At 38.6% G+C, this 112,366-nt stretch overlaps 1 protein-coding gene and 1 non-coding gene across 2 annotated transcripts; both read right to left on the minus strand.

The window, feature by feature from the left end:
- Positions 1-16,708: 16,708 nt before the first annotated feature.
- IL23R (interleukin 23 receptor) lies at positions 16,709-83,660 on the minus strand. The gene is made up of 11 exons (XM_036256718.1): positions 83,588-83,660; positions 82,447-82,549; positions 80,293-80,589; positions 72,059-72,182; positions 57,347-57,507; positions 48,268-48,413; positions 42,400-42,556; positions 26,634-26,723; positions 23,935-24,040; positions 20,681-20,771; positions 16,709-17,441 (listed from the first exon to the last, which is right to left on the minus strand). The coding sequence occupies exons 2-11, from the start codon at positions 82,514-82,516 to the stop codon at positions 16,782-16,784; spliced, it is 1,902 nt and encodes a 633-aa protein (XP_036112611.1). The 5' UTR covers positions 82,517-82,549; positions 83,588-83,660; the 3' UTR covers positions 16,709-16,781.
- Positions 60,380-60,482, minus strand: LOC118627360. Its single transcript, XR_004959114.1, has one exon. It is a non-coding gene; the product is annotated as a U6 spliceosomal RNA (small nuclear RNA).
- Positions 83,661-112,366: the final 28,706 nt, after the last annotated feature.

Raw genomic sequence — 112,366 nt, forward strand, 5'->3', positions numbered from 1 at the left:
CATTATCAGAAATAATATGCACTAAGTGCTACGATTGTGAAAATATAAGATGCTTTGGGGACACACAGCAAGAATATTTAGCCTAACATGGAGTAAAATCAGTGGTCATTAAGGAGAGAGGTAAGCATTTCAGGACTCTTCTAAAGAGAGCTGGCTGAGATACCCAGGCTCCACAAGCAGGCTAATACCTGGTACTCCTGCAGGGAGATGGTTTCCAAGTAACTACTCAACACTTGTTCAAAGATGATGCTGGCTCAGTTTGGAAGAAGAGCAGAGAAGGGCCACAGGTTGCCTCAGCCTCTCTCTTACTCTCCACAGCAGTTCTGCTCTGGCCACAGACTCATCAGAACAGAAGCCAGCACTCAGGGCTGGCTTGGAGGGGGTGTGCCTTGTGAAGTTGCACGGACCCCGAGCTTAGAAGAGCCCTGTGCTATCTTTAATTCTCCAGTGTCACCTTCTCGAAATTCTTAATACTTTTTGAACAAGGGGTCCCACATTTTCATTTTGCACTAGGCTTTTAAATGTATGTAGCTGGTCCAGTCTGTAACTAACTTCACTAGTGATCCTTAAAGAGCAATTGAGCATGTGCCTTGGGAGTTTCATGTGGCCATGATCGCTGAAAATGCAGGGCCTACTCCAGACCTCCTGAGTCAAAACCTGCATTTTAAATGTTCCCCTGGCAATTCAATGCATGTGACAGTATGAGAAGTGTTAACTGAGAATACCTCATGTCCCGCGTGTACTGAGAATAGAGTTGACCCTACCCCTGACTCCTCTGGTGAACATGTGACTTGGCCTGGCCAATGAGAATTCCCTGGCAACAGTGATGAATTAATTTAGAGAGAAACATATGACACAGGTTATGCCAAATACTCTAAATATTGGAATTTGTGTAGGAAAGACTCAGCTGAGACCCCCCCCGCCCCACCACCACCAGATTGCTAGCAGTAAGAGTGATCTAAGTTTGGAGTTGTTGTGGCCACCGCATACTGAGAACGAAACCAGCATTGCCAAAAAAATGGGGAGAAATTGAGTCTCAATACCACAGCCTTAGCTCCCAGGTCAAGGTGTACTATGCTTGGATTTTTTAGTTACTTGATCCAATAAAGTCCCATTTTCATTTCAGTTCATTTGAATCAGGTTTCCTGCAATTGGCCCAAAAGAGACCTGATGGATAAACTCCTCTTCTGTTCATGTTCACATGAAGTACCCCTCAGAAGTAGAGAGATCTGATTTGCTGTAATCATAAGTACACAGCAATAGAAGCACTTTTTGCTTGAGCTATTCAGTTTGGTTATCAAGTTGCAGAAATTCACTGGATAATTACCAAATTTCCACTTTGTTTTACTTTGAATGACAGACCAGCCCTGAGTTGAAAATATTTTCTCTTTGCTTTTATTTTTCTGCTGTTTCAATACATCCTATTCCATTGTAGCTGTTAATGGAGGACCAGTCAATTCCAATATGTAATAAGATGTTTCCTTCTGGGGTGTAACTTCCTTAGGTGGTTCACTGAGCCAACAATGCTAAGAGTGAAAAGCTCCTGTTTTCACATCAGGAATAAACAGCTGAAAGCGTTTCTCTGAAAGTTCACCCTTACCCCCACGTGCATCACCTCCTTTAATTGTTGCTTCAGTTCCTCACGGAAATGATTAACCAAGCTTTTTCTTTAATACAACATCAGAGTCCTTTTTCCTTCAAAACATTCTAAACTATGTTTTATTTGTCTGTGACTACCTGGTAGGTCGCTCAGTGCCCTGATTAAGTATTTTCTTACTATGTACTTATTGATTTCTGTTAAATTAAGTCTACACACAATCATAAGCAGGCTAAAGATTATAAAGTTTAAGATTACAAATCTAACTCGAATATTAACCATTAGAGCTGGAAGGGAGAGATTCTTTAACTGAACTCTTTTATTAGTCTCTCTGTCTCTCTCTAAGAAATAAAACATTGTGGATATAACTAAAGCCCATCCTACCCTACTCCTCCTTCTCCCTCCCCCTAGTGGTAAACTCTGGTGAAGTTGGTGTATATTAATTCAGTGTATGTTTTTGAACTTTTATCATGTATTTTAGTGTCTGAAAATTTACATAAATGGAATCATATTAGTATATCTTTTTACACTGTGCCTTTCCCCCCTCAGTCTTATATTCTTGAATTTATCCCCATTGATACATGTGAATCAACTCTAGGATAAGTTTGTACATGAGCACGAGGAAGAATGTATACAGCTGTTTACTGCAGCACTGCTTGTAATAGTGAAAATGTTGCAACTACCCAATGTAGGGAATGGATAACCTGAGGTTTCTTCACATAATGAAACGTCAACCCACAGTTAAAACAAATAACTTACATATTTTATGTGGTCCAGAGAGGTTATGTGAAATGACAAATGTCACTCAGATGGGTAAAGGGAAATCCAGAACTCCTGGGTCTAATCTTGGTGCTCTTTTTTTTTTTATTAACCTTATATTTTGAAGTAATTTCTAACTTACAAAAAATAATACGTACAATAAATTTTCATATACCTTTACCAGACTTTTTTTTTTTTTTTTTTTTTAACATTTTGCTACTTCTTTTTTCTCTCTCTCTCTTTCTCTCTCTCGATAAGTTTCTTTACAAAGTTACCTGGGAGAGGTTGCTTGCATATATTATGGCCCTTTAACAATAATACTCCAGTGTGTTTTCATATAAAGAAGTGTTTTCAAGTATTCACAGTAGAGGTATCAAATGCAGGAAATATAACAGTGATACAGCATTTTAAAAACAATCTACGGCCCATATTAAAATTTTGTTGATTGCCCCAATAACAGCAAATTTGTGACAGCAAACCTCCTCTTACACTTTCCCTTGGTGTAGGATTCAGTTCAAGATCAGGTGCTGCATTTGATAGTCCATTTTAAATGATTCATTATTGCTGAACCCAAAAAATGTTTCCCAGGTGTGCCTTTAGTGATTCCTCTGTGACATATACCTGCTGACTGTAATATCTTCTTGTTAACTGCTATATTCTTGGCATGCACACATTATTACTACCAAGGTTCTAATCTTACGTGGCAAAGGTTAATTAAAAGAAGAAATTTAAACAGCAGCTTCCATACTTTGAGGAATTAACGGGAGGGCACAGCGCTGAGATAGGCACAGTGTATGAGTGAGGTGCCCCTGACAAGATGCCTCATCCCTCTGACTCAGTTTCCTCAGTGTTAAAGTGCTAATAATACACCACAAGTTGTGGGGAAGTTAAACAATGTATGGAAAGAGTCAGATATGAATTCATGGAACTCATTTATCACAGATACGTTTTCTTTTTAATTTGTGCACTGAGATTTAGTTTCTGGCAAGTTTGTGTGTTAATGGTTATGACACCTTAAGTCAGTTGACAGCAGGAAGTGTGGGAGGTGACACTTAAGTCATTTCTTCCGCAGCTTATGACAAGGTTACCTGGTTCCCACACAAACACAGATAAGGGGTTTTATCTTTTACATATCATACTACATAAAACTTGGTACCATGCAAAAAATTTTGTTTATGTAGTCAGAAAAGGCTTTGTATCTGGGTGCTTGAACACTTTGGTAAGCCACACTTTACTTAAATTCTGAAAGTCAGTCATGTCATTTAAAGGGATTGTCCTCTCAGATAATGTGCAATATCATTAGCTAGGCATAATTTATGATAGAATGCTGAAAATTATAAATGTTTTGAAATATAAAAATATTAGAACTTGGTTTCTATTTTCGACTTCCAGTCAGGAAGCACGATGAGTTGAGAGTGCAATCCAACGCTCACAGGCTTTTAAAATTTATGGTGTTTTCTTCTGTCTGTAATTGCAAGAGATTGATGTAGGGAGAAGCTGTCAGGATGGTTTGAGGTTTAACTCCAGTAACAACTTACTGAAAACAACATCAAATATATCTTTGTGCAATAGTAACTTTCAATTTCAGATAAACTGGTGTACAAGACAAAAGAAACAAACAAACAAGCAGCATCGTTGCTAGTCATTATTAGAAGAAAATCATATAGACTCTAGGACCAAAATACAAAGCTTTTTTTCTTTTTAAGTCTGGGGGGTTGTATTAATTGGGACTCTCAATTATAAATAACAGAAATACAACTCTAAGTAGCTTAAGCAAGAAGAAGACTATTAGAAAGGTTTCTCATGAACTGTAAGTCATGAATGTGATTGAATCTTATTAACAGTTAAAACCAGGTGCTTAGATGCATTTCAGGTTTTCATTCCATCTCTTCTCTTTGCCTTTTCCTGTTTATCTGTTTCATTCTTCTTGTTCTCTGTATGTAGACCATCCTCCTTTTATTCTGGTCACATGGAGAAAAACATGATTGACAACAGCTTCTGAACTTTGCATCTAAAATTCTGTCACTAGAGAGAGTCTCTGTTTGTCCAGTGTTCCTGGGAGAAATCTTTCATTGGTCCAGCTTAGGTCAGCTGTGCACCTCTAGCCCAATTGTTGTTACCAGAGGTAAGTCCTGGGAAGGCCTTTGACTGACCGAGCTTGCATTAAGATCCCTCACGCCAATCAGCTGTAGCCAGCTGACCAGGGCAACACTGAGGGACCATGGGTAGGAGGTAAGGAGTAGTTCCCATGAAAGGAGAACTAGGGAGAAAATAGATGACCACCATAGGGGTGTACCCCAGTCATTCTTTGAAAAAATAATTTCTGGTTACTTATTGTATCCATTATGATTAATTCAGATACAAAAAACAGGATGACCAATAACAGTGATTTTTAAAATGTTAGTCTCGCCCTGTCTGGTTTGGCTCAGTGGTTGGAGCGTCGGCCTGTGGGTCAAAGAGTTGGGTTCGATTCCTAGGCATGTACTGGGGTTGCAGGTTCATTCCACAGCTCCGTTTGGGGTCATGCAGGAGGCAACCAATTGATGTGTCCCCCCCCCCCCCCACACTCTCCCTTCTACTCTATCTAAAAATTAATGGAAAAAGATCCTCGGGTGAGGATTAACAAAAACAAACAAACAAACAAATAAAAACAACCAAAAAACGTTAGTCTCATCTAACAGTAGAGATAAATAATTCAGGGCAGCTCCTCACAATCACCATGGCCGTGCACCTCTTCCATCTTTCTGTTCTGCTCTCCTCGGTCATGCCTATTGTCCTCCAGGTCACCTGTGGTCCCAGAGGCTGCTGGAACTCCACCTATCATGTCCACTGTCCAGTTCTCAGGAAGGAGCAAGGGGGAGGAAGAGGGGAAATTTTTCTCCATTTGTCTGTCTCCTCTTTTAAAAAGACTTCCTGGAAAGCCCTCTAACAACTTCTACGTATATCTCATTGGGCAGAACTCACTCTTATGGCCACAACTAGAGGCAAGGGAAACTGGAAAATGTGTCATTCAGTGGGGTCTGTTGATGTTTCAGTAATATACAGGTTCTGTTAGTAAGTAGGAATGTGAGAATGGATGTAGACTAGATCATTAGAAACCTCTACCACTTACTATGAGCCAGACACTGTAAATGAGAACAAGATGGGTATGATGTATAAACAAATAAGTACAGCCAGTCCCTAAGGAGGCACAAGGTGAGGGGGAGAGTCCAGTGCTGGGTGGAAAGATTAGCCAGGAAGGGAAAAAGCTGTATCTCTTTTGTTTTATGAAAAAAAGGAGAGAGAATGGGGGACAGCAAGTTTATAGATGGGGTGGTAGTAAGGTGAAGGGGCTCCATGAATTGGCAGCTGTTGTTCCTGAGAAAAAGAGGTGATGGAAGAATTGGGGTGTAAATAATAGTGTATAAAGGCAAAGATTTCCTTTTCACAATAAGAAACGAGGTTAATGGTATTTCACACCCCAGCAGCGTGTGAAATACCCAGTGAACCTTTAGAAATGTATCAGTGAGGCTGGTGGTGGTAATCAGGCTTCGGTAGTTTTTGTTTTTGTTTTTAGTTCTCAAAGTATTCAGGCAAGTGAGAACCACTGGTCCATTTCTAAGTCACTGATTTGGTGTAGGTTGTGGAGGAGCCCTGGACTAGGAGTCAGGAAAGGGAGATTTGCCCCAGTCTGCCTCCTCTACAGGTCACCAAGCCAACCTCAGCTTCATTTACAACATTAACAGGCTAGATCGAAACAAAAACAGATGGCATTTAAAACAACAATAAATAAATCAATACATTCTGTGGATTATCTCTAGTTGACTATTTCAGGTAGATTTCAGTGACCTCTCTTTACACCAAGGTTCCTATCGACTGTGAGAATGCCTGGTCTTTTAGAATGTAGCTATTGTTTTCTATTAGTAAGCTATTTAGTTAATGTTCCATAAGGTGCGTACACTTGTTTGTTTGGTCATTTTCTTTAGCACACCACTCAATTTGTCTGCCCTTTTAAGCGAGAGCTGTCTAATGAGTGTGTTGGCTAGAAACAGTTCTTCCTGAAGAAATGAAAGATACTGTGTGTCTACTGAAGTGCTATGAACTCTGCCATTTGAATTTATTTGAAGTAAGGGTTTTGGTCGAAAGTTTGGCAGAAAATAAATGTCATGTTGAAATGATCCAAGGAAATAAAGTGCACAGTTGAAAAGAAAAATGAATATTTTTATACTGTATCATTGCTTTCCCATCAATTATACAGCGGCAGTTTAAAGAGAAACAACGATGATCATAAAATAATAGAGTATTCTGGAAGAACCGCAGAAAACACACTGAGTTCTGAAAGTTCTTTGATGCCTGCATGTAATATTGGTTTACTCTCATTGGAAGCAGATTTGAATGAATAGTTTGGGTCATTGTTTATTACTCATTTTTGAAAAAACAAATATCTATTGAGCATCTATTATGTGCCAGGCACTACGCTAAGCATTAAAGATGTATGGGAACAAAAGCAGACAAAAGTCCTGCCCTCCTGAATCTTATATTGCAGTGGGTGACAATGCACAAGATTTATGTATAAAATATGTTTTATGCTTGATTTTAGGTGATAGTGAGTGCTCTGAAGAGAGGAAAAGCAGAGGAGGAGAGTAGGAAGTGTGGGGGTGAGGTCTGCAATTTTAGATAGTGATCAGGGAAGACCTAACGGTAGTGAGCTAACTGACGAATGCAAAAGTCTCAGGGAAGAGCATTCCAGGGAGAAGGAAGAGCAAGAAAAATCCTTGAGGTGCTTACAAGGTGGCCAGTAGAATAGAGAGAGCGAAACCAGGTAGAGCTTCATAGGTCACTGCAGTGACTGAGACTACTATTATTTGTGGGACGGGAAGTCAGTGCCAGGTTTTAAACAGATTTTGGTTTAGCAGGATCATTTGTTACATCTGGTTACTCTATTGAAGATGAACCTTAGGAGATGATGGTGGTTTGAATTAGGGTGGTCGAGTTGAGGCGGTAAGAAGTGGTTTCATTTCTGGACATAATTTGAAGGTAGGGTGGATTGGATTTCCGAATAGTGTAGGCATGAGGAGTGAGAGCCAAAAGGGTCAAGGATGGTGCCTAGATTTGTGAGCAATTGGAAAGATGGCAATACTGTTTACCGAGAGGGGGATATCTGTGAGAAGAGAAGGCTTAGGAGACCGTCTCCTGTTGGGCCTTACAGGCCATGAGGATGTGCAGATGGATATGTCAGATAGTTGAATGTATGAGTCTGGAGTGCATGGTAGAGGTCAAGATAATCTTCTTCCATGACATGTAGATAGTGTAGAACCACAATACTGGACTAGATCACCAAAGGACAAACAAAGGCCTGGGCTGTGGGAGCTCCTATGTTTATGAGAATGAGAGGCCTTGGAGAAACCAGAAAAGGAGGCTGAGAATGAGTGGTCAGAGAGACAAGTCATGGGCTGTGGTGTCCTTGGAGTAAAGTGAAAAAAGTATTTCAGGAAGGAGAGAGTATTAAACTCAGTCAAATATTCTTTAGCAAAGTTCGCAAAATCTGGGTCCCTGTCCCAGAAAATAGGACAAGGAGAGAGAATATCAAACTCCAGTGATTGTCCAAGGTCATATACTTGGCATGTGGTAGATGCTGAAGCCCAGAGTAATGCAGAAAAGCAATTATAATGCATGTGGTAGATTTAAAATTTAAAAACCCTGATAGTATGACCTTATTTCAAGCTCTTCAGTGGAAAATTTTTTTAAAAAGAAAGTTTAGTTTACCTATTGCAACATTAGTTATATTTGTAGTTGTATATGCTTTTCTGCCTTTTTTTTTGCTAAATGAGGATTTTCATTACTTAGTAAAATAAAATAAACAAAATGGAAAAATCAGAGTTTTAAAGAGTACTTTTAAAAATCATTACTTCATTAAAGTTATGAGGATAGGTTGAATCTGTTACATTTTCAAAGCATTTCTGTGTGTGTTTTTGTTTGTTTGTTTTTGCATTATAATTGCTTTTCTGCATTACTCTGGGCTTCAGCAAGATCCTTTCTATCCCTCACAGGGTTCTGAATATGCCATCTATTCAATTAAATGGGAATCTCCAAACTAGCACATTGAATGGAATGTGCAATGAATACTATAAAAAGAAAAATGAACTTGCAAATATTTGGCAGCTTCTTAAAATCCTAAGCTCCTCATTTAAGAAAATGTAAATGATTTTCAATTTCCACAACTAAACTAAAATAAATCTTCTGCATTGAATCCCATAATAAAATCCGTACTGAACTTTGTTTAAGAAGAGCCAAACCCTGGCTGGTTTGGCTCGGCGGTTGGAGCTTTGGCCTGGGGTCCGGGGAGATTGGGGTTCGGTTCCCACTAAGGGCACGTGCCTCGGTTGCAGTTTGTCCCCAGCCCTGGTTGGGTCGTGCGGGTGGCAGCCACTCAGTGTGTCCCTTTCACGTCGATGTTTCTCTCTCTCTCTTCCTCTCGCTCCCTCCCACTCTATCCAAACAAAAAATGAAAAAATGTCCTCCGGTGAGGATAAAAAAAAAAAAGAGGTTTGAAATAAGTATCACATCAACCATTATCCAAAAAATATATTACATATTTCATGTTTACTATGAAATTCTGAACATTAAAACAAAACAGCAGGAGTATGATAGGAATTTAGGGTTGATGCTACTTACTAGGTGAACAAGAGCAGTCCTGTGCTACCTAAAAGTGCGTGCTTTGGGATTTTCTAGTCCTGTTTCTTCATCTCCTCTTTGCTCCACAGCCTCCTGACATGCCTCTCCACTCAGGGACCTCATATTCTTCTTCTTGCTACTATATCCACTTAGACATGTATCCCTCCCACCCCCCCCAATTCACATATGTGTGTGAAGATGTATATGAGAGGAATTACTACAGGAATCCGTATAATAATGAAAAATTGGAAACAACCAAAATGTCCAGAATAGGAAAATATAATACATTTATTCTATGAAATACTGTGCAACTGTTAAAAGAATAAGATAAAGCTATTTATAACACTGTGTTATAACACTGTGTAAAGATTTCCAAGATCTATTGTTAGGTGAAAATAACAAGTGCCCGGCTGGTGTGCCTCAGTGGTTGAGTGTTGACCCATGCACCAAGAGGTTGCTGGTTCGATTCCCAGTCAGGGCACATGCCCAGGTTGTGGGCCTGATCCCCAGTGGGGGGCATGCAGGCGGTTCTCTCTCATCAATATTTCTATCTCTCTCTCCCTCTCCCTTCCTCTCTCTCTAAAACAAATAAAGAAAAATAAAAAATAAAAATAAATAAATAAAACTACAACATCTCCACCTCTTAAAAAACAACAACAACCACCAAAAAAAAAAAAAAAAAAACAAGTCACAGAACAATACCACAATTTTAACCATTAAAAAACTGGAAAGAAAAACATGATATTATTTTATTAAATGTATTGGGTCATCCATTGGTTAATAGGATCATATAGGTTTCAAGTATAAATTTATATGATGCAAGATCTGTATATGCACTGTGTGCCCACCACCCAAAGTCAAATCATCTTCTGTCACCATATATTAGGCCCCCTGCATCATATGATGATGATGAGGATGGGGCATGGGAAGCAGGAGAAGGCGGGGGACTGTCACTTTGCACTCCATTTATATTGATATCACTTAGATTTTCTAAAAGCACTTTTTAAAATGAATTACTGTGTTGCTTGAAAATAAAAAAAAATTTTTTAAACATTTTTACTATTATATTCTTTCTCTCCCACATCTAATAAAATTCTCAGGCAGGATGTGAACAGAAAGAAAACAGTCAGGTTTGTTGACTTCCGTATCTCACACGGGCTCCAGTGTTTGACTATTTACGATTTCCTTCCTGTGCTCTGACAGAGTCACCACTTTTAGGTATGTGTTTAGGGTTAGAAACAGCATTTTGGTTTGCTTGAATTTTTGAATCAAGGATCTCAGGAAAGAACTATGTTTCTCTAACACTTGCTTATTTTAGTTTTTGTTCTTTTCTTCTTCTCATAAAGCTAGGCCACAATCCTTTCACTATCCCAAACAAAAATGAGTTGTTTAAGAATAAATTCTCAATTTATTGGAAAATGCTAATTATAAAAAGTAGATAATAAGTTGTTTTCCTGAACATAAGTATAAAGGTAACACATCTTCAGAACATTGATGGACATTCTGGATAAAAAGATGCAGAGCAGGTTGAAGAGTGAATTAGCAAAATGGCTGAGTGTCCTAGCATGAAACATTACATTACACCATTAATTGGGATTTAATGGTATAATCATAGCAGTGGGAAAAAGACAATAATATTCTATCAAACCTTTGTTAGAGATCCTTATAAAATTGCCTTAACTATGGCATCCAAAAAGTAGTACACAATCTACTCTACGGATCAGAATCCAATTATTTTATATTGGTTTTATGCTTTTACAAACCAAGAGAGCGCCATAAATTATTTTTAATCACCTTTCTTTTAAATCCATAGTGTCTGCCAAGTGGATAACATTACCCATTAAAACATCACCTTCTAGAATTGGTATAATTACTTCATAAAAAGGTAAACCACAGCATCATTCAATAATCTTTGGGGTTATAAAATCTAATTATGTTCACAACACAATATTTTACTCTTGGTGGCCATAAAAAGGACATAAACCTGAACAAAACCCAGACATTTATGATAAAGTAATTGGAAAGAAACAAGTTGATTATTGCATATAGTACTGTTTCTATTAGCAACTTCTAAGAGAAAGCTCCTTTTTACAAAGTCATTCACAGTGTGGGGAGGCTTGAGGGAGTTGTGGTCCCGATAGCCTGGGTTGGTAGCCTGTGGCTGCGCTGGAAAGTTCAGTACAGTCCTGGGGCACAGGCTTCTGAAGGCTGGGCTGGGATCCAGGTCATCCAGGTGTAGAAGAGAGAACCTTCCCTGAGCTTGGATTTTCACACTGCATGTGTAGGCTGCTTTAGACATACCTTCAACCTCTGTTTCGACGGGAGACTTGCTTTCACCTGTTTTATTGGGCTTCTGCAACAGATTTCATTTCAGGTGCTAAAATTTATTTATGAAAACTCAGCCCTATGCCATAGTCATGGGCTACGTCTATGTCAAAAAGAGGATGACTGAAAATATAAGAAAAGAAGCTGAGAACATCCTCTGATTGAACCAGCAGGGTCAGACAGCATTCCACGTTACCCAAGAACCACATGCTAAAACTCATGAATCTTCTGATATTAGCAAATATTACATCTACTTTGTAAAAACAAGTTACTAATTTATAAAAGAATAAAACACACACACCCCAAGAAAACACCCCAAAACTGTACTGCAACTGTGCCTCCTCTATTGCTTCTATGTAAAAAAAAAAAGAAGAAGAAGAAGAAGAAGAAGGTGGCTAGGGGCAAGGAAGATATTAGACCAGGAGGAAATTGGATGTCCCTTAGTTTTATGATTGTCCAGAATTATGATGTTCCACTGTGCTTCAGCATTACTGAGAATTAATCTGCCTTCCTTTCTCTATATTTCACTTCTCCTCTTCTCTCTCAATGGTTATCATTAGGGGCTTTTCCCTCCCTCTTTCTCTCTTACTCCTTCTCCTTAACCCACACCAAGAAGCATAACCCATCCATTTAGAAAGCAGCAACTTACAAAGATTGTGAGATTCAGGAAGTTAATAATAAGCCCAAGGGCTAGATGGAAAGATGAAAAGACACACACTTGTCTCCAAAATCTACAGAAAATTCTGGCTGAGGGAGGGAGAGGTGGCGGGGGGTGGGGTTAGGGGCAACATGAACAGGAGGGAAAGAAGTAGAGATATTAGCTACTGGAGAATTTTTCTGCAGAAGAAACTTATCAGTGGCAAGCTGAAGCTCCATGCTGGCTCCTACGTGTGATTCAAATGGCAGTATCAGTGTCCCCTTTTCGGACAGACTTTCCCTGACTACCCACTGTAAAGTGACCACCAAGTTGCTCTTTACCACATTATCCCATTTTACCTCTCTACCCAGCACGTACTACCTGGTATTTTTCTTCTTTACTTTTTTCTGCTTCTCTTCATCCCCTCTCTTCACCCCTTTCCCCAGTAAACTGTAAGCTCTTTGAAGGGCAATGACGTAGTCCCAATAATTGTGTGTTTCTTGCCTGTAGAATATACGTCCCAAGGCTGCGTGAACTTGGCTGATTTTGTTAGCATCCATATCGCTGTGAGTCCTAGTACATGGTAGGGACATCCAATACTTCAGTGAATAATACTTGAATAAAAGAATCGCAGAAAGAGAACCCTTGCCCCCTTACCAAGGTTGCACTGTGATGACGCAGTTGAAGTTTTCCTGGAGTTAGGGCAATGGCAGGCACATCACCTCTGTCATAGATATTGCTTCAATTCTTAGTCCACTGAGACACGAGGGCTACTGGCAAAGATAGAACTAGAAGTGTCTCCTCTGTGCTATTGGTCATGTGGGGGTGGGGAAGACACCACAGAAAGGGAAAGCAGCCCCCTTCCGCTCCAGAGAGCAAGAAGTTCTAAGGCAGACACTTACTGTAACGAAGCATGTGCAGATCAAATAACACTGCAGTTCTTTAAGCTGGACAAAAGCTTTTTTGATGTGCAGCAGATGACAATTATACTGAACTGCACTAAGGAAATATTTTTCACATGTTAACAGATGTCATCATCATGTTGGTAAACATCAAAGCTTTATCTCAGTCTTTTGTTATTTCTATCTCAAATACTACCTGCCTCTTTGCTTCATTATAGGCTTTCTTTGGGGAAGAATAAAGCAAAAGCATATGATCATTTACGAATCAAGATATTTAATAATGGTATTTCATTAGTGATTTAAAATACACTTTCAGGATGTGTAAAGTACAACTAATATATACATATTCTAGGAAAAATAGAATAGAATTTCACAGCTGGGCGTATGTTTTTCACACTGAATAGTAACAGTCCATTTTTGGAACAAAATGGCTTTAGTAAATATACAGTAAAATAAAGAGAATTGTCAATGCAAAAAAAGTGATGCCTTGTTATAACTTACTCACACGCTGGACATTAAACAGTCTTCTCAGATAGCGTGACCATGTGATTTATTATCCAAATGAGATGCTTCTGAGGGTGAAAGGTGCACTCACTATTTAGCACTGAGACAAAAGCCAGGAAAACCGAGATGTGTGGTCATCCTCCTCATGGGGACACTTCATGACAACAAAACTGCTTTTAGCTTTCTTTCTTTTTTGTGTGTGAATATTTAAATCTTTTATTTCTTCAGTAGTTTAGTACTTGATAACCACAAAACAAGAATTATCCTTTTTTAATTGCTTATTATTTCTTAGGTGACTTAACAACTGCCACATAAACTAGGATTAGGCTGTTGACATAAAATTTAATGCAAAGAATTTTTACTGAGCACTTATTAAGTGTTAATAATCTCTTACTTGAAATTCAGAGACAATAGAAAACAAAGTTCTGAACTCATGGAGCTGAGGCTATAGGTGGAATTAAAATATGAATGTATGTTAGTAGGAAAGATGTAATTATGTTATTAGTATAGGAAGTAGGTTATTAATCAACAGGAAAATGTCAAAACAACAAAAATGCTGGTGCTGGGAAATTAGGAAGCACTCCTCAGAAAACACGGACTTTCCGGCAGAGGCGGGAAACGGAAGGGATCTTCCCAGCGGGCCAGCAGCACGACGAAAGGCCTGGAAGAGACTCTGAGCTACTACTTATAGAAATTGTTTCACACCATCGGTTTATATATGGTTTTAAAGATATCTTCATATAGTTTTTTTTTTTTAAGTGACAAAATATTCTGACAAATATTTCCCATTGATAGGAGCAAGCAATATGTTATTGTACATAGCAGAAATAAAACACTAGCAGCCAGCCTGCAATATTTTGAAATAAAATCCTGGTTTACAAATTTCAAGAATTGGAAACTAGTAGATTAACACAAGGTGTTCATTTAATAACATGCACAGTAACACCTGTGAAAAGTCAGTGAATAACACTGCAAAATCTCTAACTGGGATTAAAGTAACAGACAGATCTCCACCCAAGGTAACTGCTATATGCAATGTTAACATGTCAACAGTTCCTTTGAATGATTTATACTTCATGTCTATTATACAGGTAAATCTGTTTTATTAATATTGCAAGTCTAGTCTTTTTTGCTAGCACATTTTTTTCATGTAATACTGTTTCTCTGTGCACATGTGCAATAAATCCTCTCTTCCAAATCGATGCTTTAGTGGTAAGTTCTCATTCTGCATCTCAATAACGTGAATTGTCATACTGAATACAACACTATAGCTACATATCTAATGAGATCTTTAAAAAACCTGACAGACAAAGCTTTGACATAGTGATTTTTTTTTTTTTTTTAAAAGAAGCAATTTCTTGGCTAGTGATCTGTCTATTCTAAGGAAGAACCTTAGCTGTTAAAATTGTGTCCACGCAGCAGACTTCCCTGTGCTCCTGAAGAAGAGGCTCCAAGCTGGATGATGCTCACACCTCTTTTCTAAGGATACATACAGAAGAGCCAGGTCACCCAAATCTGGTTGAAATGGAGGCTCTGTGTGTGTACTCTGGGCAGTCAGGCCAGTACTTGATTTATTTATTTATTTTTTAATTTTAATTTTAATTTTTGTTACAGATGTTTCTCCTTTTTTACCCCATTGGCACTCCCCCCCCCCCGCCCCGTCCCCGGTTTGGAATTCTGCTTTTAGCTTTTTAAAAAATTAAATGTCTCTACATGGAGGGACCTGGAAAGTATCATCCTGAGTGAAACAAGCCAAGCAGAGAAAGACAAATTTCATATGATCTCACTGATTTCTGGAATCTAATGAACATAACAGTTTGAGGACAATCCCCTAAGGAGTGGGGAGCTGAGAGAGGGATGAACAACAGAATTTATATGCATATAGGCATGAACAGTGGACATGGACAACAATCGGGGGAAGGGGCGGGGAGGGAAGAGGGAGGGGGGAACCACTGGGGGAAAAAAGGAGAATCATTTGTAACAAAAATTATTCAATAAAAAAAAATAAAAATAAAAAAAAAAAATAAAAAAAAATAAAAAATTAAATGTCTCCGTTAAAAAAAAAAAAAAAAAAAAGCCCCAAACAAAAGATAGCTTGCTCACGTGCTAAACACACGGTAGGCAACTGGGCCTTTTTTGATCAACTGCCTGCTTTCTAGTAATAAAATTAAACTATTTAATCTGAATACAAGTTATTGGTGACAACTGTTAGACGAGAAAGAGAAACTCAGTGGGTAAGTTACCCTGTTTTCAAATTGTTCTGTTCATTAAAAAATGGTTCTCCTTGACGAGGTGAGTGATTCTGAGGACACCTTAGGGCTCAGCAGAAAGGCATGTGGTGATCAATTAGCGGTCTGCAGGAGACATGGGGTATGGGGTAATGGAAGGCGTGGCAAGTATTTAGACGTATATCTGTGTTAACAGTAATTTCCTGACATATATCTAAGACATAGTTGATTACAAAAAATATATTACACCTTGCTGATCCTGCATCTGCTGCCTCATTAATTCTACTACAGTGTAATTAACACACCAACTACGCCACAGAACAGTGCCATCGTTCTTCACCTGAATGAAGGGTAAGTCTTGTGATTTCCACACATCACTGTGTTATAACTTTCTTAGTGCATAATCAAAACAAGGAAAGATCGCCCTGGCCGGTTTGGCTCAGCGGTTAGAGCGTCGGCCTGCGGTCCAGAGAGACCCGGGTTCGGTTCCCGCTAAGGGCATGTACCTCGGTTGCAGTTTGTCCCCGGTCCTGGTCGGTCGTGCGGGTGGCAGCCACTCGATGTGTCCCTTTCACATCGATGTTTCTCTCTCTCTCTGTTCCTCTCTCTCCCTCCCACTCTACCTGAACAAAAAATGGAAAAATGTCCTCGGGTGAGGATAAAAAAAAACAAAAACAAGATCAAATCCCTAACACTTGAATAGAAAGTAGTAGACAAAAATAAGACAGCAAATATGCTAATTCATCGCTCCTTTGTTTCTGTCCTTGACTTATTTTTTGTTGGGGGTTATGTTTTTATCTACTCAAGATAATTTTCAGCAATATAGTGAAAATTCAACTTGCTTTTCCCCTTGCAAGCTACTATTAATATCTTGACTTTAAATAACTATTTTCAGCATTTACTTCACTACCATATACTTTGTATTATTTATCCTTTATACAAGAGAGAGAGCTGTTCTGTACCTTGAAATGAAGGAAAATAAAAAGGATATAGTTGATACTTTTTGAAAAATGCAGGAGGTGTCCCCAGTATTGCTGTGTGTTTTTTGCGGCCATAAAGTATGCCCCATATTTGGATCTTAATTCTCTACTTTTAAAAACTAAGGCATAATTAAATTTATGTTGAGGGGGAATTCAACTTCAGATTGCAAGGCAACTTTCTCACATTAACTTGAACTACACAGGTCTACTTTCCAACAGTGAAATCCTATCAAAGTGGCTTTCCAAAATATTTTGTGGGAAATAAGAATTAATAGATGGCAACTCCTCGTTGATGATCCCCAAGCAGGAGACAAATTCATCAGGCAGCAGGGTCTGTTCTGGAATAGTTTCGTTGGGTGGAGCATTTTCCAAAAGCATGGTGGTTTCACCCTCTATCGACTTTTGAACGTCAGAAGGACTGCATTCTCCTTGATTTAAAATGAGGCTTAATTCTCCAAGAATTAGTGTATTGCTTAGCGAATTCATACTTGAGACAGAAAGAGTAAAATTAGGATATTTCTTAAACCGGGCATTTTTTTCCAGGTCTAAGGAATCAGCGGTTGGTTTGAGAGTTGAGGAAGCAGTTTCATCATTATTGCTGAGATGATTTTCCTCAGTGAGAAAATTTGAAATCTGGGGTTTATACCCAGTGTTGAGATCAGGAATGTACACAACTGTAGCATTGGTGAGGAGTGACTTCTGTAGCCAGTCTCTTGGCTCCAGGGGTCTTGTGTTCTTTTCCTTGTAGTCCGTGGGCTGGTGTTCTTCTTTGAGAAAGATTTCTATCTCTGTAATCACTGGATCAACATATAGGACCTGTTCACTGGAATTATTATTCGTAAATTCATTGTTTTCCTGGGAAGAAAAAGCATTATTTTGTTTTACAAAAGACATTTAAAGGAGCCAACTGGATAACTGAATAAGAACTGAAAATCTATTTTCCCTCAACTTTCCTTTCCCCCTCCTTTTTCTCATATTGTTTATCTTCCCATACAATTTTCTCCCTAGTCCTCCTGCTCGATTCCAAATCTTTATTAAATTCTCCCATGAGGAGACTGAACAAAAGGAAACATAAAAAGAATCCATGTTTTAAGCACGTTTTGGTTAAACATTTTTAAAGAGAAAGAAGCATTTTGCATATTAACTTGCGTATTATTTCAGAGCCTTTTAAAATTTGGATTTTGAAATATGTTGGAATATTTCTTAATACTATGGAGACTTACTACAAGAAAATACTTGTTTTTTTTTTAATGAAAAAAGGGAAGGGGAGAATCCTATTTTGCTTCCATTTGAGACTAAGGTCGTAGGAAGTGCTCTGAGTTGAGGTTCTAAAGGCATGTAGCTGCTCAGAATTAAGACGTATCTGTGATGATCGGGAGGGTAGATGAATAAGATTTTTATTTGTATAAAAGTCTGATGGTTTTTCTGGGTAAGAAATGGTCTCAAGGCTTTCCAACTGAAGACTGGCTTCCCAGGGCAAATCACTCCCATCCAATGCAGTTAGAAAATTATAGCTGCCTGCTATGGACTGAATATTTATGTCTCTCCAAAATGCAGATGTCAAAGCCCTAATTCCCACTGTGATGCTGTTAGGAGGTGGGATGTCTGAGGAGTAAGTAGTCTTTTAGTGGACCCCTCAAGAATGGGATTTGTGCTCTCATAAGAAGGGACAGGAGAGAGACGATCCCTCCCTCTGCTCTGCCATGTGAGGATGCAACAAGAAGGCAGCTGCCTGCAAGAGAGCTCTTACCAGGAACCAAGTCTCCAGTGTCTTGATCTTGGACTTCCCAATCCCCAGGAATGTGAGAAATAAATGTGTGTTGCTTAAGCCATTCAGTCTATGGTACCCTTATAGCAATGTGAGCTGATTGGAACAAAGCCTCATCTGAAGGAAACTCTAAGGTTCACTTCCAATTTCAAGACCCCATGGGTAGGAAGTTTGACAAAAAGGAAGACCTTGAATAAAGCAGCATGAACAGTTGTTCAGATTTTCCTCAGGCTCAGCCTTCCCACAGAACGTACAAGGTTTGGATTGGAATAGGCGGGCACAGGTAGTAGTCCACCATCCTCCACATGGAATATATTCCAAGACCCCCAGTGGCCTGAAACCAGAGATGGTACCTAACACTGTATAGTCGTGCACCCCATAATGTTTTGGCCAATGAGGGAACACGTATATGGTAGTAGTAGTCCCACAAGATTATAAAGGAGCTGAAAGTTCCTGTCACCTAGTGACATCATAGTTGACATATCGCCATAGTGCAATGCACTCCTCTGGAGCTACTGCTATCCGTTCATTCCACAAGTATTTGAGAGCTGACTACATGTCAACACAGCCCCCTTCCTCACCTCCCTTTCAGTCCACATTTATCCAAAGACGTCTTCACTCTCACTCCCTACTTCCTCCCTCTCTACTCACTTCCCAGCTGAACCTCTGGACCACAATCACCAATGACCTGCGCCTTGTCGCATTCTACAGACTCATTTCACTCCTTTTGTTATAGACCCGCTACAAATTAGTCAGCACAGCAAATCCTTGCTTATCAACATTTTGTCCACACCTCACTATACTCATCTCTTTGACCCTCCTGAATCTGCCTCTTTCCTAGGACCATGTCTATTTCAGTTGAAAACCCTTCACTGGCTCCTCATTGTCTTTAGCAGTCATTTGCAACCCCTTAACAGTGTTCTCAGTGTTGGCTGTGTAGTGGAATCACTTGGGAAGCTTTGGAAAACACTGATGCCTGGGTCTCCCCAGGCCCACCCTCACCACTAGAGATCCTGGAATGGGCCTGGGCATCAGGATTCTAAAAACTGTTGCCTTAGGGACTTCTTTGGAGATGGAGAAGGAGTTGATGAATGGGCTTGCCGAAGCTCCAAATACAGCCACTTTATTTGTTTTACAAATATTTGTGTTCCTCACATCATTTGAACACAGGGTTCCTTGGCTAAAAATACATATATATTTTTTTAAGTTTGAAAATTATTGGTCAACAGAATGAAGCTCCATAGCCATAAGACCTTTTGTAACCTCATCTCACTCACCATTCCAGCAGCATCGCAGCCACTCCTCAGGTAAAGCTTTCTGATAAAGCAATAGCCAGCCTGCTCTTCTCACCCCTGCGCTTTTGCTCAGGTTGTCCTATTTTGAATGTTCTGTTTTTTTCTGAGCAACTCCTATTCATCTTTCAATATACTCCTGTCATGTTTGGTCTCATTTCTGTCACTACACTTACATCACTGCATTGCAGTGCTTAGATACGGTGTCTGTCCCATCAACTAGGTTTTGAGCCTCTTGATGGCCACGCCAGAGTGCTGGAAGGTAGGAGGAGTACACACGGCAGATTCCTTCCCCTCATTCATAGTCATCAGCAGTTCCTCCATAACCAGCCAAGTCCCATATATCCTAAGGGTCTTCCCGGCTCACCCTTCTCTTCTTTGCTGAAATGGATACCATCTCCCACAGCCCTCTTACATTTATTTTCTCGAATTCCATTGGGTCTCCGGAGTGAAGTGGTGTCCTTCTGGGGCTCCACCCGCTTCTCCAATCTCATGTAAAAATGGAAGTCCCTTTGTGTCTTTGAGACTGATTCAATTGAGCTTTTCTGCCTTCTTCCTTTGGTCCCTGAAGACACCTACCAGTTGCATGGCAACCAAGTGACTCTAACACCTAGCTCACAGTCTTTCACTTCATGTCTATCGTTTTTTTATATTATTGACATTATTACAGATGTCCCCCATTTCTACCTTCTGCCCCCCTCCACCCAAACCCCCAACCTCCCCTTTCTCTCGCCCTCACCCCATTGTTGTCTGAGTCCATGGGCAATGCATATATGTTCTTTGGCTATTCTCTTCACTTTCTTTCATTGCATTGAATAGCATTGTTTTTTCTGCTATCTCTCTTTTCTTTCCCTAACTCCATTTTCTCATCTCTTAAGTATGATTTTAAATACGTGTAATTTTGTTTCTATATATGTTAATACGATATGTTAATATGCACACACATTGATTTATTGGAATGGACATTCTACTCTATTTAACTGAACTCTTGGTCACAGCTGCCATTTAGTTTTTACTTGATGGTGTTTGGTTACCTGTAGCATTTTCACAACATTACTGTGTTCCATACTAGGAATGTCTTCATAAAGCCATTTTGGTATTAGCAATAAGATTCTTCTTTTAATTCTAAGAAACAAAATGACACATTAGAAGCATTTTACTTTAGAACTGGTGTAGGCAATCTCATGGGAGATTAGGCAATCAACTAGAATGGAATGCATAATAAAAATAAAACTTTCTGGATGGCTGGTGTAGCTCACTGGCTGAACATCGACTCATGCACTAAGAGAGGTCACTGGTTTGATTCCTGGTCAGGACACATACCCAGGTTGTGGGCCCGATCCCCAGTGGGGGACAAGCAGGAGGTGGCCAATCGATGTTCTCTCTCATCGATGTTTCTATCTCTCTCTCTCCCTCTCCCTTCCTCTCTCTCTAAAACCAATAAATAAAAAATATTAAAAAAAAAAATCAAACTCTCTGAAGCAAGAGCTAAGATTTTCATATCTTTAAATAGTTAAGTGAGAAGTTGATTCAATATCTGTTGAGATTTTTCTCTTCTTTATTGCTCTGCTTCTCTGTAATGAGCTGGAACATTTCAAAACACTCACACTGGATTCAAGGTAAGTGGGAGAACCACCTTGGAAGTAAAAACTATACATGTGTTAGACATGTGTAGAAAACTGTACGTGTTAGATACATGTAGAAAACTCTACACATGTTAGATATGGCAAAGCATGATGAGCAGGAGGTCTCAGTGTGGAAAAGTTTGGGAAACTTAGGGGATATTTTGTAAAACGTTCCAAGGTGACCACAACCACAGAAAAATATTAAAGAAGAGTATGTTATATGATAAAAACATATAATTCGAGCTTCTATAATTCTGAATTTGTAACGATTCTAAATAGGGTTGAGATGATAGCGGTGGTTCCCAACTTTCCTTGTGTGGATGGAACAAGGGGGCTGGATGTTATCTTATAGTATTCTGGCACAGTGAGACTACCATATTTTATTTAGGCTCTGTACCTATTCAGGATCACCGGGGCAGGTGATGAAAAAGAAGAGGGAGAAGCTATGTATGACCTGCGTCTTCCCCAACACTACCCCTTGGCACTACCACTGTGTTGAAAGCACTTTTTCTGCATTCACAGTAAACATTGATTGAGCAACAAGGTTGTAACAGGAACTTAGAAGAGACTCAACTGATCTCTGGTACATTTTTCTATGTAAACAATGCATCTGTTAACAACAGATCAGACTTTTAATCTCTTTAAGTTGCTTCTCTAGAGACTTTGCTAAGTAACAACCAAAAGGACTGAATGTACTTTGCTAGCCCAATTTGACCTTAAACTGTAGGGTAAAAATAATTTTCTTACACATATTTATGCAATGTTTTATGATTCTGCTTTTTTACAAATTTACACTCTCTTTCTAAACGTAAAATTAGACCAAGTTAGTAAGTTCATGCTATTGGAGAAAGTTTTTATACAGCTGCTAATACAGTGAGAATATATATTTGTGTATATATATATATATGTACACACACAAGATATATATTAATAAGATTATACAGGTTTAAGTGTACAATTCTGTAATAAATCATCTGTATATTGCATTGTGTTCACTACTGAAAGTAAAGTCTCCTCTATCACCATGTTATTCCCACTCTTGGTTTCATTATTTCAAATGTTTTACCCTCTGTTTTCCAGTTTTATTTCTGACATAAGGCTTATCTAAATAATGTATAGTTATAGTAAATAATAGTATCTGCTCTTATGTACAATAGGGATATTTGAATTATCTCTTGTTCTTTAACTTTTTTAAAAACAATGCTTATTTTCCCTGGCCAGTTTGGCTCAGCGGTTAGTGTCAGCCCACGGACCAGAGAGTCCTGGGTTTGGTTCCCGCTAAGAGCACGTGTCTCTGTTGTGGTTTGTCCCCGGCCCTGGGATGTTTCTCTCTCTCTCTTCCTCCCTTTCTTCTTCCTGCTCTATCTGAAGATAAATGCAAAAATGTCCTTGGGTGAGGGAAAAAACCTTATTTAGTTATTAAATTAGCAAATATTGTCCTAATTTTTCATTATCAACATGAAGTTCATTCTTAGGTTATTCTTAGTAACAAATTTAATGTCACTTAAAATTTCACACTAACTTAGACTTCTTTGGATAATAACACAAATATTAATATTTGTATGTGGTATATGCTTGAACAGTAAAATATTTCAAAGGGATTTATAATCAAGTATATAATCAAGCACTGAAAATAAAGTTCCATATTTATTTGCTCACCTATCAAAGAAACCAGGGGTATGTTTATTAATGTGTAATTTAAAAACTTAAGTTCTGAGGGAAAAGCCTACGTGAATTTTAAAAATCACTGGTATACTTTATTTAGAATACCTCATTCTAAATCTCTCTACTAGGTTTTGATTATAAATTTAAAAGAAAGAAAGATTATTAAGCAAGTGATGGCAAGAAAGATAAACGCAATGCCAATTAGGCAAAGCACATTCATATGCATTAAAATTTGTGCGTCATTGGATGAACCAGGAGATTGCCACTTGAAACAACAGATTAGAAATATATATTCTGTGCATATAGCAAAATTTAGAAAATTGAAGGTCTTGCTTTCCTCAAAGTCTCATTTTTAAATAAGTAGGCGTAACTCTGGCCGGTTTGGCTCAGTGGTTAGAGTGTCATCCTGTGGACCAAAGAGTTGTGGGTTTAGTTCTAGTCAGGGGCATGTACCTCAGTTAAATAAGTAGGCGTAGATCTTTACTAACACCGTATTGGGGAGAAATGATTGAAGATGGCCAAGGAGAATGAGCATTGGAGCCGCATGCTAAAACACTAACAAACTGGTATCAAAGTGATGGATTCAGATGGTGCCACACTTCTCTTCACATTGATTCAGGGGATTTGTTGGGGAGGAATTCGAGGTAGGTTATGATGATTTGATCACTCTAAAGAATCTAGGCACTGTAGATAAATAACAAAGCACAGTGAGAAAACATGGCTGTGATATTAGCAGTTCTGGACTCCTGGTCAGTGGGCTGACCCCTTGACCTCTGTAAGCCTTCTGTAAGTCATCCATAAATTAGACCATAGAGCTTTTCTGGCAGGGTCATTGTGAGGATTAAATGAATGACATTTGTAGAGTTTAGTCCTTTTGTTTTCCCTTTCTCTGAATAAAAATATTGATGGATTTTTCTTGTAAATAACTGAATCAACTGCATTTTAGTGATACAAATATATAGTCTAAATCAGAAAACAGAAATTCTTCAAAAACCTACCCAGTTCGGAGCGATTTGTTCAATATCCCAATCAAAGAAAGAATTGACAACACAACAGCAAAGGAGACCATTCCTAATAAAAGTCCAATATCTGGTTGCCTGTTGTCTGAGAGGAAAGAAAAATAATTTTAGCGAAGCTCTCGTGTCCATGTGCTATCAGAATCATTGTTTTCTCTACTCTGCTCAAAGCAAAGGTTGTTGATCGGAAAGGAAACGAGAAAGAGGGGAAACAAAACGAATCTTTACCTAACGCTGTAAAGTGGCTGCCCTTCCAACCTGCGTGACAGTCCCTTTGTTTGGGAAAATTGAGTTGCATGTGTCTTATGTCAGTGGGTTTCCAGAAGTGCATCTGCAGCAAATGTGGTCAGCATTAGACATTTCTCTAAGCTTGGGCATGCACATTTACATAAAAAGGTTTAGTGATGAACCCCATTTGCTTTTTTCTGACACAAGTGAGAATTCTCAGTTGCTTGTCACAGAGTCTAAAGCTGGCCCGGATCACAACTGAGGTTTGGTTGATTTTTAACCTTTGTGTAAGACAGAAATTCTATACAGCTTATCACCATTCTTCAAAATTGCTGCTCATGAATTTTTTCATGAGAAAGAACATTCACTCTACTTAGAACAAAATGTTTTAAGAAAAGATTTTTCATTTTTATACATCTTGCACTCACATGTTAGTTTAAAAACAATGCTAACAATGCTTTCCTTGCATTTTAAGGTTGAATTAAAAATTCCCCTGGAATCTTTAAATGACGAATATAATATGTTCAACATGTGTTACCTACCAGGATCATCACATTTTCTCCCTAGTACATGTAAAACCCTATTTTCTATTTTCAAATATAGACTGTAATTGAGAAATGACTTATCACACTGGAGTCTGTTCTGAGCAATGCTGGGTATTAACCTCCGTTCCACCCCCTTCCTCCCTCCCTTTGGCAAATGTTTATTAGACAGTTATCATGTGGCAGACACTGGATCAGCCTTCTCTAGTTATTTCCCAGCTGCACCTACCACACACTTGGGGGTCTTCAGGCTCTCCTAAAGCCAGTTGACGGTCAGGGGCTTAGATTACTCCAAAGCCCAGTGGGATATGAAATCAGTGTTTTCCTAGGACCCAAACACAGTTGCTGAAGATTCATGCAGCTAAGGGAAGGTACTGACTGCCACGTACCCGTGGGCATTAGTCTGGAGGATCTTCATGTTAACATCAGACAGGGCAAAGGGGACCAAGGATAGAGCAGAGTGACCTGAGATCCCTGGGTTTGAAATTGACTCTGCCACTTGTCAGCTCTGTAACCTCAGGGCATCATTATAAACTTGCTGAAGCTCAAGTTTCCTCTTCTGTAAAACAGAGGTAATAATACCTATCTAATAGAGCCACCATGAGTTCCTAGCCTCCACAATTCCCACAGAAATATCAAAGTGCAGGTCTGTGTAGGCATCTTTAATGAGGGATCTGTACTCAATCTAAGCACTCGGCTTATAATTGATTCACATGTACAAATTCATACCTTGCTCCATTTTTCTTTTTGACATGTACTGCCACCTGACTTTATTCTTCTTGTTTTGTTTGTTTTTTCTCATACTCCCCCCTCCCCCATCCCGCTTCATCTCTCTAGAACAGAAGCTTCATGAAGACAGGGGCTTTGTTCACTTTTTTCATTGCTGATTCCCTGGCACCCAGAGTGGTCCCTGGCACACGGCAGTTGCTTAATGAATATTTATATAACAAACAAACAAATAAACAACAAAAAAATAAACAAAAGTCCAAAGAATGTCAATAGCAAAAATTCTTATGCTATTCCTGGCAGATATCTACGCAATGAAGTAAGTGATCTACCTGTGGTCAGTAGTGAAATAGTCATGCCTAAAGTTTTTCCATTTGAAATTTCTATTTAGAGTTGTATTTGCCAATTGCAAAACACACAACCCCATCTAATATCTTTTTATACCTAAAATATCCAGCTATGCTCATCAATGGAAAATCTTGAGTCATACTAACAAATAAAAATTTATATTTCAGTCTGTCACTTAGTGTGAACTTGGAAAAGTTCCTCACTCTCTCTGAGCTCCTGTTCTCCTGTCTGAAAAATAGGTACATTACACTCATCTCACCAGGTTGTTTTGAAGATTGAAAAAGATGATGTAGCCCTGGCTGGCTTGGCTCAGCGGTTAGAGCGTCAGCCTGCGGACCAGAGAGTCGCGGGTTCGGTTCCGGCTAGGGGCACGTACCTCCGTTGCAGTTTGTCCCTGTCCCTGGTTGGGGTTGTGTGGGTGGCAACCAGTTGATGTGTCTCTCTCGCATCAATGTTTCTCTCCCTCTCTTCCTCCCTCTCTCCCTCCTGCTCTATCTGAAGATAAATGCAAGAAGTGTCCTCAGGTGAGGATAAAAAAAAGAAAAAAGGAAAAGATGATGTATATAAAACTAGTATGTGGTAGACACTGAAATAATGAAAATGTTCTAGAAAGAAGTTTTGGGGCCATGAACCCCAGGACCAATTAAAATAAAAATATATCTAACCCAGAACAAAAGCTTGGAAAATCTACCTACACCAGTCCTTAAATTCAATTTTAAGCAGATCTTTGTTGATTATTTTCTTATAGAAAGCATATGGCAACACTTCTTATCAAGAAATTTATACCTGACACACAATTTTTTTTCAGTATGGAAAACCCAAGTTGTATTTTCTTACCAGAAGTAAGGTGTCTTTTAAAGATGGAAGCAATTAGAAGCCCAGAATTCTGAGCATCATGCTGGAATGATTTCAGTGTGACCAGGGGACCTTAAACAAAAAGAAAATAACATCAGCTTCTTATATTTTGCACTAAGGTTACCTGATCTCTTAGGAGATTTTCTTTACTTGTTTGGCGATGACTAAAGTAAATCAGTAACTTTAATAGACATGAAATATGGAGTAAAAGCAAAGGCCTTTGATGTGTCTTTTCTTCTTTTTATTTAATTGGGTAGATCCCAAAGGAGGAAACACCGAAAAAAAACAAAAACAAAAAAAACACAATAAAAACGACTTAGGGTCTGTAAAACTTCAAGGTGTGTCCACTAATTTTATGAGACTTCTAAGTAACAAATACCAAGGAGCTTTATTTCATTCACTGAGCCAGAAAAAAAATGTTCAATAACTGGTCTCTACTCGATTCCTTCCAATAGATGATACAATAAAAGTTAGGCTTCCTTAAGGGCCTCCATCACGTGCCACTCTCGCTTTTGCACCATCTGTGAGATGCTGCCCGTGAACGGCATCTTGGTTCCATACGAGAAGCCCAGTTTTGATTAGCAGACACTCTGAGGTTGTAACACAGGGGTGGAATGCCATTAATGACCGCCTTCTGCTTCTCTCCTGCTGGCAAGGATCCTGGCCGGCCCGTCTAGTCAGAAAGGTTGTCAGAACACTGCTAATGAAAGCTTCTGACCAGGGTGGGGTGAGCAGCCTCGGCTGCAAACTTGCTTTCAGTCTGAAGTCAAGAGTCCTGGAGCTTCCTCACCGTCTCTTCCCTCCTGATAATTAAAAGCTTCCAGAGGCGACATCAAGGACACAATTCCCCTAGCTGACAGAAGACGATCCTGAAAACACTTCTAAGCCCTGGACCCCCACGAATGCCTCAAGCCCTACTATTTAGTCATTCTGATTTCAGTGTTCAAATTCTTCTTTTGAAAAAAATTACTTCTGAGGCCAGGGGGAAATCACAACCTGAGGTGTCCTTAGCTTCCACTGAGATACCGCACACTTAGATAAGCAGCCGTGCGGCGCGGACAACTCTCTTTGAGAAAAATAGCGTAGGGTCCAATAAGAAGGTCCCTAAGGGTCTTTGGATTTTGAAAAGGGCTCATCTGGGTGCCAGCCCAAGCTCAAGGGAAGAGCAGTTTTCTAAGAACAATGAGCAGGGAATTTTAGAAGATGAAAAACATTAGCAAAGCCAAAAGTTCTTTCCTGTGTTTTCCATTCTGGCTTCACAGTGAGAAGAGAAAGTTTCACTGTGAATTGTGACAAATCAGAAATATCTTTTGGCTTCTTAATGCTTCATTCCGTCTTTTGTTTCCAGATATGTGGTTCCATCAGACTCTGAGGAAGCAAGGTTATTAATCTAAATTAATATTTTATAAGCTTATGTTCATGCTCAGGGAGCCCATGCAGGAGCCTGTATGTACATTTGTTTGAAATTTTAAGAAAAATATAACATTCAAATGTGACACAGTTTTCAACTGGGCAAAACCATGGGTTTATAGTATATGTTGCTGGATTATTTTTTTCCACTTTCATTATTTTAAAATTAGAAATTTTATTTAAGAATATATATTGCTGTTGGCTTTTAATACAGGGTTGTGTAATTCTTTTGTATAAGTATGGGTGGTTATTTGGCAACGAAACTGATCATTAAAAGCTGCCAGAGGTGACTTCAAGGACATGATTCTCCCAACTGACAGAAGATAATCCCGAAAATGGTTTTAAGCTTATAATTTACATCATATAAAAATAATTTTCATATCTAACTAGGGCTTTATTAGCCCTAATAGAAAATAAACACAATCCTCCTTTAGGGTCTTTTGTTATCATAGTTTCAAATCAACCAGGTTCCTTCATTTAAATTAGATCAAATTAAAGTCATTTATAAGATAGTCTTAATTATCAGAAAGTAATTTCACAAAGAATCAGATATCTGAGGTAAAACATTTATAAACAATATTGTTACTGAAGAAATCTAACTGATGACAAAAAGTAGGATTGAAATGAAGCCATATAGATTATATTCTTCATGGCATACTGCCACCAAGTGGTTAGGTCATTTCTTCTTAAATGATACTTACCACTTTTCATTATAAAAGCAGTAACTATATAATATGAGAAAGTAATTTTAACAGGGAAAATAAAAGGGAGTGAAAAAGAACCATCTCTACTCCCATTCCCATAATCTACTTGCTTTTAATAATTTATAGTATTTTAACATACAAAAAACATTTGCAAACACAGGATGATGTACACACAGTTTTATGACTGAATCATCAGCGTGTTGCCCAATGTGCTAGAAAAACCTTGTGGTACTTTTTATTCTTTATTTATTGTCTGACATGTTATATCCATAATGAGACAATCCTGTCCCTGACACAGAATATTAAAGTATGCCTATCATTCTTACAGTGCATACTTGAGTATACGCAGAAAACCCAAATTGTCTCTACTTTGGTAAAAATTTTTATGTAACTTAGACACACTTACATTGGCTATTAGAGTTAGTCTTATATAAGACAATGTGTCCACAGAGAATTTACAGTGATTTCAAACAAAAAATGTAGTTTCTTATACTTGACCCAAACTGGAAACATAACATAACTACAATTTTTGGCCCACCAAATACCAACCCAATTTTATCTGCTCAAAAGAACTTGGTTTTTGCGATAATGTATTCCATCTTTTTCCCACGGATGAGTCCATCAGTCTTCTCAGCCCTTCCCTCTACGTCCACCATGGGGCAGTGTGCTTTTTAAGTGACCATTTATTGAGTACTAGTTATGTTCCAGGTAATGTACTAGACTTTACCTACTTCCTCCCAGTTAAACCTCAGAACTTAATCAGGTAGATAGTACTATTATCCTTATTTTATTGCTGAGGAAACAAAGGCATAAAAAAGGATACATGACTTGCCCAAAGTCACATAGGTAGAAGTCACAGAGTAAAAATTTCCATCCTCTTCTGACACACGGTGTTGCTGGTCACTGGCCCATTAATTACTAACCTCACTTCTGCAGCAGGATGGCTCGGGATGGGCAAGCTCCGTCAGCCCTGAAAGCTGCCTCTCGGTGCTGACTTAGCCACTGCTCCCTGGCGGCTGGCCACAGCAGTCAGAGCTGCCTGGCCCTGCCGGGCTCTGAACCCCGCCGCAGTGGGTTATGGTTCGGCTAACCTATTGAGCACTGATTCTCAGAATATTTCAGCCTAGAGTTGTTTTCTCCTTCTTCTTCTTTTTTTTTTTTTTTTTTTATCCTCACCCGAGGACATTTTTCCATTTTTTGTTCAGGTAGAGTGGGAGGGAGAGAGAGGAACAGAGAGAGAGAGAGAAACATCGATGTGAAAGGAACACATCGAGTGGCTGCCACCCGCACAACCCAACCAGGGCCGGGGACAAACTGCAACCGAGGTACGCGCCCTTAGCGGGAACCGAACCCGGGTCTCTCAGGACCGCAGGCCGACGCTCCAACTGCTGAGCCAAACCGGCCAGGGCTAGAGTTGTTTTCTTCTGAAAACCAACTATTTTCCTTGATCATACAAGCAATACACACTACTTGTAGGCTGCTTGAAAAGTATAAAAGAGTATGGAAAAGAAAGCAGTTTTATATTTGTTCACAAACTGGAAACAATTATTTTTACATTTGTTAACAAGCCTTTGTCTATATATGTACCCGAGTAGAGATCATGCTCTTTACTAAATGTTGTGTCTTGTTTTTCTTTCTCATTAAATATTATATCATGAACAATTCCTCGTTTTATTAAAAATCATTCAAAACCATCATACTAATGACAATGTACTATTTCATTGTGTTCGCACTGCATTTGTTTAGTCATTCCCCCATTGACAAGGTGATAGTTTCAGACACCAGCTTTGGACTCAGACAAAACTCAGTTCGAGTCTGGATCCACCACTTGGAGTTACACAGCCCTGGGCAAGTTGCTTAAGCTCTCTGTGACTCTTTCTTCATTTGTAAAATTGGATAATAACAGCACTTCACTTGTGAGGTTTGATGAGATAGTTCGTATAAACCACTTAGCACCATGCCTTACGCAAATTAAAAGCTTAGTAGGTGTTTACTGTTGCTCTCATTGGACTTTTAGAATGTATTCCAAATTCTTACTATTAAAACTAGCTTTTGGATAAATATCATTGTACATAAATCTCCTTTCCATATCTCTATTTCCTAAGACTAGATTTCTATAAATGGAATTACAGGGCCAAAGGTTATAGACATTTATAAGGCTCCTTTATTTACTTTTTCCTTTGCCAATCTCGTTGTCAAAGACACACTAACCAAAGTCTACATCATAAAGGCTTTGACCGGAGCTGACTCAGGGACCTTTCTAGACCTTTCTTACAGAAGGTTCTAGATCATCAAGAAAGAAGAGTCATATTAAAAGAGACAAAGGGTGTGTTTTTCAAATTATTAGATTTTTTTCCAACCCTATTTTTCTTTTTTTTTTTTTCTTCACCCGAGGACATTTTTCCATTTTTTGTTCAGGTAGAGTGGGAGGGAGAGAGAGGAACAGAGAGAGAGAGAGAAACATCGATGTGAAAGGGACACATCGAGTGGCTGCCACCCGCACAACCGACCAGGGCCGGGGACAAACTGCAACCGAGGTACGTGCCCTTAGCGGGAACTGAACCCGGGTCTCTCAGGACCGCAGGCCGATGCTCTAACCGCTGAGCCAAACCGGCCAGGGCCAACCCTATTTTTCTTAAAACATAAACATCTCCTTTTGGTTTCTTCCAATCTCCTTCTTCCAATAAGCTCAGCAGTTTCACAGCATTTAAGTGGCATTTCCCCAGGCCAGTTTAGCTCTATGGTTGGAATTTAAATTTTGGGGTCAAGGGTAGAGATTTGACTCTAGTTCATGTCAGTGGCAAAGCAAAAGGCAATGGCCAGACATGTCAAATAGGCACCAGACACCCAGGACAGAGAAAAGGATATGTCAGAACAAATTCATTACCACACCTTGAAAAACAAGTCAAATGATGAATCATTTCATGGGTTACAGTGTCATCCTTGCATATTAAGTATAGGAGGGTGTGCCTAGACATATTCAAGGAATTATCTTTATACCTGTATTCCTAGGATGTGAGTACTTGGTACACAGGGGGAAAAGAAGGCAAAGAATGTATGTATGGCAATCCCGTCGTTAAAGAGAAAGAGTAAGGAGAGGAAAAGATAAAAAGCAACAGCCACCCCGGAAATTTTCCTAAGTGCCATGGACCATACAGAGATGAGGGCTGACATCAAAAGTGCAGCAAAACTTTATATGTAGAAACGAGCAGCTTCCAAGTTTTACCCAGTGGTGTAAGATTCTTCAAAAGTGCAGCCTTGCTCTCAAGCATAGCATGTACCTATTCTTGAGTCTGAAGCATAGTGAACATTTGCCATTTTTGTAGTTGCCCAGCACCAGGACATCCTTCTTTGTGGGCACCCTAGGTAAAAGGCAGGAAGGGTTTCCACTGTGGAAGCCTCAGCGGAGCCATCACTTCCTCTCCCTATAGCCATTAAGTAGCTACAAAAAGATGGCCTAAGCCTAGCTCATCAGAGGCTCTCCTCTCCCCACTCGAACAGGACACAAAGCTTCAGGAAATTGCTAAGAATCCAGTATGGGTGCAACAGCCATATCCAGGTTCTGGTAATAGCAGCACCACTGGGGTATCCAGGGCACAGGGAAGGTAGTGGCGTGGACACAGTGCCAAATGTAATTTCTCACCAGATTCTTCCTAAGCTGCAATTTGGGCTGTGGTTCTCGCTCCTAACATCCCTTGGATCCTACTTGTGACTGTTTTGCCAGCCTTCCTCCTGATTTCTGGCTATCTTCCTAATAGTTCTCTTTCTGCTTAAGAGAACCAAATTGATGTCTTTTGCTTGCACCTCATCACAATGAATAGTAGAAATTACAAGTTGGTAGTGGGTGGATAGGTGAGAAGATGTAGTTGGACAAGTAATGATCCCCCAGAGATGTCCATTCCTAATTCCCAGAACCTTTGACTAGATTACCTTATGTGGCAAAAGGACTTGAGATGGGAAGACTATCTATCTTAGATTATAGGGGTGGGTCCAATGAAATCACAAGGTCCTTGTTAAAAGAAGGCAGAGAGTCAGAGAAAGAGATTGGAAGATGCTCTACTTCTGCTTTTAACATGGGGCCACAAGCCAAGAACTGCAGGCAGCTTCTAGAACCTGGAAAAGGCAATGAAACGGATTCTCTCTTAAAACCTCCAGAAGCAACACAGTCCTGCTGATACCTTTTTTAGCCCAGTGATACTGATTTTGGATTTCTCACCTTTAGAACTATAAGATAATAAATTTGTATTGTTTAAAGCTACTAAGTTTGTGATAACTTGTTATACCAGCAACAAGAAATTAATTCAGGAGATTATTACTTCCTCATGGAAAAGCACAGTATTTAGTCTCTATTTGGGGGTTGCAAACTTCAGAGAGACCATTAGCTCTTTTGAGGTTTGTGCTTGTTTGTTTGTTTGTTTTATTCTACAGAACTCTAGTGTTTTTTCTAGGGACAGAACCTAAGGAAGAAGAAAGAAATGCAGATGAGTCTAAAATGACTAGTATATTAAAGAACACTGTGTATCTGTTTAACCCAGTTTAGTGACCATTAATCTACAAATTTATAATCTATCTCAGTATGAATGAATCATAACACTCCAATTACAAGCAGCAGAATTTTTGGAAAGTACATTCTGTGTGCCACCCTCTAATTTCATAATATTTAATATCACCTATATTTAGTTGCATTGATATAACTTTTTCTTTTAGTCACTAAAATTCCTAAAAAAATTAATAAGTATCTTTGTGGAGTCATTGGTAATGCAACAACCAAGAGTGTTTTGTGGGAACAAAATACAATGTGGTTTAATATCTTGTTCACACTTGCCTTCCTTTGGAGAATCGTCAAAAAATAAAAAACAACAATGTGATTTCTCTGGGAAACTTTTCTACTGCAAGTAGCAATTCAAGCGAGTTAATTAGTCATTATGATATGTGACTGCCCTTCCCTCAGGCCTCTGACTTGTCTGGACAAGGATATCTGTATTACAGTGCAGAACTGAAAACGCTCCTGCTGGAAGTCCTCTTTCACCTTTTTTACAGCAGTGGTAGTAGTTTAGGGAACCGACTTTCACATTTTCAATGTTGGTTTTCTATACTGACAAATTCTCTTTTCCCCTCGGGGTTCTCTCTGCACTGCCGATGGACACCAGAAGTTTGTCCAGCTCTCCAGGTTGGTGGTCTAGAAGCTCCGGTTTCAGCAGCCCCCGGTGGCTCTCAGAGCCTCAGCTGAAAGCTCACATTCAGAGGCAGGGTAGGCTCTACGTAGAGGGGTACTGCGGGTTCACTGGGGCAATGGTCTCGCATCCCGTGCTTCTGGGGATTCCTGAGCTCCTGAGGGGGGCTTGGGTAGTTGATGACTCAGGAAGCAGTGGGCAGGAGGAAGAGGAAGCAGAGAGGTGACCAGATACCACCAGAGATAATGGTCTGAGGTTCTCAAGTATCAACCTTCTTCTGCCCCCTCCCAAAACACCACTAATATTGATTCTTCTCATCCAAGAACATGGAATATCTTTTCATTTATTTGTGTCTTCTTCAGTTTCTTTCATCGGTGTCATATGGTGTCTTATAGTTTTCAGTAGATAGGTCTTTCATCTTCTTGGTTAAATTAATTTCGAGTGTTTTATTGTTTTTGGTGCTATTGTAAATGAGAGTGTTTTCTTAATTTCTCTTTCCGATAGTTCCTTATTAGTATATAGAAATGCAACTGATTTTGACTTTTTATCTTGAAACTTTACTGAATTTGTGTATTTGTTCTAATAGTTTTTTTGATGGAGACTTTAGGGTTTTCTATATATAAGATCATGTCATCTGTAAAAAATGAGATAGTTCTTTTCTTTTTTCAAATTTGCATATTTAAAAATTTCTTTTTCTTGCTTAATTGCTCTGGTTTGGACTTCTAGTACTGTGTTAATAGAAGTGGTGAGAATGGGCATCCTGGCCTTGTTCCTGATCTTTGAGGAAAAGCTTTTAGTGTTTTACCATTGAGTACAATGTTAGTTTTGGGCTTGTCTTAAACGGTCTTTATTATATTGACCCATCTATACCTAATTTATTGAGAGCTTTTATCATGAAAGGATGTTGAATTTTGTCAAAAAGCTTTTTCTGCATCTATTGAGATGATCATATGATTTTTATCCTTCATTATGTTAATGTGGTATATCACATTTTAATTCTGTTCAGTTCTGTCTGCATATCCTGCCCACACCCAACATCATGACACTTGTCCCTCTTAAAGGGTGTGTCTAAACTCTAGATACAGTGTTTCTTTTTTTTTTATCCTCACCCGAGGATAACATTTTCCCATTTTTTTGTTCAGATAGAGTGGGAGGGAAGAGAGGAAGAGAGAGAGAGAGAGAAACATTGATGTGAAAGGGACACATCGAATGGCTGCCTCCCACATGACCCAACCAGGGCCGGGGACAAACTGCAACCGAAGTACATGCCCTTAGCAGGCCGAAGCTCTAACTGCTGAGCCAAACCGGCCAGGGCTTGATACAGTGTTTCTTATAGTTTACTGCAGAAGTATCACTTGGCTAGAGGCTGAGGAATTTTAAACTAATTTCCAAGCATTTCTAATGCAGATGGTCCATAGAAATCACTCTGGAAAGCACTGCTTTCTAGACACCTGACTGAACCAGGACCAGCTGGGGAAACACCAGTTGCCCTGTGGTGGTCCTGTCTCTGCCAAGGCCAACTTTCCCTCATCTGACTGCCCTATCCCAAGGCTCCTGGTGGAGTCCTGCCGTTTCATTCTCATCACCTTAACCCAAATCTGCTTCCACATCCTGCATTCATGTCAAAGTAGAAATAATTGATAGCATCTTATGGTTCGCTCTTTTCTCATGTGTTTGCATTTTCATAACAAACATTACACTTAAAATGAAGTGCTGTTGGCATCGTTTTATTATTAGCTAATGTGTAAAGGAGGATTTGGTTAGGTGGCCTCAGGGTTGCTGACACAGGCCCTCCTGCGTCTCTTAGGAAGGAGACATCCCACAGCCTGCTTTATGCCCTGGCTCTACCATTTACCAGCTTCGTAACATTTGGCAAAACTGCTTAGTTTCCTGGTGTCACGTATCTTTTACATCTGCACAATTGGAATAGTAATTACACTCCTGCAGTGATGAGTAAAGGGCAATTCATGTGTAAAATGCTTATCATAGCGCCCAACACCTAGAGAGCATCCAATAAATGTTAGCTGTTATTATTTATTATCCTGAAGTCACCCTGCATTCAGTCACTTAATTAACCTTTTGCCATTATACCATTAAAAAATATATGAGTTCTAATCCAGAGAAACTTCTCCTGTGTGTTTGCTAAAGCCTGATATTATATTCTGAGATTGATTTCTTTCTTCTTCTTTTTTTATTATAAGGCTTTGTTTTCCAGTGAAGTCTAAATCTCTGAGGAAGGAAAAGAGAATAATAAGTAATTTAACCCTTGCTATAAATGAGTTTGGTTCCTTTTGGAGACCAGATTTTTAAAGGCCACGGATAGGCACTATCCAGAGGGAAAGTGTTACAGAAGATACTAGGAACCGTATATAATTCATGATGTGCCCTGTAATGCCATATGGGCAGAATTTTGAAACACATTGTTTTGTGTGTGTGTGTGTGTGTGTGTGTGTGTGTGTGTGTGTGTTGTAAATATTTTTATAAGAGTTTATTTGAACCAAATTGACTACATATGTTGGGGAGCAAGTTCTCAAATGATTCTGAGAACAGTTTTGCAGCTATTTTTATGCATTTGAAATTAAGAAGGGAATATGCATGGAGGTGGGAGAAAGCAATATGGGAATTGGGTTACAGGCTAGTTAACAAGATTATGTGCTCTCTTGAGGGTTAATACCGCCTTCTAGGGGTAGTCTGGTATTTCAAGAACAAAGAACAGGGCTGGTTTAAAACCTTTCACTTACAAAGTTATAGACCTAAGAAAAACGCATTGTTTTGAGATGAATCAATTCAGTTATACACACATAAAAACTTTAGAGAACAAAATAGGAAATTTCTGCATTGAGGAAGCATTGCTGCCTGTGCTGTGTCTTCATAAATAAATAAACCTTTAACTTTTGGGAAAGTTTGGCTGTTCACAAAACCTCATTATCAAACAAGTTTGTAACTAAAGTATTACAAGAATTATTTTTTTCAATTGTGAAATAATTCAAACATCAATTGTGAGGTTTCATTCTTACTGCTTTTATTTATATCTTTATTTATAGTGCTATATAATTTACTTTTTTACTATGCTTTTTATTGCCTGTCTTCTCTAGAATTAAGGGATCTTTATCTCTGCTCACTGAGGTTCTACAGGTACCTATCAAGTGCCTGGTGCCTTATAGAGTCCAAATGAGCACGAATGACTATTAAAAAGCAATTGATTAAAGATTTACTAATAAGCAATCTGACAATTTGCATCAAACTTCTTAAAATGTGCTTAATTCTCGATCCAATAAGACCTAAAGACTAAAGGAGAATTTATATACAAAGCCTATTCAAAGAAGTTTATTGATAATGGGAAAAAATGCAATAACATAGATATTGTTAAAATAAGGAAATTATTAAATAAATTATTGTCCACTTATAAATTAGAATGCTGTGCAGCCATTAAGTAGTTCTTTAAACTTAACAAGGTAGATTAAGTGAGAAAATCAGGATTTAAACAGCATATACACTACAATTCTTATAATTAAAAAATATGTGCAGCCCTGGCCAGTTAGACTCAGCGGGTAGAGCATCGGCCTGCGGTCCAGAGAGACCTGGGTTCGGTTCCCGCTAAGGGCGTGTATCTCCGTTGCAGTTTATCCCCGGCCCTGGTTGGGTCGTGTGGGTGGCAGCCACTCGATGTGTCCCTTTCACGTCGATGTTTCTCTCTCTCTCTGTTCCTCTCTCTCCCTCCCACTCTATCTGAACAAAAAATGAAAAAAAAAATGTCCTCAGGTGAGGATAAAAAAATATATATATATGTGCAAAGGAAAAAAATTACTGTTAAATCCATTAAAATGTAAACCACAGTGATTTCTAGGTTGTATATTACAATCCACTTGCCTTGCTTTTACAAATAGAAAAAGAGATACATTTTTTAAAAGACTTAATATTAGCACTTTCCCTAACACACGTCTACTGTTTCATTTAATGTGCCTTAGATAGGAATTTGTACCAAAAGAAGTTTATGTTTCTTCTTAGCTAACATGCTTAACATGTAAGTTTTCAGGGATATTTAATTTTTAACTAGTATTTTTGCCTCAATTGATTTCTTTTCCCCATAGGAAACCAATACTTTAAATCTAGGCTTGTTACAATGTAGCTGTGATGTTTCTATTCCTTTGATGTAAGGTTTAAGACCTTTACTTTTAAAGAAAATTTGTGTTCTTATACTTACTTTGTAGAATATTTTAGTAAACTGCTCCTCCACTTTGCTGTAAGTGGTTAAAGAAATTGGTGAGATTGCTGGGGGCTATTGGTAAGAAAATGTGTTCTAGTTTAGGTACTGTTACCCAGTAGCAATGCGTGATTTAGAAAATCATGCCTCACTTTTTTCATTTGTAACATGGTGCCAATTACACTACCAAATATGGCTGATGTAAAAGTCAAACAAGATTATACATAGTAGTACTTTATAAGTGGTAAGTAAATGTTAGTTATGAATTTGAATAATCTTGTTAGACAATTCTACATTTCATTTAAAAATAGTTTGGTTATTAACTAAATTATGAATATTATGAATGGCATCAAAGTCCTAAGAATTTTTAACAATATCAACTTAAGACAGAATATTTTCAGTTAAAAACTAACTTTAAAAAAAGAGACTTGAGCTCTGACTGGTTTGGCTTAGCAGTTAGAGCATCAGCCCATGGACCAAAGGATCTTGGGTTTGATTCCCAGTCAAGGGCACATGCCTGGGTTGCAAGTTCGATTCCCGGCCCCAGTCGGTGTCATGTGGGAGGCAGCCAGTTGTGTCTCTCTCACATTGATGTCTCTCTCTCTCTCTCTCTCTCTCTCTCTCTCTCTCTCTCTCTCTCCTTCCCTTCCACTCTACCAATAAATAAATAAAAGCACTAATATTGAGGCCCTATTCCCAGACTTAAAAAAAAAAAGAGAGACTTGGTATTGCAAATGATTCTCTTAATAATGTGTTTCTACATGAAAATTACAACTAAACTACAGAACAACCATCGTTCAGAACTGCCTGAAATCTGGCTGAATGGAAGTCCTTCAACTGGGGAGGGAATTAAAGAAGCAGCCACACTGAGACTGGTAGGAGGGGCAGAGACTCAGAATGGGCTGGTCCTACACACGGGTGGCAGATAATAATTGGGAGGGATATCTCAGCTGCAGGTTGCCCCTGAGGAGCTGAGGGGTCCCAGTCCACACCAGGGCCCCCAGCCCAGGCTTTCAGTGCCAGAAAGAGCAGTCCCTATAACTTCTGGCTGTAAAAACCAGCAGGGATAAAAGCTGGGGAGACAGAGGCTCTGGAGTCCCAGGCAGATCCCTGTAAAGGGCCTGCTCACAGACTTACTCAGACTCACTCCCTCTGAGCTCCTTGCCAGAGCAGCAGCTTGAAAGGCACAAAGACATATGGGGAAGAACTAAATTGTCTGGCATCAGGGCGAGAGCTGGGGGACAGCTTTCTCCCAGACAGAAGTGCCGGCAGAGACCGTTGCTCCTCTGAGGAGTCCTCCCCCAACAGAGCCGGCAGGCAGGCTCCATATCGGAGACCCCATCAACCTGGCTCTCACTGTTCGCTCTGCCCTGGGGATTCCCTGAGACACCGCCCCACCCAACTTGCGAGCCCACCCACGCTATTTCCAGTGGCTTTTCCATACAAATGGCTTGTCTTGCTTGGCTCATGCTTAAGATTTTTCTAAAATCTCAAACAAGTAGCATCTGGCTTCAATGTGCCCTGAACCTCTCCCAAAGTCGCCCCAGACTTGGCACTAGTAGCAGCTGCCCTTGGTCCACAGCCTGGCATGGCTTGGACACCTCCAAGCCTAGCACAAATAGAAGTCATCTGCAGATCACTTTGTAACTTATGCCTGGTCACTTCAGGACCCTGAACCTCCCGGGAGGCCCCAGAGCCAGTGTACTCAGTAGATAGCTTCAGACCATGTCAAAGCTCTACCCAATCACCTCTACAAGTGACACACTCAAGGGGCACCAGATCCCCACTGAAGTAAGCCCTGCTCTGTGGGGTGGGTCCCTGCACAGCTGATTCTCAAAGGGAGCTGGTGGTCACAGCCAGTCCTTGCAGCTGATTGGCTTGAGGGTAAATTCCTCCCATTGACATGCCAACAGCAATCAAAGCTTAACTACAACAGGAGGGTGTACACAGCCCACACAGGGGAGTATACTTCAAGTGCCCAGCTTGCGTTATCAGGGAGGCTATGCCACTGGACCGACCAGGATACCTACTACATTAGACCACTCTACCAAGACAGGGAGATGTAGCAGCTCTAACCTAATACATAGAACAAACACAGGGGGCGGCCAAAGTGAGCAGACAAAGAACTATGTCCCAAATGAAAGAGCATAACAAAACTCTAGGAAAAGAACTAAATAAAATGGAGACAAGCAATCTACTAGATGCAGAGTTGAAAACATTGGTTATAAGGATGCTTCAATGAACTTACTGAGAACTTCAACAGCGCAAAAAAGGACCAGTCATAAATGAAGGATACACTAACTGAAATGAAGATAATTACAGGGAATCAGCAGTAGAGTAGATGAAGCTGAGAATCATATCAGCAACTTGAAAAACACCCAATCAGAACAGCAAAATGAAAAAACAACAACAACAACAACAACAACAACAAAAGAAGATAGTATCAGGAGCCTCTTGGACAACTTCAGGAGTACCAATGTTCCTATCATGGGGGTGTTGGAAGGAAAAGAGAGAGAGCAAAAAATGGAAAACCTATTTGAAAAAATAATGACAGAAAACTTCCCTAATTTGGTAAAGGAAATAGACATATAAGTCCAGGAAGCACAGAGTCCCAAACAAGATGACCTCAAAGAGGCCCACATCAAGACACATCATAATTAAAATTTAAAAGTTTAAAGACAAAGAGAGACTCTTAAAAGCAGCAAGAGAAAAGCAGTTAGTTACCTACAAAGGAGCTTCCATTAAACTGTTGGCTGATTTTTCAACAAAAACTTTGCAGACCTGAAGAGAGTAGCACGAAATATTCAAAGTGATGAAAAGCAAGGACCTTACAATCAAGATTACCCTACCCAGAAAAGTTATTATGTAGAATTGAAGGACAATTAAAGAGCTTCCCAGATAAGAAAAAGTTGAAGGAATTTATCACCACCAAACCAGTGTTATATAAAATGTTAAATGGTCTTCTTTAAGAAAAAGAGAAAAAGAAAGATAAAAATTATGACCAATAAAATGGCAACAAATACATATTTGTCAGCAATTGAATATAAAAAAACAAAATAAACGAACAAGCAGAACAGAAACAGACTCATAGATACAGAGAACATTTTGACAGCTGCCAGATGGGAGGGGGTTTGGGGGGATGGGTGAAAAGGTGAAGGGATTAAGAAGTACACATTTGTTGTTACAGAGTAGTCATGAGAATGTAAAGTACAGCATAGGGAATATAGTCAATAATATTCTAATAACTATGTATGGTGTCAAATGGCTGTGAGATTTATCAGGTGATCATTTAGTAAGTTATGTAATGTCTAATCACTGGAGCGTACATCTGAAACTAATATAAAAAAGTATGTTAAGTGTAATTGAAAAAATTTTTAATGATTTAAATAATAAAAATAATAATATGTTTCTAAGATTTGGGCTTTAAGGGGTGCCAAAAGAACTTTTAAGCCAGTCTTAAACATTATTAACAATAGTGTGATTATAATTAAGTTCTTCAGTTCTGAAAATAAAAAATTAAATCTAATGTATAAGCTACCTATAGTAGGGAGACATCTTCAGGATAATGGGGCAGTTATGGAGTATTATGACAATCACAACAAATTCATTTTATTGTTTGCTTACAATTGAAGTCTACTTGGCTAAGATTTTATTGAATTACATGTGTAAATGACTAGAATATTAAACTAACAATATTAAGAGCAGGGACATATCTAAAGATAAACAACAGCTCAGCTAGATTTTATTGAGAAGAGAATTAAATAATCCCACATTTAAATGCTTTAACTCTTCTGATTATTTTGTATATAGTAGGTAATCGATGTGATTTAATGTCACTTTTAGAATATATTTTATCAGACTAACCTAAAAAGTTGAATGTAACTCTTAATAATGTTTTTTCAAATCCAGATCTTAGGTTATGATATGCCTCACAATCACCCAGGATGTTTGTAAGAAATGTTCATGCATGAGTATGCCCTGCTCCTACTACTTGAAACCTGTGAAGGAAGGACGGTGAATGTGCATACCAGGTGGTTTTCGTTGATTTTTATGCCTAGGAATGTTTGAAAACCATGACATAAATTGTAGACAGCCTTAGCAAAATCAAAGCAAAATGGCAATTTAATTGTTACCACCTGCTCTAGAATAGTTTTGTCCATTTTGCTAGACATCAAGAAGAAAAAAATATGTATAATTAGAAGAGAGACAGAGGTCAAAAGAAAAGCCTAAGAGATTAAATATATAGACACACTCACCTGTTTCAGGTGTTTTATGAAAAAAGGGTGAGCTCCAGGACTGCCAGTAGCTTTTACCTGTTTCTCGACATCTCACTTGAAACGTATATTTAGTGTCTGGCTCCAAATAGAATGTTGACTGCTGCATATTTGTAAAATTGGTGTCAAATTCCTTAACCTAAAGTGGATGAATAACAGTAATGAAATGATACAATGTACTTTTAAAACAATTATTCCACTTAGCAGAAATGCATGGAGCATCTATTATGTTTCAGGCACTCTCCTAGAGCCTGGGAAAGGAGAGGAATCGGGCATTTTATATAAAACATGGTCATATATAATTAAATACATGCTATTAAAAATGAAGTGCACATAGTATTTGACAGTTCTCTCAAGATTTTAAATTTCAAGACTGTCCAAATGTAATATATTCTTAATTTTGAAATAATTGATTATAATGAGGGTGGAAGAAACAGAGGGCCTCATAGCAATTGTTTGATTCCTCTCTCCCTTCTCCCCCCCCCCCCCCACCAGTTGGATATTTAGACCAATAATTGTTCATGAATGATGACATAATTTCACTTGATAATGATAACTTTTAGAAAAAATTACTCAGAAACTAAGCTGTTAAATTGGTCCTTGCTACAGATTCTCTAAGACCTATTATGTGTATGTATGTGTGAGAAAGAAAATAAAACCTTTAAGAAAGTTGAACTGTAAAAATCCAATGGAAGATAAGCAAGAAAATAGCTGAGATACAAACTTACAAATCATTTTTGGGGGCACTACAACCTGTTCTAAAACATAATGAAAAATGACCCCCGACAAGCTGCTTCAGATGGGAGAGAGAAACCAGGCATTTCTATAGCCCCTTCAGTATGCTGTGACAAGTAGATTTACTGGAAAAAGTAAAGCATGATTGAAGGGTAGACATAAAATAATTCTAGAAATGCATTTATGCAGCAGCTGGGAGAAAACAGTTACTACACACTCATCAAAGAGAAAGTTGAAACTATCAAGATTTTTTTTTTTTTTAAGAGCAAGACAGCAACCTGATTTAGGGATTCTTCTGTTAAAACCCAATCTTAAAAAAAGAAGAAAAACATCTTAACACAAATCTTTAAAACTTGCAATGCATTGAAAATGTATAATTCATTAAAATATCTGTATTGGAGATGCTATGCCCCACTGAAAGCTATCATTCAGAGTTTCCATGGGCCATTTCTCTACCCATGGTCCTTGGAATTTTCTGTTATATAAATATGACTAGTGACCTCTGGGGTCTCCTGGAATCCAGGAGAAATTTTACTTGTGCCAAAAGTTTGACTTTCAAATACGTTCTGCTTCATATTAGCTTCTCTTAGAAGGGAGTTGTTATTCCCCAATCTGTCTCTTGCCATTACATTTATAGATAAGTCCTCTTGAAGAATATCCGAAAGTATAGCCAGAACTCTAAACTAAAAAGAGGAATTTACAGAACTGTTAACAGAGTTGTTTCCACCATGAGGCAAGTCAGGTGACTGCTTAGGGCTTTGCGAGCACAAGATAACACCCGAAGATGATATTTTCAGAGGTTGAAATTAACATGGAGAGCTAGACCTAATTGAGGACCTACGGTGAGGGTATGATCTCAAGTACAAGAAGGACTTTACTTTTTACAGCATTTGATTTCTAGTTAGACCCTCAACTGTGAAGATGGGGGCATGGAAACTTAATCTCCATCAGTTTGAGGTACCTCTTTTCTTAGGGTTATATCTAAGTTTCTAGGAGCCTCCTTAGGTGGAAGGAAGGAGAATCTCAAACCTATTCAGAGTTCTATAATCCCAACTTGGGACATGGCCCAGGGTGAAAGGGGCCCTTCTCAGTAACTTACCAGTTCTTAGTCCTGGCCAGTTTCCCCTCTTTCTGCTCAGGTAATCTTTATCTACTGTTTGGTGGAGGAGGAAGGGGCGTGATTATTGGGAAACTTAGTCATGACTAATCACATGTTCTTCCCAATCTTCTGTCTTATACCAGAATTTACACTTTAGAAATGCGAAGACCAGGGATGTGACCCTCTGCTGTCTGTGCACTGTTCTATTAGCCATTCCAGGAAGAGAATGAATGCTTGGTTTTGTGCAGTCCATGAGCTAAGAATGTTTTTTACATTTTTTTAAATGATTGGAAGAAAAATTATAAGAAGACTTTTTGTGATGCATGAAAATTATATGAAATTCAAATTTTTGTGTCCAAAAATAAAATTTTACTGGAATGCAACAATGTCCACTCACTTAGTGTCTATGGCTGTTTTCATGTTGCCCGTGCAAAGGTCAGTAGTTGGGACACAGAACGTATGGCCTGCAAAGCCTAAATTGTTTACTGTTTGGGCCTTGAATAAAAAGTTTGCCCATACCCGGGTATTATGTAATTAAAGAAAGGAGTCACCATTAATTCATTTACTTGAACTTACAGAAAAGATTTATCTAAATTACTATCACTGCTGTTGGGCACTATAAAAGGCAAATAATAATACTAATAGCTAATGTTTCAAAATATTACCTATGTGAACTGGGCATTATAAGCATCAATGTAGATACAAAATGATTGTGGAACACCCTGCCTTCCAGGGGCTCACAGTTAAAGGATGGGGAAATAACAGGTAAGTACATGCAAAGCGGCAAATGGTTCTGAGAGAGGGTACAGAGCACTGGGCAAGGACTGCTGCTGAGGACACAAGTTTGAGATGCCAGGAAAACAGTCCGTGAAGATAACCAAGCAGATAGATATTCTCCCCGTGGTGTCAGCCTTGCAGGATCGCCCGAAGGGTTGGCTGATACTTCACAGTCTATAGGCAGCTTAGCTAAAAGGGGCTGAAAAGCGTTCTCATTGCACTGACTTTGATTTTTAGGTGGGCTTCCTCTGCTCTACCAAGCTTGCTGCATGGTTCCCCTGCAGTTTAAGATGAAGAATAACAACTGTCCGCATTTACTAGTGGTTCTCAACCTGTGGGTTGCGACCACTTTGGGGGTTGAATGACCCTTTCACAGGGGTTGCCTAAGACATAACAGTAGCAAAATTATAGTTATGAAGTAGCAACAAAAATAATTTTATGGTTTGGTCACCACAACATGAGGAACTGTATTAAAGGGTCACGGCATTAGGATGGTTGAGAACTATTAATTCTATTCCAGGCTCTGGGCTAGCTTCTTACAGCATTTGATCATCTCCACAATCCTGTAAGGTAGGAGCTTATTTTATTCCTATTTTAGGTGTGGGAATAAGGAGGCACAGAGAGATAAGGAACGTGCCCAAGGTTGTACAACGGGAGTGGCAGAGCCAGGCTTTGAACTCTGGAGCCTGTGTGCATAGCCATAAGGCTTTCCTGGTAGCTGCCTGCCACTTGGAAGTAAAGCACCCCCTCCAGCAACATCTGATGGAGGCAGAGCCGAGGTTGAAGAACAAATCTGTAGACCTCCGTGTCCTCCCACTCTTCTTGCTCTGACTTCCTGTCTCCCTACATGGAGGCAAAGACAACACTTTATGCATGACCCAGACAAAACTGATGGTGTAGCAAATATAAAACACACAGCTTCATTCTGGCTGTTACTCTCTTGACTTGGGTCGTCTGGATAGAAATAGTAATTCACCTTTTTCTGTGTGAGTGGTTACATTTGGGAGAATCGTAGCAGAAGGGATAGGATGGATTGAAACCTGTTTTCATTTTCCAAATATTTGGGGGGGGGCGGGGCAAAGAGATGAAAGGTCTGTGAGAGGCACTTAGTTACTAACAGTGTAGAGTTTGGAAAACCTGGCTTAAGCCCTTTGGAGCCCATTCTCTAATGGAGCTGACACTGCCTATCACAAAATGATTGTTGTGAAGATTAAATGGGATAACAAACATTTTTTCAGCTCCTTCATTTGCCTGCTCCTGGTTCAAGAGAGCTCAACTTTGCCTGTTATGAAGACTCACAATGGCATATGTAGCTCCACCAGGGGGAGCAGAGAACAAGTTTCAACCAGAAAATCAGTTGGTTTCTGAAAACCTGTTCAGAGATTCTGATAACATACTTCCTCTGTATTTTCTAAACATTCTTACAGCCTATTACCACCTCCTACTTATGCCAAATAAAGGAGTTTCATATTACCAGGATCATCCTATGAGTGTGACACTACACAAGGACCCCTGGTGTCTTATTTGAGCAAAGCCCTATTAACTCAAAATCTAAGACTCAAGAATTTCATTTATGTTGTTCTTAAATTTGCCTAAGTGGAACTTAGGCAAAACAGTGGCTGTGGACTTTTGTTTAGTGTTTATCTTACTTGTCCCAGGCTTTAAGTGTGGGGTTGCTGTGCACAAAGATGCCATCATTATTTAGTCAAGGAGTCCAGCAGGATGGCCACTTGGTTACTGACCAAATAGTGCAGCACATGGACTTGCATCTAAGTGTAATATAAACAACTGTAAAGATCACATTTCTGGTTTAAACGAACAAGGGTTTATAAACAACTTGACATCAGGGATTTATTTTTAAAGAGCAATCTTTAGAGGATGTCATGAAGTCAGTATAGTTTTACTCTCATCTTCTTCACACTCTTTAAATACATTATTCTACAGCCAAGCTGATGTTCAGAATGATGAAGCTGAAGCAGAAGGCTTTGGAGTTGCACTGATCACCAAAGATTAGTGTTAAATGCATATTGTTTCACTTAGCTCCCTGAAAACTGATAAAACCGTATATGATATATAACTTATAACTGTGGTTTTTGAAAGGGAGGGTTGTTATTTTATTTGGACAAGTATGTTCAATTCACCATCTTCACCCAGAACTTAGTTACTTCTCTCTTCTCTCTCTCTCTCTCTCTCTCTCTCTCTCTCTCTCTCTCTCTCTCTCTTTCACCCATCTTCCCACCTTCCTCCCCTTTGACAAACATCCATCAACTTGTTCTCTATATCAGTGGGTCTGTTTCTGGTTTTTGTGTGTGTGTGTGTGTGTTTTAAGATTCCACATATAAGTGAAATCATATAATATTTGTTTTTCTCTGTCTGACTTATTTCACTTAGCATAATGCTCTCTAGGGCCATCCATGTAGTCAAAAATGGCAAGATTTCATTCTTTGTTTTTTTATTACTGAGTAATATTTTATTTTAATATACATCATGTTCTTTTTCCATGTATCCATCATACATGATAAATAACTCTTAATCAAGCAAAGCCAAACAATTCCATTTCTTAATTATTTTGACTAAATGGCAGTTCACTGTAATTTAAAAAAAAAACAAAGTGTATTTCTTTTTAAATACCCCAAATTGAAACTTTTTTCAGACTAGTGTTACCCTATAGTTCAAATTAGTGAGTTTTTATTAATGTTCACAGTTGCTGTCATGAGATGTGATTTTATTAATGAACCTTGTACCTATGCCTCTCCTAAGACACTTGATAACTTGCCATTGATAGTTAAGGATAATAAATTTGTCTAGACATTCGCTTTTTAACCTTATGCTCATCTAAGACTGAGGCCTATCCTAGTTACAAATCTTACATTTTAAATTGCACATTTTTTTTTTAAATTTAAAATCTGAAGTTCTTTTTGAACAGTTTTTATTTTTCTGGATGCCTGTTAAATTTTAGCATAGAATATTTAAATTTTATACCCATGATTACTGATGTAAATTTCACCCTAAGATACTGAATTACAAGGAAATCTCTCAACTGGACACTTGTCTATCTAGCAATTTACAAAAGGACCTTTTCAGAAAACATCTCTCTGTTTGGAAGATTACTATAATCATTATTAAAAACTAGAGTGGTTTGAAAATCACACAAAGAATCAGATAAAAAGATATAAAATAGATAATTGTAAGTCCACTGTGGTCACTTACATGCTAAAGAATAGTGAAAGTTAGCTTACATTCCAGGTTTGGTTTGTTGTAGCCTTGTATCTCATTTCACAGGAAACCTTTTCAATTGTTGTTTGACTATTCCAATGAATTATGGTCTTGGGGACTGTAGTATTTATATCTTCTGCCCTGGAAATGACGGCTGCAGAAGGTATCACTACAAAAAAACAAAAACAAAAACCCAGCAATTTTAAACTTAACTAAGGGGAAACGTATATCTTTTCATCAACCTATGGACATGTTAAAACTATTTCCCTGGCCACTTAGCTCAGTTGGTTAGAGTGTGGTCTCAATATGCCAAGGTTGTGGGTTTGATCCCCGGTCATAGCACATACTGGAATCAACCAATGAATGCATATACATAAGTGGAACAACAAATCAACGTGTTTTTTTGTCTCTCCCTCTTTCTCTCAAATCAATAAATAAATTTATAGGTTATTTTAAAAACCTCAAAGTACTAAAAAAACAATTCCATGATCTAATGAACAATTAATGATTTTTTCCCCTTGTTTTCTATTCTGTTATATAGGAGAAAATTGTTGTTGTTAAGTAAAATTCTATTTAGCCCATTCTTCATTTCTTTTGAAAAGAACTGTGACAGTCTTGTCTTTCCCTCACCTCCCACAGCCTTGTAATCCTAACAAATGAAATTTCAGAGTCTGGCCTTATTAACAAAAGAGTGTAAAAAAGAAATAAAGGAGAGAGCTCTTCTTCCCTGCATCTGTTTAGGGAGAAAGGATGTTTTACATCCTAAATTTACTTCAGAGAATCTGATTTCATAAGTTGTTAAATTTAAACCTTTTACAATAATACTATTTTTATTCTCCTTTGTTATGTGGAAATTTGTATTAATATTTATATTTATTGCTAACTTGTTTTATTCTCCATTAAAACAAATCTGTATTTGAAAGTATGATTTGACCAAAGCAAGTTTCATAAGACTCTAATATTTTACTAATTATTGCTATGTTCTATGACATTAACTTTCAAATGGGAACTGAAATTCGTATTGGTTATCATCTGTTGTAGATCCTATGGAAGACATTGACTGGTGGCCAAACAACCATTCCCAAATCTCTTTTCCTGTTTCTATCAGAGGTAACTCCTATCCTTAAGATATTGGTAATAGTTCTATTGCTTTTTTCCCCCCCTCATATGTATTTATTTTGTTTGTTCTCAAAACATCCAAAGCTAGTATTTATTTATTTTTTGTTGTTGTGGAAAGTATTACAGATGTCCTCCTTTTTCCCCCATTGACCCCTTCCTGCTCCTACCCTCCTCCTGCTTTCCCCAACCTAATGTCTGTGTCCCTTGGTTGTACATATATGCATATACATTCTTTGGTTTATCTCTTCCCACCCCTCCAACTCCCCATCCCTCTGAGGTTGGTCAGTCTGTTCCCTACTTCCATGACTCTGAATCTCTTTTTGTTGACAGTTTATTTTGTTTATTATGTTCCACAAATAAGTGAGATCATGTGGTACTTGTCTTTCTCTGATTGGCTTATTTTGCTTAGCACAATACTCTCCAGGTCTCTCCATTGTTGTCTTGAAGGGTAAGAGATCTTTCTTTCTTAAAGCTGAGTAGTATTCCATTGTGTAAATGTACCACTGCTTTTTTTTTTTTAAAGGTTGTACAAAGTATCTTTATTTCCTTTTTTTTTTTTTTTTATCCTCACCCGAGGACATTTTTTGTTCAGATAGAGTGGGAGGGAGAGAGAGGGAGAGAGAGAGAGAGAAACATCGACGTGAAGGGACACATCGAGTGGCTGCCACCCGCACGACCAATCAGGGCCAGCGACAATCTGCAACCGAGGTACGTGCCCTTAGCGGAACCGAACCCGGGTCTCTCGGGACCGCAGGCCGACGCTCTAACCGCTGAGCCAAACCGGCCAGGGCACCACTGCTTTTTTATCCACTCATCTATTGATGGACACTTGGGCTGTTTCCAGATCTTGGTGATTGTAAATAGTGCTGCTATGAACATAGGGGTGCATATATTCTTCCTGATTGGTGTTTCAGGCTTCTTAGGATATATTCCAAGAAGTGGGATCACTGGGTCACATGGCAGCTCCATTTTTAATATTTTGAGGGAACACCATATTGTTTTCCATAGTGGCTGCACCAGTCTGCATTCCCACCAGCAGTGTGCTAGAGTACCCTTTTCTTCACATCCTTACCAGCATTTGTTGATGGCAGCCATTCTGGTAGATGTGAGGTGATACCTCATTGTTGTTTTAATTTGCATCTCTCTGATTATTAGTGATGTTGAGCATTTTTTCATATGTCTCCTGGCCATTTGTATGTCCTGTTTGGAGAAGTGCCTATTCAGCTCCTCTGCCCATTTTTCAATTGGATTGTTTGTCTTCTTTTTGTTGAGTACTCCATATATTTTGGAAATATATGAGTACTCTATATATTTTGGAAATTAACTCCTTATCTGATGTATCATTGGCAAATGTATTCTCCCAGAGAATGGGTTCCCTTCCCATTTTGATGCTGATTCCTTTTGCTGTGCAGAAGCTTTTTAGTTTGATATAGTCCCATGTATTAATTTTTTCCTTTGTTTCTCTTGCCCTAGGTGATGTATCAGTGAAAATTCTGCTGTCTGAGATTTTTCTGCCTACATTTTGTTCTAGGATTTTTATGGTTTCATGGGTTACATTTAAGTCTTTTATTAATTTTGAGTTTATTCTTGTGTATTGTGTAAGTTGGTGGTCTAGTTTCATTTTTTTGCATGTAGCTGTCCAATTTTTCCAGCACCATTTATTGAAGAGACTGACTTTTCACCATTGTATGTTCTTGCCTCCTTTGTCAAATATTAATTGAGCATACTGTCTTGGGTCGATTTCTGGGTTCTCTGTTCTGTTCCATTGATCTATATGCCTGTTCTTATGCCAATACCAGGCTGTTTTGATTATGATGGCTTTGTAGTATAACTTGATATCTGGTATTGTGATCCCTCCCACTTTGTTCTTCTTTTTCAAGATTGCTGTGGCTATTTGGGGTCTTTTATGATTCCACATAAACTTTTGAAATATATGTTCTAGATCTGTGAAATATGCCATTGGTGCTTTAATAGGGATTGCATTGAATCTGTAGATTGCTTTGGGTAGTATGAACATTTTAATGATGTTGATTTTTCCAATCCATGAACATGGTATATATTTCCACTTTATATCTTCCTCTGTTTCTTTTTACCTCATATATATTTATCTATAAACAATGTATTATTCAGTTTTGCCTGCCATGAAATATTTATAAATTCAAAATAATCCAAAAATCCCCCCCAAACTGTCATCATCATAGACACAATATTTGAAATTTCCATTTATATTAAAATAAATCGCATGTATTTATCCATCATTATTCACTGGAGGAAATTAATGTTCAAAATGGCATTCAGGAAGCACTGCACTTTCTGTATTCAAATTTATTTCTTACCCTGGCCAGTTTGGCTCAGCAGTTGGAGCATCGGCATATGGACCAGAGTCCCAGGTTCAGTTCCCTCTAGGGGCACGTACCAAAAAAAATTTTTTTATTTCTCTACATGAGAAGTTTGAGCATTTCTTGCACATGTCATTTTGGCACAGTGTTACTGCACTATTAATTCAGTCCTGCCTTTCAGCACAGCCTCTCTAACTTAATTAAAGCCCAATCCCATCACTATTATGTGGAAATTGCTCCCAGGAGAGACTACTGTCCTCATTTTCAAAGAACAGTTCATTTATCTAACTTGTAATGTCTCATTCTTAAAGTGTCTCAAATGAAAATAGCTCATCTATTAATATTCTGGTGACTTTGTTGTGTGGAACCTCCTATACTGTTACATTATTTGAATAATGAGAAAAGAGGATGGAGGGGAGGAGAAGGAGGAAGACGAAGAGGAATAGAAATAATAACTCCAAACAAGAGGCTCCCTGATTTGCAGTTGAGAAGTCAGAATTGCTGGGGGAAGACCAGAGGAGATTTTTGCTTTATAGGAAGTGGGATGATAGTTAACTATGGCAAATCAACTATTCTGGGGTGAAATCTAGCTGTCCTTACTAGCTATGTGACCTTTAGCAAATTATTTTATCTCTTTCATCATCTGTAAAATGGGCACAGAACCATGCATGATTGTTTCCAGAATTTAATGTAACGTGCTTGTTGTCTGGAACACATTTCAATAATACTAAGGTCATAATAAGATCACAATGACATTTATAAGTAATACTACTAATAGTTTAGTTACTAAAAATGATATTGCCAAAATGATAATGGATATGACAGCCTTTAAAAATCAATCTATTAAGGTGAATCTGTTATAAGAAAAGGGCATATTACCCCCCCCCCCATCCTACCTCAAAATATAAATTTACAAAAATGTATAGGTCAAGAGTACTGTAACTCCAAGAATATATAATACAATGGAATTATTTTTTTATCACCATAGTCAGCATAATGACAGATTTTTAGACCAATCCTATTAGTTGAGATAGCTGACTTTAGTCAAAACAGAAGTTGAGATAATAGTTCCAGTGGAAGACCCTCGTGCTCCCCTAAAGACACCCAGGTTGTACCCCAAAAGAAAGCATCATATCCCCTAAATCATCAGTCAGCAGGAAAGTTGTCAGACACATTGTAATGTGTGTTTAAATAAATATAGGAGGCTGTCCTGTCAAGGTGGTGGCAGGTAAACACAGTATTGCCTCCTCCCACAACCACATCAAAATTACAACTACACTACAACACAACCATCATTCAGAACCACCTGAAATCGAGCTGAATGGAAGTCCTACAGCTGTGAAATTAAAGAAACAGCTACATCGAGACTGGTAGGAGGGGCGGAGGCGCGGGCGGGCTGGGCCCACACCCACGATATGTTGGATAAAAATCAGGAGGGACACCTCAGCTGGGAAGGTCCCCGCTGAGGAATGAGGGGTCCCCATCCCACACCAGGTGCCCAGCTCAAGGTTCTAGTGCTGGGAAGAGAAGTCCCCATAACTTCTGGCTGGAAAAACCAGCAGGAGGGAGGCTGTGGCTGCTGGAGCCCAGGCAGTTCCTCTTAAAGGGCCCACGCACAGACTTACTCAGACCTGCTTCCTCTAAGCTTGGAGGGGAGGCACCATGAGAGGTGCCAGAGACATAGAGGGAAAAACTGAGGTGTTTGGTCTAGGGACAGGGGCTGGAGAGGCAGCTTTCTCCTAGACAGATGTGCTGGTGGAGGCTGATGTTGCTTTGGTGAGCCCTTCCCTGGGGTGGCAGACAGCCACCAAATCTGGGATTCCAGCAACCTGGCTCACACTGTTTGCCCTGCCCTGGTGATTCCCTGAGGCCCTGCCCCACCCGACTTTCAGACCCACTCAAGCTGTTTCCAAAGGCTTTACCTTAGGATTGGCCTGTCTTGGATCCTGCTTCAGAGTTTCCTAAAATCTCTCAAACAAGCAGCATCTGGTCTCACCAAGCCCCATATCTCTCGTTAAGTGGCTCCAGGCCTGGCACTAGAAGCAGCCAGCCTTGGTTCACAACCTGGCTTTTCCTGGGCACCTCCAAGCCCAGCACAAGAAGCAGCCATCTGCAGATCACTTTGTAGCTTATATCGACTGGCCCCAGATAGAACACAGGCAGTGGCTGACCTTGCCCCATAGCCAGCACATCCAGTGGACAGCTTCAACCACATTGAAACACTACCACCCGACCACCTCCACAAGTGACACACTCAATGAGTGGACTCATTGGGCACCAGAATCCTACTGAAGTAAATCTTGCTCTGTGTGGTGGGCCCCTACACATCTGATCCTCCAAGGTAGTCAGAGGCCAGTGGTCAGTGGGCATAGCCAGTCCTTGCAGCTGATCAACCTGAGTAAATCCCTCCCATTGATGTGCCAACAGAAGTTAAGACTCAATTACAACAGAAGGGTATACAGTCCACACTAGGGGTGCACCTCAAGGGCCCAGCTGGGGTGATCAGGGAGGCTGTGCCACTGGATCCTACAGGACACCTACAACAATAGGCTACCCTGTGAAGCCTAGGAGACATAGCAACTGTACCTAATATATAGAAACAGTCACAGAGAAGCAGCCAAAATGAGGAGACAAAGAAACATGTCCCAAATGAAAAAAAAAAAAAAGAACAAAACTCCAGGAAAAGAATTAAACAAAATGGAGATAAGCAATCTATCAGATACAGATTTCAAAACACAGGTTATAATGTAGCTCAAGGAACTTGGTGAGACATTCAAGGAACTTAGTGAGACCTTCAAGAAACTTAAGGAGACCTCTAAGAAACTTAGTAAGAACACCAACAACATAAAAAAGGATTAGTCAGAAATGAAGGATTCACTAACTGAAATAAAGAATAATTTACAGGGAATCAATAGTAGAGTAGGTAAAGCCAAGAAGCAAACCATCGATTTGGAATGTAAGGAAGCAAAAAACACTCAATCAGAACAGCAAAAAAAAAAAAGAATTGAAAAAAATGAGGATAGTGTAAGGAGCCTATGAGACAACTTCAGGCGTGCCAACATTCGCATCATAAGAGTGCCAAAAGGATAAGAGAGACAATAAGAAATTGAAAACCTATTTGAAACAATTATGACAAAAAAACAAATTCCCTAACTTGGTGAAGAAAACAGACATACAAGTCCAGGAAGCACAAAGAGTCCCAAACAAGATGAACCCAAAGAGGACCACACCAAGACACATTATCATCAAAATACCAAAAGTTAAATACAAAGAGAGAATCTTAAAAGCAGCAAGAGAAAAGCAGTTTATTACCTACAAAGGAGCATAAGACTGTCAGCTGATTTCTCAAAAGAAACTTTGCAGGCCAGAAAGGAGTGGCAAGAGATATTCAAGGTGATAAAACGCAACGACCTACAACCAAGACTACTCTATCCTGCAAAGCTATCATTTAGAATCAATGGACATATCAAGAGTTTCCCAGGCCAAAAAACCCCCAAAAAACTAAAGGAGTTCATCACCACCAAACCAGTATTATATACAATGTTGAAAGGTCTTCTTGAAGGAGAATAAGAACAAAAATATAACCAATAAAATGTTAATTAATACATATCTATCAATAATTGAATCTATAAACAAAATGAGCAAGTAGGACAGAAACAGACTCATAGATACTGAGAACATTTTGTTGCTTGCCAGATGGGCGGGGGCTGGAGGGATGGGTGTAAAAGATGAAGGAATTAAGAAGTACAAATTGGTTGTTAGACTTATGAACCTCAAAGGGAAGGGGGAGGGTGGGCAGGATGAGATAAACCAAAGAACTTCTATGCATATATGCATAACCAAAGGACACCAATAATAGTGTGGGGAAGGCTGGAGGGGGGGCAGGATTGGGGAGGAGGGGATCAATGGGGGAAAAAAAGGGGGGGTATCTATAATACATTCAACAATAAAGATGAGTTAAAACAAAAACAAAAAATAATAAATAAATAAAAACTGAGGATAGGAGTTGAGAGTGTTGGAATTAGAAGCTTCCTAGCTCTGCAAATCTCAGATTTGTTAGTGCAACTTAGCCTTGATTTTCTCATGTATACATTGTAATCTCTTCTACAAAACAGGGCTGTTGTGAGAGTTAAATAAGGTCATGTATGTAATAGCAGTTAGCACTGAAGAAAGTGCTGCATAAATGTCAGCTTGTTGAAATCATCCTTCATATAGCACTCTCTCTTTATCCATGGCAGATAGGTTCTAAGACCCCCCAGGGGATGCCTGAAATCACAGATAGCACCAAACCCTATGTATTCTCTGGTTTTTCCTGTACATACATACCTATGATAAAGTTTAACTTATAATTAGGCACAATACGAGAATAACAATAACTAATAATAAAATAGAACAATTACAATAGTATACTGTAATAAAAGTTATATGAATGTGTACTCTCCCTCTCTCATAATATATTTTTGTACTATACTTACCTTTTCACTTAAAGGAAGCACTTTACGACTTCTATCTGGAATATTTGAATTGCCAGCATCACTACTCTTGCTCTCTGTGGCATTATTAAGTAAAATAAGTGTTACTTGAACACAAATACTGTGGCACCGTGACAGTCAATCTGATAAGCAAGACGGCTACTAAGTGACTAACAGGCAGGTAGCTGTACATAGTGAGTGGATGATTTACAACCTGGGCAGAATGTAACAAGATGGCTTGAGATTTCATCACACTACTCAGAGTGGCACACTGTTTAAAATTTATGAATTGTTTATTTCCGGAATTTTTCATTCAATATTTTTGGGCTGCAGTTGACCAAGCACAACTGAAATCACATATAGTAAATCCACAGATAAGGGTGGATGGAGTACTGTGATAAAAACAGGAACACTTGGCATGAGGATCTTCAAAGAGAGGGTGATTCACATTGGTGCTCTTTGGCTGAACTCTGGGATGTAGTTGTAAAAGACTCAAGTTGTAAAAGTCCCAATTGCTTTTTGGAATTTATCTTAAGGAGAAAACCAACTACAAGCAAAACTTTAGCCAAAGGGTTGTTCATGGCAATAGTTTATAGTGGTGGAAATGTGAAAACAGTAAAAATCTCCAACAATATAAAGACATTTATTAAAATACTATTATAGATTAAATGCATAGAAATATTTATTCTATATTGTAAGTTTAAAAAGGCAAGGGTCTAAAAATATCTGAAGAAAAAAATATTAACATTTGTTAAATTTGGCTGATACACATAGAGATGTCTTCATAATTCTCCACAATTTTCTATGTATTTTGTAAAACTTTTCAAAATAAAAACAGAAACATAACTTCCACAATAATGCATACAAAAGAATTCTTTATTATACTGTCCTCACAACATAAGACTCATAACACTTTTATTCTAATTCTTATTTCTTTCTATATTCTCTGGTAGATGGTAAGATACTGTCTATTTTATCCCCCCTTGCCCTTAGAACAATGCTTGAACATAAAAAGTTTTTAAAAAATATTTTTAAAAACACATTCTTGTTTCCTTTACCATGATCTACAGGAACTTTCGGGGAACTCCTTTCAGATCTAGACTTCACTTAACTAGGTCAGCACAGATTAGTTGTTTACTTGTAAAGGCAGTATAGAATTTCTTATTCTTTACCTATATCATCCAGGTGAATCTGCAGTTGTTTTGACTTCTCCACGCCTAGTACATTTGCAGCTTGGACCCAGACCAAATACTCCTTGCCTCTTTGTAATGAATCAGTGGAGATGTTAATATAATTTGAGGTGAGATATTGTTGTTCTTCTTCTGTTTCTAAACTTTAAAAAAAAGATGATAATTACCGGTTATGTTTGGCTTGAGTTAATTATTCCTCAATTTTTTGATGCTATCATTTTAACCTGCTTTCAGAATGCAACAGTTACTAAAAATAGAACAAGTTCATTTTATTTTGAAAATTAAAAAAAAAAAAAAAAGATTCAAGACTATCTACGGCCACAGTGTGACTTTCATGGGCCCCTAAGCAATTTCACTTTCATGGACTCCTTCCATTAAGAAAAAAATAGTATATGTGTGCGTAACTATGTTTATATTTCTATATATGTGTACATACTGATGTTTTTATAATATTTTGCAACTATTGCTATAAAAGCAAATATATTAACATCACATATTAAAACATTTTCTCTGACTTAACAGTTCATTTTTTCCTTCTGATTTTAAGTTAAACATTTTCATGGACTCCTGAAAGTACTGTGGGCCATAGACACTGTGTCTACTGTGCCTATTAAATAAGTTGGCTCTGGACAAAGCTTGAAATAAATGAGTTCCCTCTGGGAAGGAGCATTGCATAGGGGTTCAGTGCAAGGGCTTTGAGTCAGACATTTTTACCAGATGTAGGATGAGGGTAAGAATGGGCTGAGAGGTGATGAGGAGGCGGAGATTATCACTTCAAATTGTATTTCTCTAAGTTTTTGAAATTGAATAACTGAAAATCTCTAACCCACCAATTAAAATTCCCAAAGGTATTTATTAATACTAAATCTTAAAATTTTAGTATTAACTGATGTTAGCCTTGAACAAAAGGTTTGGGCCTCTCTTTTAAGTCCTTTAAAAACGTCTACTCTATAATATTTTAAGGGGGTAGAGGTGGGGAGTAGTGGAGAGCAGAGTACCAGGGAATGCTTCTTCCCTCATCTTCTGGTTTCTGTAAGGAGAGAGTGTCTTTAAACCTCCCCATTTCTTATTCCGCCCCTCGATCTCTCTTCCCTCTGGAAAGTGGGGGTGATTCTACTCAAGAAAAACTGGACGTGGACACCTCAGTCCCTTCCTCTTTCTTTTTCCCTCAGGAGTCAGAAGACCAGAGAGATGTGCTCGTCTAGTCTGCCCCATATGCTCAAAGACGTAGAAGAGTGAGTCTTCCATGTAGGACCTGCCGCTGTCTAGCACTGGCTATGACCGGGATCAAGCGCAGTACATCTGTTTCTTCCAGGAGGATCAGTGTTAGAAAGCTTCCTGTTGCAACATACCAAAGCCACGCTCCCCATTATCAAGCTTCATCAGCAGTACATATTATAAAATATTTAAGATTATTCAAATATTTGAATACATATTTAAAATCAATTAAAACACAGATATTTTTATATGTTGATTTTCGCCGGCTGACTCTGTGGTTTCTCAGTTGGTTCAGAGCCCACGAGGGAAATCTGCAGAGGTAAATACAGGGCCTCCTCAGACTCTTAGACACCATTATCTGTAGTCAGATTCATTGATAACATGAAAGCGTTTTCACTAGACTTCAGTAAGTTTACATTTCTTGAACCCTTTGAACTACCAACTCTTTTTATTTCCTTTTTTAAGTTTCTCAGCCAGATTTTCTACATCTGTGGTTACTACATCTAAGTTATCATTTCTACTTGTTTTGTAAGCCCTTTGTTGTGATTTCTGCCTTCACTTTTCCTATGAAACTACTCTTCTGAAATGGCATCCTTTCCTAGGTGATGTCTTCTGAATCCTTTCTACCATCTGTCCCTCTTACTTAAAATTCTTACTTCCTTCTGTCTTCTGGGTGAGACCTCCTATGTCTCTTTTTCACCCCCGTTTAGCGACATCTTCCCTCCCTCGTACTTGCACCTGGGTTCCCCTCCCTCCTCCTCTTACCCCACCACAGAGGGCCAGCCCCTGGCACTTGTCTTTCTTTTAGCTCTTTCTCTCAGCTCACTCACCGGGTGGGCTACTCCACAGGTATGGCTACCACATACCTGCCCTCTCACTGGGAGGTACATCTGAATGTCTGCCTAACATCAGAGCCATAGCTCATTTCCAACTAAATTATCTTCCTGTGAAAATCATGTTTCTTGCCAGTTACTCCATTATTGCCAACAGCATGCTCCCTTTCTGATATCCTTAGTTTGCCTTTTTTTTTTTTTTTTTTGATACTTAAAAAAAATTTATTGCCCTGGACGGTTTGGCTCAGCGGTTAGAGCCTGTGGCCTGTGGTCCAGAGAGACCTGGGTTCAGTTCCCGCTAGGGGCGCATACCTCGGTTGCAGTTTGTCCCTGGCCCTGGTTTGTCGTGCAGGTGGCAGCCACTCGATGTGTCCCTTTTACACCAATGTCTCTCTCTCTGTCTCTCTCCCTCTCTCTCTCTCCCCCTCCCACTCTATCTGAACAAAAAATGGAAAAAAAATGTCCTCAGGTGAGGCTAAACGAAATAAATAAATTGATTGATTTTAGAGAGATAGGAAGGGGAGAGAGAGAAAAAAACATCGATTTGTTGTTCCACTTATTTATGCATTCACTAGTTGCTTCTTGTGTGTACCCTGACTGGAGATTGAACCCATAACCTGGGAGTATCGGGACAACACTTTAACCAACTGAGCTACCTGGTCAGAGCTCTGTTCATCATTTTTAATAATTTTCTCTCCATCACCTTTAAGAGACAACCAAAGAAAGTGAAGTATTTTTTAAAAATATTATTTTCTTATTTTATCTTTTCTCCCTGTTTTTGGTAGCTGTGGTCATGGTCTAGGTTCTCTCTCTATATTAACTATCTGTTTGGTATATTACTTGTAGATTCCTAAGTTAATTGTACGGCATTGTGAAACCTAGCTTGATATAGTCTAATTTAGACAGGAGATAACCTTGGAATTTGAACAATGGTGAAAAGACAAGTACCCTACATTCTTATATTTAACAAATAGAATGCTTCACAAATGTGTATGTCATCCTCGTTCAGGGGTCTCATCTTCTCTGCGCTGTTCTTATTATAGTATTTGTGCTGCCGAGGCAAGCGCCGCCTGATTTCTTTATCTAATACCATCAACTGCTCCTTTTCTTGGGGGACTGACTTAATAGGTTTTGTGGAGAAACAGTTTAAAAATCACTGGCGCTTCATCCCTAGGGCTCCACTTCAAGTCCTGCTACTATTGTGTCTCTATAGAGCAACTCCCTAATTTCTCCAGCTCCACAATCTCCCAGCCAGGATTATAACTTGCCACCCGCTTAGATGTGTTGGAACGCAGAGTAGCATGCTTGCTAAGACACAAAACTCCAAGGAGGAAAAGAGGAACCAACCTTACGCTACCAAGTAATAAATGCATTTATAAATCAAAATACTACATAAATTGTATTTCTATATTTTAAACTCATTGCCACTACCAGAGCAGGATAACTTCAGCAGGCAATCAAGAACTCTCCCTAAGGCTGGCAGAGGTGGGTGCTGGAGGGTGAGGGGGTACAGAGCACGCAGGGCCAGCAGCTACTCTGTCTAGTTCAGCTCAGATTTTTGACTTTCAATGCACATTTTCTGGTGCTGCCTCTTCCTCTCACCAGCAGAGAGATCACTATGAGCACCATGACAGGCCAAGAAGAACGTATCATAGTGATGAAAAGCACAGGGCTTGGGTTTTAGAGACAGACTTAGGTTCAAATTTCAGTCCTGCCCCTTGATAAATTGTGAGATTTGAAGCCAGTTAGCTAATCTCTATGTACTTCAGTTTACTCATCTGTAAAACAGAAATAATAACACTGTTGTTATCATGAGTAGATGAGATAAGTGAGTAAATGAAAAAAGAAAACATAGAACAGGTGGCTTCACACATAATAAGGGGCTTATTAAAAAAACAGCAACAACAAAAAACCAATGGTGCCTAGCTGGTGTGGCTCAGTGGTTGAGTGTCATGGGTTTGATTCCCAATCAGAGCACATGCCTGGGTTGTGGGCTCGATCCTTAGTATCCTTAGTAGGAGGTGTGCAGGAGGCAGCTGATGAGTAATTCTCTCTCACCTCAATGTTTCTATCTCTTCCTCCCTTTCCCTTCCTCTCTCTCTAAAAGTCAATACAAATATATTTTCAAAAGACAATTATTATGACTTAAAAGGTACTTATGACATACGACTTTTGCACATTTAAAAGAATAAAAATGAAAATTTTAAAAGTGCTATATTTTAACAAGTGAAATTTTATATTGCTTGTATCTGAGGTCAAATCATGCCATTAATTCAAGTGTTTACATAGTTGCCTTACACTCTTTTTGCAAAAAGATGCAACATAAATAAATAAGCAGAGAATTTGTTATAAGATAGGCTAATCACATGCTAAGAAAGAATTAAAATGTGAAAATAGGAAAATGGCAACTATGTGTAAGTACTAAGTAGGGCATCTTTGAATATTTTCCAGTTAGAGAAAACCGCATGCATATTCTTAATTGGTTTGTGGCTAATTCTTTTATCGCACATATTGAGATCACAAGTCAAAATGAAAATGTATTTTTAAAACAACATTAACCATATACTAGGTAATTTAATTTTGCTTTTAAAGCATACTCTCATGTTAACATCCAGACCACAAAGCACTGTTTTAGATGAAGATTCCGATAATAATGACTGACTATACTTTGGGACTATTTTTTTAAGAAATGTCTTTTAATAAGCACTCTTTTAAAAAAAAGTTTTTATTCATTTTTAGAGAAAGAGGAAGGGAGAGGGAGAGAGGTGGCTGCCTCCTGCACAACCCCCTTGCTGAGGATCGAGCCTGCAACCCGGGCATGTGCCCGGAATGGGAATTAAACTGGCAACCTCTTCATGAATAGGTCGACACTCAACCACTGAGCCACACCAGCTAGGAGGGACTATTTTTATATAAAACTATATATTAAAAAGTTTTTGAATTTCTTATTTCTATTTTGTTTTTTCGTGTGCTAATTAATACATGACAGATTATTTATTGAAGGGAGTCAGTATGATTTATATTTTTCTAAAGTTTTCTGTGTACCTAGCTTTACTTGTAGTTAACAGATTTTTAATAAACACTGTTAATTTATGGTGATATAGTGAATAGTGTCTTTTGTTTATTTAACCCCTCATTAACAATAATTATTTAATACCCAGTATGTCCCAAGTACTACTTTAGTGAAAACTTCAGGGAGGAAAAGAGGAACCAGCCTTATGCTACCAATTAATAAATTCATTTAAACATCAAAATACTGCATAAATGAACAACAATGAACAAAACAGATAAAATCCCAAACTTTGTAGAACATACATTCTGGTAGAAACAAATAAATACATAGTATGTCCTTTAATGATGCATGTTCAGAAGAAAAATAAAGCAAAAAGGGTTAGGAAGTGCTAGAAGAAAAAGTAGGGTTTTTTTTTGTTTGTTTTGTTTTTTGCTTTAGGGAGATGAGGAAGGTGTATCTGAGAAGGTAACATTAGAGCAAAGATCAAGACGTGTGGCTCTCTGAAGGGAGAGTATTCTGGGTAATCTGCAAAGGTCCGAGTCAGGATCTTGCTTGTCCCATTCAAAGAACAGTAAACAGTAAGGGGGTCAAGGTTGCTTGATACAGTGAGGGAGATGGAGGGGGCTTAGAGAAAAGATCAGAGAATTATGGAGGAGGGAGAGATTTAGAAGGCACTGTAAGGTCACATAGGGCATTGAAGGACCCTGGTTTTGATTTGACTGAAATGAGAGAGTTTGAGCAGAAGACTGACATGATGTGACATGCATGTGAAAAGGATTATGCTGGCAACTTGTGAATAACTAATGAAATATAGAAGGGCAAAGCTGGAGGCTAGGGAATCAGGAAGTTCTTGAACTAAATCAGATCAGAGACGATGTGGCTTAGACCAGGATTGCTATCTACATAGTGAAAAGAGGTCAGATTTTAAAGATAAACCCAATACGTTTTGCTGATCATTTGTACAGAAGAATCCAGGAGGAGGCCAATGATTTTGACCTGAATAATGTGAAGGATGGAGTTGCCATTTACTGAAAATGAGTATGCAAGTCTGGATAGAGGAAACTGGGTGTTTGATTTTGAAAATGTTAGCTTTGAGTTACCTTTTGGATTTCTAAGAGGAAGTGTTGAGAAAGAGGCTAGATATATGTTCAGAAGAGATCTATGGATTGGAGATATATAAGTTAGAGAGTTTTACACCATAAATTTGGATGAGATCTTTCAGGTAAAGAGTTTTAGATAGAGATAATAAGAAATCCTAGGATCGTGCTGTGAGGGCCTATTACTTTACTTAACATGAAAAGGAACCAGCCAGAGAGACTGAGAAAAAACAGCCGTGAAGGTAGGAGAACCAAAGGGGAGTGGTGTCCCAGCAGCCAGAAGAAGGAAGTGAAAAGCTAAATGAAATGCTCCTTCTAGTAAATGCTCTTGATAGTAAGATAAGGACTCAGAATAAGCTATTGGGTTTGGCAATGGGGAAGTCACTGGTGGCACTGTTTCAGCGGAGGGCAAAAACTTGACTAAACTAGATTAAGGAGAGGATGAGAAGAGAGGAAGCAGAGATAAAATACAACTTTTTGGAGGAGTTTGCCATGCAGAGGAGCAAAGAGATAGGGCAGTAGAGGAGAGGGACCAAGGGAGGGTTGTATGTTTTCTAGAAGCCAGATGCTATAGCATGTTTTAAAGCTGAAGGGAAAAATCCAGTAAAGACAGAAAAGGTGATCATGCAGAAGAAAGAGAAGAACATTGCTGGAGGAGTGTCCTCCAGTAGGCCAGAGGGGTAGTACACAAGCGGAGACTTGGCCTCAGGATAATGGTTGTTCATCCACAGTAGTAGAAGAGAAGATCAAATATGCAGGTACAACGTCAATGCATCAGTAGATAAGGGAGGTTGTAGTATTTCTTACTGCTCCTGTTTTCTTAAATAAATAGGAAGTAGATTACCAGTAGAGAATGAAAGATGCTGGAGGCCAGAGATGAGAGAAAACATGATGAAATAATTATTTGTGTTAGTGAGGAAGTGACCTGGCCAGTGAAATGTAGTGGGGTTACTGGGTTGCTCTCTGGGCCCAGTTGAGGTTAGTGGTCATGAATAGAAAGTAGTATCAGTAAGTTTGTTTGTCTCCAGCCACAATTAACTTTCTGAGTACAGGCACAGAATCAGTGAGGAAAAGGATTTTAAAATGTGAACAGTTTATTGAGTCCTAGAAGAATCACTGAAACATAATATCAGAGCCTTAAAAATATTTGAAATCATATGGCCCTGACTGGTTTTGCTCAGTGGTTAGAGCGTCGGCCTGCGGTCCAGAGAGACCCAGGTTCGATTCCCGCTAAGGGCATGTACCTCGGTTGCAGTTTGTCCCTGGCCCCAGTAGGGGTTGTGTGGGTGGCGACCAGTCGATGTGTCTCTCTCACATCGATATTTCTCTCTCTCCCTCCCTCTCTTCCTCCTGCTCTATCTAAAATGAAAAAATGTCTTCAGGTGAGGATAAAAAATATATATATTTGGAATCATATCTAAGAACTCTTTCTGGTTGTTAGGTATATGTACATAAAAAGGACGTGGTAGCCCAGTCAGTGTGGCTGCTCAGTGGATTGAGCATCATCCTATGGACTAAGAAGTCCTGGTTCGATTCCTGGTCAGGGCACATGCCCGGGTTGTGGGCTTCATGCCCAGTGAGAGTTGTGCAGGAGGCAGCCGATGGATGTTTCTCTCTCATGTTGATGTTTCTATCTCTCTCCCCCTTCCTCTCTCTCTAAAAAATCAATAAAAACTTTTTTTTTTTAAAGAAAAAGATGTGGCAAAAACAAGCAGGTCTTATGAATCAGTAGAATAAACAATTGATTTTATGGGGTCTGAAATTATATATCATCTAAAAATAATTGCCCTATTGGTCTTTCATGGCACAGAAAATTCCACCATTCACGTTATTCTTAAAAATATATGAACTTCCTCTGGCCAGTTTTGCTCAGCGGTTAGAGCATCGGCCTGCAGTCCAGAGAGACCCGGGTTCGGTTACCGCTAAGGGCACGTATCTTGGTTGCAGTTTGTCCCCCACCCTGGTTGGGTCGTGCAGGTGGCAGCCACTTGATTTGTACCTTTCACGTCGATGTTTCTCTCTCTCTCTCTCTTTTTCTCTCTCCCTCCCACTCTGTCTGAACAGAAAATGGAAAAATGTCCTCGGGTGAGGATAAAAAATATATATATGAACTTTTCATGCATAGAGACAGTGTCTATCTTTTTAAATCTCTAAAGTTCAGCATTATGCCAAGAAGACACAAAATGCTAAATAAATATTTGCTAAGCTGACTTGAATGGAATAAAATGAAGGGCCACCATCATTCATTAATTTTCATTCAACGAGTACTTATTGAGCAGAAGGCACTGTGTCAGATATTACAAAAACTTCCAAGATAAAGAAAGAAGATATTTACATGCACCTGTTGAGGGTATTGGGACAGCAGTAGGTAGATCCATAGCAAATATAGAAGGGTACAAGAGGGGCTCTGGCCGGTTTGGCTCAGTGGTGAAAAGGTCAGCCCAAGGATCAAGTAGTCACGGGTTCAATTCTGGTCAAGGGCATGTACTTCGGTTGTGGTTTGGTCCCCAACTCTGGTTGGGGTCATGCAGGAGGCAACTGATTCATGTGTCTCTCTCACATTGGTGTTTCTCTCTCTCTTTCTCCCTCCTTCCCAATCTATCTGAAAATAAATGGAAGAGTGTCCTTGGGAGAGGATTAAAAAAAGAAGAAGGGTACAGGAGGGTATGTGAATGGCCATGCAGCTCTGCTGATGGGGTCACTACAAAGGTACGAGGGACAAACAAAGTTCTTGAAGTAATACAGATAAAATTCCTCCACTTTATAACTTCAACCCAGAACCAGATGGAAGCCCCGATGGCCCCCATGCTGCCATGGAGGAAATGTCACCTTTCTGCCACCGGTAAAGCAAGTGGGAGGGCAGAGTTAAAATGCCTGTCAGTACACATGTGATTTTACTGGAAAATGGAACCACATGAGTTGGAAGTGAACCCTTGCAAATGCTGTTCTCTACCTAGCTGCCAAACTGTAAGAACCCAGGGTCAAGAAGAGCCTTTTAAAATCTGATACTTACTAGTCAACCACAAAATGCATTATGAGTCAACTTTTTCCTGGGAGGAAGGACCTTTTTGCTAGTGAAAAATTGACTTTCCCTTCTCTAATTTTTTTCAACTCATGGGTTTGTTTCTAATTATAAGATGAACAGAAATGTATTTGTGCTTACAGAAGTATATTATTTGAATTTGTTAGAGAACATCCAAGTTTTTGCTAATTTTCATGTCCTTTTTAAAATATGACAAAATCCCATTAATCTGGACTCCATTAATTCAGAATTCTGGTTAGGTTTATCTGATTTTGGCTATAATTTACTGTTGGATTTCACGAAATACAGTGCAAAAATTTAATATGTATGACCTTTCATTAGTATTCTTTAACTAGACTGTAAAGGGAAAATGCACTTACTATGTATAATCGGGCATTGTAGGCTCAAGTAATATAGCAGTGAATGAAACAAACAAAAATTACTGCCCAAATTGAGTTCACATTTCAGTTTGAATGAATGAGTGAATTTACTCTTGACATACGTACAACAGCTAGAAAATTAGTCTCACTTATTAGAGCATGTTTAACACCTCTTTCTAGTAATCTGTCCAAAATTACTGTTACTTGAAAATAATGTGAATAAATTATTGTTTATAATATCCTGTAAATGATCATTTTTTTTAAAAAGTCTTTACATACATTTCTCTCCTAAATCAGTCAGGTTTTGATATAAGAACAAATTAAGTGCCCTGGCTGGTTTGGTTCAGCGGTTAGAGCATCGGCCTGTGGACCAAAGAGTCCTGGGTTCGATTCTGGCCAAGAGCATGTATCTCAGTTGTGGTTTGCCCCTGGCCCCAGTTGGGGTCATGTGGGTGGCAACCGATCGATGTGTCCCTTTCACATCAATGTTTTTCTCTCTCCCTCCCTCCTGCTCTATCTGAAGAAACATGAAAAAATGCCCTTGGTTGAGGATTAAAAAAAAAAAAAGAACAAATTAAGTAAGCCTAAGGAGTCAGCCTTGAGTGCCACCATAATACTTGAACATCCCCTTTTTGTTGTTAATGTCTTAAGCATTTCCTATTTGCAAACCATTTCTTATCATTTGCTTTCTTATAAGTTTTATAACAACCCAGAATGGTATTACTTATTCTCATTTTACAAGAGGCTAAGGCTCAGCATAGCTAAATAGCTCTTCCAAGATTGCATAACAACTATGGTGGATAACATTAGATAGCAGTACTAAGCTCCATCTGCAGTGCACTTGGATGAGAAGCCTGGAGGTGCAGCATCTGAGGATTAAGGCCAACGCACAAGATTTCAGAGGAGAAAGGCAGAAAGAGCCTGGGTCCTTGGGGTGTCATTGCATTATCATTCCAGTTCTGTACTACCTATACCTACGACCTGATACAAATAAGGTCCCATCTGTTCAAGTCACAGTCACACCTGACTGACATGTTTCAGAACTAGAAATTAAATATAAAACTCTCAAGCCCTTGCTCTTTCCAATGGAACAATCTCAGTACTCATTATAGGTATTCTCCGCTTCATAAAGAGGTTGTGTCCCTCAAAAGTCACGTGTGAATAAAACAAACCGAAAAAAAGCCATATATAAATAATTGAAACATATATAATTTAGAATACATTATTGAATTTTAAAAGAAATCTATAATACATAATCTTATAAACTATTTAGAGAATATTTTTATGACATTAAATAGGAAATTAAGTGGTGGTTGCCATGCTTTTGTTAACAAATATATTTTCTCAAATTGTGCTATGTTTGTTCCAAATTTACAACACTATTTTATTGTCAAGAACCCGAGAAAGCAGGTTAGTGGGACCTAAAAGAATCAGCCCACACCCCCTAAGATGGCAGTAATCAACAAGACACTAACAAGTGTTGGCAAGAATGTGAAGAAATTGGACCCCTCGCACACTCCTGGTGGGAATGTAAAATAGTGCAGCTGCTTTAGAAAACAGGGTGGCAGTTCCTCAGAAGGTTACACAGAGTTACCATATGACACAGCAGCTCTATTTCTAAGTACATGCCCAAGAGAAATGAAAACATATGTCTACACAAAATCTTGTACACAAATGTTAATAGAGGCATTATTCATTGTGCATAATGGCCCCAAAATGAAAACCACCCACGTTCCATCAACTACTGAATGAATAAAGTGTGATATATCCATACAATGGAATATTATTCAGCTGTAACAAGAAATGAAGTATTAATACATGGATTATGTATTAAAATGGAGCTACACCATGGATGAACCTTGAAAACATGCCAAGTGAAAGAAGCCAGTCATAAAAGACTATGTGGTATATGATTCCCTTTATATGAAGATTCCAGAATAGGCAAATCCATAGAGAATGCCTAGGGCTGGGGAAATTGAGGAGAAAAGGTGAATGACTACTAATGGATACAGGGTTTCTTTTTGGCATGATGAAAATGTTCTAAAATTGATAGTAGTGATTGTTACTCAACTCTGTGAATATACTAAAGTCATTGAATGGTACACTTTTTGTAAGGTGAATTGTATGATATGTTGGATTATACTCAACAAAGCTGTTATATTTTAAAAAGTTATTCAACCAACCACAATCAGCCATGAGACAGTAAAAGAATCCAGGAAATAGCAAAAATCCTCAAGGTTCTAGGCTCCCTGTCAGTCTGGCTCTTCCTAATTTTTCTGTGAGCTTGAACTGTCGGGTTTGCTCCCACACGGCCCTCATTTTCACATTTCTAAAGTGGACTTAGCAGTGAGACTCTAGTTTTCTTGTCCTTGAGGCCTTTTTTCATCTCATGAAGACTATTTTACCCCAGAGACAAAGGGTAGAGGTTAACGCTCAGGCCCCTGTTAGAATCCTGCCTCTCTATGTCTTAGACAAGTGACTTGGGAGAGACAGTATGAGCTCACAAGCCATCTGTAAGATGGGAATAATAATAATAGTTACCTCACAAGGTTGAGTTGAGGATTGAAGACATAATGCACATGAAGTACACAAGGAGCACGTTGCTTAGCATATTGTGTATTATTATCAGTGCAACCCATTTCTGATCTCATCATCCCTTTAACACCTGAACTCTGTTTAACCCCTGCTCAGAATGAAAAGTGTGAGCTTCCTGCCCATGTCATGCAGCTAGTAACTCCAGGCTTAGCAATGTATTCATAAAAAGGTCTAGTTTTTACCCAGAGTTTCTTGACTGAAAGGTGTTACTTTTTATGTTTCATTTAATCACAATTATTCTGACTATCTAAGAGGTGGACGAAAAGAGCAAGTTTGGAAGGTTATTCTCTTCCCCAAAGATGAGACCTGGATAGCATCTATTAAAATGTGCTCTGTGATCTGGTTCTCTGCCACATTTCAGCAGAAAATAAGTAAATTAGAAGTAAGGCAGTCAGGCCAGCCCAGGTTCGAATCCCACCTCTCCCACTCTGTAGCTGTGTGGCCCTGGACACTTTGCCTAAACTTGCTAAGCCTCAGTAGCCTTGTTTATGAAAAACAGGAAAAATAATCTTCACAGGGTACTTCACAGGGTTGTATGGGGGATTAAATGAGGTCACACTTATAAAGCTTTTGACTCAGTGCTTGGCAAACAGTAAGGGTCTAACAATTTTTTAAAAAATAAGTAGTTTGTGAAATTTTTTGGGGGAAAAAAGTGTATTTCAAATACATTACTGAAGGCATATTTTTTTTTTAATCCTCACCTAAAGATATTTATTTATTTATTTATTTATTTATTTATTATTGTTATTATCAATTTTAGAGAGACAAGAAGTGGGGGAAAGAGAGAGAGAAACATCAATGAGAGAGAAACATCGAATGACTGCCTCCCATATGTGCCCCGACCAGGGATCAAACCCACAACCTTTGGTGTACAGGACAATGCCCCAACCAACTATGCCACCCAGCCAGGGCTGATGGCATTCTTAAAAAAAACAACAACTAAAAAAAAACCCAAAAACCAAGAAACATGGATAGGGTGACCAACTTATCTCAATTTGCCTATATTTTTCAAATTAATGGTTTTATTTCCATCTTTAACACTAGCAGAGGAGTCCAAAACGGGCTGATGACCACTGATATAGTTTAAATATAACATAGAAGATTTGAACAATGTACACTGAGGAATGGAAAGGGATTTTCTCATATCAACCTTTTTCTGTTTTTCAGTTTTTTAATAAATGTAAACATACATTTTCTCCCAATTAACTTAGTATAAAATAATAAACTTTTATGATCAACCATTTGTCTTTAAGCATAAAACTTAAGAAATTTTGGCTGCCTGGTGGTCTTGACTCCTATTGTCTGGGTATCATTAGAACATAACAAATGAGCATTTCTACAGAGCCTTCCTGAACTCCAAGTAAAAAATGATTAGTTTCAGTCAATTATTATTTTCAGTTTTAAAATGGAAAGTCCTGTGTCCCGGAACCTCCATTAGACTCAGGCAAACCAGGAAAGTTGCTCAGTCCATATAGACACCAAATTTAAGTTTGGAGGATCATTATTATTAATAATAATAGCTTTCATGAATTTAGTGCTAACTATGGACCTGGCCTTGTGATACATACTTTAAAAGCCAAATTCTATGTAAATAATTAGAACAAACCTGTGCAATAGGTTCTATTTTAGGCCCATTTCAAAGATAAAAAGAAGTCAATTTGGAGAAATTGAGTAAATTGCCTAAACCTTAGTAGGAGGATAGCTCTGGGTTTTTAAGCAAAAGTTCTCCTTAAACTATCATGTTGTATAACCATTAGGCCCTGCCCCTAGGTCCCTACCAGTGAATTAAAAGGTTAGAAAGATTATAGAAAACCTTGCCCACCACATGAAAATATTAGTGGCCCAAAGGGTTGTGGTAGCTTCACTGATCATAGTAAGGGAATTGGGGATAATCTGAGTGTTCATTTTTTGTTTGTTTTTGTTTTTTTATCCTCACCGGAGGACATTCTTGCATTTATCTTCAGATAAAACAGGAGGGAGAGAGGAGAGAGAGAAACATCGATGGGAGAGAGACACATTGAGCGGTTGCCACCCACACGACCCCAACTGGGGCCAGGGACAAACTGCAACTTTAGCAGGAACCAAACCCAGGACTCTCCGGTCCGTGGGCTGATGCTCTAACCACTGAGCCAAACTGGCCAGGGCCCAAGTATCCATTTAACGCTCGAAGATGATTTCTTGGATCCCTGCTGGAGGTAAAGCACTGGCTGAACTGCAGTGGAATTGCTTATGTTAAAGTGTTGAGGAAGGGCCCTGGCCGGTTTGGCTCAGCGGTTAGAGCGTCGGCCCACAGACCAGAGAGGCCCTGGTTCGGTTCCCGCTAAGGCACATACCTCGGTTGCAGTTTGTCCTCGGCTCCGTTTGGGGTCGTGTTGGTGGCAACCAGTCGATGTGTCTCTCACATCGATGTTTCTCTCTCTTTCTCTCTTCATCTCTCTCTCCCTCCCACTCTATCTGAAGAAAAGTGCAAAAAAGGTCCTCTGATGGGGATTAAACAAAAAAAAAGAAAAAAAAAAGTGTTGAGGAAGGAACCTACCTCTTCACATGCACCACGTGCTTTGTGTCTATGTAGGTGGGCTTCCCTGTATTCCAGGTACAAGTCATGTTGCCTGAATATTCATAAATGACACAGGTCACCTTGTCAGGGACATCTGGTGGATCTGGAACAAAATGTATCACTTAGGAGCAACCATAGAAACATAGAGCTCTTTATAAAGTAGATAGTTGTTAAACTTCCCATTTTCTTTGGGAAAACAGGTCCATCCCCACTCAGCACTTCTCTCATTCATTCCCTACCACCTCACCTTGCAACCTACTGTGCCATCAAATGTTGCTCCTTTCCTTTATATTTTTCTATATTCTCTACTTCTTTGGGGATACTAATGTGATGAAGTTCCTCCTATCAAAAAAAAGTCCGTCCCCCTAAATTCTCTCCTCTCAGCTACCACTGTATCTTTCTCCTTTTCTTAACAGCTAAACTTTTTTTTTTAAGAATTCATTATACTGTTTTTTTTCTTCATCTCCCATTTACTCTTAAACCCCTAACCACCAAGATTCGGTCCACAATTTCACCAAAACCACTGTTGCTAAGGTCATTACTGGCTTTCTAATCAATAAATCCCATGATCCCTTTGCAGTCATTATTGACCTTGACCTCTCCAGCATTTCATATTTTGACCACATCCTTCTTTTTTTTTTATCCTCACCCGAGGACATTTTTCCATTTTTTGTTCAGATAGAATGGGAGGGAGAGAGAGGAACAGAGAGAGAGAGAAACATCGATGTGAAGGGACACATTGAGTGGCTGCCACCCACACGACCAACCAGGGCCGGGGACAAACTGCAACCGAGGTACGTGCCCTTAGCGGGAACCAAACCCGGGTCTCTCAATACCACAGGCCGACGCTCCAACCGCTGCGCCAAACCGGCCAGGGCCACATCCTTCTTGAAACTTCTGTTCCTTTTGGCTCCTGAGAAAGAGTTCTACAAAGTGCTTTTCTACTTCTCTGGCAAATTTTCTTCTCCTCTGGCACCTATTCCACTTTAAAAGTTTAGTGTTCATACCGACAATGGAGTACTATTCGGCCTTAAAAGGAAAGGGAATTCTTGTCCGGCTGGTGTGGCTTAGCGGTTGAGTGTCAACCCATGCACTAAGAGGTCACCAGTTCGATTCCCAGTCAGGGCACACGCCCAAGTTGTGGGCGAAATCCCCAGTGGGGGACATGCAGGAGGCAGCCAATTGATGTTCTCTCTCATTGATGCTTCTTTTTAATTTTTTTTTTTATCCTCATCTGAGGACATTTTTGCATTTATCTTCAGATAGAGTGGGAGAGAGAGAGAAATGAAGAGAGAGAGAGAAACATCGATGTGAGAGAGACACATCGACTGGTCGCCACCCACACGACCCCAACTGGGCCGGGGACAAACTGCAACCGAGGTACGTGCCCTTAGCAGGAACCAAACCCGGGTCTCTCTGGACCACCGGCTGATGCTCTAACCGCTGAGCCAAACCCGCTCAGGGCAATCCCCAGTGGGGGGCATGTAGGAGGCAGCCAATCGATGTTCTCTCACACTGATGTTTCTATCTCTCTCTCCCTCTCCCTTTCTCTCTCTCTCCAAAATCAATAAAAGAAAAAAATAACTAACTAAAAGGAAAGGGAATTCTGACACATGCTACAACACAGAGGAACCTTGGAGATATTTTACTAAGTAAAATAAGTCAGACACAAAAGGAGAACCACTGTGTGATTTCACTTATCTGAGTTATCTAGAATAGTCAAAGCCACAGAGCCAGAGAGTAGAATGGTAGTTGTTGGTGGCTGGGGGTAGGAAGGAATGGGAAGTTAATGTTTAGTGCACACAGGGTTTCAGTTTTGCAGGATGAGAAGAATCCTAGAAAGAAATGGCAGGGATGGTTGCACAACAATGTACTTGATGCCACAGCACTGGACAAGTACAAGTGGTTAAAATGGTATTTTTTTATGCTATGTCTATTTCACCACAATAAAAACAAGATTTTAAAAAATGTTGGTAATCACAGAATCCTGTTTCAAGGTTCTCTCTTTCTCCCCCCACCCCCCAATCAGTGTTTTCTCTGAGTGGCCATATTGTAGGGAACATGTTAGATTTCTTCTGTTAGTATTTTTCCCTTTTTAGAACTGACATCTCCCTCACTCCCAGCCTCATCCCCTCTCTACTCCCATCACTAGTCAATCACTAGGCTCCACAGAGAAGTGTGCCTTTGATTAGGCCCATTGATCGAACATTTCTCTTGGGAATGAATGCATGACTCAAGATGAACCAATCAGAATTCTCCAAGGGACTTTTTCAGGAGCCATTGTGAAAGAGACACTTTCTTCCCCGCTGAAATCGCCATCTCTGAGTACCATGGAGCTGTGAGTTGCTGGTGGCAATCTCGCTGTCATAGTGAAACTGTCTATTTAAGAATGAAGCCAGAACAGGGAGAAACAAAACCCAAGAGATGGGAAATGATCAGAGAGTTCTGGTAACATTGTTTGAGCCCTTGGGGCTTCTGGAGCCAGTGAAACCCCAACACCATGGAACAGCACCTGGAATTTTCAGTTACATCATCCAATAATAAATTACCAAGAAAAAGATCAAAGGAGAAGCGTGGAAATAGTGAGTGATGATTATATACTTACTCTTCAGTGTGGCTCTGTCAGCTTGTGCCTACTAGTGCAATCCTGTCTGGGAAACTCGACTACTCTGAAAATCACCAGACAAATGGCAGAATGGGGGCTTATAGAGAAGAAAAGTACAGACATTTATACACCTGAAGTCATACCCAAAGATTTATTTATTTATTTATGTATTTATTTATTTATTTTTGGTACGTGCCCTTAGCGGGAACCAAACCCAGGACTCTCTGGTCCACAGGCCAACGCTTCAACCGCTGAGCCAAACCGGCCAGGGCATTTTTTTTATCCTCACCCAAGCACATTTTTCTTTCTTTTTTTTTTTGTTGTTGTTGTTCAGATAGAGTGGGAGGGAGAGAGAGGAAGAGAGAGAGAGAGAAATATGGATGTGAAAGAGACACATCGAGTGGTTGCCACCTGTATGACCCAACAAGGGCCGGGGACAAACTGCAACTGAGGTACATGCCCTTAGTGGGAACCGAACCCGGGTCTCTCTGGACCGCAGGCTGATGCTCTAACCACTGAACCAAGCCAGCCAGGGCCCAAAGATTTATCTTAAGTCTAAATATACTCCTTGCCTGTAGATTATATACCAAGAATTTACTTATTAAACCAGAAATAAATATATGAAAAAATGTATCCTCATTGCAAATTGAAATGATAATAGATACCATTTAGATCTATCAAAATGGCAAGGATTTTGAAAAATGATAGTCCTCATTGTTGGAATGGCCTCAGGGAGATCCTCTAACACATTTGTGCAAATTACTACAGCCTTTCTGGAGAACACTTTACATATCACAGTCTTTATAAGCTGGAGTAATAACCTTCACCCAGCAATTTTACATCTAGGATTTCATCCTTAATGAAATGTTCAAAATATATAAAATATTTGGCTAAAAAATGTGCCTTTAAAATATTGTTTATAATAATGAAAAATTAGAAACAAACTTAATACCCTAAAATAAAGTTAAATAAACTATGATACATTTCTAAAATACATTCCCAAAACAATGTAGAATACAATTTAAGTATATGTTTAATTAGTTTAGTAAATAACTAATGGCCATATGATAAAGTGAAAAGAACAGATTGTGAAATAGTATTGTATAGTGGTCTCAACTGAGAGAGAGAGAGAAACTTGAAAGATTTTCTAAAAAGACATTATTAAAGAGGGATTCTATTAATGGTGAGATTATGGGATTATAGAGACGATGGATTTTTTTGCTAGTCTAAATTTTTAAAAGTTTTATGCATTGACTATAATTTGATTTTATAATTTAAAAAATGATTTTCAAACAGTAAGAATACACTAAAGTACTTTATAACATTTTTTGTGAGTTGTAGCACTGAGTTACAATGGGGAGAAATAAGATAGGGTAGGATAAAGTAGGATAAAGAAATCTTTACATTTTATTTGCACCTTAAAGGAGATAGCTATTGCCCGGCAGGTGTGGCTCAGTGGATTGAGCGTTGCCCCATGGACTGAGAAGTCCCAGTTGGTCCCCGGGCAGGGCACATGCCCGGGTTTCCCAGTCCCATCCCCGGTAGGGGGCATGCAGGAGACAACGGATAGATGTTTCTCTCTCACATGGATGTTTCTTTCCCTCCCTTCACCTGTCTCTAAGAAATCAATAAAAACACTTTTTTTTAAAGATAAAAAAGAGCTGACATCTATTTTTTTTAAAACGGAGGTAGCCATTTAAACAGACATTTAAGTCATTTTGAATGATTGAGTTGTGGTCCCTCAATGATTACAGTGGTTTGTACTGAAGTTATTTTTGTCCTCTGGTTTCAGATACAGAGTATCATTGATTTAGTCATCATGAAAGACAACTGTCCATTTTTGGGGATATGTTATTTATTCTACAGCATTCCATATGAAGTGAATGGTTAGGGTTATAACTGTCCGGTGGTTAATTAACTTTGCAAGAGATCAAATTGATTATATACACACATGTAAATAAACATACTATTTGTAATATTAACATGAAGCTATGTAAAGATGGGATTGTAGGTATGTTTATGAGAGTAAGACCAGACTGCTGTTAGATCTCATTTCAGGTTGTTCAATGTTCAGTAATAAAAACCAGCTCTACAGCCAGATACTGTAGCACACCCTAAAGGATACAAGGATGAGGCTGACGTTTCTGCTCTTGCCTACCAATGCCTTCCCTCCCGTTATTGAGGCACTCATTAATCACAGGCCAGCTTTCTAATTAATTCAGTCTAGCCAATTTTCTATTGAGAGCTTCTTGAAGGCAGAGACTGTTATTCTCTCTTTGAATTTCTAGCATTTAACAAGTTTTTGGTGCATAGCAGTCTCTCAATAAAGTGTTTCATGAATTGATGGGCTTAATTAATAAAATGATAATAATCAGAAGACTTAAAATGAAGAGAGACCCAATGCTTCTGGCAAGATCACTCTGTAATTCCTTATTCAAGGAGAGCACAGATGAGCCTAATTGTGCCAGTTATAATACTCAATAGCAATGTTAAAGATGAATATTCAGGACTTTTATTGAATAACAAATCTGCTTTCATCAAGATAAATAGAGATCAAAGATTATTAAAATTTAAGTCAAAGATATTTAAACTTTTAAATAAATGATTAGATGGCAATGTGACTGTTCCAGGTGTGGTTTATTAATTTGGTATTTTTAAATGCATAAAGACATCCTACAGTGTTTGATTCCATGATTGGTGTTATTCTGATAGAACAAACTTCCCATAATAAGCGTGCATTTGATCACAGATAAGAATCTAAGAAGTGTTTAAAATTATGGTTAAAACTGAAAATTATGATAATAATAGTTTGTGTCTCACAAATTACACATTAAAGTACAGACTGTTTTAAATACATATGGATAACTTTTCAAGGAAAACATGACTCATTTATCTTCTCTCTGTCTTGTATGACTTGTCTCCAGTCTAAAAATATTCACGTAATCATTTTGCTTAAAGCAGTAACGATAAATTAACATAGTAAAGCTCACAGGACAAATATCCTGTGATCAAAGTGATCCAGCGAAAGCAATGTGATTTCTAGAGTACCACAAAAACCCTCAAAAATCTTGTTTCTACCTACTTAAATCAGAAGTTCTGTTTGCTAAAAATGTAGAACCCAAGAACACAGGGGTTCTTGAATCCAAGGGTTTGAGTACATTTCACACTCATAACCAGAGATCTAGGTGAGAAGTTACAACTCACAAAGCAAGTAAATGCAAAGAGTGATATTCTTTCTAAGCAGCCCTTTGCAGAGAATAAGTGCATCCTATGTTGTTCTAGGAGGAGAGCCAAGGACATTTTCTGACCTTAAATGTGACTCAGTGGTTGGGGGTGGGGGGGTGGGAGCGTGCAAAACCAACACCGGCAGAGCTCCTGGTAGTAATTTGTTACTCAACTGCAGCTCAGGGAAGGAGGCCATGCTTCTTTTGCCTCTTTCTTCCTCTGGCACAAATTAAAAACTAACCTTTCCTAATAACTGTGGAAGTTGCTAATCGGCCCTCTGAAGAAATTGTATATTATCTCAACACCCCCACCCCACCCCAAAGGATAAAGAGTAAAATATTTAAGCATTAAGGCTTATTTATATTTCCTGAGGATGTGGACAGAGTAAGGAGTCTTCATACCTCAGATAAGAGATCTGCCTGTGGTTTCAATCCCCACAATTTAGGGCAAGTTTAGCATGTCATTATCAGTTTAAGACATATGTTTGCCAACCTCATTCTTTGACTCCAAAATTTACTACTTCCCTTTCTTCCTCAGTTTACCTCTACCACCTCCCCTATTTCTTCTCTCTTTTGAAAACATTGCAAGACCAGGCAACCAGATTTAAGTAAGTACAAGGAAGCCTCCTGCTTTTCCGTTATCCACTCCAGGGACCTGGTGGTCTTGCTCTTGCTAGGTAGGGTCTTGAGGTGAGAATGTAAGAATTCAGATTTGGTTCTCATACATATGGAGGAAGAGAACATGACATACCCTAAGCCCTCTGTCTTCACTAAAATGTGCCCACATGCCATAGGGAATGAATATCTGGGTTAAAACAGTGCTGAATTTAATGATCTATCTTTCATAATAGTAGAACCAAGAATATAATCATGCAAATCAGCACATATTACACACTCTAACAATTTAAACATCTTCAGACTACTTGGACACAAATGGAATTTAGCAAATATTCAAAAGATTAACTTGGTAAATTTTTTCTTAATAATTTAAGTAAAAAACATGATGATTCACAATTAGGGCAGTAAGATTAGAAGCAGGGACTTGTATCGGAATCTTCCATGTTTTATCCAAAAGATGTATTTTTAAGGGTTTAGACGCATTGACAATTGTGCTTTAAAGTGTATAATATGTTTTAAAATAGATTATTAAAATTGAGTGCTCACCACAGTCAGTATAATTTGCCTCATTTTATAGATATGGAATTAAGGCTCAGATTAGTTAAGCAACTTGCCCAAGGTCACACAGCTGGTAAGGAGTACAGCAAGAACACAAAACTAGTTTTGCATCTGTTTTTCTCCCTAAACCTTAACCTCAAAATTTTACAGTGAGATCTGCTTCAAGGTTGATTATGTTAGTTTGGAAAAATAAAAACAAACAAAAAACATAAGTGAAAAACAGATGAAAGGACAACATTTAAAATCTGTTTGCACCCTAGCCTGTGTGGCTTAGTGGTTAGAGCATCAGCCCACGTTGTGGGTTTAATTTCTGGTCCAGGGCACATAACTGCGTTGCAGATTCTATCCCCAGCACAGGTCAGGGTGAATGCAGGAGGCAACCAATCGATGTGTGTCTCTCTCAGAGTGCTGTTTCTCTCTCTCTCTCCCCCCTCCCTCCCACTTCTTCCCTCCCTTCCACTCTCTCTAAAAATCAATGCAAAAAATATCCCCAGGTGAGGATTAACCAAAAAATAAAATAAAACCTTAGGTTGCTGCCCCTCATTTATGCTGTGTCTGGCCAGGCAAGTGTTGAAAGTTTTTGTTTTTTATCATTGATAACATTGTAAAATTTGTAGAGCATTTACATTAAGAATTCACCCTGGTTGGTTTGGTTCAGCGGTTAGAGCGTCGGCCCGCAAACCAGAGAGTCCAGGGTTCAGTTCCTGCTAAGAGCACGAACCTCGGTTGTGGTTTGTCCCCAGCCCCTGTTGGGGTAGTGTGGGTGATGACCACTCGATTTGCCTCTCTCACATCAATGTTTCTCTCTCTCTCTTCCTCCCTCTCTACCTCCCACTCTCCCACTCTATATCTCAAGATAAAGTGCAAAAATGTCCTCAGGTGAGGATTAAAAAAAATTTATATTTCTATCTTCTTTTGAAGAATCAAAAAATGTAGGAATATTGAGCCCACATGAATGCTGGCGCTGGACAGTGGCTATATACGTGCTATATACGTGCTTTCCTCTCTGCATAGATCCCACCAGCTTTCGTAACTCATATTTTTCACCCATCTGGCCCCTGGGGACATTTAAGTTTGCAACTCCTGCATTAAACTAATGTAAGAAGTGAACTATATCAGTTTGTCTCTTTTCTAAGACAAGTTGGTGATTACCAGTTCCTTGTTAGACCAGCTTTCATTTGGACCTTGAATGCACCCCCAACACTTACATCCGGAAGAAATGTCTTTTCCACATATCAGTGTCTCTTGAAAATACCCTGGACATTCCGCAGTGCAATACATAGAGGCGCGTGGTTCCAGGAAGTTGTCATACTGAAGCTGAGCTGTTGTTTTATTAATCCTCGAGATTTTCAATCTTTCTTTGATGCCATTTTTATAAAAATAAAGTTTCCTCGGTTGGCAGTTCTTAATTGCTGCTTGGCAATATATAGAGATATTCATGCCCATCTTAAAAATTGTGGCTGGTTCTACCCAGATGTGGCCAGAGCAGTTTATATTTGTAATTCCTGGAAATAAGTAGATTAAAATAATTAAGTTTAATATAAATCATTAAAACGGGAGATTAAAAAAATAGGCAATCACACTTAAAATTTATTCTTTTCTATTAATGAAATGATTTCCATTGGGAAAAATTTTTTGGGACTAAGTGTATCTTTTAATTGGTGAACTCATTATCATGTATTTTTACTATGCTCTGTTAAAGCAGCATGACACAACACTAGTGTCAACCTTTAAACTTCTCTGTCTAAAAAATAAATGTAATTAGCTCTCATATTTTAAAGCAGAGAACTAAGGCATTATGAAGCTACACCTTTTCAAATGGGACCTAACACTTGGCACTGCAGAATCCAAACCCGATTCTCTAGCTAATCAACCAATCTTTCATGATTTTGTACATAAAGGCTACTTTTACCAGAAAATTCTGAGTTTAATGAATAAAACCATCTTACTTATGGCAAAAATCTATTGCTTGGTAACCACTTAAAATTCATCCTTGATTCAATCATATGGGAAAGGTTCAGAATTTTTTTTAAAGTTCAAAAGTTGCAAAACAACATTTAATATACATTCGATGTTATAAATAGATGGATTAATTAAAGAGAAATACACTGACAATGAATTAGTAAGTCAATAATTTTGCAGTACATAGAAAAAATTCATTATCAGAAGGGGTCAAATGAATTACATAAGAATAAGTCATAGAAAATATGTTAATTTCTCTTTTTAATAGAGTTCTTGGATTGGTCAGAGAAAGGTTAAACCTGACATATATTTCAGCAAAGCTATTGAAAAGGGGTAACATAACATTCTAATAGAAAACTTGGAAAGGTAGTCTAGATGATCATAAAATTTTTCATAGCAGATTGAACAATACTATAGAAAATAATTTCTAATGGACAGCTGAATGGTCTCTAATGCCATGTCACAGGGGCTCATCTTATTTCTCTATGCTCTATATTAATCACTTGAATGTATAAGCAGAAGTCCTACTTATCATTTGTATTTCTCAAGAAGCCAAAAAAAGTAACTGTTGCCTTATTTCATCTAAATCTTCTTGGATAGTGTTGGTCTGACTCTGGAAGTGTCCAAGACTGTGCAGGAGGGATTCTAGTTTTGATGATGAAGCTCACTCTATATCTCTAATTGTGTCCCAACCTATAGAGCAGTTTTGCACTTCTCACTACTCTGAGTAACTTATATCATCTGCGAAGTTTTCCTCAAGGTCTAGAACCCTGCGTGGTGTTGCTTGTCACCCAGTCAATGAGTCCTTGCTGCATACCCAGGATACTGTTGTCTCCAATGGAAACTCCTAGATGCAAATGGCTGTCCTGTCTGAACTTCTGATGGTCCCCTTCCTGGATTCCTCAAAACTGCTTATGTCTGTCATGGTGCCAGATGTTTGAGTAAATTATAAGATGAGAATAATAATAGCACATAATACTGCTACACAAAGTTCTTGTGAGGGATAAAAGACTTCACACAGTGCCTGACACAGAGTAACCAATGGTCTGTGAAGTTAAATTCAAAATGTTTGATGGGTTTTTAAAAGGCAATTATAATAGTTCAGAGAAAGAACATGCCAATTCAAAGTAATAAACGCCTTCGTGGAAACATGTATATACGAGTTAAAGGTGTGTCCCTTAGGGATACTTAAGAAAGGAATCCTGCATGAGGAGGGAGGTCGGACTTTTTAATTTCATTCCACGTAATTTTTTATGTGCATATAATTTTTTCCAATATAATAACTATTAATTCTTCAGAGGTCTTAGCAGAATACATTGAAAATATTAGGTATAAATTTGAATAAAATTTAAATATTTTATTTGAATAAAAGATAATAATAGGAATTCAAAATACTGTACCTCCATGACACCAACTGAAGACTACGTAGAAAGCTACTATCACCTCCCATGGAACGGTGACCTGATTCATGCCTGAAAGCAGGAAAAAGCTCTTTGCTCCCCTCTGGAAAAAAATACAAAGAAATGTTTAAATTGTAATATTTTAATAAAAGGAATCACATTTTTTCCCCTAACAGTTATTCTTTTCTTTGGTGAGAACCTTTGATTAGGAAGAAAAGAAGAACGGAAGGCAATGGCAAAAAGTCCCTGGTGTGTGAGGAGACATAATACAGGTTGAGGAATAAAGCAAAAACGATTTTATACCCTTCAAATATCACTGTGATTTACCTCAGTAGGACCTTTTGACCCTTGAAATCATACCATTCCTCCCAATCTAGTGTCTCTCATCAGATAGCTCTTTCTGCTCTAACTCCTGAGAATGATTTTCCTCCTGACCAGGTCGTGCTCCTATCAAGCTCCAGAAATATCAATGTTTGATAAGTAAAACTTTGAAAAAAACGTAAGAATCTCCAGAGCGAAGGCATTTATAATGAAGAAAGATGAAGTGAGACAAATGCGTATGTGTTATCACCAGTTAAACTTAAACAAATCTCATTCATCTACAGAGAACTCAAAAGAAACACATTGTAGAAAGTGCCATGAGTTTACAATTGGAATTGCATTATTCTGTTCATCAGTTTTTTACATCATTAATTACTCAGTTATTCAACAATCAACATTATTCACTTATTTTTATCTGCCTAATAAATCTTGAGCCTTTCCTATAAAACAACAAAACAAAATTCATAACTCATTAAACAGCACGAAATATCTGATAACATTTTTTAAAATGAGGGTTCTCATACTCATGAATATAGGAATCCCTTTCATAAGTTGTTACTAATAGTAGGTCCCGTCTTTATAAATAATAGGTAAAACAAGCCCTAAAATGTTTCTAGTCAGAAGTTAACTACTCACCTAATAGAATATGCCCAATAATTATTAAGATGATGTGATGTCAAACAATATTATAGATTTAACTTTCATCAGTAACCGCTGTATAAAATATTGTAAGAACTTATAAGAGAAAATAACTTTGCCCATGTATTTCCAAAAGGAAGTATCACTGTTTTTAAGTATTTGGACGATCATTTCTCTTTACCTTTCAGTCTGTTTGAAGCACATAATTCCACCTCAGAGCCAGGCCTGCGTCATGTCTTCTTTGCCCATTGCCTGCTTGTCAGTGATCACTTCAGATTGTCATCTGCGAGGCAAGTGGAAATGTCAGCAAAGCCCTGACCTACATTTCAGACTCTTGAAGAGGAACTCAAACTGTCCAGTTCAGAATGACTGTCTCTCATGTCACTATTTGGGAAAACCCAGATTACTGAAATGAACTGCTTTGTCAGTACTTTTTTTTCTCAGCTTAATTTAGAATTGCCGGTCTCATCCAAGCAGTAGGACACATATACATGCTCTATGGGTCAAAACCTTTGACACCAATATATAATGCTTAGTTTTAATTTTCAGCCAACATTGATGCTAATTATAAATTTGTTTCCTTTTTTTTTTTTAATGTTTTTTTTTCTTTATTGATTTGAGAGAAAGGAAGAGAGAGGTAGCGAGAGATAGAAACATCGATGAGAGAGAACATCTATTGGCCGTCTCCTGCATGCCCCCCACTGGGGATCAGGCCCACAACCTGGGCATGTGCCCTGACTGGGAATCGAACTGTCAACTTCTTGGTGTATGGGTCGACGCTCAACCACTGAGCCACACTGGCCAGGCATAAATTTGTTTCTTAAGAAAAGAAAATGTAAATGCTACTGTTGACCATTAGTTTATTTAATAAGCATTTTTTAGTACTATGTGCCAAGTATTGTTCTGGGCATTAAAGGTATAAGGTATAATGGTGATTGATGACCAAACAGCTCCTTTGTTGTATTGTGTACAGTGGTTAAGTTACACATCACACCCTGGACGGTTTGGCTCAGCAGTTAGAGCGTCAGCCTGCGGTCCAGAGACCCGGGTTCCATTCCTGCTAAGGGCATGTACCTCAGTTGCAGTTTGTCCCCGACCCTGGTTGGTCATGCGGGTGGCAGCCACTCAATTTGTCCCTTTCACATCGATGTATCTCTCTCTCTCTCTCTCTCTCTCTCTCTTCCTTGTTCTCCCTCCCACTCTACCTGAACAAAACATGGAAAAATGTCCTCGGGTGAGGATTAAAAAAAAAAAAAAAGTTACACATCAGTTACTTTAAACTATCCTTCACAGTTCAGCAGGATTCTACAAGCAAATAAAAAATTGACCAAATATTTGGTTGGTTATAGTAGGCATCATGGGGGGCGGCTTTACTGGCATACCTTTTCTTCCCTCCTCCGTTTGTTTTACATGCATATCCTTTCATTTATACTCCACACTGTCTTTTACATTTTTATATCTTCAGTATCTCACACATTAGAATACTCTAGAGAGGAATCTTAAAACATTCCTATGCTTAGATTCATTCTAGACCAGGAAGTCTGAATTTCTGTGGATGGAGGCTGGGCATTGATATTTTTAAACGCTTACAGCCCACACCCCAACAGGTGATATAATGAACAATCAGAGTTGAGAACCACTAGAATATACAAATAAGATTGTTTTTGAAGACCTCACAGAAGAAATGACTACCAATGAGGTTTAAATAATTCGTAACAATGTTCCAACCTGTGAAGGAGAGGGTATGGGAAAACATTTGCACAAGAACCAAATTTGCAAGTAATATAGATATTTGGGGACTGGCAAGCATTTCTCCAGGTTGAGAGGAATAAGATTTGAGCTGGAAAATTAGGTCAATGGCGGAATGTAATAGGCTTTGTATTCCTGCTAACTAGTTTAACCTTTATCTTGATGTCAGTCAAGAGATAGCAAAGATTGTTAAATAGAAATAACACTATCAGATTGGATTTTAGAACGATAATTCTAATTATAGTCTAGAGAATTAACTGAAGATGAAGAGTCCAGATAGGAGACTATTGAAAATCAAAAGCTGATGAGGACTTAAAGCAGAGCAAAGGCAGCAAGAGCTAGAAGAGAAAACAGAATTGAAAGGTATGTGGAGGCAGATTGGACAGGCTGTTGTGACCAGTAAAGAAATGGTGCTTCTGGAGTTGTGCAGTCAACGTGTGTGGGAAGTTATTTTTCTTATTATTCCATTAGAAAGTTCTTTGTGTATTTTGCAAAAATACATATCAGATATGTGTTCTCCTAGTCTGTGGCTTATCTTCGCATTTTCTTAAGGATGTCTTTTGAGAGCAGAAGTTTTCAATTTTAAGTTTAACTCATTAACTCTTTTAATGATTCCTATTTCTTGACCTGCAAGTGTCTCCTCACATTTTCATCAATAGATCAACACATGATCTTGTTTTATGTGTGTTTCTGTTTAAAGGCACCTTATTTAATCTATATTATCGGTTAATTAACATTAAACTTAGGGCCAGTAGCACTGTCATTCATGCCTGAAAGAAGCTTACCTAGCACACTTTTTTTCTTTGTAATGTACATCGCAACCTTCTTGCACTTATGACATCAGGACTATACTTGGGGGACATTTTTTATTTTTTTATTTTAATTTTGTTACAGATGTTTCTCCTTTTTTACCCCATTGACCCCCTCCTCCCCATTCCCCCCATCCCCAGCTTTGTTGTCCATGTCCCTTGGTTATGCATACATGCATATAAGTTCTGTGGTTTATCTCTTCCCACCCCCCACCACCCCCTCTTCTGAGGGTTGTCAGTCTGTACCCTACTTCTGTGTTTCTGGGTCTACCCTATTCCTCAGACTGTTATATTTATTATATTCCATATATAAGTGAGATCATGTGGTATTTGTCTTTTTCTGCTAGGTTTGTTTCACTTAGGATAATACTTTCCAGGTCCCTCCATGTTGTCTCAAAGGATAAGAGGTCTTTCTTTCTTACAGCTGCATAGTACTCCATTGTGTATATGTACCACTGCTTTTTTATCCATTCATCTACTGATGGACACTTGGGCTGTTTCCAGATCTTAGCTATTGTAAATAGTGCTGCTACGAACATGGGGGTACATATAGTCTTTCTGATTGGTGTTTTAGGCTTCTTAGGGTTTATTCCTAGAAGTGGGATCACTGGGTCAAATGGAAGTTCAATTTTTAAATTTTTTTTTTATCCTCACCCGAGGATATTTTTCCATTTTTTGTACAGATAGAGTGGGAGGGAGAGAGAGGAAGGGAGAGAGAGAGAGAAACATTGACGTGAAGGGACACATCGAGTGGCTGCCACCCGCACGACCAACCAGGGCCGGGGACAAACTGCAACCAAAGTACGTGCCCTTAGCGGGAACCGAACCCGGGTCTCTCCAGACTGCAGGCCGACGCTCTAACCGCTGAGCCAAACTGGCCAGGGCTCAATTTTTAATTTTTTGAGGTAACACCATATTGTTTTCCATAGTAACTGCACTAGTCTGCATGCCCACCAGCAGTGCACTAGAGTCCCCTTTTCTCCACACGCTGCCAACACTTGTTTGTTGATTTGTTGATGGTGGCCATTCTGACAGGTGTGAAGTGATACCTCATTGTTGTTTTAATTTGCATCTCTCTGATAATTAGTGATGTTGAGCATTTCTTCATATGTCTCTTGGCCATTTGTATGTCCTGTTTGGAGAGGTGTCTATTCAGCTCCTCTGCCCATTTTTTAATTGGGTTCTTTGTCTTCCTTTTGTTGAGTTGTATGAGCACTCTATATATTTTGGAAATTAACCCCTTATCTGATGTATCATTGGCAATGATGTTTTCCCATGCAGTGGGTTGCCTTTCCATTTTGATGGTTGTTTCTTTTGCTGTGCAGAAGCTTTTTAGTTTGATGTAGTCCCATGTGTTCATTTTTTCCTTTGTCTCTGTTGCCTTAAGTGATGTATCAGTGAAAATTCTGCTGCGTATGATGCCCGAAATTTTGTTGCCTACATTTTCTTCTAGAATTTTTATGGATTTATGGGTCACATTTAAGTCTTTTATCCATTTTGAGTTTATTTTTGTGTATGGTGTAAGTTGATGGTCTAGTTTCATTTTTTTGCATGTAGCTGTCCAATTTTCCCAACACCATTTATTAAAGAGGCTGTCTTTATTCCACTGTATGCTCTTACGACCTTTGTCAAATATTAACTGGGCATATTGCCTTGGGTCCATTTCAGGGTTCTCTATTCTGTTCCACTGGTCTATATGCCTGTTCTTGTGCCAGTACCAGGCTGTTTTGATTACAGTAGCTTTGTAGTATAACCTGATATCTGGTATTGTGATCTACTTGGGGGACATTTTTTTTTTTTTTATCCTCACCCGAGGACATTTTTCCATTTTTTATTCAGATAGAGCAGGAAGGAGAGAGAGGAAGAAAGAGAAACATCAATGTGAAAGGGACACATCGAGTGGCCACCACCCACACAACCCAACCAGGGCCAGGGACAAACTGCAGCCAAGGTACATGCCCTTAGCGGGAACTGAACCCTGGTCTCTGTGGACCACAGGCTGACGCTCTAACCGCTGAGCCAAACTGGCCAGGGCTTGGGGGACATTTTAAACAGCAAAATCCCCAACAAAAAGCATAAAATAAAATAAAAAAGTGGCATTATATACATAGAAAAGACCCTTATTTACAGTGCGAGAGCTGAAACGATTCTTTTGCACTCTTCAATATACTGTAGACTGTATGTGCAATTCAAGTGAAGAGTTATTTTGATGACTGACTGTGCCATCCTGCCTCTCTGTTGTTGTCAGCCTAATAAAGGGCTGCACGTTCCTTTAGTGCCTTTTCTGTGTCAACACACACTGCGCCAGGGGCTGTGACACCAGAAGAAGATGTTAATGGCTTTCAGCGATCCTGAGGTGGGAAAGAAGATGGCCTTTAAAACACACAATGTAAAAAAATAAAATGCTAATGAAAAGACGTAAAAACAGTTATATACAGAGAGAAATATACAACAGCCTCGGGTCCACACTTTTGCATGCTTTAGCCGTGTGTCAACTCCTATAGAGCAAAGCTTACCTGATCTGGGTCAATGACTCAGTCTTGGTTTCTTACCTGTTCCTCCCTGTTTAAACTCACAGTTGTGACTGTGCACTTGATTGTATGAAACCAGCATCCCTCTTTCAACTGCCTATCCTGCTAGCCTATCATCCTCCAATGAGTGTGTGCTACCACACCATATCCACTTGACTTCATCAACAGTGCCTGCTCACCATCTGGGCCTGCCTGACTTTCCACCTCACAACTCTGAGTAATCAAGTTCAGTCCCATGGTCTTTATTTAAGAAGGTAACAGAAAATATTATTCATTCAAGAAAACTTATCAAAAATGTCAAACTTGTTTTTCTAATGCCATGGCTTAAACTTGAAGCTATAAGTTTTAATTATCTTGAGGATAATTTTACTTGGTAGAACACATTCTTTAAATAAGCCAGATAAATGAGGTGTCGCTTTATTTTATTAATTATCTCAACCACTGAATTAATAACCCCATTATTCATAAAGAGTTATGTAGAGTCTATGAAGAGAAATAAATACCATAAATCTTTTGACTCATCCAAAAGATGATACCTACATGCAGATGCTTGATTCTTCTCAGCATTAAACACCTTATGGCTCACCCAGCTCTGTTGGAGGAACAGGTGCTACAGGCTGAATTACCACCATTTCCTGTGAGATATGCATTAAAGGTCAACTTTGTCTTATTTCCTATGAGTTCAATATAGACTTAAAAACTCTAAGAAGTAGGGGTGAATTCAAAATATTCAATATACAACTCTAGCTCTTGAAGACTGCACCCATATTTCAAAGGAGGTCAATTTCCAGATTCTTAACTTTGACACGTGCCCTTTCCTAAATTTGATATCCCTGAGAATGAGCCTGGATTCACAGTCATCCATCTTACTCTCACTTCATAAAAAATGGTATCCTTCCATCCCAAATCTCAGTATTGTGCATTACCTTGAGTATAAGTAGCTCCGGGGCACCAAACAAACAGATAAATGGAAATATTGATTTTAGGGAGGCCTTCTCGGATAATTAATAAAGTTGCTTTAAACTCATAAGGCTTCTAGTCTTTCCCTGACACACTCACACACACACACACACTCTCTTTCTCTCTCTCTCACACACACACACACATATATAAAATTACATATATATATACATATATATATGCAATTTTCTTTATCTATTCCTCTGTCAACAGACTCTTTGATTGTGTCCATGTCCTGGCTATTGTGAATAATGTGGCAATGAACATGGGAGTGCAGATATACTTTTGAGATACCGCTTTTGCTTTCTTTGAATATATTCCCAGAATTGGGATTACTGGATCATATTTTAAATTTTAGAGAAACCTCCATACTGTTTTTCACAGTGCTTGTACCAATGTACATTTCCACTAACAGTGCACAAGGGTTTCCTTTTTTTCACATCCTCAGCAACGTTTGCTATCTTTTGTCTTTTTTATAATAACCATCTTAACAGGTGAAAGGTGGTGTCTCATTGTGGTTTTGATATGCATTTCCCTGATGATTAGTGATGTTGAGCATTTTTCCATGTACCTTTTCATCATTTTGGTTTGAAAAATGTCTATTCAGGTTCTTTGCCCATTTTAAAACCAGATTATTTGGGCATTTCACTGTTAAGTTGTATGAATTCCTTATATACTTTGGATATTAACCCCTTATCAGATATATGGTTTGCAAATATTTTCTTTTATTCCACAGGATCCTTTTCATTTTGTTGATAGTTTCCTTTGCTGTGCAGAAACTTCTTACTTTGATGTAGTATCACTTGCTTATTTTTGCTTGTGTTGCCTGTGCTTCTGACATCATATCCAAAAAGTCATTGCCAATGCCAATATTAAGGAGCTCTTCCTCTTGGTTTTTCTCCAGGAGCTTTATAGTTTCAGGTCTCAGTTTAAGTCCTTAATCCATTTTGAGTTAATATTTGTGAGTGGTATAAGATAGGGGTCTAATCTCACTCTTTTGCTTGTAGATGTCCAGCTTTCCCAGCACCATTTATTGAAGAGACTATCTATTCCCCAATATGTCCAATGTGTGTTCTTTGTGCCTTTGTCAAAGATTAGTTGACCGTATATGTATGAGTTTATTTCTTTCTATGCTGTTCCATTGGTTCGTGTCTCTGTTTTCAAGCCAATTTCATACTATTTTACTTACTATAGCTTTGTGATGTAGTTTGAAATTAGTAAGTGTAATGCCTCCAGCTTTGTTTGTTTTTCTCAAGATTGTCTTGGCTCTTCAGGTTTTTGTGATATATATATATTGAGGTGTGGGGTTTTATATTTTAAAACTGTTTTATTTATCTATTCATTCATTTATATATGTGAAAAATGCCATTGGAATTTGTAGGGATTGCATTGACTATGTATATTGCTTTGGGTAGTATGGAAATCTTACCAATACTAATTCCTTCAGTCTAAGAACATGGAATATCTTTGTATTTATTTGTGTCTTCTGTGATTTTTTTCATCAACTTCTTACACTTTTTAGTGTACAGGTCTTTCATATTCTTGGTTAAATTAATCCTAAGTATTTTGTTGTTTCTGATGCTATTGTAAATGAGATTATTTTCTTAATTTCTCTTTCAAATAGTTCATTGTTAGTGTGTAGAAATGCAACTGATTTCTTGTATATTGAAACATTACTGAATTTGTTTATTAGTTCTAATAGATTTTTGATGGAGTCTATAGGGTTTTCTATATATAAGATCATGTCATTTGCGCCCTGGCCGGTATGGCTCAGCGGTTGAGCGTCGACCTGCGGTACACAGAGGCCCGGGTTCGATTCCCGCTAAGGGCACGTACTTCGGTTGCAGTTTGTACCCGTCCCTGGTTGGTCGTGCGGGTGGCAGCCACTCGATGTGTCCCTTCACTTCGATGTTTCTCTCTTTCTCTCTTCCTCTCTCTCCCTCCCGCTCGATCTGAACAAAAAACGGAAAAAAATGTCCTCGGGTGAGGATAAGAAAAAAAAAAAAAAAAAAGATCATGTCATTTGCAAAAGGAGACAGTTTTACTTTTCCCCCCAATTTGCATATTTTCTGTTTGTCTTTCTTGCTTAATTGCTCTGGTTTGGACTTCCAGTATTGTTAATGGAAGTGGTGAAAGTGGGCATCCTTGTCTTGTTCCTGACCTTAGAGGAAAAGCCTCTAGCTTTTTACTGTTGAGTATGATGTTAGCTTTGGGCTTGTCATAAAGGATCTTTATTATGTTGAGGTACATCCCTTCTATGCCTAATTTGTTGAGAGCTTTTATCATGAAAGGATGTTGAATTTTGTCAAAACCTTTTTCTTCATTGATATGAGATGGTCATATGATATTTGTCCTTCATTATGTTACTGTTCTGTATCATATTTATTGATTTGCTTATTTGAATTATCCTTGCATATCAGGGATAGACCCACTGGATCATAATGTACAATCTTTTTAATGTGTTGTTTAATTCTGTTGGATAGTATTTTGTTGTGGATATTTTGCATCTATGTTCATCAAGGATATTGGTCTGTAATTTTCTTTTCTTGCAGTGTCTTTGTCTGGCTCAGGTATCAGGGCACCAAAAAGATTTGTCAGTTTTGTTTATCTTTGTCTGTCTTTGGTATTCGGGTAATGTTGACTTGTAAAATGAGTTTAAAAGTGTTCTTTCCTCTTCGACTTTTTGGAAGAATTTAATAATGATTGGTATTAATTCTCTTTAAATGTTTGGTAGAATTCACCAGTGAAGCCATCTGGTCCTGAATTTTTCTTTGTTGGGAGATTTTTGAATTCTGATTCAGTCTCCATAGTATTAATCAATCTGTTCAGACTTTCTTCATTATCAGTCTTGGTAGGTTGTATGTTTCTAGGACTTTATCCATCTCTTCTAGATTATCCAGTTAGTTGGCATATACTTTTTCATAGTAGTTTCTTATGATCCTTTGTATTTCTGTAGTCTCAATTTTTTCATTTCCAATTTATTTGACTTTCTCTCTTTCTTCTTGGTTTAGCTAAATGTTTTTCAATTGTGTTTATTCTTTAAAAGAACAGCTATTAGTTTTGTTGATATTTTCTATGATTTTCTAGTCTGTTACATTTATTTCTCCTCTGATCTTCATTATTTCCTTCCTTCTATTAACTTTAAGCTCAGTTTGTTCTCCTTTTTTTGGTTCCTTAAGGTATAACAGTTAGGTTATTTCTTTGAGACTCTTTTTTTAATGTAGGTGTTTGTTGCTATAATAAATTACTATTATTAATAATACTTATTATTATTAATATTTATTAGTTATTATTATTATCAGCTTTGATGAAAAAATTATGTTATAAATAATAGAAGGTAATAGAAGATAAAAATTTTTTTATCCACTCACTTTTGCCAGCTAATGGGATAAAATAGTTATGAAGTCTTTCATGATGTTCCAAATATTGTTAGAGAAATTTTCAGATAAAGAAGAATAATACTCAGCATGGTCAAGGACACACTCATCACTCTGTTTTGCAGGCCCCTCATTCATTTGGACTTCATTTATAATACTAATGGAAACTCAAATTATAAGGGTGATTTTAGGCTGTTCAACAAAGATATCAATAAGATATCCAAATTTGCAAATTTATTCATGCAAATGATTTTGAATATTAAAGGTCTCCTACAGAAAGATTTAGAGTTCTATCCACTCACATCAGAGTGAGAACCAGTTTGCATGGAAGCTAATGGTCTTCAGTGATTTTCATTGCCTTGCTCATCTCAAAAAAAAAATCTGAGATTTAAGATTTGATACAATTGAAAATTTGAAAAGCATCGTTTAAATACTACTAGTCTTTTTTTTTTTTTTTAATCCTCACCCGAGGATATTTTTCCACTTTTTGTACAGATAGAGTGGGAGGGGGAGAGAGAGAGAAACATCGATGTGAAGGGACACATCGAGTGGCTGCCACCCGCACGACCAACCAGGGCCGGGGACAAACTGCAACCGAAGTTCGTGCACTTAGCGGGAACCGAACCCGGGTCTCTCCGGACCGCAGGCCGACGCTCTAACTGCTGAGCCAAACTGGCCAGGGCTAAATACTAGTCTTTAATTGAAGTGTGTGCTCAGGTTTTGTTTTTTGTTTTTGCTGGTGCATGCAACATGCCTAGACTATGTCATCTAAGATTGTGTGAGTGGCCTGGCTGGTGTGGCTCAGTGGTTGAGCATCCACCCATGCACCAAGAAGTTGCTGGTTTGTTCCTAGTCAGGGCACATGCCTAGGTTGTGGGCCAAATCTTTGGGGGGGATGCATGCAAGAGGTGGCTAACTGATATTCTCTCTCATCAATGTTTCTATCTCTCTCCCTCTTTCTGTCTAAAAAATAAAGAAAAAAGAAAATAATTTTTAAAAAGAATGTGTAAGTACACTCTATGATATGCACAATGACGAAATTGCCCAACAACACGTTTCTCACAACGTATCCTCATTAAGTAGCACATGATTGAAATTTTTCAAAATAACTGAATGAGAGTGTTTTTTAAATTAAGAATGTAAAATATACCATGGAATCCTTCTTGTCTTTCTAGAAACATGCATTGAGAAGTATAACTCAAGTGACAAGAAAATTATTCTTCATCATTTTGTTCTGTCTATATTTGTTCTGACCTTTTTACTTACTTGAACATTCATTTATTCAAGAACTATTTATTGAATGTTTACCATGTTCCAGTAATTATTTCAGCAGTAAACAAAACAGACAAAGGAGTAAAGGAGTAAACAAAATAAAGGAGTAAACAAAACAGACAAAAATCTAGTCCTTATGGAGCTTACATTTTAGTGAGAGGAGATAAAAGTAAAACCAATAAGGAAAGTATAGTTTTAGATGGTGTAGCATTTGAAGAGAAAGTGGAAAAGACAGATGGAATATAGTGTGCTGAGAAAATGTCTTGCTGGAATATAACATTTGAACAAAGATCTGGTTGGAGTGAGTGAGTAGTTAATTTAAAGGAAGTGCTTCAAACGGGACAGGGAGAGGGTGAAAAAAGAAACTCTAGGGTTCGTTAGAGGTCCGGTAGGGAAGCCACTATGGGAGGGGCAAGGGAAGGAAGGGAAGAAAATGGGAATTAAATCAGAAGAAATTGAGTTCAGAGAACTGCAGTGAAGGGTGATGGGCATAATGTAAAGCTCTAGAAAGCCTTTGGCTCTTCTGATAATTGAGGTAAGCCATTAGAGAGTTTTAAGTGGAGAAATGATAATGATAATGATTTGACTCCAAGGATTCTGGTCTAAACAACCAGAAAGTTTGGATGAAGCGACCATTAATTGAGGTATGATGAAACTCGAAGAGGAAGATACTTTGCTGCAGAATGGGGAAGGGATTTAGCAATTTATATTGAGACATGTTAAGTTGAGAATGCCTGTTATGCATCCGGGTAGAGATGTTGAATAGGCAGTTGGTCATATCAGTCTGGAATTCAGAAAAGAGATACAGGCAAGATATAAAAATTTGAGTTTCATCTACACATAGATGAAATTTAAAATCATAAAATGAATGAGATTACCAAAAATGTAGATATAAACTAGAAATAGAAAAAGGAAGAAGTCCTAGGACTGAGCCTAGAACATGCCTATGTAAAGATATCAGGAAAAATAAACCAAGACAAATTTTCTAATAACAAAGTTACCAGGAAATTTAGTTAGTTATTATTGGAAAAACAACCAGTTATATAAAGCACAAAACTAAAGATCTTTGAAGTTAAAATAGACTTTAACCTAAAGGATGATCAAATTCAGCCTGTTGGCCTTTTGGTAGCAAATACATTGACCTTTAAAAAGCTAGCAGACTGAGTCATTCATCCTATTTTAATTTAGGGTTTTAATTTCAGTCAAATTATGAGCAATGATTGAAATATGAACCTTCAGCAGAAAGTAGGTAGATTAGCGTAAGTATGGGGTTGCTCAGACAAAAGAGGGATCTAGTTTTAACTCAGGGGTTTGGGTGGGGCACCACTCAATTTGCAAATACTTATTGAGTGCCTGTTATGTGTTAAACACTTGATAGGATAATTTGGAAAATACAAATATGAATAAGGTACTGTCTTTTTATTCAGAAAGAGTACAACAGAAAATGGAGAACAAGTAAAATGTGATAAGAGCCATAGGGAGGTAGAGAGATACTTCATGGAGGTTCAAGCTAAAGAAAGTGATTTTCCATTGGGAACATCTTAGAAGGCTCCATAGAGGATGTGGCATTTTACGATAGTCCCTAAAATAAAGGAAGAATGGGATTTTGACAGGTACAAGGTATAATATGGGCAAAGGCCCTGGGATGGGAATATGTTTCACTCATGGGTGTTCATGTCCCAAGACTGTTGTTATTGTCATCTATATTGTTTTCTCCCAAACTGGAGAAGCAGAGAGTGCATCAAGAAAAGATGTGTATATTTGCATATCTATGTTTATTGAAGCATTATTCACAATGTCCAAGAGGTGGAAGTAATTTAAATGTCCATAATGGATGAAATGATTTTTTAAAATGTGGTAAATACATACAATGCAGCCCCTAAAAAGAAGGATATCCTGTCATATATTATAACATTGATAAACCTTGAGGACATTATGGTAAGTGAAATAAGCTGGTCATAAAAAGGCACCTACTGCCTGATTCCACTTACATGCAATATCTAAAGTAATAAAACGTATAGAATCAGAAAGAAAAATAGTGGTCGTTGGGGGGAGGGGGGAGAGGAGTTGTTATTCAATGAATATAGTGTTTCACTTTTGCAAGATGAAAAATTTCTAGAGATCTGTTGCACAACAACATGCGTACAGTTAAAACTACTGTATTGTACATTTAAAAATAGTTAAGATGGTAAATTTTATGTTACTTTTTTACCACAATAAAACAAAATGATCAATTGTAAGCTACTAAACCAAACCAGAAGAGCTTAGTCAAACAGAGGAGAATTTTTTGGTTCAGAGAGCCTAAGAAACAGTAAAATGCAGTAGGGCCTTAAGAATATCTGCAGCAGGGATTCTAAAAGGCCCCTAGGTGTCGCCCTCACCTCCTGCCTCATCTTTACATTGTGAATCTGCACCGCTCCCCCTCCAGTGGCTGACAGCTGATGATAACTCCCAGGATTTACACCTTAGACTTCCTGACACAGAAAGATTGCCTGATATTCTCTCTCCAAGCTCAAAATATTGAGAAGAGTTCTAAGTGACCCAGTCGGCCTCTGGACAAACCGGTGACAGGATTTTGTAAAAAGATCTTACAAGGGGTCAGGTCTTGTAATAAGAACCTGGTAAATCCTATGGGAACCATATGATTGGGAGTAAAATGGTATAGGAGGTATATCAGTTAGCTATTACCACTTTAATGCTGTATAACAAAGTACCCTAAACTAGTGGTTTATAGCAATTGTCATTTATTTCCACAGATCTGCATATTGTCTGGGGCAGCTTTCCTTCAGACTGTGGTGACCAGGGTAGCTGTAGTCCACACAGTGGTCACCCTCCTTCTGGGAACAGTAAGCTAGCCGGGGCACATGGGAGACCTCTGAAGTTTAGGCTCAGAACCATCCTAACACATGCCATTGATCAAAGCAAGGCACATGGCTAAACACTAGTCAAGGGGCAGAAAAATACTCTGTCCACAATGAAGCTTTAATTAGCGTGGAATACAGGGGATGGGATAGGATGGGGATAAATCATTTAATAGACCAGAGGGTGGATATGTGAAGACTGGATGTTATTTAATTTACCAGAGGAAGACTGGATGTTGGGCAAACAAGATAATAGTGTTCACTATAGTATTATTATGTACACAGAAGCACAGTAAAATCTGATGTGGTAGATTTTATTAATCCCCCATTGTCAAATTAGAGAACAATTGGAAGAGAACTAATTAACCCTTACAATGTAACAAGCACTCTACTAGGACTTTGATAGATATAATTTCAAAGGAGAATCAATAAAAGCTATTATTACCCTGAAATGATATAATTTTTCCCATAAATTCTCTTAGCTAGGTTTCAAGGAAAGTATCTTTGAGGATTCTAAGTTCATATCTCTTTTTCCAGTTGCTGCTGCTTTAAGGGTAGACCATGCCTTGCCCTGGCTGGTTTGGCTCAGCAGTTAGAACATCCGCCCCTGGACCAAAGTCAAGGGTTTGATTCCAGTCAAGGGCACGTATCTCAGTTGCAGTTGGATCCCCGGCCCTGGTCAGGGTGGTGTGGGAGGCAACCAGTCGATGCGTCTCTCTTACATCGATGTTTCTCTCTCTCTCTCCCTCCCACTCTATCTGAAGGTAAATAAAAAAATATCCTTGGGTGAGGATTAAAAAAAAAAGTAGACCATGCCTTAAACTTTCTACTCTATATCCGGGAGACAAAGGTACTAGCATGGAACAATGGGAAAGAGAAATATTCTGGAGCCAGGGAGACCTGAGTTTAAATTCTAGCTTGGCCATTTACTAGTTGAATGGCCTCAGACAGGTCCCAAACCCATTTTAGCATCAGTTTTCTTCTCTGTAAAATATGGATAATTCATACATAACATAGATTTTATGGGAGGATGAAATGACAGTATGTTTATCAAATGCATAGCACAGTGCCTGACACATAAGTTTTTAATAAATGTTAGCTTCTTGGTTATGGGTGTAACAAATGAAATGAAATAAGGCAAAGCTCCTATATTGAGTTCAATGCTTTGCTCCTTTCCACCCTAGAAATCTTATACCATTACAGAATGAAAAAATTCTAAATGAAATGAGACACAAGTTTATAGAGAGAAAAAAAGTAAAATGCTGAAGTCATTAGCACTGTATCTGAAATCAAAATTCTATGGGAAAAAAAAAGCAATTGTTTGTCAACTATTTCTCTTAGTAGGATCTTCTGGCAACCTAATAGTTAGCATGTCTATTTCATGTTTCAGTCGTTAGTGGAGCTTATGTAATTTATTTTTAAACTCTGTTATAGAACAGTGGCTTAAACATTGAGGAATTGACATCTTTCATCATTCATAATTTAAAAGCATGATTCAGTTATTTTAACTCAGAGATGTAAACTCTATAAGTCACTCTATAAGTAGCTAACTGACTTTCTCTTTCAGGATATTTCTTCTTTGTGCTTCCTTTTCTTCACAGGGTTCAGAAATCAGTGTTCACATTTGTAAACACATTGTAAAAAGGCAATTTATAGTATCAATTAGGTTGTCAAATTTCTACCTTCTCATTTGACAAAGTAAATCTTGGCTGATGCATTTAATTAGTTTGTCTTCTTTAGATACCTTTATACTTTACACATTTTTTATTTTTTTATTTTAGAGAGAGAGGAAGGGAGAGGGAGAGAGAGATAGAAACATCGATGAGAGAGAATATCGATTGGCCGCCACCTGTATTTCCTGCACTGGGCATGTGCCCTGACCGGGAATCAAACTGGCAACCTCTTGGTGCATGGGTTGATGCTCAACCACTGAGCCACACTGGCCGGGCAATATGCCTTACACATTTTAAAAGTGGTCCTTGCTGCCCTAGCCGGTGTGGCTCAGTTGGTTGGAGTGTCGTCCCATACACCGAACAGTTATGGGTTTGATTCCAGTCAAAGAACATACCCAGGTTGCAGGTTCAGTCCCCAGTTGGGGTGAATATGGGAGGCAACCAATTGATATTTCTCACATTGATGTTTCTCTTTCTTTCTCCCTTCCTCTCTCCAAATCAATAAACATATCCTTGGGTGAGGATTAAAAAAAAAACAAAATAGTGGTCTTTGCTACAGCCTTGTTTATAAGAACTTTTCTATTTTTCTGAGATTTTCTTCTTAAGTTAAATAATGATTCAATGTTAAAGTTAAACCTTTGTTCATGGTTCATTCTAAAAACCATAGAAAACTTTATTAAATCCAGAGCTCAGTATTGTTCAGTAGTAAACAATTCTCTAAGAGTTTTATTACATTATATTGTATCATTATTTTTTCTTTTGTGGACAGCAAAATTATATTAATGTTCATTTTTTAATCCAAAATTTCAAATTGGAGTTGCAAAAGAAATTTAATTAAAGCTGAGACAACTTTTAAAATTGTCAATTTACCCCAACAAAGCATACATTTCATATACTTTTTCCATTATAGAAAAATCTCTGAAAATCTAATTTTCTTTTCTTGAACAATTTGTTAACCTCATAAGACCACAGTAACTCCAAGTTAAATATAGAACATTGACTTATTAGATAACTCTTTTAAAATACTGCAACTTCAGCTCTTTTTACTGTAAGTCATTTTCCCATTATGAATATAAATGACTTGCAGGTAACTTAACAACAAGAAGATACATTTTATAATTTTGCTATGCTTGTATTTGCAATAGTCAGCATTTTTAGTTATAATTGACAGAAATCCAACTCAAACTCGCTAAGTAAAAAACGGGAATTAATGGAAGAAGAATGGGGCCTGTTGTAGAACTGGGTTTTCTGTGGAGAACGGGTAACTTCAGCTATCTCAGGAAGAGAAACTTCAAAGTTGACACAATCAGGACTCACTCTCTTTTGCACCGTTCATTCCTCATCTGCTTACTTTTTCTAGGTTTCATTACCTCCTTGAAGTATTTCCCACTTGGAGCCCAAGATGACAACACTTTTGTTCTATTCTTTAAGAAAACAGGTGTCTCTTCCTGAAAGAGAAAAAACTCTGAGAAGTACTCTGCCCTGTCTTTGTGCCTGTACTCATCCTTTGGAAGAATCCCTTTGATTGATCAAAACAGGATTGTGTTCTTTTTTTATCCTCACCCGAATGCATTTTTGCATTCATTTTCAGATAGAGCGGGAGGGAGAGAGGGAGGAAAAGAGAGAGAAATATCGATGTGAGAGAGACACATCCACTGGCCGCCACCACATGACCCCAACCAGGGCCGGCAACAAACTGCAACGAAGGTATGTGCCCTTAGCAGGAACCGAACCCAGGTCCCTCTGGGCCAATGGGCCGACGCTCCAGCCACTGAGCCAAACCAGCCAGGGCAAGATTGTGTTCTTATCCCTGTGGGCCTGGGTGGCGTGATATGCTATAATTGACAGTCCAACCATAACTAACTAGAAAGAGGGAAGGGCATTTCTTCCCCCCAAAAGTGTAGCTGTTAGCAAATGAAGATGGGGGAGAAAAGAAGTATTCTACATTGAGTTTATTACTGTGTATGGTGTAAGAAGGTGATCTAGTTTGGGTTTTTTTTGGCATGTACCTGAGTATTGAGTAGACTGTCTTAACTCCATTGTATGGTCTTGTGTCCGTTGTTGGATATTAATTGGCCATAAAAGCATAGATTTATTTCTGGGCTCTGTATTCTGTTCTGTTGACCTATATGTCAGTTTTTGGGTTTTTTTTATCCTCATCTGAGGACACTTTCCCATCTTTTGTTCAGAGAGAGAGAGAGAGAGAGAGAGAGAGAGAGAGAAACATGGATGTGAATGGGACACATCAAGTGGCTGCCTCCTGCATGACCCAACCAGGGCCGGGGACAAACTGCAACTGAGGTACGTGCCCTTAGAGGGAACTGAACTGGTCTCTCCGGACTGCAGGCTGACACTCTAACCACTGAGTCAAACTGGCCAGGGCAATCTATATGTCGATTTTTATGCCAGAGCCATGCTACTTTGATTACTATGGCTTTGTAGTATAGTTTGATATCAGGTAGTGTGGTATTTCTCCAATTTTGTTCTTTCTCAAGATTGCTGTAGCTATTCAGGATCTTTTGTGGTTCTATATCAATTTTTGAAATATTTGTTCTAGTTCTGTGAAATACACCATTGATATATTGATAGGAACTGTGTTGAATCTATAGATTGCTTTGGGTATTATGAACATTTTAGTAATGTTAATTCTTCCTATTCATGAACATGGTATGTGCTTCCACTTATTTGTATCTTTGTCAACTTCTTTCCTCAGTGTCATAATTTTCCTAGTACAGGTCTTTTATACCTTTGGTTACCAGATGGAATTGTTTTCTTGGTTTTCCTTTCTGATAATTTATTATTGGTATATAAAAATGCAAATGGCCCCAGACAGTTTGGCTAAGCAGTTAGAGCATCAGACTGCAGACCAGAGGGTCTCGGGATTGATTCCTGGTCAAGGGCACATACCTGGGTTGCAGGTTCAATTTCCAGCCCCAGTCAGGGTCAGGGTCATGCAAAGTGGCAAACAACTGATGTGTCTGTCTCCCATCAATGTTTCTCTCTCTCTCCCTCCCTTTCACTCTATCTAAAAGTCAATAAAATTATCCTCAGGTGAGAATTAACAAATAAATAACTAAATAAGTAAACAAACAAACAAAATAAAAATGAAACTGATTTGTGGATATTAATTTTGTATGCTGCTACTTTACTGAACTCATTTATCAGTTCTGGTAGTTTTGGGTAGAATCTTTCGGGTTCTCTATATACAGTATTATGTCACCTACTGTATTTCTTATATTTTAAATATGTGAAATAAATTGATTCCAATTGTTAACAAAAAGTCCAAAAGAAATTAAAAGATAGTTTTATTCATATATGATTTGTAATTTAGGGATGTAGCCCTCAGTATGAACTGAAGACATGTTCCATAATGAAGGGGATAGGGCTAGGTTTTTAAAAACAAAAGTTGCAAGTAATTGATGATCAAAAAGATGTGTTGTTAGAGGATACAAGATCACAAACTTACATTATTCATTCTCTGATTGATGGGAGGAACTAGATTTGTTACTGAACTGAAGGGGTACATTTGCCTACATGCATCAAAACCCAGTAAGACAGAAACAGGAGTTTGCAACCAAGAAAATAAGGATTTATTAAGGGCAGGGCACCATGCCCAGAAGTCACAGGTAGCTCATGCTCAAAGACCTAGCTCCCCAGTGGCTTCTAAGGAATGGATTATATAGAGGGAAAAAATCATTAATCACAGTGCCTAATAGAGTTAGGGTTGTGGTTTGTGCTGGAGTAGGGTGTAATTGATCATTGCATTTGGTCCTGATGTTAGTAATGAAGTTGTTCTGTCCAGTTTCGCAAGAATTTGTTCTGCTTTCCTGGGTCCGTAGCTAAAACATAACTGAGGCCAAAATACTATGTGTATTTTTCATTTTTTTATTTATTGATGAGAGAGAAACATCGATTTGTTGTTCCACTTGTTTGTGCATTCTTTGGTTAATTATTTTATGTGCCCTGAGGATTGAACCTGCAACCTGGGCATATTGGGGCAACACTCTAATCAATTAGGCTACCTGGGCAGGGCAAGATATTATGTTTAGTTTGATTTAAAACTCTGTCTCAATAGTCAATAAACCCAGGACCTTGTTTCTAAGACTACTGGATGCTGACTAGAACCTCATTGTCCTGAGGGCTTAGTGATTAAGCAAGGGAGAGGGAGGTGGGTGAGTCAGGGCACTAGATGAGGCCAGTTTAAGTCAAATAAAAAAAATTTAAAAAAGGCCAGATTAAAAAAAAAAAAAAGGTTTCTGCGTGGATACAGACTTTTCAATAGTCAGCTGACTCACTGGTCAGCAAGTGGGGCTGTGATACAAGAACAATGGGTCCCATATGACTAGGCATTTGTTGAAGTCCTACTGCCAGTCCAGGCTTGTGGAATGAAAGCTTTGGGTTGGTTATGGACAGAACAAACAGCACAGAGAGACTGTTCATTCCGCAGGCAGTTCTCAAGTCCAAGGAGCAGAGTCATGCTCTCTGCGCTGGAGCTCCCATACACTCGGGAAGAAAGTAAATTTTAAAACAAGAGGACATGGACCAATAATTACACCTATTGAATGCTCACTGACTGCTGGGATTCGACAGGCATTGCTGGATTGCAGAAAATGCATCGGACAGAGCCCTCACCTGCAGGAACTGAATGACTACCAGCAGAAACACGTTAAATAGCATTCGTTCTGCAAACATTCAATCAGTTTTTATCTTTAAAGTTTCTCTTCTGAACCAGGCACCATGCTAGTCCTAGGAATCTAAGTATAAATAATAGGTGGTTCCATCCTCAAAGAGTTGCCAGATTAGCCAATGGAAGCTCATGACACCATGAACCCATTCGAACACACCCTTTACTCAGTAGAACAGAAGTGATTCAGGGTGTAAGATGGGCTTGGAGACCAGAGACAATGAGCAAATGGCCCATATATCTTAATCCATCTAATCTTCACAACCATCCTATGAGGTGGGTACTATTTTCAGCCTCATTTGACAGATGAGGAAACTAAGGCAGAAAGAGATTGAATAATTTACCATGAATAAATGACAGGTAGGCTTCTAATCCAAGAAATCTGGCTCTAAATTCCATCCAGTAATCACTACAATATGTTGACTCAACTATTTAGTCAATAAATATTTTTGAGTACCTAAGGCTAGGGATAGTAGGTAAATAAAAACTGAGAAACTATTCTTGCGACATATACAGTCTAGGCGGGCCTGCGCGAGCGGCGGAGGGTGGGGCGGGGCGGAAGGAAACTGTTTCTATGGACACAGGACGCGTGGCAAAGAGACTAAGGAGAAGGAGAAAGAACTGCCAGAGCCAGGAAAGAAAAGAAAGTAGATTTGGTTTGGGAAGGCAGAGGTGTTGGAAGGCTGGAAATTAGAATTTGTATGGAAATGGGACACATGAGTTTAACAAATTTTAGGCCCTTTTCGTCCCTGTAGTCCGTGGAACGTGTCTCCAGTGGGATCTGGTTGGGAGTGAGATTGGGCGCGATGCCAGAGGCGTCTTGTTTAAAGCTGAGTTGCTGGGCTTCACCTGCCACGATTTCTCAGGTGAGTGTGGGACAAAGGTGGGAGGCAGGTCTCAGGAGGCTCTTCCAGGTTCCTTGAAATGACCTTTTCCTCTTCTATACTTAGTATTAAAGTGCTTCTTTAATTTTGCCCCCAACTTGAGCTTCTCACTGAAAGGCCATAGGCATGAAGTGTTTGAGTTGGGCTCTGTTTTGCACACTCCCCCGTGTTCGCCCTGGTGGGTCCCCTAGTAGAGGCCCCAAAGGGCGGGGGGCAAGAGGTGTGAACTGGCTGGAGGCTGCATAACTGGTGCATTTCAAACTTGCCAAGACGGAAGGAACCTGGAATGGGCTGGTGGGGGCTGATCAGTCCTACAGTAATAGTGGTGAGACTTGATTTTCAGTTTGCCAATGGATTCTTCCAACTGTTATCTGATTGGTTGCTCACAGTTATCCTCCCCAGAGCATGTACATCATATTCTAAAACATCCTTGATATTTTTCCTCAGAAACTTCCCATCCAACCTCAAGTTGGTGACAAGCAAATTTTAGTGAAGTTTCAAAACAAAGAGTACATTTTTTCTCCCTCTCTCATAACAAAAGGAGACGAGAAAATTTATGGCATGGTTCTAAGCCCATGGGCCAGGTTTAATAGTTAAATCTTTCAATGAATTTTTAAATTAGTTTTCATATTTGGGAGTTGTATTGGTTTGCTAGGGCTGCCATATCTAAAAGCCACAGACTGGGTGGCTTAAACAACAGACATGTATTTGTCACAGTTCTGGACGTTAGAAGTTCACAATCAAGGTGTCTACAAGGCTGCTTTCTTCTTAGGCCTCTCTGTGGTTTGCAGATATCTGCCTTCTTTCTGTCCTCACATGGTCTTTCCTCTGTGCATGCTGTCCGTGTCCTAACCCCTTCTCATGCAGTCATACTGGATTAAGGCCCACTCTAATGGCCCACTTTAACATAACCACCTCTTTAAAATAAAGGCCCTGTCCCCAAATACAGCCACATTCTAAAGTACTTGAGGATTAGAATTTCAACATATGAATTGTGGAGAGGGGGCACATAATCCAGCCCATAATATGGGCCATTGTTAATACTTTAGACATAAAGCATGCCCTGTGTCTGTACTTGAAATGTGAGCTAAAGAAATTCAGCCAGTTATCTTAGTATTGAATAAAAAGTAATCCTTTAACAGCTTATTGTGTGGTCAATACACCGTTTGGTGGATTTTGGAAGATAAAAATATAAGACAGAGGCCTTGCCTTCAAGGAATAAATATTTGAACTGGTAATGCCAGATAATGAAAATAAATTTTAATTTAAGCTTCCATTTTCTAGATAAGTGCTCATTCCTGCTGTTTAGTGTCTGAATTTAGAGACTCTTTAAGTTTTCCTGAATTCTTCCTTTAAGATGAGATGTTTGGTGCCCTGGCTGGTTTTTCTCAGTGGTTAGAGTCGGCCTGCAGACCAAAGAGCCCTGAGTTCGATTCCAGCCAAGGGCACATACCTCGACTTTGATTTGTCCCCGCCCCGGTTGGGGCCATGCGGGTGGCAACCAATCCATGTGTCTCTCTCATATCAATGTTTCTCTCTCTCTCTCTCTCTCTCTCTCACTTTGTCTGAAGATAAATGTAAAAATATCCTTGGGTGAGGATTAAAAAAATAAAAATAAAAATAATATAAAAGGAGATGTTTGAAACTTGCTGAAGAAGCCTCCTTAGCAGAGTCTATTAAATTGGCAGCATTAGGAGGTTTTTGTTTTGTTTGTTTGAATTTTTTTCAGTCCCAATGGTTCTAACTATTACAATAGTATTCAGCTTTCAAAACTAACTTTTTAATTTGATATTGTTATCTTTAGTAATGACTCAGACTCTAATGTGCTTATAGTGTTGGCCCTGCAACCTTGAAATTATTTGTTGATGTAGCGAAGTCTCTGCAATGAGGCCTGTGGATGATTTATGGTCAGAGTGACTGGGAATTTTACTCTGCCCTAGTTGGCAAGTTCTCTATTTTATTGTGTTCTTTTTCAAAACACTATCATTACTGAGTGAGTAATTAAGAACCTGAATCCAAATTTCCTTTGAAAATAATTTTACTGAATTTAAATTTGGCAAGAACCACATTTTATAATAATTCACTCAACTTCATATTTCATCCCCCCAGTAAATCATTGTGAATTGACATCATCTTTTACAGATAAACTGGAATTACTCCCTCTACAATGTTGTAATCAGAGACATCTGCTAATTAAACTGTAATTTTCAGATCCCAGTTAGGCGCTGAGATTCAGAGGTGGGTAAGTCAATCGTTGCTTTAAATGAGCTTTCAGTACAGTGAAAAAGAGATTTGTCAGAGTGAACCTTGACAGCGCAGTGTGCCAAGTTCTGTAGTGAAGGAGAGATGTGCCTAGGAAAACAGCAGGCTGCATCCAGGGAACAGGAATAGTAGAGTATGGCAGAAGAAGACAGGATATGGTAGGAGAGTAACTGGAAAGGTGGACTGAGCCAGATCCTCGACCATCTTTTCTTGAAACATCTTGTATATCATCTGAAGAGTTTATGTGTTTGTTATTCTGCAGGTAACAGGGATCAAGTTGAGGTTTGTGGTCTGGAGCTGGGTTTGGTCAATTTCCTGTATAAGAAACACAATTCAGATGGCAGGTTGAAGGATCAGTATTTGAGAGATAAGGAAAGGAGGGATACGGAGGCAGAATAGTACAATAACATCGGGGAGGGAAAGTGAAAACCTGAAGGACTGAAGGAAGACAATTCAATGGAAATAAAAATGAGGATCGGAAAGGTCTTGTCCATTTGGGATCAATGTTGCCTTATTGTTCGTGGAATTATGTGAAAGACTGTTGACCCATTCTGACCTCAAGATTCTATGAGTTAGTCTTCTCTGACCACAGAAGAACACTGCATTCCAGTAGAGAGCCTTTTCCTGAAACTGTAAGAATATATAAGAATGCTTCAGATGTAGCTCTACATATTTAAGAAGTGAAATCATCTCTCCCACCCAATTTTTATATCAGTCAAAAGGGAGATAGTTAGATCTATACACTTGAACACAAACTAATTTTGATGAATTTCCAGTTTGGAGACATAGTAATGCTTACACTTGTGCTTTATAGGACAATGCATCTTAACTTCTGTTCACTGAACTCAAAATAAGAATTTAATAGAAAATTGAGAAGTAAAACTGTGAGAAAATTAGAGAAGGAAAGAAAACAAGATAATCAAATGACATGGTGAAGAAGATACTGAATTGCCACATTAAAATAGAAGATACTTACTTGCTGAAGAAATACACATTGTTTCCCAAGTTCCAAAGATTTAGAATAATTGAAGAAATACACTGTGAAGGAAGCCAGTAGGCTGTCAGATATATGGACATCATTGGTGATTACATGGTGGCAGATATGACAGAAAAAACAAAATGATATACAGATGGAGAACATACATTTTGAAGCACTTGTAATCTCATGTTATCCCTAACCAGTAAGTATATCATTCTTATATTTATTTCTTTTATTGGCCAAACATTTACATGTCATTTACATTCACTCAATTAAACCTCATAACAACTCCATGAAGTAGGTACTTTTATTATTCCCATTTTACAGATGGGGCAACAGAGAGGGTAAGCAATTAGCCCACGGTCACACAGCTGATAAGTAGCAGAGCCAAGGGTTCAAACTCATGTATCCTGGACTTCAGAGCTCATGTTCATAACCAGCATGGTCTCTATTTTCTTAGTATCCATTTCCTCTATTGCTGATGGTTAATTAATTAATTCAGGTTGTTAGGTATTAGTGATGCAAAGATGAATTAAACATGGTTTCTGCCTTCAAGAAACACATAGTATGTGGGGGAATAAAACAAGTGTATCACATGCTTTAATAGAGTGTGATAAATACTAGGATAACAGTATATATACCTATCATGTGAGCACAGACACTAGACATTTAAATCATAGTGTATGAGGGAAAATTTTCCAACAAAGGTGTTATATTTGTGTTGGGTCTTGAATGATAAATAGGACTTACAGCATTATAGGCAGAGAAAACAGCAAAGGCAAATCAACAGTAAAGGAAAATACAATCTAGTTGAGGAACTGAAGATTGTTCATTATGACTGGGATGTCAGGTATACATGAGGAAGAAGCAGGTGAGGTTAAAGATTTAGAGGCAAAATCATGAGACTTGCATTATAAATCAAGGACCTTGACCTTTGTCCTAAAAACTTTAGGTAGAGGTTGAAGCTTTAATTAGAGAGTCATGTGAATGTATGTATTTTTAAATAATTCACATAAATGTAAAGGATAGAATGGATCATATGTATAGAAATATTTTTAAACTATTGCAATAATCCAGGCAACAAGTTATAGAATCCTAAATTGAGGCAATAGCAATGTGAGTGGATAAAAAGAGAAAAACTAATATAAACAGATATGTTGGATGTATCATATACAAGAGAAAGTGATTGTGTATATTTAGGAAGGGGACAAGAGGGAGTTTTCCAGGAAAGTGGCAGCCATTCGCCCTGGCCGGTTTGGCTCAGCGGTTAGAGCGTCAGCCTGCGGTCCAGAGAGACCCGGGTTTGGTTCCCGCTAAGGGCGTGTACCTCGGTTGCAGTTTGCCCCCGGCCCTGGTTGGGTCGTGCGGGTGGCAACCACTCGATGTGTCCCTTTCACGTTGATGTTTCTCTCTCTCTCTTTCCCTCCCACTCTATCTGAACAAAATATCCAAAAAAACAAACAAAAAAAGAAAGTGGCAGCCATTCCGGGTTTGGGAAACAGCTGCATTAAAATGGCTTTAAAAATATACAGCCCGAATCCTGATTTAGGGGTCTCAGGTGGCATCTGGGAATCTGTATTATTTGAAAGTCTTTGAGTTCATTCTGCAGTGTAACTAGGATTAAGAACCATGACAACTTCTAAATTTATGGGCTGGATGCTAAGAGTTAAATAATGTGATGATAAAGATTGGAAGAGATTTTTGGCTGAGGGAGAGAAGGAATGAATGAGTATACTTTTAGACCTACATTTGGGCTACCTGTGAGAAATCTGGATTGAGCTATGTATATAGGTTTAGAACTCAGAAGAGAGATTTTGTTTGGAAATAGAGAGTGATAGATGAAGCCATTGGGTTTGGAAGGTCATCCTGGAAGAATATATGGAATGATGAAAGAGATATCCAAGCATTTAGGGACACTACTATTTAGGAAGTGACCTAAGGAAGAAGAGCAAGTGAAGACACTGACAATAACTCTTCAGAGAAGGTAAGAAAATGTGACTATTGTAACAGAGACCAAAAGAGGGGAAATCCATAGAAACGAGTGGTCAACATTAGAAAAACTTGCAAACATTCAAGTAGGATAAATAAGAGCAGAAAAGTGTTCACTAATTTATAAGATGGTGACTTGGATGACCTACAAGAGCAGATTTAGTGGTATAGTTTAGAAGGAATGATGATGGTAAATGAGAAGGAAAAGGGGTGTAAGAAATTAGAAATGCCAAGTATAGACTGCTATTAAGAAAGTTGTCAATAAAGGGAAGATGAGCACGAATAATGGCTAATAGGGTCAAGGAAAGAATATATATATTTTTTATCCTCGAGGACATTTTTGCATTTATCTTCAGACAGAGCGGGAGGGAGAGAGGGAGGAAAAGAGAGAGAGAAACATGGATGTGAGAGACACATCAAGTGGTTGCCACCCACATGACCCCAACCGGGGCCGGGGACAAACTGCAACTGAGGTACGTGCCCTTAGTGGGAACCAAACCCAGGTCTCTCTGGACTGTGGGTTGATGCTCTAACCACTTAGCCAAACTGGTCAGGGCAAGAAATTTTTTTTTTTTTTACTAGAAGGGACTTGAGAATGCTAATGAGAAGAAATTAAAGAGAGGATAACCAATGGAAGTAACTTTTTTTTTCTTTATTGATTTTAGAGAGAGAGAAAGTGAGAGGGAGAGAAAGATAGAAACATCGATGAGAAAGAACATCAATTGGCTGTCTCCTGCATACCACCCACTGGGGATTTGGCCCACAACCTGGGAGTGTGCCCTGACAGGGAATCGAACCGGCAACCTCTTAGTGCATGGGTCAATGCTCAACCACTGAGCCAAACTGGCAGGGCGGGAGTAACTCTTTAAGGAAGCCAGAGGTAGGAGAGTCTGAAGTATATTGGGAGGGATCAGCTTTGGTTGGGAGAGGCAACACTTCCATTAAAATTAAAATATAGGCAAAAGAGAATGGACACAGATAAGACTTTGGTATTAGACATAGAAGTCAAAGAAATTCTTACCTGATGGTCTCTATTTTCTTAGTGAAATTGTAGAGGCCATCCGCCTTGCCTAGGAAGACGGGTGTCACAAAGAACAATGTCTGCCAGGTGCCAAAGTCCTCAGTAAATTTGATAGAATGTCTAGCACAACGTCTTTCATGTAATACATTTAGGTAGACAATGGCCAAATAAACAAATAATTGTTTATCTTCAAATAAGAATAAATGCTCACAGAAATTGAATAAATAAAGTAGAATATATGCCCATAGAAATATGACATTGGAATATAAAATATGCTGGTTTAAAGTAGACATTAAGATTAAAGAGTGAATCAAGAAAGGACTGAAATACATAAATTCTTACTGAGGAACATTTAATGTAGTCTCAATACATTTTGCATTAAAAGATTAGTTTTTTGTTCATGCAAGCATTTGGGATACACCGTCATATTAGATCTGATGTTTCTTCGCTCTCAGCATTTATTTAAAGAGACACACACTACGCCCTTGGTAACCTTGGTATAATGATGAAAGCAAGTTAGTCTATGGTGTTTTCTCACCTGCACTTTCTTCCAGGGCCCTGAATCCATTAGGAACCACTTGAACATTGCCGAAACCCTATGAAAACAATTGCAAACTGAAAAAAAGTCATTGGTTCCAAAATATGAAAATAAAACTGCAAAGCTAAAACTAATAACATCCTGTCAATTTCATTAACTGTCAAATTTAGTATTCATAAAATTGTCATTGACCCTAAAAATAATTGGTGTTCTTTCTCACTTCAGAAAAACTCATGATATGCACAGTGATTTGCCAGAAATCATATCATAGCTAAATAATTTACTTATAGCAAAGTAAGTTAAAATCAAAAACAAAATTACAACTAAGTGTATGTGAGTGAGTGTGTGTGTGTGTAAAATGGGATAATGTGTGGTGCATATTAAAATGTCTGATACATTGTTGAAGATGAAGAACTCTAAAAATAAGAGGTGTAGGGCCTTTTACTCATTAAAAAAGAACCCGCTCTCTGTTTCCTCTCACAAGTAAACAGAATGTCTCAGTTGTTCTTCATATAATTTATACCTTCCCCAAATTGAGAACTCATTCACTTCGATATGCTGGTTCTTCCAGTTATTTACCATTCTGTCTCTTATTGAGAAATAGATATTTTTGTCCCCAATAAAAAGAAATTGGTGAGAAGTACAGGAGCCTTGTCCTCCTCTCTAAACTCATATACATGTAAGGGAAACACAGAAATTAAAATTCCTTTAGTTGTTTTTATTTTTTATTTATTTTGGTGTTTGTTTTTATTTTTATTTTTCTCTCTCTAATTTTTATTAATTTATTTTTGTTATTTTGTTACAGATATTTCTCCTTTTCCCCTCCTCGACACCCTCCTCCCCAACCTGCCCCCCACCCCCCAAGCATTGTTGTCTATGTCCATTGGTCATGCATACATGCATGCAAGTTTTTTGGTTCATCTCATCCACCCTCCCCGCCCCCTACTCTGAGGTTTGTCAGTCTGAACTATACTTCTTTCTACGTCTCTGGGTCTATTTCATTCATCAGCCCACCTTGTCCTTTAGTTGTTTTTAGAATCTATGAGAGGGTTGGTTCCTAGGTCTGAAAAGACAGTATATAATGTTCAGATACTCTACATTCTCTTCCAAAATCTGTACCTTACTCGCCTGTAGCAGACAAGGGAGTCTGAGGCATTCACACTGTGCCAACACTCTCCTGCAGCTCCCCTTCCCGACTTGCAACCTGAGGTTATATGGTTTATAACAAAGCAGGCTGTCAGCTACAGTCTCCCGGCCCAGAGAAGTTCTTTGTCACATTGAACTATACCATGGGATGGAAGTGGAGTATCTGGTTGTAGCAGAAGGGCAGAGGGCATGCTAGAATGGGAAGGCACTATCAGAGCACTAGGA

This window comes from Molossus molossus, unplaced genomic scaffold, assembly GCF_014108415.1.
Source record: "Molossus molossus isolate mMolMol1 unplaced genomic scaffold, mMolMol1.p scaffold_m16_p_12, whole genome shotgun sequence".
NCBI lineage: Eukaryota > Metazoa > Chordata > Mammalia > Chiroptera > Molossidae > Molossus > Molossus molossus.

What these genes read in the sequence shown, in the direction of transcription:
- IL23R (XM_036256718.1), bottom strand. Translation starts at nt 82,516, where the DNA reads ATGAATCAGGTCACCGTTCCATGGGAGGTGATAGTAGCTTTCTACGTA. An exon ending in AAAAGACATTTCTTCCGGAT is followed by an intron (nt 72,183 to 80,292) that starts GTAAGTGTTGGG and finishes ATTTTGTTCCAG; the next exon opens with ATCCACCAGATGTCCCTGAC. An exon ending in CAACAAACCAAACCTGGAAT is followed by an intron (nt 42,557 to 48,267) that starts GTAAGCTAACTT and finishes CATCCACTTTAG; the next exon opens with GTTAAGGAATTTGACACCAA.